The sequence below is a fragment of the Zingiber officinale genome, chromosome 2A (genome assembly GCF_018446385.1).
Source record: "Zingiber officinale cultivar Zhangliang chromosome 2A, Zo_v1.1, whole genome shotgun sequence".
Taxonomy (NCBI): domain Eukaryota; kingdom Viridiplantae; phylum Streptophyta; class Magnoliopsida; order Zingiberales; family Zingiberaceae; genus Zingiber; species Zingiber officinale.
The window spans coordinates 136,834,597-136,978,775 of record NC_055988.1 but is presented as its reverse complement, the minus strand read 5'-3'; the positions used below and the strand labels follow the sequence as shown (position 1 = coordinate 136,978,775).

The 144,179-nt window shown below is 41.8% G+C and overlaps 5 protein-coding genes across 5 annotated transcripts; 2 read left to right on the top strand and 3 right to left on the bottom strand.

Moving 5' to 3' along the window:
- Window positions 1-2,157: 2,157 nt before the first annotated feature.
- LOC122044027 (zinc finger BED domain-containing protein RICESLEEPER 2-like) lies at window positions 2,158-3,134 on the top strand. Its single transcript, XM_042604575.1, has 2 exons — window positions 2,158-3,070; window positions 3,118-3,134. The coding sequence occupies exons 1-2, from the start codon at window positions 2,158-2,160 to the stop codon at window positions 3,132-3,134; spliced, it is 930 nt and encodes a 309-aa protein (XP_042460509.1).
- Window positions 3,135-24,533: 21,399 nt separating this feature from the next.
- On the top strand, window positions 24,534-25,242 carry LOC122044026 (MLO-like protein 7). The gene is made up of 3 exons (XM_042604573.1): window positions 24,534-24,752; window positions 24,864-24,980; window positions 25,111-25,242. Exons 1-3 carry the CDS (start codon window positions 24,534-24,536, stop codon window positions 25,216-25,218), a joined length of 444 nt encoding a protein of 147 aa, XP_042460507.1. The 3' UTR covers window positions 25,219-25,242.
- A 20,079-nt stretch (window positions 25,243-45,321) lies between these two features.
- LOC122044025 (uncharacterized acetyltransferase At3g50280-like) lies at window positions 45,322-46,683 on the bottom strand. Its single transcript, XM_042604572.1, has one exon. It carries the CDS (start codon window positions 46,681-46,683, stop codon window positions 45,322-45,324), a length of 1,362 nt encoding a protein of 453 aa, XP_042460506.1.
- Window positions 46,684-83,718: 37,035 nt separating this feature from the next.
- On the bottom strand, window positions 83,719-86,238 carry LOC122042407 (uncharacterized acetyltransferase At3g50280-like). The gene is made up of 2 exons (XM_042602517.1): window positions 83,913-86,238; window positions 83,719-83,818 (listed from the first exon to the last, which is right to left on the bottom strand). Exon 1 carries the CDS (start codon window positions 86,154-86,156, stop codon window positions 84,756-84,758), a length of 1,401 nt encoding a protein of 466 aa, XP_042458451.1. The 5' UTR covers window positions 86,157-86,238; the 3' UTR covers window positions 83,719-83,818; window positions 83,913-84,755.
- Window positions 86,239-111,361: 25,123 nt separating this feature from the next.
- Window positions 111,362-113,141, bottom strand: LOC122042408 (uncharacterized acetyltransferase At3g50280-like). The gene is made up of 2 exons (XM_042602518.1): window positions 112,200-113,141; window positions 111,362-112,019 (listed from the first exon to the last, which is right to left on the bottom strand). The coding sequence occupies exons 1-2, from the start codon at window positions 113,099-113,101 to the stop codon at window positions 111,563-111,565; spliced, it is 1,359 nt and encodes a 452-aa protein (XP_042458452.1). The 5' UTR covers window positions 113,102-113,141; the 3' UTR covers window positions 111,362-111,562.
- Window positions 113,142-144,179: the final 31,038 nt, after the last annotated feature.

Below are 144,179 nucleotides of genomic sequence, written 5' to 3'. Positions count from 1 at the left end.
ATTTTATAAGTATAAAGTGCAGATTTTGTAAGCTTATAGAATGCAGATTGTTGTTAAGTGTGCAGATTTTAGTAAGCTTAATATGCAGAATTTTATTAGCATAGTGGGCAGATTTTTGGTTTAAGCCTTTCAAAGTTAGAATTTGCTTAAACATTTCAGTTCCTTTTAAAGAAGTATTCTTTTAGAAATATTAGAAATGAATAAGAAAGATAAAGAAAAGAAAGAAAAAGGCCAAGGCCTTAAGTAGATCCCAAAGTCAAGATTTTAGGGATTTTTGGCACACAAGGTGTCTATTAAAATGCCAAGGCATTTAAAGAAGAAGTAATTAAGATAAAAAGTATTTTACTTTTAAAGGGCATGTACCGGACACAAGGTCTAAGGGATGGGCTCCAAGTTGCCCCTAGGCACAAGGCCTAGAAGTATCTTAGTAGTTTCGGGATTAGCTACCTCGATTCTTATTAAGAATGCGCGCTAAGTGGTACAATGCCGGGCCCAAAAGAAGTTTATTATTATTTTGAAGTATTAAAGTATAAGTTTTGAAACAAATGAAACAAGCTTCAAATATGTTTAGAATTAGAAAGTTTAGTTTCTTGTTATTTGAAGCATGCAGTAGTAGTTTATTTGTTTCTTGCTATTAGATTATTCAGCATGTTTAGTTTTATTTGCTTTCAGCATGCTGTTATAGTTTTATTCTTATGAGCATGTTTAGCTTTACATGTTTAGTAGTTTTACATGTTTAGTAGTTTTACATGTTCAGTAGTTTTACATGTTTAGTATCTTTACATGTTTAGTAGTTTTACATGTTTAGTATGCTTCTTTTATTAGTTTATGAGCATGATAAACTATACATGTTTAGTATTTCAGTTAGCATGATTTCCTTTGCTATATATGAGCATGAGTAGTTTTATATGTTAGCATTCAGTTTTAGCATGTTTTTATTTATATACATGCATATCGGGTTTTTGTGAGTAGATAGCGCTCACTAAGCTTTATGCTTATAGACTGCACTTCCTCCTACTGCAGATAAAGGAAAAAGCTAAGGTATGAAAGGAAGGCGACAAGGTGGTGGTGATGAAGGTGTGTGATGGCTGGACTATGGAGAGATCAAGAGTTTGCTATGGAGTTGTTAAAACTTACCTGATTAGAGTTTCCTTTTCTTTTCTCCTTAATGCTATGATGAAGTTGAGATTGTAATTGAGTCTATTCCGCACTTTGTTATGTTTTATTGTTGGAGTGTTATCTGTTTACTATTGCTAGAGTAGTTTCATTCTTCTTATTGAGTTATTATACTGCGTGGTTGGGTGATTATATGTTCCAGCCGCCTGTGGCTGAGTATATTATGTTTGTATTATGGGAAATGGTCACCGGTACAGGGGAGACTTTGCTGAAATTTTTCGGTAGGGTTTTCCTAGAGATTTTTAATAAACCGGTTAAGTAGAGTAATAGATAAGTAACGGTCACTCTTAGAGAGTAGTAGTAGTAGTAAGAAGTGTGGTCGTTACACAATCAAGCCTATAAAACGAAGAGTAACTCGCAAAAGGTCAAAGGTTTGGGATCACTTTGATTCTTTTACAAATGAAAAAGGTGAGAACAAAAGCACTTGTAGATATTGTGGAAAAGAGTATTTTTCATCAACTAGAATACATGGGACTAGTGCTTTATTAGGTCATTTGAAAGTATGTGCATCATATCCTCAGAACAAGCCCTCTAATCAAACTCAATTGGCTTTTCAAACTGGAGATGTTAATGAGAACAAGACTAATTTAATTGCTTGGAAATTTGATCAACAAGCAATTAGGAAGGCTTTATGTCACATGATAATTGTTGATGAACTTGCTTTTAAGTTTGTAGAGAGACAGGGTTTAAGCATTTTATTAATGTTTGTCAACCATCATTTCAAATTCCATCTAGAATCACTGTGACTAGGGATTGTTATCAGTTATATTTAGAGGAAAAGAAAAAAAAGTAAGGACTCAAATTTAAGAAAATGTTGGTAGAATCTGTTTTACTACCGACACTTGGACTTCTTTACAAAAGGTTAATTATATGTGTGTCACTGCTCATTTTGTTGATAATGATTGGAGGTTGCAAAAGAGAGTGTTAAGTTTTTCTCCGGTGTTAAGTCATAGAGGAAATGATATTGGAAAAGCTTTGGAAATGTGTTTGCTTGAGTGGGGTATTGATAATGTGTTTACAATTACAGTTGACAATGCTAGTTCAAATGATGTAGCGATCACATACTTGAAAGAAAAATTTGCTAATTGGGAAAAATGTATTTTGGGAGGAAAATGGACACATGTTCGTTGTGTTGCACATATTATGAATTTAATTGTTCAAAATGGGTTGAACCACATTGGGGAATCTGTTGAACGTGTTAGGGTTGCAGTTAAATATGTTAGGCAGTCCCCAGCAAGAATTAAAAGTTTTAAAAGTTTTGCTGAAATTGAGAAATGCTGTAGCACTAAGAATTTGGTGCTTGATGTCCCTACAAGGTGGAATTCGACCTATTTAATGTTGGAAACAGCCCAAGCATATGAAAGAGCTTTTAGTAGATTTGATGCTGAGAATTTACATTTTAGGGAAGATCTTGAAAATACCGGGGTGCCTAGAATAGCGGATTGGAAGAATGTTAGGAGGTTGATTGGTTTTCTTGAACATTTTTATGATCTTACTTTGAAAGTTTCAGGGACAAAGAATGTGACTGCTCATTCTTTTTTGGATGACATAGCTTGTATTGTTGTTGTATTGAAAAAATGTCTCAATGAAGCAGATGATGTTGGCCTTAAAGACATGACAAAGTTTATGAAATCAAAGTTTGACAAATATTATGGAGTGATTGAAAAAATGAACATGTTAGTTGTTGTTGCTTCTGTGCTTGATCCTAGGAATAAGTTTGAATATCTAGAAGTTTTGTTTACTGATGTGTATGGAAAGGTGGATGGATCATCAATCGTTCAAATTGTCAAAGAATCAATGAATGATTTGTATGATGAATATATGAGAATTCATGCTCTACATAATACAACTCATTCATCTACTTATGATCATTCTTCGTCTTCATCATCACTGGGTAAAAGGGTTTCACCAGTAGATATTGAACCTGCAAAAATTTTGAAGGAAAAGTTCAGAAATGAAATGAAAAGGAGAAAAATTTTTATGGCTCTCGTGGTCGTGGGCCTCGTGGCTGCTTTTGGAGACTTTGAATATGAACTTTAATACCTTTACATTGAAATTTGGATTCTCAAAACTTCTATAATATTATGTTATGTAGTAGAATTTGGATGTTCTCATTTAGATTTGGTTATGATCATTGATCAGTGCTATCTGTTTGTCATATTTTTCTTGTGGTGCTGTAATTGGTGTATAATCTTTTATTTTGTCTCACTAAGACAAAGGCTACTGCAACTGCAACATACATCATCATCATCATTATTTTTTTAACACGATCAACTCATCAAAGTGAGTAAGTGGTATGATATGGTCTACTTTCCTGACTTAGATTTTGGTCCTTTCACCTTGCCTTTCCGACAGGAGAAACCTTCTAAGTGCAGGTGCTTTTCTTCTTTTGTTGCTTGGCTTGGCTCTTTCTGATTGTCAGACATCAAAGCATTTGACAATTGTGTGAATGAAGGTGGAGTTCTCGGTGACCACTCTCTGTTCTTCCGAAGCAGTTTCTTTTAGCTTATTCATTGTGTTATTGTGGTGGGTCCTTACTCCATAGTATCTGAAGCATCACACTGAATATTCTTGCTATAAAAATATTGTATGCATTTCTGATTTATGGTTGTTTGCAGGCTCAGATCGGATAAAATATCCAAAGCTGCCCTAAAGGCTAAAGCTACATCTTCCCCAAGTGTTGCTGAACTAGAGGAGTGATGTATCCAAGGAAATTCGTCTAGGTGAAGTGGCTGAATGGCTCGATGATTGTGGCCATCTTGGGCTAAAATCAATTTCCAATCCACCTTAAGAGAAAAGTGTTTACCTTAGGCAAACTGAATCAAGCTCAACTGACGTCGATCAAACTCAGCACTACTTGTATAATTGTATTCATTTGGCTATCATTGCCAAATTAAGGTCAAATACAACTTAATATAATTATCAGATTTAATTTGTTTGAACATAAAAGAAGCACTTGGTTATATTGCTAATCATTATCATCCTAGTTCTTTTAAGGACATGTTTTTTTTCCTAATATATTATCATCAAATTTTCTGTTACCTAGTATGGGTTGGCAGGTTGCTGCCTTGCTGGGAGCACATTCATGGTTGATAGTTTTATTAATGTAGGTTAGAATATAATTCTGGTTTTCGTATTAAAATTTCAAGAGCAACTGCAATACTGCATGCCTTGATCCTCCACTCCACTGCACCATCGAGACTTTCCCCATAGGTTCTCGCTGAGCTAAACTCTACCAGTCAACCTCATAAAATTTGGGTTAAATGGTACCTGAACCGAATAACCCGAATTAATTTCGGATGATTCGGTTTGGTTGACAATTAATTCGGTTTGGTTCTTGGTTGGATTTAAAAATTTATAATAACCGAATAACCCGAACCAAATAAACCAAATAAACCAAATAACCCGAACCGACCCGAATGAACACCCCTAATTGCAGCTAGGAAAGGAAAATCTTGGCATATTGTGGAAGTCAGGTAGAAAAATTCTGTAAATCTGGTAGACCCAATATCGAATCCCTAATGGGCTGATTCAATGCTGAGTCTTGGTAAGTGAAGCCAGGTATAGAAAACCCTAGAGGGAGATAACTCTAGGTTCTGGTGAGTGAAACCAGATGGAGAAAATTCTAGGGGAAGATAATCTTAGGTAATGGGAAGTCTTGGAGGAGTGAACTCTAAGAAAAGTTGATTGGATAGTTTTCGATCGACTGCGTGCAGTCATCCGAACAAACGGATTTGGATAAATCTAAGTTTAGTTTTACCATAGTATTTTACATTACTATTATTACTATTGGCTAATTTAGTATTATAGGAAAAGTCTTAGTAGATCAGATGATTAGATACTGAGCAGAGAAAGTCCAAATAGGTCTGGAGGATCAAATATTTGGTAGATAAGTTAAGGTAAGAAATTGGAGTGGAGTGATGGGGAGGTCGTGTCCCAAGAAGGGATAAACCCTAGGTCGTTGATTCAATTGAAGAAACCAAGAGGTTTCCAGGTTGAGATTAAGACAAGTCTTACCATCTTTTCTTGCTCATGCATCATTATACTACTGTGCTAACTTTGTGTTATAGGAATATTATTTTTATACTGCCAAACTAACTCTATTTTGTAGAAACCAGAAGGATTGGTCGACTGAACCTAGGGATTGGTCGACCGAACTAGGATGACATAACACAGAGTTTAGATCGAGTAGAATAGATTTGGCAGGAAGGCGGATCAATCAACCAAACCTATGGATCTGTCGACTAAACCAGATATGCAAAGCACAGTGATTGATTTGATCTCGACAAAAGTTGGACACTGTAGGGATCGGTCGACTGATCAATTAATGCTCTTAATTACGTAAAGATCGGATCTCGATGAAAAAGGAAAGTTGAATGATCAATCGATCGATAGGGTGATCAGTCGACCGAAAGTATTAGTAGACCGAACCATTTTTCGGTCGACTGAAGATGTCTTATAATTGGACCTTAAGATCAATGTTGATAATAACTTCTTCTGTACAATCCTCTGCTCATGCTTCTACTGTTCTACGCTTTATCTTCACAAGCAAGTTGCTCCATCAAGACGTGTCAATAGAGCTTCATCTTCTACCTATTGTCGGTATAATTTTTAGTTAAGCTTGCATTGTTTTGCTTTTTAAAAGATAATAGTGTGGTACTATCTTCTCATTTGTACGAATTATGTTTTTCAAAGGTTTCAGAAAGAAAAGTTAAAGTGGATTATCCTTTAGTGCGATCAAGGATCGCGAGTCTTGGAGTCGGAGTCGACATAGACTCTGAATCAAGTACTCGAATGAGTCTTATTATTTTCCGTTGTACTCTTATTATTTTTACGATACAAATTTTTTTTTTTAACAAGCGATATTCACTCCCCCCCCCTCTCTATCGATTCTTTTTGATCCATCAATACCCATTTAAAAGATACATAAAGATTTTAAAATGTTGTGTGCAAAATCGCAATCGACCTGAAGGGTGTATAGGTGAATGTTATATTGCTGAAGATGCTATTGAATTTTACTAAGACTATTTGTGTAGTGTTCACATAATTAGGACCCCATCAAGTCATTGACAAATAGAACTTACTAATGTTGGTACGGGAAGCATCCAACGATCGAACTTGTGTTTTGATTATGTCAAAGGGTTCAAAATTAAGCTATGTTGTTATCTAACATGTGTGAATGAGCTTTGTAGGAAAGTCCTAAGGTATCTTAGGCAAAAGTCCTAACTGCGGTTAGGAAGGGTGAAAACTCTAGGGGGTGGTAATCCTAGGTCCTAGGGGGTGGTAATCCTAGGCGGGAAGTCTTGGCGGGCAGAAGCTTCAGGCAAAAGTCCTAGGGCGAAGTAACCCTAGGTGGAAATCCTGATGTCGCGAACCAGGAGAAAATCTGGACGGGTCGTGGAGCGGGCGTCCAACATGAAGATCGGAAGACTCGAGCGCCGAGCAAAAGTCTAGTCAGTCTGGAGGACCGAACTGGCAAAGGGCAACTTCTCCTGAGTGGAGTAAGTGAGGGCGCTTTCCCCGTTGAGGGAACAGTAGGCGTTGGTTCGACCTAGGGTTTTCGGTTGGAAATCCGAAGTCACAACCGAACAGTCCAGTGATTGTCAAACTTGTATTTTTATGTTATGATTATGTGTTAACTTTGTTTTGCAGGATATGTTATTGTGTTGTGGACTAACATATCTTGCAGGGACAAAAGAACAAGGTTTTGCCTTAGATGAACAACACCCAAGGCACCCTCCATGGAGCTTGGAGGCGCCTCGGGTATAAGGCTGAGGAGTCTGCGCAGCGGAGCTGGAGGCACCCTCATGGAGGCTTGAGGCGTCTCAGACAGCCTTAAAGGTGCCCTCAAGGAGTATGGAGGCACCTTCAAGAGGATAAGCGGTGAAGAAGTCAGGTCTTATCCACGCGCGGATGACTCGGAGATTGGAGGCGCCCTCAAGGGGCTTGAAGGCACCCTCAACAGCTTTTATAAGGCAGTCTCGACCAGCAGCTTGTATCAAGACATTCCAAACGATCCTTCTTTCGTATGCTGCTAAAGAGACGATCCAGAACAGCTGTAGCAACACTCCAACGACTAGGAGCTTCAAATTTATTATTTTTGTTGTCGGTATAATATAATTATTGCTTTATTTGTATTTCATACTTGTAATTTTGCGTGATTATAGTTGTTGCCCAAAGTAAACGCTCAATGAGCGTGGGCCTTGGAGTAGGAGTCATCCAAGGTTCCGAACTAAGTAAAAATACTTGGGTCTTTCTGTGTTTGTTTTAATTTCCGCTGCACCTACACGTTAAGTTTTCCTAATACAAAAAGTGAAAGTCGCGAGCGCTATTCACCCCCCTCTAACGCATCTCGATCCAATAATTGCTATCAGAGCGGGGTCGCTTTGATTTGGTGAAACTACCAATCAAGTATATTTTTTGTGGTAATTTTTAGTTTTTCGGAGTCAATCGGAATCGGTATTCTTGCCTTCTTCCGATCCAATTTTTCGTAATCAATTTTTTATTCTCGAAGTTGGTGCAACACCACTAGAGGCCGCGTATTAGTTTTCTTGTGTCCCACACTACTAATCCAGGATAAAGTTCTGGGACAAGTTTTTTTGTTTTTCATTGTGCAAGTTTCTATGGCTCTTCAAGAAGGCTACAGTACAGCTCGACCTCAGCTCTTCACCGGAGAGGACTTCGGCTACTGGAAGGGCCAAATGAAGTCGTACCTTCAAACACACTTTGAAGTCTGGATGATTATCAAAATCAGCCTGGAACTCCCAACTGATGGCACCGGCAAGCCAATATCGTGTGAGAACTGGGATGCAAAGCTTATAAAGAAGGTTGAGGCCAATGCCAAAGCGATGTATACTCTTCAATGCGGCCTAACCAAGGAGGAGCTGAATCGAGTCGACCCATTTTCAAGCGCGAAAGAGTTATGGGAGAAGCTAATTGAGCTACACGAAGGTACTTCTGATACGAAAGTAAGTACGCGTGATTTAATAGATGAATTATTTGAGTTAAATGAGCATACTAATACTACTACGGCCGAGAAGGGTACAACTTTGATTACAGGTACAAGTAGAGCGTGCGAACCAAAAGCAAGACGTAGAACCGAACCGGAGTCAGAAGAAGAACCAAACTCCGATGAAGAAGAACAAGCAAGTTTCCTCGCTCTACCGGTACAAGCGAATATTGTTGAAACCGAGTCCGAGTTTGAGTCCGAAACTGAGAGTGAATCAGAAACTGAGTCCAAGTGAAACCACGGATCCGTATCCATTTCCGAATAACCTAACCCCACTGTAAGCTCTCTTATTTCTGGTACTAATTTAGAAAATTTAATTTCTTATTTGTTAAAGAAATTAGCTAAATCCAATGTCCGGGTCAAGTCACTCCAAAAGGAGGTAGCAACCCTTAAGGAAGCGACTAACTCGAGTCCTTTGACTGAGTCTGTTCAAATTGGAAGTTCAACTCAAGTCTAACAACTTGAGGAAGAAAATTCCAATATGAAAACTCAAGTTAAAGAACTTAAGGACACGTTGGAACGATTCATGTTGGGTTTCAAAAATCTTAATCTGATTCTTGGAAAACAAAGAGTCGTTTATAATAAATCCAGACTTGGATTTAAGCGTAAACATAAATTTAAATCATATCTGTCAATTGTAAATAGATCAAATAGAAACATAGTCCAAGCATGAGTACCTAAGTTTAGCTTGGTTAATCAAGTTGGACTAGGTTATTATTAGGTCCTCAAGGATTAGATACATTTTCTTGATAGACCATATCGAAGCTATGATCCAGGGGGAGCCAATAGAAAAACTATCTTTATAAATAAATAGAATTGTTTGATGATTTTTTTTTCTTGTTTTTATATAAATGCTTAGATTAGGCTAGATTAAGGACTCAGGCATAATTTACACTTGACTGGTTAGTCCTAGGAGTTTTCAAAAGGAAAATTAAATATATAATTTCTTTGAAAGACTCTGTCTAGAAGTTATGGATGATCTCATATCCAAGAAGGCCTAGTGCCTCGCCACAGTCTGGGAGCCAATCTTTGAAATGTGTATTTAATTTAATTGACCAATTGAAAAATCTAAGTCTAACTCAAATGTAAATTAAATTAATCCTTAGACAAAATTTAAATTAAAGTTAACCATCTCACAACAACATATAAGGTTCCCTGATTGATAACTTAGAAAAAAGGTGAGATGGACCTAGGGTTAAAATAGTTATTCAATTCTAAATCATAATTAATTTTTTTTTAAAAAAAATCTATTTAATTCTATAATTAATTTCATAATTATTTTAAAAATCAAAATTAATTTCATAATTATTTTTTAAAATCCTAATTAATTTTAAATCATAATTAAATTATTTTTAAATTATGATTAATTTCAAAATCATTATTGTCAAAATCTTAAGTTTAAAATCATAATTAATTTTGAAACCTTACTTAATTTTTATAATTAATTTTAAAATAATTTTTATTTTCAAAATCGTAATAAAAAAATTTCAATTCATAATTTAAATTTCAAATTATTAATTATTAAATTTTTATTTTCAAGATCTTAATCTTAAGTTTCAAATAATAATTAATTTTCAAATCATATTTAATTTTCAAAATCTAAATCCTAATTAATTTCAAAATTATATTGGAATTTAAAAATTCTAATCATTTAATTATTAGATTTTCAAAATTTTAATTATTTCTAAATGATAATTTATTCTCAAATCATAATCAAATTTCAAATTATTAATTCTTAGATATTCAAAATCTTAATTATATCAAATTAATTTAATATGGAAGATTATTAATTTTTAATATGTATTTGAAGCTTCAAAATCTGAAATGTTTACTTATATTTTAAATTTTGAAATCCAAACCTATATCTCAATTTCAATATTGACAACTCCATCTCACACTCACTCATAAGCTGAAAATGTTTGATAACCTAGAATAAGTGAGATAGAAAATTAGGAAAATATAAAATAATTTTTTTTAAATACATGCTTGGACTCTAGGATCCTCAAAAATTTTTAAGCATTAATCAAGGGGGAGTGAAGGGAGTCGAGCTAAGTTATTTTTCAAAAAATAATTTTTTCCAAAAATTCAATTTATTTTTAAAAAATGAAAAATAAATTATCTACAAAAATTAAGTATTTGCTTAAGTATTTTTTCAAATCACTTACTTAGCTAAGTATTTTTTTGTTGTGAAAAAGAGAGTTTCAAAACTTAGGTTTATCAATTTTATTTATATATTTTAAAGCGAAGTACTAAATTTATCAAAATGTTTTTAAGTTAAGTTTTGAAAGCTAAGTGCTTGACAAAGCATTTATTTTCAAAATTTGGCTAAGTTTTCTTTGTAAAATCAAGTTAAAATACTTTTGAAAATATTTTAAGTTTGTAAAATACTTAACTATATTATTCAAGCTAAGTATTTTTAAGCTAAGTACTTAACTATGCTTTTGTAAAAAACCCCTTTAAGCTAAATACTTAATCAAGTTTTTTTTTAACTAAACTTAGTTAGATTATTTTCTAAAACTTAGCTATTTGGCAAGGTGTTTTCTCAATGCAATCAATTTTAAAGTTGAAAATTTAGCTAAGTTTGTTTTTCGAAAAAGATATAAAAGTTTCTAAGTTTTTGTTGAAAAAGTTAGATATTTTTCAGCATATTTCTAAATTAGCTAAGTATTTTCAAAGCTAAATTTTGCTAAATGCTACTATTCAGGGGAGCTTAAAATTACATAGAATATTTTTCTATATTTTTCTCTCTACTTGTTCTTTTTTATTTATGTCAAAGGGGGAGAGAAAAGTCAAAGTTAAGTAAATTAAGAATTTAAACATGAAAGAGGAAGCATAGGTGTTGATTTCAAATTATTTCATTTATGCTCATGTTTAATTTTCTGTATTTACTGTTATAATTTTGCCTTAACTTTGAACATAGAAAAGTCAAAGTTAAGTAAATTAACAATTTAAACATGAAAGAGAAAGCATAGGTGTTGATTTCAAATTATTTCATTTATGCTCATGTTTAACTTTCTGTATTTACTGTTATAATTTTGACTTAACTTTGAATCGTGTTGCGATAATCAAAAAGGGGGAGATTGTTGGTGCGAGAAGCATCCGGTGATCGAACTTGTGTTTTGATTATGTCAATGGATTCAAAGTTAAGTTGTGTTGTTATCTAACATGTGTAAATGAGCTTTGCAGGAAAGTCCTAAGTATCTTAGGTAAAAGTCCTAGTTGCGGTTAGGTAGGGCGAAAACTCTACGGGGTGGTAACCCTAGGAGGGAAGTCTTGGCGGGTCGAAGCTTCGAGCAAAAGTCTTAGGGGGCGGTAACCCTAGGTGGAAATCCTGGTGTCGCGAACCAGGTGGAAGTCTGGACGGATCGTGGAGTGGGCGTCCAGCATGAAGACCGGAAGACTCTAGCGCCGAGCAAAAGTTCAGTCAGTTTGGAGGACCGAACTGGCAAAAGGTAACTTCTCCTGAGTGGAGTAAGTGAGGACGCGCTCCCCGCTGAGGGAACAGTAGGCGTCGGTTTGACCTAGGGTTTTCGGTCGAAAATCCGAAGTCAGAACCGGACAGTCCAGTGATTGTCAGACTTGTATTTTTATGTTATGATTATGTGTTACCTTTGTTTTGCAGGATACGTTATTGTGTTGTGGACTAACATATCTTACAGGGACAAAAGAACAAGGTTTGCCTCGGATGAACAACACCCAAGACGTCCTCCATGGAGCTTGGAGGCGCCTCGGGTACAAGGCTGAGGAGTCTGCGCAGCGGAGCTGGAGGCGCCCTCATGGAGGCTTGAGGTGCCTCGGACAACCTTGAAGGCGCCCTCAAGGAGTATGGAGGCGCCTTCAAGAGGATAAGCGGTGAAGAAGTCAAACCTTATCCACGCGTGGCTGACCCAGAGATTGGAGGCACCCTCAAGGGGCTTGAAGGTGCCCTCAACGACCTTTATAAGGTAGTCTCGACCAGCAGCCACTACAAGAAAAACCCTCATAGACATCAGTGGAACAACAACGGTTTTAAGCAAAAACCGATGTCTTTGAGTATTTTACACCGGTTTTTTCAAAAACCGGTGTCTATTAGCGCAGATTTTCGCTCATAGACATCGGTTTTTTAGTCGATGTCTATGAGCGCCTTTTTTTTTGTTAATAGACACCGGTTTTTAAAACCCGATGTTAATGAACCAAAAATAATAATTTAATTTTCCCACCAGCTACACTTCACAAAGTTCCCTCCAAACCTAAACAAATATCGCGCCCCTTCTCTCTGCCTAAACCTAAACCTAAACCTCCGACCATCTCTCTCAGCCTCATCTCCCTCTTCCCCTTCGATCCACGCCCCTTCCTTCTTCCCCTTCGATCGACGCCCTTTCCTCTCCCAGGATCAAAATCATCTACTTCGGTCCTAAGCTCGTCTGATCCTCTCTTCCTCCTCCTCCTTCCTCTCTTAGCTCTTCCCGGCTAAGGTAGGGGCCGACGAGATCCGAACAGCGAGAGGATGCCCACGACCACCATGGCATGGTTGGTCGACAACGTGAGGGAATCCGAAGGAAGAGAGAATAGCACCGAGATCCAGGAGCTCGTACACAGAAGGGGCATCGACTTACTTCCTCCTATCCCTCCCCTCCCGCTATCTCCCCTTCTGCGCCAAATCTACCTCTCCGGTAATCACGACCTCGCCTTCGTGGGTGCCCTTCCGACGGCTCCCCCTTTGCCGCCACCTGGAGCGGGAGCGGTGGTTCGAGGGAGAGGGGTACGAGACGATGCACGTACAAGGCAGGTGGTGGAGCGGCGACATGGGCGGCCGATTTAACCCTAAGAAAGGCATGGCGTTTGAGGGTTCCATCTTCGACGCCAGGCCGATTTTTGAGTCCTATGGCATAGCTCACGGATAGGCAGGTCGATTGCTCAATTTTTGAGTTGGCCATCATCATCATCTCCCTGTTGCTGGAGAAGGGACTTCATCATGTCGGGGAGGTGAGTCAGAGCTTCACTTTGTCTGATATGTGTTTGGGTATTTTTCTTGACAGGAAAGTTGCTGTAAAATACCGGAAAATAGGCGAATCTTAATAAGGGAATTTTCTGAAATTTTTGAAAATTTTTCGGGATTTTTTTGGAGCTTGTATGGATGAGTTAACATGGATAAAAACGAGAGCGGAAAAGCCTGTTTAGGCTACCCTGTTTTAATGAGGAAAAGTTTTATTTCCTTTTCCTTTTTCTTTTCTTTTTCTCTTATTTCTTTCCCCGACACCGTTTCTGTTCCTCTCCCTCGCACACCCGAGCCGACGCCTTCTCCTCCGAGCCCTAATCGCCACTCGGCGGTTCCCTCCTCCTCTCCCACGCGTGAATAAGGCCCGGACCAAGGGAAGTCGACACTTCCTTTCTCCCTCTCCGCAGCCGAGTGACCTCCTTCGTGCCCTAGCCGTCAGCGACGCACGGAGCAACGCCTTTCTCCCTTCTGCCCTAGCCGAATTCCTTCCATCGCCGGCAGCCGAGTTTCTCTCACCAGCCGCCGAACTTGCGTGCCCTAGATCCACCGCCGGCCGCAACTCACAGAGCTGACATCGCCGCTCCGCCACAGCCCTGCCGACGCCGCTGCCCTTTCTGGACCGGAGTAGCATCGCCTGTGCCCTAGCGCTGCCGCTACCGAGACTCCTTGGCCGAGTTTCCTATGTGCCCTAGCCAGCCCGACGCCATTGCCGACTCCTCCTCCCCTTTTGGCTCGCGACACCGCCGATTCCTTGCCGCTGCTCTAGCGCCGATGCCTCATCCGAGCCTCCACTTGGCTGTGCTCTAGATCCCTCCAACCGGCTGCCGCCGATCCAACTCGAGTCTACATTCTGCAGGTTCGAACAAGGGCATGTGGTGGTGCCCTAGACCTCTTTCTTTAGTGAGTTTATCCTCTGTGACCAGTTTGATCTCAGATCGGCACAGTTGAGGATATATTGATTTCTAATTGGGCATTTAGTATTTACATGGTGTTGATTTGGGGTGTTCTTTGATACAACAACTTCCATTTGGTTTGCAGTAGCCGACAGCCTGATCCGACAGCAAATCCATCCAGCAGTTGCAAGGAAATCAAGGTAAGATACTGGTTTTTGATCTTCGTTGTAGATGATAGCTAGTTGTGTTAGCAAAAGTTGTTAACTTAAGTTTAGAAATAAATCTAAAGGTGTAATTAGGGTTAATGAAACTAACCCTAGTTGGTCGATGGATTAGAATTTAGTTTGGCTAATGGTTGTATGATAAATTAGCTAAATTTGACATTATGTTTGATGCCACAGGACTTTGACGCGAGACGAGTATCTCGACGTCGGATTTGGACTGATTGGACTTATCCTATTGGAGGCGGGTACTTTTGACTTATTGTCTTTGATATGCATAGTAATGAAATTAACAAGTTGCATTAATTATGTTCCTCATTTGTTTCGGTTAATCACTACCCGATTACCTGTTACATGCTTGATTGATTGTTTGTTTTGTATTTCGTGTTGTTATATACCTTATTACACATGCTCATAGGGGTAGTGATATAACCATGTTTCCCATGTTCATGACCTAGGTTTGATACCTTATTTGATCAGTGTACTTTGATATGATTTGTTCACTATGGTGCACATCATTATATGTCCATAGATCGGTTTAGTATAATACCATGCTTAGTGTCATGCACCATTCGCATGATTACATGCTGTGTGATAGATTGCTCCATTATTGTCGAGCACATTACCAGTTTCATCACTGTTCGGTGCTCCGTTGTGACGCTCATGGGTAGCGTGACGCAGCGTGGTAGCACGTCAGTTTACTCTTCCGATGCTCCGTTGGTCCGCTCAAGGGTAGTGTGACGCAGCGTGTAGCACATTAGAGATCCCTCCCCGTCATAGTGTACCGGGAGATGAGAGCATTGCGCTCCCACATTTATGATTTGGGGTAGGAGTATGTGTGTACTCCGACAGCATCCCGTCCACTCGGTCACTCATCAGGAGTAGTGATGCAGAGTGCACGGTCGTCACAGCCCTACCCACTCGGTCCCACTTTTGTTGTGAGTTGGCTTACTGGCGTCAGGGGTGACCATGACATTGGCATCATATGCATGATGCATTTATTGTTTGTGTTTGTGTTTGCTGCATTTATATGCTGCATCTTGTTTGGATACCTATATTTGACATGCATACAGGATTTCTATACCACTCGGACTGTTTGTCCTGATACCCAGGTCCTAGTTAGTACAGTTTATCTCCTGTTTTACTTCGGTTTGCATTTACCTTTATTTTATCCGGAGATTGTACGCATGATTAGTGCTAGGTGTTATTTCCTTACTTTGCATATCAATTGTACCTGCTGAGTGTTGGACTCACCCCGCCTCCATTGTTGTTATATTTCAGGATGATGCTGTCAGGAGAGAGTTCTAGTTGCTGGTCCCCTAAAGACCCCGAAGACTTATGGATCTTTTGGTTTTGTTTTGCTTCTTATTTGACCATGTTTACACTTGGTTTTGTTTGATACCTGGATATTGTATGGATTGTCCTTGTTGATGGATTTTTATTCGATATGTTTTACTACATGCCTGCCTGAATGGCAGAAGAGGTGAGTTTATTGGATTTGTGTTTTATGAGTGCAGTGGAGTAGGAAAAATCAGATTTGAGCTTTACGAGTGTAGTTGAGTAGGGTTGATTTCGAGTCAGAGTATTATTGTTCTGTTTACTTGTTATATAAACTGCGTGGAATGTCTGTGATTGTATTTTATTTCTGCTATTATTCCATCCGCATGTGGCTGAGGTATGTGGATATGTAGAAAGTTTCAGATTGTCCGCCGTACAGGGGAGATGCTGCCGAAATTTCTTCGGACAGGGACTCCTCCGGGGCGTGACAATTTATTTGGTATCAGAGCTTAAGTTTTACGATCATTTGTTTTTGTATTTTGGATATTGGGGATAACCTGATACCAATTTATTGGTATCAGAGCGCCAAAGTTTGGCGATACTTGTTTGATTTTCGTGTTACGGATTTTCGAGATTTGGCTGATACCAATGTATTGGTATCAGAGTGGGTTATGATACCTGCTTTTGGTATTCTGGATTTTTGGATTAGCCTAAGTTTGTGAGGCAAACTGGGTAGTTATTTGGATTGCACGGATTTTCCATTATGTATATGTTTTGGACTTCCGTTTCGGATTTATATGGATTTCCGGTGATTTTCATGTTCGGAATTTTGAGGTCAGAAGTTGGGGATTGGACAGCGATGGAACATCTCCAGACGGCATATAGGTATGATGTTTAATTTTATAGTTTATGATAAGTATTAGCATTCTTTATGTAGTACCTGTTTGGTTGTTGTAGCACATATTACATGTGATGGGTTAGCCATTGAGCATGGTTGACCTTAATAGAGATCAAGGATTATAGTCTCTGGTGATTTTTCTTATCATACCATCAGTAGTTTTAGCTTCTGTTACTACTAGTAGGAGATGGAGGCACATACCAGCCTCTACTATTGTTAGCTAGGTAGTGGATGATACCTACATAATTTCTGTTGATTTAGTCAGTAGAGTTTTTATACTCATATCTTTTGGATATTAGGGTACCCGATACGATGAAAAATTGTTCATTTGGGAGTTACCATGTTTGATCATTGTTGAGAATGGTTTGAGGTTGAGGGATATTATGAGATCAGATATTGTGATATGTTGATTTCTAATGATTTATGAGAGTAAATGTTATGTGATTGTCTGATGATCTATTACTAGATATTTGTTTTGATGATCTATTAGTGGATAACTATTTTGATGATCTAGTATTTGGGTTGTCGTTGATGGTGACATAGTGAGTGTCATGTATGATGTTCATAGGTTTACTGATTATAGTTAGTGATCAGATTATAAATTGGGTGCTAGAGAGTTTACGGTTGAGTGTGCTTATGAGATTTTAATAAATCTGGTTAGTTGTGATTAGTTAACAGGATGATAAAAAAAAAATTGGTTGATATTTGCTTCCTCTGATATTGGACTATGTGGATAAATAATGATTTGATGTTTTGAATGCTAAATTGCCCTCATGGGGAGTAGAGACTTATTCATCTGATATTATGTGGGCTGATATTTTTGGAAAAAAAATGAGGGTGTCTTGATGATCTTGAAATTCTGACTTTTTATTTTGGGTCATACACATTTATACATATGGTATTATGTGGGTTGACATTCTCTAGTTTGAGTTGATGTAATTAGTGTTGAATTGACCCATGAACTGATTTAGTTATTTAACAATGTAGTATACCATTTTATCTTAGTTAATTTTTATCAGTAAATATTGATTTACTCTTATTAGATCGATCAGTAGAAGACTGATTTACGTTTGTCGAGTTGGGTAGTCGTGGTTTGATATACCTTAGTTGCTTGTGGAGGATTAAGGTATTCTTGATTAGTTAATAGAGGAATGATTTAGTTTTGTTGGTTGATCAGTAGAGGATTTCCATACTCTATTTTTAGAGGTTCGAACCTTTAGGTTATTTGTGCTTAGTTATGTGTCTAGAGCACATTTGAGTACATGTTTTGTACTGATGTGGAAAGGATTGATTTAGCCATATACCATTGTCGGCTTGGATAGTTTATAGAGGATCGATGTATCCTATTCCATGAAGACTTTGACCATGGACTGTATATACCCGGTTGGATGACTCAGAAAGTGCATTGGGATATGTGACCCCGCTGATGTAAGGAAGTGTAGAGCTAATTGCTTAACACTTATGGGATACAATCGTTACTAGTGTATACTGGGAGAGTACATTTGGATTTAAGATGATAAAATTTTTCCCATTAAATATAGTCTTGGTAGTGTACGACATTGACTTGCAATGTTATACCATGGTGTGTATATCTTTCTTGTCCGATATTAGTTCCTTTGAACCTAGAGCAGGGTTGTTACTGGATGATTAGGCTGCTTTATTTTGGGTTGCTTTTGATTGATGTATTCATGCTTGATACATATGCATGAATTTTGTTTAGATATACCCGTAAACCATGAGTGTTGGTAGCATAAGGTTGGTCTCTTTGATTGAGTTGGTATACTGATTTTGCATGTCTATGTTGCATGTATATTATGATTGTTATGTGTTGTAGGAGTCCTATGGTAGACTGCCCATTTGCGAGTAGTATATGTATCCATGTTCTGATATGATTTGTAGGTTCCTTGTGGATCATGGTTATGTAGTTCGATGTATGTATCTGAATGTATTATTGAAGATATCTTGTCAATTAAATCCGAGTTGTGGTATAAGTACATCTGTGGTGTTTTGATGGAGGTATCTTGTCGATTTAATCTGAGTCGTGATATGTACATATGTGTTTGGTGTGGTATCTGAGGTATCTTTTTTATTATGTTTGATTTGTGAGTGCACCTGGGTTTAGTATGCTTTATTGGAAGTATATGATGGTTATTCTCTTGGCATAGGTGTATATATGTCATGTGAGTGTTGTTTGAGGGTATTGTTGATTTTTTCTACATTGATTTTGCACACATGTTCGATATGTATTGTTGGAAGTATCAAACTGAATATACCTGAGTTGTGTGTGTGTTTGGTGTGTACTAATTGGAGGATTATGTCGACCATACATATGTTGTGTGAGCACGTGTGTCAGGTGTATTATTGGTAGCAGCATGATGATTCTACTTATGTTGAATGCAGGATGTGGAGTGTCTGCATTATGTCATTTGTTGGATTAACCCGTCAACTAATTCTCCTATCAGTGGATGACCCACTGGGATGCTGATAGAGTTGATGATGAATTTGATTAGCTTACTAGGTTGTTATACCCTAGGCAAACCACAGTGATTTGTGGTAGAGAGATCTCGTGCAGTCTTTAGCTGGATAGTTAGGTGCTTTGGGACACTTATATATATTGTTTTGTGGTGGGGTGTTGCTCCCACATATTACGGATTGATGGTAGTGGAGCATTGCTCCTATATTTATTGCAGATACATATTTCAGATTATTTGTGGTGGAGTGTTGCTCCCACATATTAAGGATTTCTTGTGGTAGAGAGTTGCTCCCACATATGTGGTATTTCCTGTGATGGAGCGTTGCTCTCACACTGGAGGATTTATTCTTAGTGATTTATATTGTTGATGATCAGATTTTTGATTTATTATCTGAGATCGTATGGATAGGAATGTCTGTGATACGGACATTATGTGTCTTGGTTTTACCATTATGGCTTGCAGAGCCTTAGATGTTGTCATGGACTCGATGATTTGAGTATCCCTAGGATATTGGATCAGAATTCGTTATCGTTATTGGCGACGTGGTGTTTTATTCTTGATTTGAGGTGAGTCACGCACATCATCTTTGCATAGTTTAGAGATGTTTCGATGGGAACATCTATATGTGAAGTTCAGTAGTGCGTTTTTGGTTTGTTCTTCTGTGAGATTTTTGGGACACACGGTCACCAATAGGAGTATACCATGGTTTCACAAGGGATCGAGGTTGTTACCGTTGGGAGTAGACAGAGTCTATAGAGGAGGCTCGCAACTTCCTCTGTTTGGCTCGATATTTCCGGAGATACGTTGAGGGTTTCTCATGGATTGCCATGCTACTTACACGCCTGACCATGGAAGGCGTGAAGTTTACTTGGACTGAGGATTTCAAAATCAGCTTCTAGGAGCTGAAGCGGAGACTAGTGTCGGCTTCGATTTTTAGTTTTTACCTTCTGGAGAGGACGGATTTGTCCTCTACACTGACGTGTTTCTACAGGGTATGGGTACTGTTCTGATGTAGCATGGCAGAGTATTCTCATATGCTTCTCGATAGTGGAAGGAGCATGAGAAGAAATACCCAGCTCATGATCTGGAGTTGGCCGCTATTATTTTTGCCCTGAAGATTTGGCGGTAATACCTGTATAATATTACATTGAGATTCGCACTGACCATCAGAGTCTCAAATATCCGTTCATTCAGAAGGAACTTAATCTTCGACAGAGGAGATGGATGGAGTTCCTGAAGAATTATGATTGTACCATTAGCTATCACTCAGGAAAAACTAATGTGGTTGCCGATGCACTTAGCCAGAAGTCCAGAGGGACTTTAGCCTGCCATCGAGTTGTGGTCACAGACTTGATTCAGGGTTTCTCCGAGTTAGACCTTGAGGAGCAGCGACAGACCGAGCAGGGTATTCTTGTTACCATAGTTGCTCAGTCGTCGATCAGGACGAGAATCCGTGAGGCCCAGTTGTTGGGACCTCATAGAGCTCAGCATGAGGCAGAGTTGATTCGTATTATCAGACGGAGGATGTTAGAGGCGCAGGATCGCCAGAAGTGTTATGCTGGTCGGAGACGCAGACTCCTAGCGTTCTCCATTTGCGACCATGTATTTCTGCGAGTTTCACCCACGAAAGGGGTGAAGAGATTTGGCCTTCGAGGTAAGCTGGTTCCACGGTATATTGGCCCTTTTGAGATCTTGGAGAGAATCAGAGTGGTAGCTTACCGGCTGGCACTACCACCGTCTCTGGCAGGTGTCCACGATGTATTCCACGTATCTATGCTGCGGAGATACGTGCCCGACCCGACGCACGTATTGACAGATGTCTCAGTTCCAGTTCAGCCTGACGTCACCTATGAGGAGATTCCGGTACAGATTCTGGACCGAAAAGAGCGTCAGTTGCGGAACAAGACTATCCGGCTGGTTAAAGTCGGATGGCAGCATCATTCAGACGAGGAGGCTACTTGGGAGCTCGAGGATACTATTCGAGCTCAATATCCCCATCTTTTTACTTGAGGTATGTGATTTATTTGCTGTTCAGCATTTATACTCTATAACTGTTGTTAGTACTTGCTGATGGTAGATAACGAAATTTGGGGATCAAATTTTTATTAGTGAGGGAGAATGTAAAATACCGGAAAATAGGAGAATCTTAATAAGGGAATTTTTCAGAATTTTTGGAAATTTTTCAGGAATTTTTCGGAGCTCGTATGGACGAGATAACAGGGATAAAAACGGGGCCGGAAAAGCCTGTTTAGGCTACCCTGTTTTAATGAGGAAAAGTTTTATTTCCTTTTCCTTTTTCTTTTCTTTTTCTTTTCTTTTTCTCTTATTTCTTTCCCCGACGCCGTTTCTGTTCCTCTCCCTCGCGCACCCGAGCCGACGCCTTCTCCTCCGAGCCCTAATCGCCACTCGGCGGTTCCCTCCTCCTCTCCCACGCGTGAATAAGCCCCAGACCAAGGGAAGTCGGCACTTCCTTTCTCCCTCTCCGCAGCCGAGTGACCTCCTTCGTGCCCTAGTCGTCGGCGATGCACGGAGCAGCGCCTTTCTCCCTTCTGCCCTAGCCGAATTCCTTCCACCGCCGACAGCCGAGTTTCTCTCACCAGCCGCCGAACTTGCGTGCCCTAGATCCACCGCCGGCCTCAACTCACAGAGCCGACATTGCCGCTCCTCCACAGCCCTGCCGACGCCGCCGCCCTTTCTGGACCGGAGTAGCATCGCCTGTGCCCTAGCGCTGCCGCTACTGAGACTCCTTGGCCGAGTTTCCTATGTGCCCTAGCCAGCCCGACGCCATTGCCGACTCCTCCTCCCCTTTTGGCTCGCGACACCGCCGATTCCTTGCCGCTGCTCTAGCGCCGATGCCTCATCCGAGCCTCCACTTGGCTGTGCTCTAGATCCCTCCAACCGGCTGCCGCCGATCCAACTCGAGTCTACATTCTGCAGGTTCGAACAAGGGCATGTGGTGGTGCCCTAGACCTCTTTCTTTAGTGAGTTTATCCTCTGTGACCAGTTTGATCTCAGATCGGCACAGTTGAGGATATATTGATTTCTAATTGGGCATTTAGTATTTACATGGTGTTGATTTGGGGTGTTCTTTGATACAGCAACTTCCATTTGGTTTGCAGTAGCCGATAGCCTGATCCGACAGCAAATCCATCCAGCAGTTGCAAGGAAATCAAGGTAAGATACTGGGTTTTTGATCTTCGTTGTAGATGATAGCTAGTTGTGTTAGCAAAAGTTGTTAACTTAAGTTTAGAAATAAATCTAAAGGTGTAATTAGGGTTAATGAAACTAACCCTAGTTGGTCGATGGATTAGAATTTAGTTTGGCTAATGGTTGTATGATAAATTAGCTAAATTAGACATTATGTTTGATGCCACAGGACTTTGACACGAGACGAGTATCTCGACGTCGGATTTGGACTGATTGGACTTATCCTATTGGAGGCGGGTACTTTTGACTTATTGTCTTTGATATGCATAGTAATGAAATTAACAAGTTGCATTAATTATGTTCCTCATTTGTTTCGGTTAATCACTACCCGATTACCTGTTACCTGCTTGATTGATTGTTTGTTTTGTATTTCGTGTTGTTATATACCTGATTACACATGCTCATAGGGGTAGTGATATAACCATGTTTCCCATGTTCAGGACCTAGGTTTGATACCTTATTTGATCAGTGTACTTTGATATGATTTGTTCACTATGGTGCATATCATTATATTTCCATAGATCGGTTTAGTATAATACCATGCTTAGTGTCATGCACCATTCGCATGATTGCATGCTGTGTGATAGATTGCTCCATTATTGTCGAGCACATTACCAGTTTCATCACTATTCGGTGCTCCGTTGTGACGCTCATGGGTAGCGTGACACAGCGTGGTAGCACGTCAGTTTACTCTTCCGGTGCTCCGTTGGTCCGCTCAGGGGTAGTGTGACGCAGCGTGTAGCACGTTAGAGATCCCTCTCTGTCATAGTGTACCGGGAGATGAGAGCATTGCGCTCCCCCATTTATGATTTGGGGTAGGAGTATGTATGTACTTCGACAGCATCCCATCCACTCGGTCACTCATCAGGAGTAGTGATGCAAAGTGCACGGTCGTCACAGCCCTACCCGCTCGATCCCACTTTTGTTGTGAGTTGGCTGACTGGCGTCAGGGGTGACCATGACATTGGCATCATATGCATGATGTATTTATTGTTTGTGTTTGTATTTGCTGCATTTATATGCTGCATCTTGTTTGGATACCTATATTTGACATGCATACAGGATTTCTATACCACTCGGACTGTTTGTCCTGATACCCAGGTCCTGGTTAGTACAGTTTCTCTCCTGTTTTACTTCGGTTTGCATTTACCTTTATTTTATCAGGAGACTGTACGCATGATTAGTGCTAGGTGTTATTTCCTTACTTTGCATATCAATTGTACCTGCTGAGTGTTGAACTCACCCCGCCTCCATTGTTGTTATATTTCAGGATGATGCTGTCAGGAGAGAGTTCTAGTTGCTGGTCCCCTAAAGACCCCGAAGACTTATGGATCTTTTGGTTTTGTTTTGCTTCTTATTTGACCATGTTTACACTTGGTTTTGTTTGATACCTGGATATTGTATGGATTGTCCTTGTTGTTGGATTTTTATTCGATATGTTTTACTACATGCCTGCCTGGACGGCAGAAGAGGTGAGTTTGTTGGATTTGTGTTTTATGAGTGTAGTGGAGTAGGAAAAATCGGATTTGAGCTTTACGAGTGTAGTTGAGTAGGGTTGATTTCGAGTCAGAGTATTATTGTTCTGTTTACTTGTTATATAAACTGCGTGGAATGTCTGTGATTGTATTTTATTTCTGCTATTATTCTAGCCGCATGTGGCTGAGGTATGTGGATATGTAGAAAGTTTCAGATTGTCCGCCGTACAAGGGAGATGCTGCCAAAATTTCTTCGGACATGAACTCCTCCGGTGCGTGACAGTTGCTCAGGAATTTATTTTTTTTACTATAATTTTTAAAGGAAAATTGTGAGGCGTTTGTCTCAATCTTGATCTATGTATGTATGTATTGGGAAAAAAAATCTAAACTATCTTGATCAGGATGAACTTGGTTTGCGAATACAAAAAGTTGTTTTGCTTTGTTGTTTCTTTGGGAGTTATCAGTAACATCAAGAAATTAAATAAAGCGAAAGCGGTTTCTTTACGAGTTATCAGTCATGTTTCACGAGGAAGCATGGTTTTATAAATTCTCAGTTTATATCTTAAAGATTAATCATCTTTCAGTTTTTGGAATGTCTAGGCTGTAAGTGAGAAATTGTCCTGATAATTTCATACTTCAGATCCTTGAATGGCTTATCTTTTTCCTAGCTTGGAATTATGCTACTCCATCTTGTCCTGCATCAGCATCATTTTCTCATATGACTGACAGTTACATCTGCTTTGACTTCGTTGTCAGTGGTTTATCAAGAGGCAAAAGAGAACTCTTTTTTAAGTTCTTGAGAAGGTGAAAGCCGGTAAAACCAGAAAGTTCATACCTAAATTGGAGCACTCTTTCGACGTACATGGTATCCGGAATAGATGAATTACTGTAACTCTGTGATCCATTGTGGTTTTCGCAGAGTTGATGATTCTCGGCTTCATCTCCTTGCTGTTGACGTTTAGTCAGGACCAGATCGTGAAAATCTGCGTGCTAAAGGAAGTTGCAGATTCTATGTTGCCATGTCGCCCTGATGCAGAGTCAACTGGCGGAAATAAAAGGCGGCTGCTCGCGCTGGTGCTGACGGAGTCACACCTGAAGCGCAGGATTTTAGCTGCTGGTGGTTCAGTGGTTGAATGCCCCCCAGTGAGTAGTGCACAGCAACTTCCAATTCTCTGATTGTTTGGTTGAAAATAATCTATTGTAAACAAAATCTAAGAAGCTTTCAATAAAATGTTCAGTTGTGATCACTTGTAGGAAAAGGAGCAACTGATTACTGCCACAGGCTTGCACCAGTTGCACATTCTGATCTTCTTTTTGGCTGTGTTTCATGTGGTAAATAGTGCTCTTATAATGGTCCTTGGAAGAGCAAAGGTGAATCTGCAGTGACAGAGTAGTGGATTACATTATGTATCATTCTGAATAATTCCATAGCATTGCCTGAGGATGATTTAGTTTAGCTGTTGCAGTATCCACTTTGCATTGATAATCTTCTCTTGGGCAGATACACAGATGGAAGGATTGGGAAAAGGATACGACATCGGCTGAGTATGCCTTCACGACTGGTATATATATGTTCACTATTCTTTGTTGTATTGTTGCAAGTCCATAAGTCATCATTCCATCAGACTTTGCCATCAACGCTAACAATTTCCATTTTACATGCATGAGTTTGCTGTTACGAGATCACAAAACTAGATAATTATTTTGGCAGATTGCTTGAACAAGCATCCTACTACTATTTGCTTTCCATCCCACCAATGTTACGCAAGTATGGTTTTCATCTTGTTTTGTCTGGAAACTGTTACTACATTTTTGATCAGGTACTCGATTGCATGTCAAATTTATCTTCATATTGAAACTTGTGTCTCAGATATTTAAAGCATGTTCAAAATTTTATGTGCTAATTGTAAAACATTCATTCTGTAAAATGTAGAGACAACGTGCGATTCGAGCTTACAGGAATGCACTCTTCGTTTACAGAGAAAATGGTTGGAGTTATATATCTAATCATGTTCACTACAATGTTGGAAGGTTCTCTATGCTTTGTTTGTATATTTGTGCATTTATCTTTGATGCTTTTGACCTTATCTCCTTCCATTTACTTACATGGTATTCTTTTATTGGAGTTCTTGATTTGGCTATCAAGCATATGCTGGAGGTTTTGGCTTGCAGTCATCTGTCCCTAGCCACACAAAATGCATTCATTAATGAATTTTCCCATGTTGTCCAGGTACTTCTATAGATTCTTCCTCATGATATTTTTGTTTAGTAGTTCGTAAATCTTAAAATCTTGCTATACCTTGATTCATCAGAGCATGGGAATGAAATTTGAGGTTTACAATCTTCGACTACCTGTTATCAATATGGCCTCACTCAAAGTATTTTATTAAGATTTTCTAACTTACGCATCACCTTCATATTTAAGTTAGTTGCTTGATTTTCATTGTCTTTGAAGGACTACTATTATTATATATTTTCCTGGTTTCTTGTCATGGTTATTCCTTATCCTCTCTCCTTTATGTACTTTCTTTTGCTTTAGATGCTAGAACAAAAAGCAAACTAATGCTTTGATTGAGGTTATGAAAATTCATAATTTTTTGTGCTCCAGAGACAAATTAATTCTTAGCGATGGATTTGGGTTCAATTCCATCAATAAGAAAAATGAAAAACAGTACTAGACATGATTTTGTTTAAAAATTCATGCGGGCTATGAAGAATGCTCCTAAACAAGGAGACAACAACGTTAAACAAACATGTTAACAACATTTAACATCAAAATAGTGTTGTAAATATAGAAATTGATTTTCCTCATTATTCTTCTTCTTCTCTGAACTTGGGATAAAAGCTACTGAGGTTCCTACACAATTGGGAGACTTTGCAAAACCAAAGTAACTAATTTATTAGGTTGAAATGATAGATAGATGAGTGATCTCAGTCTTGGCATGACTAACATTTTTTTTTTTTATGTTCGAAACCTTTCATTTTGTTTTGTATGGTTCTCTCTAAGAGCATGGACCTAGTTATCTTTTGACAGTTGAATATGATTCTTTTACTTCATTTGTAACTGCAAATTCAACTTTCTGATACCTTGTGAACCACTGAAGATCCTTATTGCAAGCATTGAAGTAAGCATTGATGTGGTTGAGATAAATGATGAATATGTTTCTTTTTAAGCATTCAAATTAGTCATCTTATTACCTGGTGCTCTTACTACTTTTTCAACTATGATTTTTGGTCTTGGTTTACTAATATATTATTTATGTGTTTTTACAGTTTACAAATCTCAAGTACTCCAGAGTTGAAATTGATGAAGTGCGGTTCGAGTGGGCTGAATGCATGCTAGATTACATTTGAAGTGCGGTTCTACTTTGATGTGTTGTTAAAAGCATGTTTTACCTTGATTATGATATCTATTAGCTTTTGATGTAAAAAGAATGTTTGTGTATTTTATGGATACTGTTGTAAGAAGAATATTTATGTAATTTGTGAATATTTGTGTATTTTATGGATAATGTTGAATGAAGAATATTTGTGTAATTTGTGAATATTTGTGTATTTTTTTTGTTACTATTTCGGAAATCAAATTTGTACTGTTAAAAAATACTGATATTACATCGGTTTTCCACCGCTGTAAAACCGGTGTTATTAACTAATATTACATCGGTTTTACACCGTTGATGAAACGGTGTCGTTAAATGATACTACACCGGTTAATAACTGATTCGAAAACCGGTGTCGTTAAGTGATACTACACCGGTTTTAACCCGATGTCTAAAATGACAGACTTTTAACATCGGCTTCATAAACATCGGTCAAAAATGAAATAGACACCGGTGGAAAACCGATGTCTATGAAGGTTTTTGTTGTAGTGAGCTTGTATCAAGACATTCCAAGCGATCCTTCTTCTGTGTGCTGCTAAAGAGATGATCCAGAACAGCTATAGCAACACCCCGACGACCAAGAGCTTCAAATTTATTATTCTGTTGTCGGTATAATATAATTATTGTTTTATTTATATTTCATACTTGTAATTTTGCGCGATTATAGTTGTTGCCCAAAGTAAATGTTTAACGAGCGTGGGTCTTAGAGTAGGAGTCGTCCAAGGCTCCGAACCAAGTAAAAATACTTGGGTCTTTCTGTGTTTGTTTTAATTTTCGCTGCACCTACTCGTTAAGTTTTCCGAATATGAAAAGTGAAAGCCACGAGCGCTATTCACCCCCCCCCCCCCTTCTAGCGCATTTTGATCCAACAACTAAGCCTTTATCAAGTGCAGTAGTGCACTCCACTAGTCACGATGAGTTGCAATAAGCACATCATTACATATTGGAAAATGATGTTGAGATTGATCTCTATATCGAGTAATTTATCCAACTTATTAATACTTTCATGTGGTTTACTTAAATTCTATTGGTTTATTTATTCCTAATAATTTGATTAGGGACACATGACATATTTGAATGCAAGATTTCCTCATAAGGCTAAGTTCAAGAGGTGGTTGCAAGATGAGCATAACTGAGCATAACCGAACATTTACTACATGGTTGCACGATCTTGTAAGTTCCTTTATATTACATATTGACATACATTCATTGTCATATTTACACTTAAATAAAAATTTATCATATAAAAAATATAGGTTGTATATGTAGTTGATCATTCCACTCATCAAGTATCAGAAAGATTGAAGTCAGGGGTGCAAATGAACTAAGCCAGTCATGAGCTATTCAAAACTCGATTCGATAAAAGATCGTTTGAGATCATTTAATGAGACTCATTAAGATAAACAAACCAAGCTCAAGGTTTACAATACTCAGCACGTTAATTAGATCGTGAACATGTTCGTTAGTAAACACATGAATCGACTTTAAATGAAAAAATAATAGTTTTGATATTGAATTTATAGATTTTACACTCTACTTATGAAAAATATAGACAAATACATTAAATTTATTTATTTGAATAAAATTGTAAATTTTAATAAGAATATTATAATTTTATCTAAATATATAATTTAATTTTTAATGAATATTTAAATTTATAATTTATATTTATTAAGCTCGTTTAAGCTTGATAAAAACTTGAATAAGCTCGTGAGCCATGAATATATTTATTAAATAAAGCTCGAGCTTGGCTCGATTATAGCGAGTCAAACTTTAACATTTAAGAGTTCGGCTCGGCTCGGCTTGATTACACTCCTAATTGAAGTGGATAGTCCACAGACCTAACAAGCAAGTCTTAAAGTACTCAAGTTATTTGATTGATGGAGTTACTTATGCTACAAAAGAGTATGATGACATACAAGTTTTTCAAAACTCTGGAGTCAACTTAGTCACAAAGACAATGCAAGTTTTTAGTACAAAGTATAAAAATTATATTTTCTTATGAACCCTCCAATTCATTCACATAAAATTATTTCACATATATTACTAAATTTTTCTTGTTGAAGGCGACTGAATTATGTGATGATGATGACATTAATAGAGCTATTACATGGAAGAAAGAATGACTCAACAAAGAAGGAGACTTTGAAGGTGAGGATTTGATGAAAAGAGCACAAAAGATTGTAAGTAAATTAACAATACATAAAAGCTTCAATTTTATTGAAATGATACCATTTTTTAGTAATAATTATTTTTTAATATTGCATGACAGATGAATATATATAATAAAAGAGGGAGGGTAAGCTGAAAATTAAAGGGACAAAAGAGGATATACTTACCAAAGCACTTGAGATTGAAGAATATGCTAGGCGTGTAAGGGATATTGGAGGTCATATAAATCCAACAATATATTTCAATGTTGGTAGAACATGGAAGAAATTTGATGTTGTCTAAGATATAATCACAAAGCATAAAAGGGAGTCGATGGAAGCGAAGAAGTAAATTTCAGAACAAGATGCACGTATACAAAAACTTGAAGCAATGATGTATAAAAGGGGTGTATGCGACATTTCGATTGATGACAAAGGCAGTTGTTCAGTGAAGTTAAATCACATGAAAGAAGACATGAAGATTGATGATGATAACCTACAGATTTTGTATAAAATTGATATTTTATAGGTATATTACTAGTTGTAGTTATATTAATTAATATTATAGAGTTATGAACCTAATATAATCGACATGCCTATTTGTATTTTAGAGTAAACCAGTTGCATTTACATTGGAATCTAGCACAAATATTGCTACATATGGTATAATTGTTTGTATCAATGAACTTGATAAAGTGCTTCATGATATTCCATTTTCCAAGAATTGCATGCAACTCTCCATTGATGAAGCAGTGAAAAAATTAGCATCTTTGTCATATCTAATATTCGACTGTACTCCCTCAGTATTTGACAAGTTTCATTTATGTCAGTGCACAGATTGATCGCTCAGAGGGACTTAATCAGAATATCATCTACATACACCTCCATGTATCACCCGATCTGCTTCCAGAATATTTTATTTATAAGTCATTGGTAGGTAGCTCTAGCATTCTTTAGTCTTAACGACATAATATTATAACAATAAGTTCCTTCAGCAGTGATGAAGCTAACCTTCTTTTGGTCTTCTTTGGCCAACGAGACTTAATGGTAACCTTGGTATGTGTCCAGCATACAAATCAACTCGTAGCCCGATGTTGAGTCTACAACTTGGTCAATGTGAGGCAAGGGATAATGGTCCTTTGGGCATGCCTTATTTAGATCCCCGAAGTCCATTCAAAAGTGTCATTTGTTCTCGAGTTTGTATACCAAGACCACATCGACTAACCAGTTTGAGAACTGCACTTCCCAAATATATCTTGCCTTAAGAAATTTATCCACCTTTGTTCGGATGATTTTATTCTATTCGGCTCTAAAGTCTCTCTTCCTTTGTTTGACAGGCTGAACATTCGAGCAGACGTGAAGCACATGTTCCATAATTGGTGGTGAGATACCTGTGATTTCCTGGGACATCCAAGCGAAGACATCCTTGTTATATGTTAAGGCATGTGACTAGCTCTGCATTAAGTTCTAGGGCTAAGTCGTCTGCTATTTGACTGGTGGCCTCCGGCCTGCTTGGCTGGATATGCACCTCCTCCTTCTCCTCATAGACCAGTATCAGGGTGCCTCATGGATGATGTTAACTTCCACTCATTGAGTCTTCCAAGCTACGTGAGCTTCCGTCTTGATTATATCCACATAGCACTTACATGCTACTAGTTGGTTCCCTTTCACCTTGTCTATTAAGTCATTGATCAGGAACTTGATCTTTTGGTAGTTGGTGGAGACAACGACTTGAAACTTGTTCAAGGTGGTCGGCCTAAGATTACGTTGTAGGCTGAGGGCACGTCCACCACAATAAAGGTTATCCCATGAGTCCTCATTAGGGGCTCCTCCCCCAAAGAGATGGTCAATCCGATCTGTTCGATTGGCTGTATTTCATTGCTAGTGAACCATATAGTGGCGTAATCATAGGGTTGAAGCTCACTTTTCTTGATTTGCAACTGTTCGAACACCTTCTTGAAAATAATGTTAAAAGAACTCCCTTTTTTTAATGAAAGTGTGATGTATATTATAATTGACTATAACCATCTTGATGATCAGGGTGTTGTCAAATGGTACTTCCACACCTTCTAAGTCCTTGGGCCCGAAGCTGATTTCCAGCTATTACACTTGCTCTTGACTACACCCGATCGTGTGGATTTTCAATCGATGTGCGTGTGACTTTCTAGCTCTGTTAAAGTCACCATCGGTCTGGTCACCCATGATCATGCATATATCTCCCCTAGTGGCATTACCGTGGTTTTCTTCTTCTCAGGTCGGTTGGCGCGGCAGCTCTGCATATGCTTGAGTCGGGGCTCAATTATTTTATTAGTGAAGTCACTACTAATTTCGATCGGTATTCCCGGGGCTCCTCCTTGGCGGTTCGCTGGGTCGGTGATTACACTAATGGTTGGGAGATGACAAAGGTTGGTAAAACCCTTGGTTGGCTACCTGACACATCTCTTGATTATATTGGTAACAGTCTTTAGTGTTGTAGGTTCCCAACCGATGGTATGTGCAGAATAGCTGGGTCTATGGACGGGGCTTAGGGAATCGCGTCCTCTTGGCTTCCATGTGTTGGACTGCGTTCATCCTCTACTCATGAGAATGTGAGGGATGGCTCAATCAGGGTCCTTTGTGTGGCAGTGAAGGCGGAGGGGCTCGACGCTTGGGGGTAGAGACAAGAGTAGGCCTGCCGACCTCCTTCTTCTGAGTAGATTGTGTCTCCTCTACATTGATATACTTGGTTACCCTTCCGAGTAGATGGTTGAAGTCTTTGGGAAGCTTTTAGGTCAAGGACTGGAAGAAGTCCCCATTAGTGAGTCAGTGGAAGAAGACACTCATTAGAATTTCTGGAATGGCCGAAGGAACATCCATAGCCACTTGATTGAACCTTTTAATGTACGTTCTCAATGCCTCCTTTAGCCCTTGTTTGAGAGAAAAAGGCTCAATGTGATCTTTGTTGGAGCAATCGACCTAGGTTTTGATGTGTGTGTCAAAGAGTTTAAGTTAGACTTTTATATATATTTTATATGTGTTTGAGTCTTGCAGGACTTGGTGGAACACATGAGAACTTGGTGAGGCCAAGTGTGGGAAACTCATTCAAGGGCTCAGATCCTTGAGTCAGTGAAGGATGGTGTGGAAGACATCCGAGGGACCGCCGGACGAGGAGCAATGGAGTGGAGCCGAGGGAAGCGGACTTTAAGGCAACGTAAAGGATGTCACGAAGAGGAGTCGTGGGCTCGGGTGCATCTGAGGGACGAAAGCCGAGGAAGAGGGCTTCAAAGGCGACTCTGGAAAGGATGAGAGGAGTGAATATACTGGGACCAGTAGACTGATCCAGCATCACAGAATGCACAGAAGCATTCTGTGCTTGTCGACTACGAGGACCAGTCGACTGGTCATGGGACCAGTCGACAGGTACATAGTCGTTGGCAGAAATTGGGTTCCTGTAGAGAGTTGTTGGCTGGCTCTAACGGCAAACCAGTCGACTGGTGCTTGGACCAGTATACTGGTGTCGGGGTTTGAGTTGATTGATGATCAACTCTCTTCTCTTATTTAAGGGAAGCCTTGGGGCATTAAAGAGGTTACTGATGCTTGTAGATTAACTCATATTCTGTGCCCAAAGCTCCCAAGTCAATTCTCTTCCTCCCAATCTAAACTCCATCTTGTAAAGAGGAAGAGAACCTTTGTGAGAGGTTTGCTCCACCGAAAAGGAGAAGTTCTAGCCGGAGATTGTCGGAGGTTGATCCACCGAAGGATCAAGGGCTCGTCCACCTCAAGGACATGTCATGGAGTAGGAGCAAGCAATCTCCGAACCACGTTACATCGAGAGTGTTAGCGTTTGTATTCTTCTTTGTTTGCTTTCATTGTTTTGTTTAAGTATATTCCGTTGTGCACTAACCATCTTGTAGAGAAGAAATATAATTGGGGGTGACCTAGCTATCCAACCCCCATTCAAGCCGGCCACCGATCCTCCTACAATCTTGTGGTATATGTGGCTGCTGACAAAGTGGTAAAGGAATGTCTTACGGAAGTCCTTGAGGCAATAAATGGACTCGACTGGAGCCGATTGAACCATCTTTGTGCCAAGCTAGAGAGAGTAATAAGGAACACTCGACACTTCCATCTTTGTGTTTCAAATTTAGGTGAAGCTCTCACAGACGATGCAAAATTTAATCCTGTCTGAAATCAAGGGAGATGGTATGCTAGACAGATGACTCTGATGTTGACCGTGAAAAAACTCTAAGCTGGAGGAAAATGATATTGAGTGCTCCTACATGTCGAAAATAGAGAGTAGAGGGAAAAAGCATCAGCAATTGGGTCAGGGAGGGGACCCCAACATAGGCACTCTAACGCTCAAGTCAAATAGACATCTGAAAGGAAAATGGAATGCAGAGGACAGTAGCAATGAACAGTAGGTTATGAATGTGTATACTTACATAACCTCACCTAGCATACCTGCGCCTGTAGACGGAGACCTCTTATATAATGTTACTTTTCCTCTATGCACGAATATTAAAGAATTTCTAAAAAAGGACCAACCTTTCTGACATTCTAACAACTTTCCAAAAATGGGCCCACCATTTTTGTTTTTCGCAGTGTAGAAGCTTCCTTGCACAAATTGCATAGGGAATATTTCCTTAATTCTTTGATAACTATTACATAAAATGCTAAAAAGGAATATTAAGTTGTTAAGTTAATAGGTCATCTATATGCTTAGTGGATAAACTGATTGAGACCCTCCACCATCTACTCTACTCTCATTTACGTACGGGGTCGGGTCGGCTAAGGAATGATGTCATTTTCAAGGACTCATCCTTTGCTCGACCAAGAAATCTGGTCTATCCATATGTCTAGTATTTCTGATCAAGCCTCTGGTCTGATTGGCTAGACCACTCGACCGGACCATGTGCCATGGTAACCTTGAGCGACAAAAAGGACTTGACTCTGAATGTCACTTACACAGTTCGATGTTTCGTCGATTCTAAGGGGCTCATGATTCAATCAGCTAGACCACTTGGCCGGAACATGTGGCCTTTCCCTCCTCGAGTATTAATCGGTCATTGACTTGGACCGCCACATCACCTGACTGCCTTGACTTTGACCCAACTTTAGGCCCCACATCACTCGCCATATTAGATGCCAATGGCAATCAAGATAAGCCCCCTCTCATGACTTTTGGAAATGAGTCAATTCATCTAAAATACAAATTAATACCCTATATATACCATATTTAAGGTTCAACACTGTCTGAAAGCTGAGAAGATGATTAGCTGGGGATGTAGCTCTAGGGTTGACTTATAGAAGACTCCACGCTATCTTGTAAAATTGAAAGTGTTAGTGTCGGGCTAGGGAGGGGGTCCCCGGTGTTGGCCCTCCGATGCTCAAGTCAGTGATCCATGCAAATAGAGAAGAAGAGCAATAAGTATGCTATAGCAAAAGAGTGTTCAGTAGTGAAGCATCGCATACTTCCGCTTGTAGATGGAGTTCCTCTTTTAGAGTGTCACTATATCACTTGTGCACACATCTCAAAGTGGATGCACGTTTTCGAAAGTGTCATAAGAAAAGATAAGTCAAAAAATATCTCTGACATCCTTCTTTAAATGAGCATGTAAATCCCTGATGTGATGGACTAGAAGCTTCTAGAGTACGATTTGCATACTGAACATGCTCTATTGCCCATGGAATAATTTTTCAAAAGAGTATGAGGAGATATGTAGGTGGGCTCCACTATTGGCCGACTGGATCTCGCTCAAACAGGGTGTCCCCATTCTGTCGTGTCGTTCGGAGCTGCTGGTCTATCCCCTTCTCTGCTTTCTAAATGTCAGTGGTTACCTTTGTCCGATCGATCGTACCGCTCGATCGACTAGGACTAGAAGCTCGTTGCTGGCTGCATCCTCTTAACTCCAGTTTCCCACTACTAGAGGATGGTCATTTGACATCCTCGCCCGGCCGACCAGGGACTGCCGAGCATCATGCCTGATTGGCCGACCAGGGCCTTTGACCATTTTTGACTTTACCTCCACGTTAGCAGGCCTTTTCCCCTTTGACCCTTCTTTGGTGGGGCCCCTCTTCATCACCGTATCATAAATATTTCCCTCAAGTATAGTCAAAAGAGACTGTAAGTCTGACTGACTAGAAACTTGATGTTCTTCGTGAACACTCTCGCCACCAGACACACTAGGGTTTAGACACATTGCTCGGCTGCCACAATCAATATTTGTACTATTCTTCAAGAAGCTGCTCTCTTCCCGATCTGGTACTCTAGGATTTAGAGTCGTTGCTCGACTTTCATAGTGTTAGGACCGAAAAGTAGTTAGAGGGGGGGGTGAATAGCTTCGCGTGTGCTCTTCGTTGGCGTTGCTCGTTTCTTCAAAGATGTGCAGCGGAAAATACAGAAACAAAAGCATACAACGCTAACAAGGTTGGTTTACTTGGTATCCACCTCACAAGAGGTGACTAGTCCAAGGATCCACACTTACACACACACCCTCCACTAATAAAACTCTCCTTTATGGTAAATACCAAGGGCGGAGAAGCCCTACAAGACTCAATACAAGAAGAAAGGGAAAGGTAATGAAATACAAGCTTACAAGCTTACAATGAGAGCAAAAACCCTAACCCTAGTTTCTTCTTCTTGCTTTGATCCGCCTCTTGACTTGGAAGAACCTCCAAGATCCTTCAAGAACTGACGATCTCGAGCTTGAGAAGAGCTGTGGAGAAGCTGGTGAAGATCTGAGATGAATCGGTGAAGAGATGCCACGGAATCGTGCGCCTGCGGCTCAATCCAGCGCCAGCGGTCGGATCCCGATCGATTCAAAACTCCCAATCGATCGGGAGGCTTTGGATCGATCCACGGATCGATCTAGGCGCTACTGCTCGAGAAGCGCTGGATCGATCCACGGATCGATCCGGCGCTTATCGCGCGAAGCGGCATCCCAATCGATCGGTGATCGATTGGGACCTCTGAATCGATCCCCCGATCGATCCAGCTCTGGAAAAGGCTGGATCGATCCACTGATCGATCCAGCTCCTGGATCGATCCATTGATCGATCCAGCTCTTGGTTTTTGCCCAAAACCAAGTCCCAAGCCTCTCAAACCAACATTCGGTCAACCTTGACCTGTTGGTATATCATGCCTAGCATCTGGTCACTCCCTTGACCTGCCAAGACTCCACACCAAGTATCCGGTCAATCCCTTTGACCCACTTGGATTTTTCTCTTTGTGCCAAGTATCCGGTCACTCACTTGACTTACTTGGACTTCCACCAGATGTCTGGTTAGTCTTGACCCATCTGGATTTCCCCGTGCCTGGCTTCACTCACCAGGTCTTTCACCTAGCTTCACTCACTAGGATTTTCACCTGGCTTCACTCACCAGGACTTTCTTCTGCCTGGCTTCACTCACCAGGACTTCCAATCTGCCTAGCTTCACTCACTAGGACTTCTCTTCTGCCTGGCTTCACTCACCAGGACTTTCTTCTGCCTGGCTTCACTCACTAGGACTTCCAATCTGCCTAGCTTCACTCACTAGGACTTCTCTTCTGCCTGGCTTCACTCACCAGGACTTTCTTCTGCCTGGCTTCACTCACCAGGACTTTCTCAGTCAAGTATCCGGTCATCCTTGACCTACTTGACTCTTCTTCAATCAACCTTGCATTGTCAAACATCGAAACCCAAACCAAGACTCAGGCTTGGTCAACCAGGTCAACCTTGACTTGAGGGATGTTGCACCAACAATCTCCCTCTTTTTGATGTTTGACAATACCAACACTATCACTTACAATACCACATGTAAGTTAGGCTAATCCCATAGCCTAAACCTTCTTCATGCCACTAGGTAATGAATACATAAGTTAAGCCCTTCATTCTCCCCCTAAGAGGGCAAACTCCCTCTAGGTGATAAAAGCCTAATTTACTCCCTTTCATTCTCCCCCTATTGACACACATCAAACCATGCCCTTTTTTTTTTTTTGGCACACATCAACAAATTCACTTGTTGAATACTCTCCCCCTGAAGAGTTGCTCATCGTTGTTCACAACTTCACTCGTTGTGATCAACACGATAATGAAGGTCCCATACCCTTCATTATCCTTAACCCTACATTCTCCCCCAATGTAGGCAAATGCCCATTCTTGAGCATTATCCACTTGAAGCCACTTGAACAATGAGGATATCCACTCCCCATTAAAGTTCAAACGCTTATCCTTGAGCATGTTCTTAACGAAAGGTTAACCACCTTCCAAGGTTCATGAAAAATAATTTTTATGTCTTTAAAGAGTCCCTCCCCCTAAAGACATGGTGGAAACTTCTGTCATTGCACCAATAATGACTTGGAATCCCTAAAACTTTAGGAAACCCAATTTTAGAAGTTTTGAGGTTCAAATATTCAAAATTTGAAACAAACCTCAACCTAAACTTCAACTTAGCCTTCCTTAACCAATCCATCCTTGTTTTCCACACGAAAACACCCTTTTTATGTATACAAATATATTTTCAGGGGTTTGGAATGGTTACCTAGACTAAAATAGGTTCAAAATGCTGAAAATAAGCTTTCCCAGCCAAAATCAGCATCTTCAATTGATTGGAGTTGGGTTCCAATCGATTGAACCCTACTGAATCGATCCACTAATCGATTCAATCTTCTTGGATCGATCGGCTGATCGATCCAGTGAGCTTCTGCTCGCGAGAAATGCCTTCTCAATCGATCGGCTGATCGATTGAGGCACTCCAATCGATCCACTGATCGATTGAAGGCCTGAAATTATTGAAATTCAATTTCAGCCAATTTCAGAAACCCCTAGAAAATTCTACAAAATTCCAAAAATCGTAAAAATTTGTGTAGACATTATTTAGGGTATAATTTATCATGGAAAAATAGTTTTCTATGAAAATACATCATATTTTCAAAGATTGACACAAACTTGAGAACTTGCAAAAACTTTAGTGTTTTCTTCAAGTTTGTGTCTAACTATTCAATGGTGATTACTATCAAAAGATAGCCTTCACCAAGGTTTTCCAAAATCATTTTAAAAACATTTTCAAAACCAATATCCCACCATGTTCCTTGGGCTTAATGCACATGACTTGTACATTAGCTTTCCCAATGATGGGAAAACACATAACTATGTGTTTTGATGAACTTAAAACTCAAGGAAATGCACTAACTCAATATGTTGAGTTTTGTTCATCATCCTAACATCTCACTTGTATCTATTATGGACAGAACACATACAAGTCATCTTATAGGTCTTTGTGAGATGTAAAATTTGGTTTTGCCCTATTCTAGGGATCATGCATATCTATCTAGGCATTTTAGATATATTAGACATCCACCTAGGATGTCACTGTTAATAAGTGTTGTTAAATGTCATTTGTCCTTAATTACAAGGAATTAAACTTAATGCATGATTATGTTATGGCATACATCAAAAGGAAATAATTTTCAGAAGAAAATTTCCTATAACTACATGATGTATGTATGTCATGACATGGTATTTTTGAGTTTTTCATAATAAGTCATGAATGCACAAATAAAACATGATGTCATGGCATATAATGGGCAACCAAACATGGCAAGATTTTGCATAATTAATATATACCTAGATTATCTATCTAAGTATCCTTAACCCTTAGCTAATCCTAAAGCATAAACCCTAGATTGCCCAATTTCCTTAGGAAAATGTCAAAACCCAACTTGACATTTCTTTAATCTCTTGAATTAATTATGCCAATTAAAAATTTAAAACATTCCTCAAATGTTGGCATATTTCATTTTCCCATAAGAGTAATCACTTTAAATTAAGGCTTAGATTTGCATTAAATTCCTAAGACAATACCAAAGTCCCAATTTGGTATTTCTTAACACTTGATTTCTTGTGCCATTTAAAGTCATCTCAAATTTCTTCCTTTATAGCACATTTTACTCTTTCCAAGAGTAACAATAAATCCATTTCATTTTCAAAGGTTAACAAAAACCTTGAAAATGCTCCTTGAGTGTCAATTTCTTCAAAGTTGGGTTAACTACCCTTCTTCTCAGAGTTGACACTCTCTAACCCATCTATGGGATAGAGAAAATGCTCCTAGGAACCCAAAACCTATTGGTGCTCCTTGGATGCTCTAGGTATTCACTAGGGATAACTTCCCTAGATACCTTCCTAGTGACCTTGTTTGGTTTCTTAGAAGTCTTGGTCACTTTTTCTAGGTCAACTCTAGGGATTGCTTCCCTTGTAACCTTCTTTGTGACTTTCTTAGACTTCTTAGAAGTCTTAGTCACATTTGTTGCAAAAATACTCTTAGGGATAACTTCCCTTGTATTTTTGGCTTGACCACTAGACCTAGGGTTGGTTCCATAACTATATGGAACCCTATAGTAAGAGATTACATCCTTCTTAGCCTTTGGTTTGTATCCCAAACCCCTATAGACATTAGATGACCTTTGTGCTCCTAGACCTAGGCTATGCTCATTTTGCCCTTTTAGGATATTTTCCATCCTTTTTAGGGTCTTTTCCATTTTATCAAGCCTTGACCTCAAGACTTGATTTTCTATCACTAAGTCCTTAGTTTTTGGTTTTCCATTAAATTTATGAGCATTTTTATTTCTAGGCTTGTAGCTAAGGTCCTTAGTGTGATTGCCTAGATTTTTATCTACTTTCCTAATCCTAGGTGTGGTAGTTTTAGCATGGTAAGCTACATTATTTTCCTTAATTTTACCATGCTCTCTATTCTTATGGTAAATAGCATTAAAATGATATAAGCTAGAACTAGCATGCTTTTTACCATAATGTAAAGGGATAGGCTCAATAAAAGTTACCTTCCTTTTTACCTTAGATGCTCCCCCTTGACTTGAGCTTCCTCCTTGAGCCTTGACCATCTTCTTCCCCTTAGGGCATTGACTCCGGTAATGCCCCTTTTGATTGCAAGAGAAGCACACAATATGCTCCTTGCTCTTCTTTGTTCCGGGGATGGTCTCCTTTGGCTTCTCCTTGCCCTTAGGTGCCACTTGGCCCTTCTTCTTGGCCAATTTAGGGTACTTGCTTTTGTAGTGCCCATGTTCCCTACATTCAAAACATATAATATGATTCTTATTATTAATTGAACTATTTATACCTTCTTTTGTAGGGGTGGCACTTGCTCCTCCATTTGATATGAATGTAGAGGCTTCCTCTTGATCCGAAATCGATTTCCCTCCAATTGATTTATCTTGACTTGTGGAGGTGGAAGCTTCTTCATCCTCTTCTTCTCTTGACCCGGATGTGGAGGATTCTCCTTCTTCTTGATCCGGTGTCACCAAGAGTTGCTCCCCCTCAATCCTAGAGGTGGAGGCTTCACCTTCTTCTTCATCCTCTTGTACATGAAACAAGGAATATGCTCCTTCCTTGCTCTTTTGATTACACTCCCTTGAGAATGAAGCTTCTTGGATTTCCTCTTCTTCGGAAGTTGAGCATCTCTCAACTTCGGAGTCCTCCTCTTGATCTTTCTCCAATGAGTCACCCTCTTTGGATTCTTCTTGGTTAGGTACAGTGGAGGAGATCTCATGAGCCTTTTCCAATTTGCTCCATAGCTCTTTGGCATCTTCAACTTCTCCAATTTTCTCCAAGATGTTGCTCGGCAATAGATTGACCAAAAGCTTGGTCACTTTGTCATTGGCCTCACATCTTTGGATTTGTTCTTGGCTCCATTTGCTCCTTTTGAGAACTTTACCCTTTGAATTCCTTGGAGCCTTAAAACCTTCCATTAGAGCAAACGATTGCTCTATCTCCATCATCAAGAAATTTTCAATTCTTGATCTCCAAGAATCGAAGCTTGTGGATGTGTATGGTGGAGCCACCCTTGTATCAAATCCAAGTCCATCTTGGAATTGCATCTTGAAGTTGAGCTTCTTGAATTCTTTGACTTTGATGAATTTGCTCCAACTTCTTCACCCTCTAGCTTTGCTTGTTATGTTTGCCCCTTCCGGCGGTGATTCCGGTGAAGAGCAACCTTGCTCTGATACCACTTGTTAGGACCGAAAAGTAGCTAGAGGGGGGGGGTGAATAGAGATGCAGTAAAAACCCTAGCTTCTTCTTCTTCTCGTTGCAACTCGCCTCTTGACTTGGATGAACCTCCAAGAACCTTCAAGAACTGGCGGTGAGGAGCTTAGAGAGTGCTGGGGAGGAGCTGTGATGAATCTGGAATAGAGAGAGAGAGGAACTGGATCGATCTAGCTCTTGGTTTTTGCCCAAAACCAAGTCCCAAGCCTCTCAAACCAACATTCGGTCAACCTTGACCTGTTGGTATATCATGCCTAGCATCTGGTCACTCCCTTGACCTGCCAAGACTCCACACCAAGTATCCGGTCAATCCCTTTGACCCACTTGGATTTTTCTCTTTGTGCCAAGTATCCGGTCACTCCCTTGACCTACTTGGACTTCCACCAGATGTCTGGTCAGTCTTGACCCATCTGGATTTCCCCGTGCCTGGCTTCACTCACCAGGTCTTTCACCTAGCTTCACTCACTAGGATTTTCACCTTGCTTCACTCACCAGGACTTTCTTCTGCCTGGCTTTACTCACCAGGACTTCCAATCTGCCTAGCTTCACTCACTAGGACTTCTCTTCTGCCTGGCTTCACTCACCAGGACTTTCTTCTGCCTGGCTTCACTCACCAGGACTTTCTTCTGTCTGGCTTCACTCACCAGGACTTCTAATCTGCCTAGCTTCACTCACTAGGACTTCTCTTCTGCCTGGCTTCACTCACCAGGACTTTCTTCTGCCTGGCTTCACTCACCAGGACTTTCTCAGTCAAGTATCCGATCATCCTTGACCTACTTGACTCTTCTTCAATCAACCTTGCATTGTCAAACATCGAAACCCAAACCAAGACTCAGGCTTGGTCAACCAGGTCAACCTTGACCTGAGGGATGTTGCACCAACAATCTCCCCCTTTTTGATGTTTGACAATACCAACACTATCACTTACAATACCACATGTAAGTTAGGCTAATCTCATAGCCTAAACCTTCTTCATGCCACTAGGTAATGAATACATAAGTTAAGCCCTTCATTCTCCCCCTAAGAGGGCAAACTCCCTCTAGGTGATAAAAGCATAACTTACTCCCTTTCACATAGTTCCTTTTACTCATCAAGAAGCTAAATTCTCTCTTACTGGGCATACTAGGATTTAGAGCAACCACTTGGCTATAACATCGACACATTTGGCCACTTGTTAACTTCCTTGCTATATCTTCCTTGATTGACCACTCCTCTTCCAAGCGGGATATCGCTCAGCATCGACATGTATAACACTTAGTCGTTTTTCCACATCTTTTGATTTTCCTTTCCGAGCAACGCCCCTGCTCAATGCCTGTTAATTGTTGCTGACGTCACCCTGATTTCTTAGAAACTACTCAAATCTCTGCCCATTAATGTAAAGCATGTCAGCCATGCCTTTTAATCATTCACTCGCATCCCTCATTAATACCTCCTGTAGTTGAGTGCCACGTGTCACCACCCACGACCAGATGACTATTGGGATCTAATGCGACAGCTGTCTTTTCGAATTCAACGATCAAGATTAAGCCTCATTTTCCAAAGCACTGAATCAGACGGCTCAGGGCAACCACCCCCAAGGTTTTTAAATCCTTTGTTCTCTTTTTTGTTCACTGTGCCGCCTTCGTCTTCTCGTTTTCTGCTTTTTCTCGTTGCCAGCGATCCTTTCCCAGTAAGCTCCTCCTTTCCCCCTTTTGATCTTCTATTTCCAACCTTTGTTCCATGGCACGTTCTCCTTCCTCACGCCCGCCTATTCCTGGGTTGTGGTATACCTTCACCGAGTCTGATTTTAACAGTGATGAGGTCGATCAAATGAAACTAACATATCATTTTCCCCATGATTACCAAATGATCATTCCTTCTGCCTATGCCCACTCTCATATGCCTCTAGATGACTTTCGCCCTTTCTTCAATGATCAATTTTGCATCGGTCTGTGCTTCCCCATACATTCCTTCTTCTCTAAAGTTTATCAGTATTTTCACATTCCCTTATACCAGTTGGTACCTAATTCATTTAGGTTATTATGCGGGGTGGTGATACTATTCTGTGTGTACGATATTCCCCTTTTGCCTCGCCTTTTCCACTACTTTTACCCCAAGCTTTCTGAGTCGAGCACCTTCCTGAGAAGCTGCTGCACCCTACAACTGTTCTGAGGACTTCTGATCACGACCGATAGACCGACATCGATACACGAACAAGTCACTTTGATCCTAAGTGTCGGTAACATTTTTATTGTACTTAAATTCTGCAAACGGGAAGTGCAGTCTGTTGAACTTCACCGATCTTCTTTGTACTCGATTCCCTCTTCTAGAGGTACTGGAAGAGGTTTTTAGTGGATTACCCATCGATAGGTCCACGGGACCTAGGTCTTGGAGTAGGAATCACCGAAGGCTCCGAACCAAGTAAAACCTCCCGTGTTTTCTTGTGTTCTCATTCCGCTTTAATTTTCCACTGCGTACTTAATTTTTGAAAAGTTTTTAAGACACGTGATTCACCCCCCCCCCCTCTCTCTCATGTGAATCTTGATCCAACAGATGGACCTGATCAATAGACGTTTGAACTATCTTGGCACCGAACTAGAGAGCGTGGTGAGGAATACTCGACACTTGATTTCGTCCGTGTACTGGTCGAGTGTTGCCATGTTGTTGAACTTAATAAGATGGTTTCGAGATCAGTTGACCCGGTGTATTCTCCAATCATCAGAGGCCTATAATGAGGTGACAACTGATCGTCAAGGATTTCTTAGGAGAACTGCTTGTTGATTCGTTCGAGTGAGTCATCGAGTCGGGATAATTTGTCTTTTTGCTCATCCCGAGTGGACACATTTTCTGAGGAGGATCCTTGTGTCTTTTCTGCTCAGCCTTCCTCTTTCGAGGGTATGCGAAATAATGCCCGATGATAGGGGATCGGCGCATTCGGTGCCTCTCAGAAGGCTTTGGTCGGGCTGTTGTTTGGCTTGCAAACGACGGGGTTTTCCGCTCAGGCTCTAAGATCAACTTGTCCTATCATCGACGCTGCAAGGTTGTTCGCTTGGCAGTCGATTGTTGTTTGCTGCTACTCCACCATCTTGGTAGCTTGGACTTGTATCAACATCTCCAAGTCTTATTGTGTTAGAGTTACCGTAGTAAGTCATCCAACATCTTCCATCTTTACGTTTAGGATTCAGGTATAGTTCTCACAAACGGCGCCAAATATGATCATGTCTGAAAGTTGAGAAAACGATTAGTTGGGGAGGTAGCTTTGGGGTTGACTCAGAGAAGACTCCACGTTATTGTGCAAAATTGAGAGCGTTAGTAACGGGCTAGGGAGGGGGTCCCCGATGTTGGCCCTCCGACTCTCAAGTCAGTGATCCATGTAAATAAAGAAGAAGAGCAGTAAGTATGCTGTAACCAAAGCGTGTTCAACCGTGAAGTTTGTAAATGGAGACCTCCTTTTAGAGTGTCACTATATCACTTGTGCACACATCTCAAAGTGGATACGCGTTTTCCAAAGTATACTAAGAAAAGACAAGTCAAAAAGTGTTTCTGACACCCTTTCTTAAATAGACATGCAAATATCTGATGTGATAAGTTAGAAGCTTCTAAAGTATGATTTGCATGCTTGACATGATCTATTGCCGACGTCACAAACTTTCAAAAGAGTACGAGGAGATATGTAAGTGGGCTCCACTATTGACCGATTGGATACCACTCGAACGGGCTATCCCCGTTCCATCATACCATTCGGAGCTGCTGGCCTATCCTTTTCTTTGCTTCCTGAGTGTCAATGATTACCTTTGTTCGACAGACCTTACCGCTCGATCGACAAGAGCTAGAAGCTTGTTGCTTGTCGTTTGGCGCTTACCTCTTAACTCTAGTTGCCTGCTGTTGGAGGATGGCCATTTGGCATCCTCGCCCGATGAACCGGGGGCTACTGATAGTCACACCCGATCGATTGATAAGAGCCTTTGATCATTTTTAATTTTAACCTTCACATTGGCCTGCCTTTTCTACTTTGACCCTTGTTTGATGGCCTTCTTCAGCACCGTATCAAACATTAAGCACGTAAAAAAATTCACACGTGAAATAAGTATCAATCTGGCATGAGGTCACACGCTCTCCATTCTTATTAATTAACTTCAAGGAAACCTTCCTCCTTGCCAATTGCAGTAATTAGAAACTTTCAGACTCTCTAAATGCAGGAGACCATGCGCATCAGCTCCTCGTCCTTGACCAATGCACTAAGCGTCTGGGCCGAAAAGCACAACTCCACCGCGATGCTCCCTTTCTCAGGCCCCGGATACACAGTCACCTTCCCGTCCCCCTTGTTTCCTGCTCCACTCCTCACGCCCACCGGCCTCCCCCACCCGAAGTCATTTCCATACACATTGAACCTCGTAGAACCACCCGTCAACATGTCCTCCGACTTGAACGTGGATGCGTAACTGAACGATGGCGTTGCCACCCATTCCGCCAAGCAACTTCGCACCAAAGATTCCTTGAACAAAGCAACCGTTTGGTTGAGTTGCCGCGCCGCCCAGCCAAGACCGCGCTGCAGCAATTCCCCCGCTGTCACATTCTGCGTCGCGCCTATGTGAACCGCGTTGCCAAGGTAACTTTCCGGCAGTGGGGGAGTCAACCTTGCCCTGCATCCGATGGAAACCATGTACGACGTCTCCTTGTTAGGATCGAGGCGACGCGCCCGAGTCACGGACACCCAGATGAGCGAGAGCACAGACTGGAGGGAGGAGATTTGGCCGCCGGTCCCCATCTCAGCGTTCACTCTAGCCTTGAGCTTGGCCACCGCCGCCGCTGAGAAGTGGAAGACGCACTCCTCCACGGGAGGGTAGACAGGCCTATTGATGAAATCGCTCTCGCCGCCGAACGGGAGACGGATCGGTGGATTGCAGGAGTCGAGGAACCAGCGGTCGAAGGACGGGGGGGTGCTGACCTCGGGACAACCGCCGCCGCTTCGGTAGATCTGCGACCAGGAGTTGAAGAAGTTCCAGAAGACGGTGCCATCGGCCACGACATGGTTGAGGGTGCAACCGATGAAGATCCCGTCGGCGAGCTCGGTGACTTGGGCGGCGAGCAGCGGAAGGCAGTGGCCGTCGTAGTTGATAGCGCCGTTAAGGGGGAAGAAGGAGCGCACGACGGGGGGCACATAGAGCGAGTGGAGTATGCTGGAGACGGTCGCACTTGGGGCCGACGCGTGGACGAAGTCGGCTCCTTCGTCGTTGCACTTGAGGGAGATGGAAAGAGAAGGAGGGGAAGTGTCGAGGTTGTCGACGGCGAGGCGGCCGGCCAAGGGAAAAAATCGGTCGAGGGTGGCCGTGAAGGAATCGCGGAGTTGAGAAATGGTGAAGGTCGTCGCGTCGGAGTCCTGCGTTGGCGGACGGCGGAAGAGGATTCCCTTTTGCATGTAGTCGATGGAGAGCAACGTGAGATCCCAGGGAGTGAGATGGATCAGGCGACCGCCGTCTTCCTCACAGGGGCGTGGGGATGGTCGGATTGTGGACTTGGAAAGGATGAGTACGTCACTGCTCTCCGCCATTCTCGATCTGCTGGGGAGGCACGGCGCAGGAAAATCTATTTATACACATGTTGTCGGCAATAAACAATCAAGAAAAAAAATGAGCGGTTCCATTTTTGAAAAGTATTAAAAGCCCGCTTATTTATTTTATATATTATAACAATTATAGCTGGCGTTTTACTAAAGAGAGCTGCTTTTTCCCCCTCCCTCGGTCTATGCACATCCTCTCCATCTCCCTCTCTCACCTTGCCAAAAGAAGCATGTAGCCTCTTCTTTATTTTTTTTTTTATTTTTTTATTTCATTTAATTCTCATTTAGTTTTAGTTTTTTAATTAATTTTATTTAAAAATAACTCTCATACAATTATATTTTTTATTTTATTTAGTTTTATTTTTTAATTAATTTAATTTATTATTTTTTACCAATACTTTATTTTTCAATTTTATATAAATTTTATTTAGTTTTTATTTTTAAATTAATTTAATTTATTATTTTTTCATAATACTTATATTTTTTCAATTAATTTTTTAAAAATTTATTTTTTTATTAATTTTTTTAATCAATTTCTTTATCAATTTTTTATAAGTTTTATTTTTTTCAATAATTTTTTTATATGTTTATAATCTTTTATTTATTTTTAGTTTATATTTAAAACTAAAAAAAATACTACTAATTAATAATGAACACATTCATAACTTAGGAACAAACATATTTTTTCCAAATGAAGAGTACATGTAATAATACAAAAAAACATAAAAACATATAAAAATAGAAATCTTAATCAATATTGCCTCCAAATTCTGCTCCCCGATGCATTTGGTGGTGGTGCACCTATTACTTCGTACCACAAATGAGCGTGTGTCCTGTAACGAATGACTCATCCTTTAGCTTCATACGATGAATGTTGCCACCACCAAGTTGGAATGGGTGGTACAAGATAATGAGGATATAAGAAAACTTTTACGAAGTGATTGTCAATATGAGCAATAGCTATTTCTCGACGCTCTTGGTTTGAAACTGGAGGAGTTCTTAATAGCAAGTAAGTAAAACAACTCCCAATATTCTCACCAAATGTATGAAGTACAAGATTGTACCTTGATTCGATGACAATTCCTAAAGGCATAGCGTCCATCCAATATATTTCTGGTGCCCACTGCTCGAAATAATTCAATGAGAATAATAGATTGGTTACCAAATTTGGATCTGGATAAAGTTGATCATATAGATCCTAATTTTGTTGAATCTCTTCTATAAGCTCAAATCGTACTTGAACCCAACCTTCTTCACCATACCCAATTAGTCCAGCTATTGCCCTGAATCCACAATGACCATCAGGTTGAACATCAATAGTGTAAGAAATATAACGCTGCAGAGGCACAGGTAATTTCTCAATATAAGTATCACGGATGGGTGGAACTGGAGAGTGATCATGGGTCGTTTGAGTATTGCTAACCTTCGACCCTCTTCCACGTCTTCCTCTCCCTTGAGATGTTGCAATCGGTTGAGAGACCCTAGATCCTGAAGTGGATGCTTCTCCGAAAGAAGATATGCGGCGTCCACTTTGCTCATCTCTACCCGTAGGTCGACCTCTATGCTCTGTGTTGTATGAAGAAGCTCGTAATGTACTTTGAGATGGATCAATTATATCAAGAAACTTGTTTATCATATGCTCTCATATATATGGATCCATCTCATCTAATATCTCAACAACGTGGGATGTCCTGTTAAGTTCTGCTCCCTCGTCATTAAACTGATGTGCGTGCATCGACAATCTCCTCCAATGAGCGTTGATACTCTGAAACGGAATTGGAATGGAAAAGTAATGGTAATGTGTAAGATCATGCTCGCATGGCAATCCGTATACAATTTTGATAGAACAGTTGCATCTGCCGGATAGCTGGTGAGATGCTTCCTCAATACATTTTAGTTGACCAGAAATCAACTCCATTGCCTCTAATGAAATCTGACACCTTATTTGACTGAAAATGTCATCATGTAAATGTTGATGGCGTGGAATGTTCAGAGATTTTTCGAACGACTTCTTAATATCCCCGAACTAAATTCTCAACATCTTATGTATTTTTTCAAAAGATGTCTGTAGGGATGACATGGTATCTCCCAAATATAACTTCAATCTCGCATGTGCAGACTCTGCCCTGTAATAAAAAAAATGCATTGTGTTTAAATACTGAAAAGAATTGAAATACTACAATAATGAATAAAATTTAAATAATAAAACTATAAAATGACTATACCTTTGATTTGAATTGCTCCCGAGGTACATACATGTATCAACCCATGCTAAAACAAATCGCTCTTTGTAAGGGTGTAACCATGTATCCCAAAGATAATTTAGAGCACCCTCGAATCATTGATACTCTTTGCGCATGACATCCCACTTATGCTGATAAGACCATTGTGTCGATGAATTAATGAGTGAGTGCCATGATGCATAAAAATGTTGCCACTCCAGACCAAGCATAGGGGCGCATTTCTTCATTACGCACTAGTTTATGTGCCAAATACAAAGGATGTGACGTGCATTGGGAAAACATGTTTCAATTGCATTAATAAGCGACAAATTTCGATCTGAAACAAATACCAATGGCAACGATGCCTTCTTTTCAACCATCCACTTCTTTAAGGTACATAATGCCCATGTCAGTTGCTCTGTCTTCTCATTACTAAGATATGCAAACATAAGTGAGTAAGTTCGCATTGTGGATGTGATACCCACAACCTCCAATAGTGGTATCCGATACTCATTGGTCTTGTATGTGGCATCAATGATCAACACAAATGAAAAATTGACAGACAGCTCTAGACTTTTTGGATGAACCCAAATAATATCTGTGATTTCGTTGGTGTCTGGATTTGTACGGTATTTATGGAGGTATTCTTTCTTGATTAATTGGTCCAAGACATACTGAATAGAATTTAGGTCGCCCCGTTTAGCGGATTTATTTGTGAAAATAGCATTATAAATGCTTTTGATCCTCGTAGTGTTTGATGGGTCTCTTTCCTTCAAAATACTAAGAATTTCATGAAGTGTGGTGCTGTTGGCCATGTCAAACACAAATTTTTTTTCTTTTGGTTTTAACCTACTCGGGTACTCATGTCCATCAATATATTCTGCTAATTGATGATTATGAAAACCACAAACAACCCTTAAACCCCACATCACACCATCTGGAGGTATTGGTATACCTCGCAGCTCAAATGAGCATTTACATTTTTTAGTCCCAGTATTTCTTTTTAAGGATTGCCCATCAACTAGATATCGTGACAGTTTATACTTTCCACCTCTTTCACACATAAGATGACACTTTGGTAGCTTGCCACATTTTAAATTAGCAGAATTTTTAATAACCACTACAATATTATTCTTCAAACCAACTGTCTTTACCCAATTTATCATATCTTCTTTACTTTTAAATATCTATATAAAAAAATATAACAAAGATGTATAAGTATGACATTACCAATCTTAATATAATTTCTCTACTTATAAAATAAATAATGAATATACATAAAATAATGATAATAACTAACCTGATCTGTGGTAAATTCGATTGTATAATTGCGACTGTTGTTGGAGATATCTTGACTAGGAACATCATTCTCAATTGACCAACTATCTGAAAATAAACCCAAATAGTCATCCATATTTTCAGGAAGAGGGAAGGAGAGGCTGAGAGGGAGATAGCAGTGAAGGGAGGTGTGAATGAAGAGTGACTAAAAATGAAGTGTGAGAGGAGGATTTAAAGGGAGACGTTTTGACACGTGTCAAGAGTTGAAGGGTGGGTAATTTAAGGGGAGGGGAGGTTCTGACATGTGTCAAGAGTTTAAGGGTGAGTAATTTAAGGGGAGGAGAGGTTCTGACATGTGTCAAGAATTGAAGGATGGATAATTTAAAGGGAGGGGGGTTCTGACATGTGTCAAGGATTGAATGATGGGTAATTTAAAGAAAGTGAGAAGTTCTGATATGTGTCAAGAGTTGGAAGTGGGGTAATTTAAAGGGATGAGAGATTTTAACATATGTCAAGGGTTGAAAGGGGGGTCATTTAAAGTGATGAGAGATTTTGACATGTGTCAAGGGTTGGAAGGGGGGTTATTTAAAGGGATAAATTTTTTTGACATGTGTCAAGGGTTAGAAGAGGGGTAATTTAAAGGGAGGGGGGTGTTTTGACAGGTGTCAATGGTTGGAGAATGACAAATTTAAATGGAGGGAGTGTTTTGACAGGTGTCAATGGTTGGAGGATGGGTAATTTAAAGAGGGTGAGAGAATCTGACATGTGTTATATGTCAATGGTTGGAGGGAGGGATGATTTAAAGGGAGAGAAGATTATGACATGTCTTAATAGTTGGATGCGGCTAATTTAAGTGTCAAATTAGGAATGTAATTGTAACGCCCGAAAATTCTCGAAACTGCATTATAAATATTCTATGATTTTTCTGGAATTTTTAGATATTTTTCCGAAATTTTTCGAGTAGAGGAAGCAGTAAAAATAATTAGAACCGCAAAATAGCTTAGGCGGGAATCGAACCCGGAACCTCTCGGATCCGATAACTTTTAGTTAGCCTTAGTAACCGGTGAACCCAGCAGGGCCGTGCTGAAAGAAAGAGGAATCAATTATATTTATATTAGAGTTGGATTCATTTATCCACTTAATATAAATAGAAGAGTTAGGTTGGGTTTGGTTTATTTTAGAGTTTGGTTCGGCAACTTTCTTCTCCTCACCCTAACCTCACGCCGACTCCCCTTCTCCTCTCCTTCTCTTGGCGCCAACCACAAGGAAGACATAGGGTTCTCTCCCTAGGGCCCCAAAGACATCTTCCGGCGATAACTCCGACACGAGGACGCTCTCCTTCGCGAGGGGAACGCTTAGAAGCGAGAAGATCGTCGAGAAGTCGTCTCCACCGGAATTCTAGCGAATAGAATTGTAAGGAAATTAGCGTACGAGGTAAGAAACCCCTCACCTGCAATATAAGTAGCTCCGTTTGGGTTTTCTACGCATTAGTTTAGCTATATGCAGATTTTTATCGATGCATAGCGTGAAATTGACCCTCCTCGCAGGTTTAGGGATTTAGTAAGCACTTCTAGATGGGCCGGACACGTAATCCCTCTTCAGTGGGGGTTTTTAGACGTTGTCGGGTGCCTAGAAATGGTCTCCCTAATAGAGAGGAGAGTTGGGGCACACTAAGTGTTCGATAAAATAGCTAGTTAAGTAAAAATGCAAACTAGGCATTTTAACAGCTCAGTTGAATGCATTAGAAGCATCTAAATCAGTAAATCAGTTTATTCTAGCTTATATGAGACTACGGTCCAATGGGTGGGCTCCCACAGTCGCCTCTGGGTTCAGACAACCTAGCTCTAGGTTCAGATAACCTAGAAACAGCAATTTAGAACAGTTTAGCTATATTCAGTATTTTACTTTTCAGTTGGCACTGTACCGGATTAGATATCCATTGGGTTGGACTCCCACAGTCGTCGCTAGGTTCAGATAACCTAGTAAACCCTACTAAATCGGGACTTGCAAACCCGGGTTTAGTTAGGGATGCGCGTAGCTGGGCCCAACAGCACATGATTATTATTTTGATCTACTATGCTATTAGTTTTCAAAACTCATAAAATCAGTTATGTTAGTTAAGTTTGATTTCAGCTTCAGGTTAGCTTCAGTTAGCTTAGTTCTCTATTATTATTCTATGTGATTAGCTTGCTATGCCATGTTTCAGCTTACATGTTCAGTTATTTCAGTTTATGCTTGCAACCATAGTATGCCATGCCAGTACATGTTTTCAAATAGCATTCTTTAAAAGCATGTTTGCATCGTTGCATGTTTTAGTGAGGTAGTTGGTTTCTTACTAAGCTTTAAGCTTACAGATTCTACTTTCCTTATACTGCAGATAAAGGTAAAGGAAAGATGGACTAACGGAGGCTGGAGGTCAATGCAATGATGAGGATGTGTGTGGATGGAACATGGAATAAAGATCCTAGGGATCCAGCAATTTCAATTAAGCATATGAACTTTAGTATTTCTATTACTCTTTGTTTTAGCATGTTAAACGCCATGAGCTAACGAACCATGCTTTAGATTATGCTTAGAATGTTAAATATATGATGTTAGAATGTTAGTTGTCATTGTTAGAGTGTTTCCTAGTCATCTTAGAACATGTAATGTGATTGAGGCACGAAATAGTGCTTAAATCAGGAGTTTCAGTGCGAAATCAGAACCCAGATTGGTCTACAGACCTATCAGAGTCAAGTTGTGCCGCTGGATCGTTCAGCTGACCGATCCATGCGCGAACAGAGAGTTGGCGTCGGTTCTGGATCGGTCAGCCGACCGATCCATGGGCGAACAAAGAGCACAGACGCTCACTGATCAGTCAGCCGACCGATCAGTGAGCTACTGGATCGGTCAGCCGACCGATCAGTGCACTCCTGGATCGGTCGGTAGACCGATCCAGCCGTATACAGAAGCGAGAAAGCATATGGATCGGTCTGCCGACAGATCCAGAGCCTTCTTCCGTGCCAGTATCAAGCTGGATCGATCACGGGATCGATCCGACAGCCCAATCGATCCATAGATCGATTGAAATGCCTGATTACAGCTAGCAGGTCATCCGAGATGCATAGATTCTCTTCCCTAGCATGTGTACAACTCCTAGGTACACCTAGAATGTTAAGTTCAGATTTTATAGTAATCAGTTTAGCAAAATTTTAATCAATCCAGATTTTCCGCAATAGTAATTTAGCACAGCATTACGTAACGATCGGCCTTACAGTCTAGTTAGTAGAAGGCGGGTCGTTACAGTAATTTAAAGAAAGGGAGTAATTTAAAAATTATATAAAATAAAAAAATTAAAAAATTTGATAAAAAAATAATAAACAAAATTAATTAAAGAAATAAAACTAAATCAATATTAAAAAATTAAATAAATAATAAATAAAATTAATTAAAAATAAAACTAAATAAAAATTAAATAAAATTAAAAAAATATAAGTATTAATGAAAAAATAATAAACAAAATTAATTAAAAAATAAAACTAAATAAAATTAAAAATATATATAAGTATTAATGAAAAATAATAAATAAAATTGATTAAAAATTTAAACTAAATAAAAATTTTAAAATATATAAACTAAATAAAAATTTTAAAATATATAAGTATGAATGAAAAAAATTAAAAATAAAATTAATTTTAAAAATAAAACTAAATAAAATTAAACTAAATAAAAATTTAAAAATATATAAGTATGAATAAAAAATTAAAAATAAAATTAAAAAATAAAAAAAAAATAGAGGGTAGAATGGTCATTTGTGTTAGGACCGAAAAGTAGCTAGAGGGGGGGTGAATAGCTCGTCGCTTGCTTCGTGGTTGACGTTGCTTGTTTCTTTGAAGATGTGCAGCCGAAAATACAGAAACAAAAACATACAACGCTAACACGGTTGGTTTACTTGGTATCCACCTCACAAGAGGTGACTAGTCCAAGGATCCACACCTACACACACACCCTCCACTAATAAAACTCTCCTTTATGGTAACTACCAAGGGCGGAGAAGCCCTACAAGACTCAATACAAGAAGAAAGGGAAAGGTAATGAAATACAAGCTTACAAGCTTACAATGAGTGCAAAAACCCTAACCCTAGTTTCTTCTTCTTGATTTGATCCACCTCTTGACTTGGAAGAACCTCCAAGAACCTTCAAGAACTGGCGATCTCGAGCTTGAGAACTGCTGTGGAGGAGCTGGTGAAGATCTGAAATGAATCGGTGAAGAGATGCCGAAGGAATCGTGCGCCTGCGGCCTTTATCGACGCCAACGGTCGGATCCCGATCGATTGGATTGCTCCAATCGATCGGGGAGGCTTTGGATCGATCCACGGATCGATCCAGAGCTCCTCTATGCTATGGAAAAACGCCTGGATCGATCCATGGATCGATCCAGCGCTTATCGCGCGAAGCAGCAGCATCCCAATCGATCCACTGATCGATTGGGACCTCTGGATCGATCCACTGATCGATCCAGAGGCTCTCTGTTCGCTGGGAAAGGCTTAGATCGATCCAGCTCTTGGTTTTTGCCCAAAACCAAGTCCCAAGCCTCTCAAACCAACATCCGGTCAACCTTGATCTGTTGGTACATTATGCCTAGCATCTGGTCACTCCCTTGACCTGCCAGGACTCCCCACCAAGTGTCCGGTCAATCCCTTTGATCCACTTGGACTTTTCTCTTCGTGTCAAGTATCCGGTCAATCCTTTGACCTACTTGGACTTCCCAACACCAGATGTCTGATCATCCTTGATCCATCTGGATTTTTCCTTGCCTGGCTTCACTCACCAGGACTTTCACCCGGCTTCACACACCAGGATTTCCTTCTGCCTAGCTTCACTCACTAGGACTTTCACTTCACCAGGATTTCCTTCTGCCTAGCTTCACTCACTAGGACTTTCACCTGACTTCACTCACCAGGATTTCCTTTTGCCTAGCTTCACTCACTAGGACTTTCACCTGACTTCACTCACCAGGATTTCCTTCTGCCTAGCTTCACTCACTAGGACTTTCCATCTGCCTAACCTTCCTGTTAGGACTTCCCAGTCAGGTATCTGGTCACTCTTGACCTACTTGACTCTTCTTCATTCACACTGATCAGTCCCTGATCAGAATCTCCTCACATAAACAACTGCATCTGCATTGTCCATGTGTCTACCTGTATTGTCAAACATCGAAACTATGACCGACTCAAGCTTGGTCAACTCAGTCAACCTTGACCTAAGGGATATTGCACCAACAATCTCCCCCTTTTTGATGTTTGACAATACCTTTAAATTTGGACCATTCTGAGTTAAGCTAATCCCATAGCCTTAACTCCATTCATGCCAAAGTATGAATGTTGGTTCCCTTCATTCTCCCCCTATGACCTCCCCCATAGGTAATAAAGGCCTAACTTAAACCACCACACATTCTCCCCCTATTGGCACACATCATTTGTTACAACTTCACTCGTTGAACCTTTATCCCTTTTGAAACTCTCCCCCTGAAAAGTTTCTCAAGGTTGTAATCAACATCATAATGAAGGTCTCATACCCTTCATTTTCCCTACATTCTCCCTTAATGTAGACAAATGCCCAACCTTGAGCATTTTTCAACCACTTGAAATACCACTTGAAATAATGAGGATATCCACTCCCCATTTCAAGTTCAAATGCTCATTCATGAGCATTTTCTCTAAAAAAGGTTAACCACCCTCCAAGGTTCATGAAAAATAATTTTGCATGTCTTTAAAGAGTCCCTCCCCCTAAAGACATGGTGATAACTTCTGTCATTGCACCAACAATGACTTGGAATCCCTAAACCTTTAGGAAACCCAAATTTAGAAGTTTTGAGATTCAAATGTTCAAAATTTGAAACAAACCTCAACCTAAACTTCAATTTAGTCTTCCTTAACCAATCCATCCTTGTTTTCAACATGAAAACACCCTTTTTATATATACAAATGTATTTTGAGGGGTTTGGAATGGTTACATTGACTAAACAAGGTTCAAAATGCTGAAATCAGGCTTTCTCAGCCAAAATCAGCATCCTAGATCGATTGGAGTTGGGTTCCAATCGATTGAACCTATCTGAATCGATCCACTGATCGATTCAGGATGTGTAGATCGATCGGCTGATCGATCCAGCGAGCTTCTGCTCGCGAGAATTGCCTTCTGAATCGATCCACTGATCGATTCAGGCACTCTAATCGATCCATGGATCGATTGGAGCTCTGATAGTTGCTGAATTTCAAATTCAGCCAACTTCAGAACCCCTAGAAAATTCTACAAAAATCTGAAAATCATGAAATTTCGTGTAGATATTATTTAGGGCATACTTTATCATGGAAAAATAGTTTTCTATGAAAATACATCATATTTTCAAAGATTGACACAAGCTTGAAAACTTGCTAAAACTTTAGCGTTTTCTTCAAGTTTGTGTCTAACTATTCAATGGTGATTACTATCAAAAGATAGCCTCCACCAAGGTTTTCTAAAAACATTTTAAAATAATTTTCAAAACCAATATCCCACCATGTTCCTTGGGCATAATGCATATGACTTGTACATTAGCTTTCCCAATGATGGGAAAACACATAACTATGTGTTTTGATGAACCTAAAACTCAAAACAATGCACTAAATCAACATCTTGAGTTTTGTTCATCTTCCTAACATCTCACTTGTATCTAATGTACACTAAAACACATACAAGTCACCTTATAGTCCTTGTGAGATGTGAGATTTTAATTTTGCCCTATTCTAGGGATCATGCATATTTATCTAGGCATTTTAGAGACATTAGACATTCACCTAGGATGTCACTTATTAATAAGTGTTGTTAAATGTCATTTGTCCTTAATTATAAGGAATTAAACTTAATGCATGATTATGTTATGACATACATCAAAAGGAAATAATTTTCAAAAGAAAATATCCTATAACTACATGATGTATGAATGTCATGACATGGTATTTTTGGATTTTTCATAATAAAACATGAATGTAAAAATAGACATGATGTCATGGCATATGATGGGCAAACAATCATGACAAGGTTTAGCATAAATAAAATATACCTAGATTACCTATCTAAGTATCTTTAACCACTTAGCTAACTCAAAATATCACTTGTTTTAATTTAAAACGTTAAACCTAGATTGCCCTAAATGCTTCAAAGAAATGCCAAAACCTAAAATGACATTTCTATTCTCTTGATTTGTTTATGCCACTTAAAATTAAGCATATTCTCAAATGTTGGCATATTCTATTTTTCCTCAAGAATAATCACCTAAATCAAGGCCCGGATTGCCTTAAATTTCTAAGAGAATACCAAAATCCCAACTTGATATTTCTCTAGGTTTTCCCAATTTATGCCATTTTAAGATAAAATCAAAATATTTTTTTTCACCATTAGGCACATTTTACTCTTTCAAGGAGTAAATAATAATTCTATTTCATTTTCAAAGGTTAACAAAACCTTGAAAATGCTCCTTGAGTGTCAATTTCCTCAAAGTTGGGTTAACTACCCTTCTAATCGGAGTTGACACTCTCTGACCCATCTATGGGGTAGAAAAGATGCTTCTAGGAACCCAAAACCTATTGGTGCTCCTTGGATGCTCTAGGTACTCACTAGGGATAACTTCCCTAGATACCTTCCTAGTGACCTTGTTGGGCTTCTTAGAAGCCTTGGTCACATTTTCTAGGTCAACTCTAGGGATAGCCTCCCTTGTGACCTTGTTAGTGACTTTCTTAGACTTTTTAGAAGTCTTAGTCACTTTGGTTGCAAAGATACTTCTAGGGATATCTTCCCTTGTATCCTTGACTTGACCTCTAGACTTAGGGTTTGTTCCATAACTATATGGAACTCTATGGTAAGAGGGCACATCCTTCTTAGCCTTGGGTTTGTATCCCAAACCTCTATGGCGATTGGATGACCTTTGTGCTCCTAGACCTAGGCTATGCTCATTTTGCCCTTTTAGGATAATTTTCATCCTTTTTAGGGTCTTTTCCATTTTATCAAGCCTTGACCTCAAGACTTGATTTTCTATCATTAAATCCTTAGATTTTGATTTTTCATTACACCCATGAGCATTTTTGTTTCTAGGCTTATAACTATGGTCCTTAGTGTGATTGCCCAAATGTTTATCTACCTTCCTAACCTTAGGTTGGGTAGTCTTGGCATGAAGGGTCACATGCTTTTCCTTAATGCCCTCATGCTTTCTATTCTTATGGTAAATTACATTAAAATGATAAAAATTAGAACTATCATGCTTTTTACTATAACATAAAGGGGTAGGCTCAATAAATGTTACCTTCTTCTTTACCTTGGAGGCTCCCCCTTGACTAGTGCCTCCTTGAGCCTTGATCATCTTCTTCCCCTTGGGGCATTGACTTCGGTAATGCCCTTTTTGTTGACACAAGAAGCACACAATGTGCTCCTTGCTCTTCTTTGTTCCGGGGATGGTCTCCTTGGGCTTCTCCTTGCCCTTTTGTGTCACTTGACCCTTCTTCTTGGCCAAGTTTGGACACTTGCTCTTGTAGTGCCCACTTTCCCTACACTCAAAACATATTATATGATTTTTATTTTTAATTGAAACATTTATACCTTCTTGTGTAGGGATGACACTTGCTCCTCCATTTGACTTGGAAGTAGAGGCTTCCTCTTGATCCGAAGATGATACTCCTCCATTTGATTTTGCTCGACTTGTGGAGGTGGAGGCCTCTTCCTTCTCTTCTTCTCTTGACCCGGATGTAGAAGCTTCTCCTTCTTCTTGATCCGGCGTCACCAAGGATTGCTCCCCCTCAATCCTAGAGGTGGAGGCTTCATCATCTTGTACATGGAATAAGGAGTATGCTCCCTCCTTGTTCTCTTCATTGCACTCCCTTGAAGATGAAGCTTCTTCTTGGACTTCTTCTTCGGAAGTTGAGCATCTCTTAACCTCGGAGTCCTCCTCTTGGTCTTGCTCCAAAGAGTCACCCTCTCTGGATTCCTCTTGCTCTTGTACAGTGGAGGGGATCTCTTCATGAAGCTTGGCCAATTTACTCCATAATTCCTTTGCATCTTCAAATTCTCCAATTTTGCAAAGGATGATGCTTGGCAATATATTGACCAAAAGCTTGGTTACTTTGTCATTGGCCTCGTACCTTTGGACTTGCTCTTGGCTCCACTTGCTCCTCTTGAGAACTTTGCCCTTTGAGTTTGTTGGAGTCTTGAAGCCTTCCATAAGAGCAAACCATTGCTCTATCTCCATCATAAGGAAATTTTCGATTCTTGATTTCCAAGAATCAAAACTCGTGGAAGTGTATGGTGGAGCCACCCTCGTGTCGAATCCGAGCCCATCTCGGAATTCCATTGTAGAAGTTGAGTTTTTGAGTTTCTTTGACTTTGACAATTTTGCTTCAACTTCTTCACCCTCTAGCTTTTCTTGTTATGCTTGACCCTTCCGGCGATGATTCCGGTGAAGAGCGGCCTCGCTCTGATACCACTTGTTAGGACCGAAAAGTAACTAGAGGGGGGGTGAATAGCTCGTCGCTTGCTTCGTGGTTGACGTTGCTTGTTTCTTCGAAGATGTGCAGCGGAAAATACAGAAACAAAAACATACAACGCTAACACGGTTGGTTTACTTGGTATCCACCTCACAAGAGGTGACTAGTCCAAGGATCCACACCTACACACACACCCTCCACTAATAAAACTCTCCTTTATGGTAACTACCAAGGGCGGAGAAGCCCTACAAGACTCAATACAAGAAGAAAGGGAAAGGTAATGAAATACAAGCTTACAAGCTTACAATGAGTGCAAAAACCCTAACCCTAGTTTCTTATTCTTGCTTTGATCCGCCTTTTGACTTGGAAGAACATCCAAGAACCTTCAAGAACTGGCGATCTCGAGCTTGAGAACTGCTGTAGAGGAGCTGGTGAAGATCTGAAATGAATCGGTGAAGAGATGTCGAAGGAATCGTGCGCCTGCGGCCTTTATCGACGCCAACGGTCGGATCCCGATCAATTGGATTGCTCCCAATCGATCAGGGAGGCTTTGGATTGATCCACGGATCGATCCAGAGTGCCTCTGTGCTATGGAAAAACGCCTGGATCGATCCATGGATCGATCCAGCGCTTATCGCGCGAAGCAGCAGCGTCCCAATCGATCCACTGATCGATCCAGAGGCTCTCTGTTCGCTGGGAAAGGCCTGGATCGATCCACTGATCAATCCAGCTCTTGGTTTTTGCCCAAAACCAAGTCCCAAGCCTCTCAAACCAACATCCGGTCAACCTTGACCTGTTGGTACATCATGCCTAGCATCTGGTCACTCCCTTGACCTGCCAGGACTCCCCACCAAGTGTCCGGTCAATCCCTTTGACCCACTTGGACTTTTCTCTTCGTGTCAAGTATCCTGTCAATCCTTTGACCTACTTGGACTTCCCAACACTAGATGTCCGCTCATCCTTGATCCATCTGGATTTTCCATTGCCTGGCTTCACTCACCAGGACTTTCACCCGGCTTCACTCACCAGGATTTCCTTCTGCCTAGCTTCACTCACTAGGACTTTCACCTCACCAGGATTTCCTTCTGCCTAGCTTCACTCACTAGGACTTTCACCTGACTTCACTCACCAGGATTTCCTTCTGCCTAGCTTCACTCACTAGGACTTTCACCTGACTTCACTCACCAGAATTTCCTTCTGCCTAGCTTCACTCACTAGGACTTTCCATCTGCCTAACCTTCCTGTTAGGACTTCCCAGTCAGGTATCCGGTCACTCTTGACCTACTTGACTCTTCTTCATTCACACTGATCAGTCCCTGATCAGAATCTCCTCATATGAATAACTGCACCTGCATTGTCCATGTGTCTACCTGTATTGTCAAATATCGAAACTATGACCAAGACTCAAGCTTGGTCAACTCAGTCAACCTTGACCTAAGGGATATTGCACCAACAATTTGCAGAGGAGAGAGAGAGAGAGGAGGGGGGGGTGCGCGTGTCGGGGGGAGGGGGGAAGCAGTTTGCTTTACTAAAAGGTGTGTATATATTTTAAGTAAAAGGTGTGTACTTTATCTTGAGTCTACATTTATTGAGCACGATCAATTTGTGAGCTAGGATCCTATAAAGCCTTGAGTCTGAATTTGCCAAAATTATGGACTTTTGGCATAAGGACACATGAGGGGAGGAAAAGGAAAACAATATAAGGAATCAGTGTCACGCGAGGCTGTTAAAAGACCGATTCCTATAATAAGTTGGTTTATTTTGCCAATTCGATTACCGACTCACTTAGGTTATCATTTGTTAGGATTTACATTAAAAATTACATATGTTTTATGATAAAATACACAGCAAAAATCAAAACTATTTTCTTAAAAAGATTATGTGCATCCCAAAACAACAAAACCATACATGTGGAAAATATAATCATAGATTAAAATAAGTTTACAAGTAATACCTTCCTTATGACATTTAGAGGAAAATGCATCAACTAGTATGCCGCACAAGACTTGCCTCTGTTGGCATTCACGCCGAGTTGTCTTCAAGATGACTTCGCAAGCCACAGGTTACCTCTTTGCTTGATACTAGCCAAATCAAATAGACAACACAAGAAAGGAAAAAAGTCGGTGAAACCAAGAGGAATCAGAGGCAAGGGGGAGGGTTGACCAATAGTTTTGGGTGGCATTTTAAGTATATCAATCTCGCATTACTATTGACTTATCCAATAGCAAAAATTTCAAGCACGTTCATTATCTATACTATGTTGTGGTGTTTTGTTAGTACAAGTATATTTAGTAAGCTATTTTTCTCTATCTCTAGTAGCATAAAATGAACATTGCTTTGTATTGAGAAAGATTTAAGGAATGGTCTAACTTAAGGATCTCACCTCACTTTGCCTAAGTTTAGATAGTTGAAAATTCTGAAAATAGTCATGATTCATAGAACTTGTATATTATGATGATCTCCTAAACTATATCTAGGTTATTGGATAAGACTCAAATCATGTAAGCTTATTCGGAAAAATCAAAATATCCCTACATTTGCACCTATTTGCATTTGTAAGTGCTATGTTTGAAGCACCAAAAAAAAAGAGAAAAAATAAAAAGAAATTTGAATTGAACAAGGGATATAAAAAAATAGTTTCGCAAATGGAACCTAACAATTTACCCATTTGAGACCAAGTTAGGTTATTAGGGAAATAAATGTTTAGTTTTTTTTTTATATCGAACACACCTTTAAAACCTAAGGTAGATTAGGAGGGATGAACCAAGCGTGTGGCAGGTAAGTGCCTATCGCTGAAAAAATAAGGAACATAGTTAGATGACGACTTAACTAGGTGTAGGGAATGATACTTGAAAAATTTTAGGCCACTCATTGCACTTTGCACGAGAACTTAAACTTAGACCACATACTTGAGTTATTTTATAATCATGCTCACTAATAAAACTAGTTGATAGAGTTAGACAACTTCACTAGGGATTACGAGGCACTATACGAGCACATGAGTCTAGATTGTAAAGTTTTACTTCAGAACAAGTAAAGAGTTAAGTCTGGGGGTGTAATGTACACAGTTTGTATATACTTTTATCCTTATGTTAATGTACATGTATTTACATTTCTTGATTACATTATATGCTATTGCACCCTATTTTAACATTATTTCAGCATTATTGCTCACTTTGTAGGAGATATGCTCTTTTGTCATTTTCTTATTGACAGATTGTAATTTGGAGAAGAAATGGGGACAAAATAGATCTCCAAACTAGATCAAGAAGAAGCCATGACATGGACATTCCCCTGGCACAGTCGTTTCTCATACAAGCGACAACCATGTGTCGTCCAGTGCCCAAAAGGGGCACAACTGTGTGGATCTACATGATTATACCTCCCATGCAATCAAGAAGAATTGACATGGTCGTGCCCCATGGCACGACCATGTCTTCTAATGGGGCAAAGAATAGGATGTAACCAAAGCCAGTATGGAGGTGACAGTGTAGATCTACAGGGTCGTGCCTCCCCTGACTTGAAGAATGGAGACACAACTATGCTCAGGGGCACAATCATGCTACCTCTATCACAGAATTTCAAGATATGACCGTGCCAAGCTTCCAAGACAAGGTCATGCAAGTTGGCACGGCCGTGGCATGGCTTGTGTCTCACGAGGCCGTGTCTCACTTATAAATAGGGGAGTTCTTCCCCCTATCTAGAGGATGAGGGTTTTCCCCTTGGGGAAGACTCAAGATCAAGATCCACACTTCATTCACGCCGTATTCAATGATTTGAGGCCATTTTTATCGTCTTCATCTTCTCCAAATGCAAGGATTAGATCCGAAGACCCGACATCACACTTGGATAAGCTTTCCCTATCTTTTCTCTTTTGAATTGCTTAGGAAGCTTGTAATCTCAATGCCTTTGGATTTAATTGTCCTTGTCATGGAATAGATCCCCTTGTTGTAAGATTAAGGAAGTAATTGTAATGTTAGATTGATGTAAACTCTATGAATATATCAATTTCCTTTCTAATGATATGCTTATGCTTTGTATTCATTTGATTGAATGTGTGTGAGTGGTGTGTTTGTGCTTAATGTCCACATTTAATTGATTGGATGTATACATCTCTCATCCTATAGAGGGGATGCTCAAGATTGTATACTCAAGGGGCCTTGTGATAAGGGGTAACTCTTTAACTGGACTTTTGAAGGCATCGCTTGAAAGGGAGGGTGCTTCTCTACATGAAGAACCTAATTAGGTTTAATGAGTTGTTCCTTATTCTATATTAATAGGTGTATTATATAATCTAGAATTGTATACTTGGGGAGCCCTAACTAACAAAAGATAATTCTTTAATCAGACATCCTAGGTTCTTTCTATTACCTAGGGACATTGGGTAATCAAGGGAGCAACAATCCGACTCAATCGTCGTGGGTGAGTGTTGGTATTCAGTTAGACTTCCTACGTTACATAAGGATATAGCATAGGAGATGAATAATCCATAACACATCGATCAACGTTATAATAAAACTAGACCACACTCACCTTGACCAATTCTCCTCAAAACTCTCTTACTTTCTCTTATTCTCATAACTTAGTTTGCGAAACCTCAACCAATATTTCGATTGTTTATTTAGTTAGCCGTGTAACCTCACTAGTACTCATCAATCCCTATGGGATCGATATTTTTATTACTTACGACAAAACTATGCGCTTGTGGCTTCGTTAACACCAAGGTTGACCGCGACAAGCTAAGGCCAGCTAAAGTCAGCCATAGCAAGCCAAGGCCAGTTGAGTTCAGCCAAGGCCGGCCGTGGCCAGCTAAGGCCAGTGTAGGTCGGTCGCGTCCAGGCAAGGCCAATTGAGGCCAATCATAATTAGGTAAGGCCAGTTGCGGTCGATCTCAGTCGGCCGCAGGGCCAACCACGGTCGGCTGCAAGGCCAACCGCAATCGGTCGCAGGGCTAACCACGGCCAGTAGCAAGGCCAACCGCGGTCGGGCAAGGCCAGACGCGGCGGGTCATGGCTAGTCAAGGCCAGCTGCCTATCAGAGAGGAGAGAATAGGGTAAGTGAGAGAGAGGGAGCTTACTAGTCGGAGAGGAATTACAGTCGAAGTTGTCGTTGTCGAGGGGAAAAAAAGTGGGATAGGGGAATCGGTTAAGTGTTTATTTTTATGCTTTTTGTCAATGAATTTTTTTCATCACTAGATTCGTTACAGATTGGGTGATGAATCCAAAGATTCGTAGCCAAATCTGTTACGAAACTTAAGATTCGCCACCAATTCTGCAATGAATCTGTGGATTCATTGCAGAATTTAAAATAAAAATAAAATATAAATATAAATGTGTCCAAAACGGGTTGAGGGATCTAGAGAGCTTGGAATGATATGAAATCAGTTCCTATGTGTTCGTCTCATCTTCTAATTATATAAATATCCTCAGATATCAATTTTATCTAATATATTGAGAGGAGTAATTGTTTAATATCAAAATCACTATAACATGTTCAATCAATAACTCTTTTTGGTATTTTTACTAGGTCATCAGTTGATTAAAGTCCCGCTAATTGCCTTAGCTATGAAATAATATATTGTGTTAAATTGATATTTGAGAATATGGATATAATCAAGAGAACTTGACGAACATATAAGAACTAGTTTCATATCATTCTGATCACTCTAGGTCTATCAAACAGTTTTGAAAACATTTAGAGTGATTTTGATATTAAAAAATTAATGATTTTAATATATAGGGTCAAATTGATATTTGAGTGCATTTATATAATCAACAGAAGTAGAAGAACATATATAAATTTATTTTATATTATTCTGAGCTCTCCATGCCCCTCAATCGATTTTGGACAAATTTATTCTTTTTATTTTTAATTTTGTGATGAATCCATGGATTCACCATAGAATTAGAAAAATAAATAAATAAATGTGTCTGAAACCAGTTGAGGGACCTAAAGAACTCAGAATGACATGAAACAAGTTTCTATGTATTCGTATAAATCTCTTAATTATATAAATACTCTCAAACATTAATTTAATTCAATATATTGAGATCAATAATTTTTTGAACATGAATTAGATTTTTCAAACACATTCATATTATAAAAATCACTCATAATAATATATTTGGTCAAATTTATATTTGAGGGTATTTTCATAATCAAGAGATTTATACAAATATATAAGAATTAGTTTCATATCATTCTGAGCTCTCTAGGTTTATATTTTAATTTTTGACACATTTTAAAAAAAAAAGGTAAATGAGGAGATAGACCATTCATTTAAAAAAAAAAAGTAAATGAGGAGATAGATCATTCATTTAAAAAAAAAGTAAATGAGGAGATAGACCATTTGTAATTACAATTAGATCGTGATCGTGATCCGATCGTAATTGATTACGATCCCTTCTTAGGTTCAGCATTCCTCCAGATTGTAGTTTGGGTTAGGACGGGCAGTCGGAGGCCGCTTGAAGTCCGCCCCTCGCTTGATTCCTAATAGCCTAGCCACTTGCCTACTGTCGATGGCTTCCGGACGATCTTCGGCTACCTGCCCCTACCCAAACTACAACTTGGGGGGGGGGGGTACGATAAACCTAAAAAAATCATAATAAATTACGATTGAATTATGACCAGATTCAACCATAATTATAAATGGTTCATCTCCTACTATATTTGTTTTTTTTAAGACCAAGAGATCTGCCCTCTTATTTTCATTAACTTTAATGAGCGCTTTATTTTTTAAAAGTACAAAAGGTCGATTATTTATTAGTGATAGCTGTTATACATTAGAGCATCCAAATTAGATACCCTATTCAAATATTTTATCCTAAATTTTGGATAGGATTGCTAAAGAACTTTTTGTATCAGTTACCCTATCCATTCTCTAAATTATGCATTTATGAATAGTACTTCTCTAAATTTAGGGAATGGATTCCATTCCTTAAACATTATAGAAGAGAGAAGAAATAGGGAAGTGTGTATTAAAAAATGGATATCTAAATTTAATAAAATAACTTTTTTACCCTAAATTATACATTTTAGATAGGAAAGTTGGTGTGGATGCTCTTACAATATCAATAAAGACATCCTTTATAATATATAGTTGTCACTCATATTTAAAGTACAGCTTACCATGTACTTAAATTTTTAAAATTATCAAATCACCTATGATAGTTTTAAAATTATCAAATTATGTACTTATTTTCTATTTTATCCTTATCAATTGACTAATATTTTAATTAGTCGAATTGATTTTGTTCTATACCGAATCATTGAAATTTTGAACAAATTAGTCGATTGATTTACTTTTCAAAATCAATTTTAGATAAAATTGGTTGATGGACCAAATGATCTCAGATTGACATGAATTACTTCCTATGTGTCCAACTATCTCTTCTGATTATATTCATACCCTCAAATGTCAATTTGACATTTGGTATATCAGTTGATTTTGCCCAAAATTAGATGATGAACTAAATGAACTCGGATTAATATGAAACTAGTTCCTACGTATTCGTCTACCACTCTTGATTATATTCATGCCATCAAATATCAATTTAACTCAATATATTGAGATCAATAATTTTTTTAAATATAAATATATTTAAAATTTTTAATTCATATTAAAAAAAATATGAATGATAGATCAAACAATCTCGGATTGACATGAAGCTAGATCCTATGTGTTTAGCTAGTTCTCCTGATTATATCTATGCCCTCAAATATTAATTTGAGCTAATATATTGAGAGCAATGATTATTAAATATAAATATATTTAAAAAATTTAATTCGTGTAAAAAAATTCTGACCGATTGACCAAATGACCTTGGATTGACATGAAATAGATCCTATGTGTTTGTCTAGTTCTCCTGATTATATTCATACTCTCAAACATAATTTGAGTCAATATATTGAAAGCAATGATTTTTTAAATATGAATTAAAATTTTTAAATATTTACATATTTAAAAAATCATCACTCTCAATATATTGAGTCAAATTGACTTTTGAAAGCATGAAAATAATCAGAAGAGGTAGACGAACACATAGGATCTGGTTTCATATCAATACGAGAGCATTTAGTCTATCAGACAATTTTTGGTAAAACAAACCGATGGATAAAATAATCTCGGATTGACATGAAACCAGTTCCTATGTGTTTGTCTATATCTCCTAATTATTTTCATGCCCTCAAATATAAATTTGATTCAATATATTGAGAGTAATGATTTTTTGAATACAAATTAAAATTTTCAAACATATTCATATTAAAAAAATTATTGCTCTCAATATATTGAGTCAAATTGATATTTAAGAGTATGAATATAATCAAGAGAGTAAGACAAATATATAAGAATTAATTTCATATCAATCCGAGGTCGTTTGATCCATCAGTCGATTTTGACCAAAATCGGCTGATGGGGACAAAACAGGCTAATGGATGGGCAAAACCGGCTGATAGACCAAATGACATCAGATTAACATGAAACTAGTTTCTATGTATTCATTTGCTTCTCTTGATTATATCCATGCCCTAAAATATCAATTTGACTAAATATATTAAGAGCAATGATTTTTTTTGAACATGAAAATATTTGAAAATTTTAATTCGTGTTCAACAAATTCAGCTAATAGACCCAACAACCTTGAATTGACATGAAACTAGATTCTATGTGTTTATCTAGTTCTCCTAATTATATCCATGCCCTCAAATATTAATTTGACCCAATATATTGAGATCAATAATTTTTTAAATATGAATTGAGTTTTTTTAATATTTTTATATTTAAAAAATTATTGCTCTCAATATATTGAGTCAAATTAACCTTTGAGGGCATGAATATAATCAAGAGAGGTAGACAAACATGTATGAACTAGTTTCATGTCAATTCGGGGTCATTTGGTCCATTAGCTAGTTCTAGGCAAAATCAACTGATAGACCAAATGACCTCGGATTGACATGAAACTAGTTCTGTGTTTGTCTATCTTTCTTAATTATATATTAATATCCTCAAACGTTAATTTGACTCAATATATTGAGAGTAATGATTTTTTGAATATGAATATATTTAAAAAATTAATTTATATATTTCTCTTTGAGGCACATTGTTGATACAGTCTGACCTGGATGTTGTTTTGCTGTTGACACTGATTTAAGTTTGTATCAGATAATTAACTCAGATTAATTACTAATCTAGGTTGACTAGGTTGACCTGAGTGAAGCTAGGTGCAAGTCCTGGTGAGTGAAGCCAGGTGAAAACCCTAGTGAGTGAAGCTAGGTGCAAGTCCTGGTGAGTGAAGCCAGGTGAAAACCCTAGTGAGTGAAGCTAGGTGCAAGTCCTGGTGAGTGAAGCCGGGCAAGGGAAAATCCAGATGGATCAAGGGTGATCGGACATCTGGTGTTGAAAAGTCCAAGAAGGAAACTTGGCATGCGGAGTCAGAGAGGGTTCGGTAGCTCGTTCTCTAGGACCAGATAAAGTCGGAAAGGGCTAGGGAGCTCATTTTTCCGGACTAGGTCAGAGAGGGCTCGACCCGGACTGAGTCGAGAAGCTGGATCGGTCTGCGGACCGATCCAGTGAAACCTTGACACCTGATCGGTCTGCCGACCGATTAGGAATTGATCAGTGGCTACTGAACGTTTACTGATCGGTCTGCAGACCGATCAGAAATCGATCAGTAGCCCACTGTGTTTTTACTGATCGGTCTGGAGACCGATCAGGAGGCTGTAAGCGTTTGGGAAGAACGCTATCTGATCGGTCTCGGGACCGATCAGACATCGATCGGTCCGCGATCGAAGTCGCGCGTATTTGGAAACGCCATCGATCCGGGACCGATCAGATTAGTTCCTGATCGGTCCGCAGACCGATCAGCGATGATCCAGAAAGCGTGGATCGGTCTGCAGACCGATCCACGGTATTGTTTATTTTGCATGTACTTTTTCTGATTGCCGTATTTGTCTTCACCATCTGTTTTTAACCATCTGCTGTGAGTCTTTTGAGCTTGCAGGTTGCAGGTCACATTCTCATGGTTGAATTCAAATTGAGCTTCATTAAGAGAAGAAGACAAGTGCTCTTTACACTGTGATTTGCTGCAACAGATGCATTTGAGGCATCAACGTTCACTGGGTTTCTGATTGCGATTGGGCTGCGATCTGCTTGACTCCTGGGGATTGGTTCGAGCTCAGAAGACGCCAGTGATGACTGTGATATCATTGGTGTGAGTTCAGAGAACCAGGTAAGGAGGAAGAGGGATTGGCTGCAGCGCTGATTTGCGCAGTTTTGACCAGATCTGTGACAGCAGAGATCAGATTTGAGAAGCAGTAAAAACAGCGAGAGGGGAACAAGAACAAAAACAAGAAAGCTTGAAAGAAAAGTCTGTGCTGTTGTGCGAAGTTCTTGAGCTCTCGGGTGAACTGCGATCTCTGTTTTCTGCTACTGATACTCGCGTGGTTGTAAGCATTTCTATTCTCCTTTGCCACCGAGTTTCTGTAAGTCTCGTGCTTTAATTTAGATCTTTCTTGAGACTCTGTTGAGAGGTTGCTCCACCGAGAAGGAGACATCTTTAGCCGGAAGTTATCCGGGGTGCGATCTACCGAAGATCAAGGAGTCGTCCACCTTACGGACACGCCGAGGAGTAGGGGCAAGTTATCCCCGAACCTCGTATATCTTTGTGTCTGCTGGGTGTGTGTTTTTCTTCCTTCGTTTTAGTTTTCCACTTCCGCTGTGCTAACTAGTTTTTGTGTAGAATTCTCTGTCTAAGTTTTTTAAGAGGCTATTCACCCCCCTCTAGCCATCTAAGATCCCAACAAGTGGTATCAGAGCCTGGTGCTCTTCATTTCGGCTTAACAACCCAAAGAGCTAAACAATGGCCATGAAGGAAGGATTCAGCACCAACCGTCCACCCTATTTCGAAGGAGCAGATTTCCAATACTGGAAAAGCCGCATGGAGTATTACCTCAAGACCGATATCTCCATGTGGTTTTCCGTCAAGGAGGGTTTTACACCACCAAAAGATGAAGAAGGTAAGGAACTTGATTCATCAAGGTGGTCTACTGAACAACTCCGCAAAGCACAAGCCGATGCCAAGGCTATGGTCACCTTGCAATGTGGAATCGCCAAGGACCAACTCGTCAAGGTAGGTCCGTTCTCGAGTGCAAGAGACCTATGGAACAAACTCATCGAGCTCCAAGAGGGAACTCGAGATTCTCGGATTGCCAAGAGGGACTTATTCTTGAATCAGCTTCAAAATCTAACCATGAAGGATAGTGAAACGGTAAGTGAACTTCATGGGAGATTCAAGGAGATCATCAACGGTCTACACTCTGTGGACGAACGAGTGGAGAATCACGATCTAGTAAGGTATGCTCTAAAAGCTTTTCCTAGGAATGCTTTGTGGTCATCTATGGTAGATGCCTACAAGGTATCCAAGGATCTTTCCATTGTTAAATTAGATGAATTTTTCTGTGAGATGGAACTTCATGAGCTTGCTAACAAAGGTCAAAAAGAGAAGGGTATTGCTTTGTTTGCAGGACCAAAGAGCAAGGATGGAAGAAGGAAGAAGGAAAAGAAGAAAGAAAAGGAGATTTCCTCATCCACCTCTTCCTCAGAATCCGATGATGAAAGTGAATCATCATCAAGTGAGATGGCGAATTTCGTAAGAAGAATCATGAGAAGGAGCAGGAGATACAAAGGAAAAGGTAAACCTAGTGAACAAAATATTGATAAAACTAATGTTACATGTTATGAGTGCAGCAAAAAGGGACACTATCGAAGTGAGTGTCCAAAACTTAAGAAGAAGGAGGAACGAGCCAAAAAGAAGGAGGAAAGAGCCAAGAAAAAGAAGGCTCTCAAGGCCACTTGGGATGAGTCCTCATCAAGCTCATCGGAGGAAGAAGAGAAGATGGAAAAGAGCACACGACAACTAGCACTCATGGCAAGGGAGGTTTCGGACTCCGGAAGTGAGGGAGATTCGAGCGACGCCTCAACCGCGGCTTCATCATCGTCGGATGATGAAGAGGTAACCTCTTTTCATATAGAAAAATGTTATAAGACTATCACTCATTTATCTACATTGCTTAAAAAGTCAAAAACAGAAAATAAATTATTGAAAGAAGAAGTAAAAACCTTAAGGACTCTTAGGGAAGATGAGGTCGATGACCTATATCTAGAAGTCCTTGAGGATGAGAACAAGGCGTTAAAGGGTGAGGTTGAGAAACTCAAGAAAATGCTTGAGAAGTTCTCAACTAGCTCTAAGACTCTAGACATGATTCTAAATGCCCAAAGGGCAGTCTACAACAAGGCCGGGCTAGGGTATCAACCCAAGGAGTCGAGTTTCATTTCTCTAATGTCTAGAACTCAAGATAGTAGATTACATGTTTCTAGGGCTCATGGAACTAGGAAAGGTATGACCAAGGCATGAGTTCCTAGGTCTTTCGTTGTAGAAGCATTAGGTCCCAAGATTTGGGTACCTAAAACCTCTATCTTCCGTGTCTTGTAGGCATTGGTCGAGGGGGAGCATCTATCAACTTGGTTTGTTGATAATGGATGCTCCAAGCACATGACCGGGAACAAATCACTGTTTACAACCATTCAAAATAAAAGTAGAGGTAATGTGTCTTTTGGTAATAATGGTAGCCTTAAGGTTGTAGGAGTTGGAGACATTCATATATCCGAATGTCTCCATATCAAGAATGTCCTTCTAGTCAAGGGGATGACTTTTAATCTCCTAAGTGTCAGTCAATTGTGTGATACGGGTTACACAATTGAATTTCATTCAAGTCAATGTTTGGTTAAACACATTGACACACTTGACACGGTACTAGTAGGCACAAGGGTTGATAATATTTATCGAGTATCGTTTAAAAGTGCTACTAATGCTTTGATTAAGTGTTTCATGTCAAAAGAAGAAGAGTCTTGGCTTTGGCATAGAAGGTTGGCACATGTAAACATGAAGAACATTCGGAAGTTGGCCAACAAAGGACTAGTACGAGGCTTGCCAAGCATCAAGTACCAAAAGAACAAACTATGTGATGCATGTCAAATGGGTAAGCAAACAAAAGCACCGCATAAAGGTAAAAGCACTGTGAGTACATCTACTGCCTTAGACTTATTACATATGGACTTGTTTGATTGTAACAATGTTATTTCATTGAATGGTAGTAGATATTGTTTAGTAATTATTGATGATTTTACTAGATACACATGGACTTTCTTTTTGAAAACTAAGGATCAAACTATAGATATTTTTATTTCTTTTTGTAGAAGAACTGAAAATGAAAAATCAACAACAATTAAAACCATTAGAAGTGATCATGGTGGTGAATTTCAAAACCATAGGTTTTTAGAATTTTGTCAAGCAAAAGGGTATAGACATGAGTTCTCAACTCCAAGGACCCCACAGCAAAACGGGGTTGTGGAGAGAAAGAACCGAGTCTTGCAAGAGGCTGCACGAAGCATGCTTAATGAGTACTCACTACCGAGTTACTTGTGGGCTGAAGCTGTAAATACAGCGTGCTATGTGCAAAACCGAATATTGATACATAGGTTTTTAGGAAAGACCCCCCATGAACTTTGGTTTGGGAGACCCCCAACAATTAAACATCTTAGGGTGTTTGGTTGTAAGGTGTTTATCTTGAACACAAAGGATCATCTTGGGAAGTTCACGGCTAAGGCTGATGAAGGGATACTGGTCGGGTACTCTCTTACCAGCAAAGCCTATCGAGTCTACAACAATAGGACTAAATTGATTGAAGAGTCCTCTGATGTAGCCTTTGAAGAAATCCCTAACTTAAATGATCAACCAAGGGATGTAGGAGAAATTCAATTTGAACTTAGAAATCTAAGTTTGAATGATCAAAATGAAGAACGAGTCGAAGTTGACTCTGATGTTGATGAGCAAAGGCAACAAAGAACTCAATTTGATTCTTTGCCTGATATTGAGTCCTCGCCTGTGCCGAGTGAGACCATTCATGAGGCACCACCAACACCAAGACAATCTAGGATAGCCACTAGTCATCCCCAAGACCAAATTGTGGGAGACATCCAACAAGGGGTTAGGACTAGGTCATTCTTTAGAAATGAGCCAAATGAAGTCGCATTGATTTCAGAGATTGAACCGAAATTAGTTGATGAGGCATTGCACGATCCTGATTGGATCTTAGCTATGCAAGATGAGCTAGGTCAATTTGAAAGGAGCCAAGTGTGGGACTTAGTTCCTAGACCTAAGAAGACCACCATTATTGGAACTAAATGGGTCTTCAAAAATAAATTAAATCAAAAGGGAGAAGTTGTAAGAAATAAGGCAAGACTTGTAGCCAAGGGCTATAGTCAAGTCGAAGGTCTCGATTATGATGAGACTTATGCTCCCGTGGCACGATTAGAGTCCATTCGTTTGATGCTAGCTTTTGCTGCACATAGAGGTTTCAAACTCTATCAAATGGATGTTAAATCTGCCTTCTTAAATGGTTTTATTAAAGAAGAAGTCTATGTTGAACAACCACCGGGGTTTGTGAATACCGAAGCTCCAAACCATGTGTACAAGCTCAAGAAAGCACTTTATGGGCTTAAACAAGCACCACGAGCTTGGTACGAAAGGTTGTCAACATATTTACTAGAAAAGGGTTTTGTGAGAGGCCAAATAGACCCAACACTATTTCTGCGTAGAGATGGTGAAAATATTTTTGTAGCCCAAGTATATGTCGATGACATAATTTGTGGCTCAAATAACAAGGGCTATTTGAATGAATTTATTTCTCACATGGAAAGTGAGTTTGAGATGAGTCTAGTAGGAGAATTGACATTCTTCCTTGGACTTGAAATCAAACAAACTCGAGATGGCATTTATGTCCATCAGACGAAATACACTCAAGAGATGCTTAGAAAATTCAATATGAGTGACTCTAAGGAAGTGTCCACTCCAATGGCGACAAACACTCGCCTTGACAATGATGAGAGTGGGAAACCAATTGATCTAACACAATATAGAAGCATGATTGGTAGTCTTCTATATCTCACAGCTAGTAGGCCTGACATACTTTTTGCTGTGGGCATGTGCGCTAGATATCAAGTCTGTGCCAAGGAATCTCATTTAATTGCAGTTAAGAGAATATTGAGATACCTTAAGGGCACAATTCGAGTAGGTCTATGGTACCCTCGTACAGAGTCTTTTGACTTGGTAGGCTATACCGATTCCGATTATGCAGGGTGCAAATTGGATCGGAAAAGCACAAGTGGGGTTGCCAATTTTTAGGTTCATCATTAGTTAGTTGGTCAAGTCGGAAGCAACATTGTGTTGCTCTCTCCACGACCGAGGCTGAATACATTGCCATGGGAGAGAGTGTATCACAATTGTTGTGGATGATACACACCCTAGAGGATTATGGACTTTCTTATAAGGGTGTACAAGTGCTATGTGACAACATTAGCACGATCAACCTAACTAAAAATCCAGTCCATCATTCAAGGACCAAACACATTGAAGTGCGTCATCACTTCATTAGAGATCACGTAGCTAGGGGTGACATTATGCTCACATATGTGGAGTCAAAGTCAAACTTAGCCGACATTTTCACCAAACCCCTTCTGGAAAATGAATTTAGTCATTTAAGGAGGGAGTTGGGGATGTGTTTGGCTCATTAGGTCCTTAGGACTTCATCATGATCAATAAGGACAATTAAAATGACAAGAGAAATTGGGAATGATTTTGGGCAACTTGGGAACATCTCACACAAACTATAAGGTTGAACAAAATGTTTTTGCTTGCTAGAAATGGGGTGAGATGCTAGGATCAACCAAATTATTCAAAATGTATCATGCATCCCTTGAATAATTAGGTTGAAGAGACATAAATTGAGTATGGGGAAGGCCATTACATAATTCATGTGTATTTGGCTCCTAGATCGTACTCATATATTCCAACCAAGGAATCTTGGTTGGACTTTTGCCTAGAAATTTTCTAATCATGGTTGATGGTTGATGTGTTGATTGGTATTGTTGTTTGGTTCATGTCATGACTTTGATTGATAAAACGATAGGTTATTAAAGGAAATAATAATAACTTGGATATATTTTGACAAACTTGAAACTAAACATAACAAGGATCAAGAATTTCAGCTTTCATGCCTTGATTGCAAATTAGGACAAGTTGTCTATATTTTGACAAACTTGAACCTGATCATAGAGACGAGTTTAGCAAAAATATGTTTTGAACTCTTAAGAACCAAGAAGACAGAACTCCATATGGTTGGAGTTAGTGTGAGGTTTTGTTTGATGAGAATCTGAAACTTTAGGGCTATAAACATGTTCAGACCATAACTTTTAGGTAAGAGCTATGCTTGTAGATCCTCCATGTTCTAGGTGCTGAACTTGGGAGTTTTCCTAGAGAAACTCCCACGAATTATCGAACACAAGTTACTGAAATTACTACTTTCAGTTACTGAAATTACGGGAGAAATCAGACACTGATCGGTCTACGGACCGATCAAGTCAGCCTGGCACGCTCGAGCCCGCTACTGATCTCTTTCTGATCGGTCTACAGACCGATCAGAGAGTTCCCTGATCGGTCCGGAGACCGATCAGATCAATTCGGCAGAAAAGCCACTGATCAATCTCTGATCGGTCTACCGACCGATCAGGAATCTTGCTGATCGGTCAAGGGACCGATCAGTGAGTATTGATCGTCTCCTGATCGGTCCGTGGACCGATCAGGATGATCCTGGATCGGTCCAGGGACCGATCAGGAGGCTTCTGATATCTTCTGATCGGACAACCGTCCGATCATTTCTTCACTGTACACCCATCTAAACCCTTAAAACCTCCCGATCCCTTCTTTCCCTCATTCACGCGAAACCCTAGCCGACTCTTCCCACCAGCTCATCCGTTCTCTTCTCTTTGCACGCCGGAACACTAGTCCCAGTTCTAGCCCTCCGAAGCTATAGCCGAGAGTTCAATGGCACCAAGGTAACTCCTATTTCTCTAGAACTTTGGCATTTCGATTTCATTTCTCACATATCTGTGGCTTTGTGTTTCGGGTGGCTCCTGTGCTCTTCTTTTTCCCATTGTGTCCCATTAGAAAGAAACCAGTAGGTGAGGGTGAGGGTACTTCCAAGTCCAAAGATAAATCCAAAGCTCCTGCTACTCCTTCCCGACCTCAACCATCCAGTTCGGGAAGATTTCCCAACCAACAGTTTGAAAAATCCTTTCAGGAAAGGACCTTCAAGTTGCTTCCATGTAGATCAGTCGATCAAAAATACATGAATGAGTTTTGTCCAGCGATTACGGAGATCATAGCCTACTATAAACTTGATTCCTTGGTATATTTAGAGAGGGATATCAACTTTGACCTAGTTTCTGAATTCTATAACAACCTTCATCAGACTATTGATGGTAGTTATAGATCAAGAGTGGCTAAGCAAAACGTTGATTTCAGCTTAATTGCCTTCTTTGATTATTTAGGCTGTCGTATGTGTTCGGGGACGGTGTTCTCATTCTATCCTTCTTTGCCTGAACCCGTGCCTCATCCTCTTGATGTCTCATCTGACTCGATTTATGAGTACTTCTTTGGACATCCGAGACCGGATGGATTAGATGAGTTAGATGTCGATTTTCCTACATTTGCAGCCCTTGGCCTTTCTGCTCCTGATTACATTCTTTTCAAAATTGTCACAAACTGTCTTCTACCTATCACCTCTAAACCATTGGCAGAGATTCGACCGTATCATTGTCTGATGCTTTACGGGTTGCGTAGGCGTCTTGACTTTGATGTCATGTCGAGTGTCTATACTTCTATCATATCCCATAGCGAGCCAAGCGGTTACACCATCTATATGCCTTTTGGGCATATAATTACTGACTGGCTTGAAACCCTGGGTATTGATGTCTCTAAGGGGAGGATAGTAAAGATGGTTAGGCAGGATTGTCGACTTGGGAAACGTGCGTTTTCCAAGTCTGGAATCTTAGGACAGGATGGGACAGTTAGGTGGAAGGATGGGAGGGCACTAGGTGAGTTACCTCGACGACAGGTTGCTCCTGTTGCTGCTCCTCCTGCTGCTGACGATGGAGAGGCCGATCCTGATCTGCGCTGGCAGATCGCCGAGCTGGAGAGTCGCTTTGACCGACACGAGGAGATGGTGGTTGCTGAGTTCGATGGACTACGCATTCGGATAGACCAGCGCTACGATGACCTGCGCGGGCATATTGACCAGCGCTTCGATGATATGCGCAGTCATCAGGTGGTGACACAGCAGTTGCTACTCGGATGGATGGCACGCTACCCGCCTCCGCAGTCTTACCCAGGCTATCCATCCTCCAGCGTGCCGCCTCAGGATTTCACCCTTCCTGCCGATGATGATGATGCTCCTCATGTTGAGGACGTTGATTGATATAGTCTGTGTGTCACCTTGTCTATATGTATTTTGGATGTTATTTGTTAGTCTGACCTGGATGTTTGCACTTCTGATGCTACTCATATATTTATGTTACTCAGTTTTATATTTGCTTGCTCTTTATTATGCTTCATTTTCTATCGTTTTTTTTTCTATGCCATGATTTGATTGTATCTTATGTCTTTCTTATTGTCATATTGTGACCTTAGAGGGAACTCTAGGTCAGTTAAGAGAAGGCAGTATGGGTTAAGGGGGAATCTTTTGAGTTTTTGTCACCTCATTTGCACCTTTTTGGTGTTTGGCAAAGGGGGAGAGGATACCTAAGTTTAGAAATGTATGAAAGCTTGATTTTAGGGGAGAGGATAACGGGAAGGATCTTGATTCCCGTCTTTGACTTGGTGGTGTATCCGTCTTAGGGGGAGGATCCTGATTTCCCTAAAATTATGGGTATATGAGCATTTCTGATCTAAACTTAAATCGTGTTGTCAAACAACAAAAAGGGGGAGATTGTTGATACAGTCTGACCTGGATGTTGTTTTGCTGTTGACACTGATTTAAGTTTGTATCAGATAATTAACTCAGATTAATTACTAATCCAGGTTGACTAGGTTGACCTGAGTGAAGCTAGGTGCAAGTCCTGGTGAGTGAAGCCAGGTGAAAACCCTAGTGAGTGAAGCTAGGTGCAAGTCCTGGTGAGTGAAGCCAGGTGAAAACCCTAGTGAGTGAAGCTAGGTGCAAGTCCTGGTGAGTGAAGCCGGGCAAGGGAAAATCCAGATGGATCAAGGGTGATCGGACATCTGGTGTTGAAAAGTCCAAGAAGGAAACTTGGCATGCGGAGTCAGAGAGGGTTCGGTAGCTCGTTCTCTAGGACCAGATAAAGTCGGAAAGGGCTAGGGAGCTCATTTTTCCGGACTAGGTCAGAGAGGGCTCGACCCGGACTGAGTCGAGAAGCTGGATCGGTCGGCAGACCGATCCAGTGAAACCTTGACACCTGATCGGTCTGCCGACCGATCAGGAATTGATCAGTGGCTACCGAACGCTATCGACGGTCGCACCGATCGAAATCGATCGATAGCCCATCGATCGGCGAGACCGATCAGAGGCCGTAAGCGCTTGGGAAGAACGCTATCTCGATCGGTCTCGGACCGATCAGATTATCGTCTGATCGGTCCGCATCGACCGTCGCGCGTATTTGAACAATAGCGCCATCTGATCGGTCCGGGACCGATCAGTTAATCGATCGGTCCGCACCGATCGAGATGATTCAGAGCGTGGATCGGTGCACCGATCCACGTATTGTTTATTTTGCATGTACTTTTTCTGATTGCCGTATTTGTCTTCACCATCTGTTTTTAACCATCTACTGTGAGTCTTTTGAGCTTGCAGGTTGCAGGTCACATTCTCATGGTTGAATTCAAATTGAGCTTCATTAAGAGAAGAAGACAAGTGCTCTTTACACTGTGATTTGCTGCAACAGATGCATCTGAGGCATCAACGTTCACTGGGTTTCTGATTGCGATTGGTTCGAGCTCAGAAGACGCCAGTGATGACTGTGATATCATTGGTGTGAGTTCAGAGAACCAGGTAAGGAGGAAGAGGGATTGGCTGCAGCGCTGTTTTGCGCAGTTTTGACCAGATCTGTGACAGCAGAGATCAGATTTGAGAAGCAGTAAAAACAGCGAGAGGGGAACAAGAACAGAACAACGAAGAAAGCTTGAAAGAAAAGTCTGTGCTGTTGTGCGAAGTTCTTGAGCTCTCGGGTGAACTGCGATCTCTGTTTTCTGCTACTGATACTCGCGTGGTTGTAAGCATTTCTATTCTCCTTTGCCACCGAGTTTCTGTAAGTCTCGTGCTTTAATTTAGATCTTTCTTGAGACTCTGTTGAGAGGTTGCTCCACCGAGAAGGAGACATCTTTAGCCGAAAGTTATCCGGGGTGCGATCTACCGAAGATCAAGGAGTCGTCCACCTTACGGACACGCCGAGGAGTAGGGGCAAGTTATCCCCGAACCTCGTATATCTTTGTGTCTGCTGGGTGTGTGTTTTTCTTCCTTCGTTTTAGTTTTCCACTTCCGCTGTGCTAACTAGTTTTTGTGTAGAATTCTCTGTCTAAGTTTTTTAAGAGGCTATTCACCCCCCTCTAGCCATCTAAGATCCCAACACACATGACCGTGTGATTTCACACTGCCTGAGCTTGTTTGGCCTCTGGTGGGAGGCACGACCTATTTGGCTTTGTTTTGGAAGAAGGCACATGGTTGCTTCAATGTGTGTCTTTTGCTCTATTTTCGCTCCAAATGGTATCCTGTTAATCAAAACATGCAAAGAGCAGATCTTTGAATAAATAGAATGAAGTATGACATAATAATGAAATAGGGTGCAATAAACATAGATTATATGTATGAAATACAAGTAGATGTGCGTCAAAAAATATATTATATATATATATATATATATAACCAACTGACGTGGAATCAATCAAACATAAGGACCATGGTACTGACATGGCAGAGGATCATCATCGACGAGCTAACATGGTAGAAGGGGATTGGATGAAGGTTGGATAGGTAGACCGATCCTATAGATTGGTAGATTGATTGACTAGACGTGGATCTTATTTTTTATGCTAATCAGGTTGATTGGTTGACCAATCTGGGTGTATAAAATAAAGCCTTGAGCTAAGGCTTCATCATTAATTGCCAAGTGCTCCTATTCTCACTTCTCTTTGGAACACCAATGTTACGATGAATCGTTGCTTTGACAAACATGCTCAACTTTAAATTCTTTACATTGTCAGTATACTTGTTCGTATTTACTTCGTATTTGTGCTTTATCTTATAAAGGAATGATAAATGTTTTACCGTTTCTCATCTTTTTTAAAGACGAGTCTCTTTCTCTTTTGAGAAAGAGACAACTAGTGGATTGCCCATAAAAAAGAAATCAATGATCATGAGTTTTGGAGTAACAGATAGAGGCTATGAATTAAGTAAAAAAAAAAAGTAATTTTGTGTTCTTGAGTGTTTTTGAGTTTATTTCTGCTGCTTAATTCTGAAAAAATAAAAGAAGCTTTTAAACGAGAAAAAAATGGTGAGTGCTATTCACCCCCCCCCTACCTATAAATCATGACCTCCCCCGGTGCACGTGCTCACTTCTCCGATCCAACACTTATTTTAGAACCACAGTGTCGTGGTTAAATGTTCAAACCAATAGCATACTATGGTGCTAGCTTTGACCATATAGAACATTATTGTACTAATTTTTGAATTTTATTTACATGTAAATTTTACTTGTTCACCCATATAGGACATTATCGTACCAATTTGATTAGCATTTGGAACTTGTATGTGTTATAATATTATTTTGTTAATATAATCATGTCATATCATCCACTGATATAAGATGGCCAGATTATGCTAAAAATTATTAGTGATAAGTATTTTCATTATGAATTGTTAAATAATCGATGTTATTACTAATTCATATTTATATAATTTTTTTCATTTTAAAATATTAAAGACTTTTTCATACCGTTTTGCTCCTAATGGTCATAGCATATTCATTTACATCACTAAAAAATTTGAAGAACGTCAATGTGTTAATGGTTATGCATGGAAGCATGTAGATCCGGATATTAAAGATTTTTATTATTGTGATTTTTTTTTTTTTAAGGATTGGAATATTATTCATACTGTACTTATACTAATTTTCTCAATATTATTGTAGGAAAAATATATTTGGGAGCCATGACATAAGGCTGAATTTAAAGTAATATGAAATTTGTATTGTCAAAAATAATACAAAGAATTTTTATAATAGTGGAGAAAGAAGAAGACAATGTCATCTCATATACTAGATGAGATTTGGGATGTTTGGAAGAAAATTTGGACGGTAAAAAAATGATAATAAAATTAAGACATTGCTCGAAATAATAGAAATACTGATGTTGCTGACCCAAGTACGAGAGCCATAAAATATACAGCTAGATCATGATATATTATGGAGCATGCAATAGAGTATGTGAGTTTACAATAAATTTATATAAGTTCTTCTTTATAATTATCAATGAACTAATTTTAATTTATAAACAAATTTATTTATGCAAGAAGATAATTTACAATGACTAACTGATTGTTGAGTGTTATTTAATAGTACACATAAAAAAATGACACTTTTATTTATGTTAGATACCATAGATGTAAGTATTGAAACTTTATTACCTCTCGCATTTATTAATGACTAGTTTTATTATTGGTATATTAGATAATAATAATATTTTCTTTTACATAGGATGATATGACTGTTAGAGTTATACATGCATCTCAACTTGTTATAGAGAGAGGGGAACCATAGATTCCATCACACGATATTATAAATGATATATATTATGAGATTTTTGATGGAAGCAAAAAGAGCTCCCCTACGACCTTGACTCTTGAGCAAAGCTTGTATTTAATCATGTGTTGTGTACTCCTAGGTTCAAGGGGCGTTATTCATCATCTGAAGTTCAAGGATTAAGGACAGAGAACTCGGAATTGAGAGCTTGGGACATCACAATAAAGCAATCAATAGAAGATCGGATCCAAGCGACAGTAGACCATCAGGTCAAGGTACCAGTAGACCGGTCAATGCAAGATTTAATGTTTCGTTTTATATTGTCTCATTCATTAACTCATCCTTATGTTTTTCTTGAATTTTCAACTCCGCATGGTATTGATTCTTAGAAGACTCAAGGCCCTAGAGCTATTGATGAGTATATTATATAGGTTGTGTTTTGTCATAAATATTTTTAGATAAATATTTGTATATTAAAATTGATGATTTGGACATTGTTACTAAATATTAAATTGATTGGTGTTAGTATTATAATTGTATAGAGTTGGAACGGGTTACTAGTATAATTCTGCATATTAGTGTGATATTGTGATTTTGTATATGTTAATATATACTAAATTGTATCATGCTAAAATTATATTAAAATAATGATGAATTTAAAATTTTCGTTATTAATTTAACAATTAAATTTAAATTCGATTGCTAATTATTAAACCGTAGCCATGCTAAATTTTGAACAATAGCATGACATCCATTCCTTATGGAGCGGAGGTCGATTTTGCTAGCCGGACTCTGGATCTTTGAGCTCTTCCTGTATTTATCATTTTCAAATATGGTCAAATATAATGTAGCTACAAATTGTTGGATGATGTTGGACGATTTGAAAAGCTACAGAACAGGATTCCAGGGTTGATGTAATTCGCCTATAATCAACAGAAAGCTCGTTAGAGGGTGTCGGGGACGATTATAGCAATAGGAAATCTCTCAAAGGATAGGGTTTCTAGTGCATACCTTTATTGAGCTATTAACATTGAATATTTATAAGAGATGAAGGGAGATGACACTCCCGTAGACGTCGATGATTTCCACAGGGATTATTATCTCGAGAGACTGTTAAATGGAAGTCGGTATAAGGGATTTGATCCATGAGACTATTAAAGCACCAATTCCTACGAGTACGTAGTTGGTTTAGGGAAGTCATCTTGAGATATCTACTTTTGATGAGATGTTAAACTAGGAGGCTAGCTATCTCCTTGGGAGAGTCATTATGCACTATAAAATTCACGGGTGAAAGAAATAAGAATGTTACATCCCCATACCACCACGTACAAAGTTGATCATTAAGCACTATAAAATTCACGGGCGAAAGAAATAAGAATGTCTAGCTCATGAATTACATCCCCTCCTTTCTTATTAACTTGAAGGAAATTAACCTTGTCTATTTTTCCTCCGTATTAACCTAGGGACGGATTGACGGGGATGCTAGAGATAAACGAATCGCCTTTTTACCATGCGAAGGAAATTAACCTTACTCCTTTGCTCCTGCATCTGGGCGCACAGTGGCATGAAGCCCCTCCTTTAATAATTTTGGCCAGATCCAACTCAAGATATAGGCCATTAAAGTCTATGTCTAGGGCCCCAAAAAATTAAGACCCATTATTAATTAAAAATAAATAAATATATTTAATATCTAATATTTGTATTTAAAAAAGATACTGTGCAATCCCCAACTGCATTATGCACGCATGCATACATATTTTGTTTTAATTTGACTTACTTCAATTTCCGTTCTAGTTGCATATTTTGTTTTAATTTGACTTGTTTTGATTTCCATTCCAAGGTTCTCTAGATTTTACTTCAAATTTTATATTAATTCCAATGTAATGATTTTACTTGATTTCAATTTCCACTGTACTCTTCAATTAATTCCAATCTAATCCTAAAATTATAATATAACTATATAAGACATTACATCTAATTTCTTTTCTTTCGTCTCATTTTATAATTAGTTAAACATCTACTCATTCTCTCATTAATATTCTATGTATTTTTTACCTCTTTCATCATTGATTCTCTAAGACGACATCGACATCCTTCTCCTTGAAATATCATCAAATTCAAATTACAAGACATGAATTTTTAAATCTAATTTATTTTTAAAAATAAATCTGTGTCTCAGGTCTAAATAAAAAAGAATAAAGAAAATTTTAGTTTTTTAAAAAACATTATCAAAGAATTTTTTTTTTTTTTTTTTTTTTGCCTAGGGTCTTGTGGAACCTTGAGACGACCTGATTTTAGCTAAATCATCTCCGTTCATGTTTTGTACTGATAACTGCTGGAATTGGAAATGTTGCACGATGTGCAGACTTGCTAATTGCGGGAGACCATGCGCATCAACTCCTCGTCCTTGACTAGTGCGCTAAGCGTCTCGGGCGAAAGGCACACCTCCATCATAATGCTCCCTTTCTCAGGCCCTGGAAACACAGTCAGAATCCCATCTGCGTTGTTTGCTGCTCCACTCCTCACGCCCACCGGTCTCCCGCATCCGAAGTCATTCCCATACACGTTGAACCTCGGAGAACTACCCGTTGCCAGGCCACTCGACTTGGACTTGCTGCCCACGTAACCGAACGACGGCGTCGCCACCCAGTCCGTTAGGTAATTTCGCACGGAGGAATCATTGAACGAAGCAACCGTTTGGTTGAGTTGCCACGCCGCCCAACCGAGCCCGCGCTGCAGCAATTCCCCTGCCGTCACATTCCGCGTCGTGGCCACGTGGACCGCGTTGCCGAGGTAACTTTCTGGCAGTGGGGGAGTCAACCTTGTCCTGCACCCGATGAGAATCGCGGACCACGTCTCCAGGTTAGGATCGAGGCGACGCGCCCGAGTCACGGACACCCAGATGAAGGAGAGCAGAGACTGGAGGGAGGAGATTTGGCCGTCGGTGCCCATCTCAGCGTTCACCGTAGCCTTGAGCTTGGCCACCTCGGGGGCTGAGAAGTGGAAGGCGCACACCTCCACGGGAGCGTAGACAGGCCTCCTAATGAAATCGTTTGCGCTGCCGAACGGGAGACGGATCGGTGGATTGCAGGAGTCTAGGAACCAACGGTCGACGGCCATGGGGTTGCTGACCTCGGGACAGCTGCCGCTTCGGCAGATCTGCGACCAGGAGTTGAAGAAGTTCCAGAAGACAGTGCCGTCAGCCACGGCATGGTTGAGGGAGCAAGCGATGAAGATCCCATCGGCGAGCTCAGTGACTTGGACGGCGAGAAGTGGTAAGCAATGGCCGTCGTAGCTGAGAGCGCCGTTAAGGGGGAAGAAGGATCGCACGACGGGGGGCACATAGAGCGAGTGGAGTATGCTGGAGACGGTCACACTTGGGGCGGACGCGTGGATGAAGTCGGCTCCTTCGTCGTTGCACTTGAGGTAGATGGAAAGCGAAGGAGGGGAATTGGATAGGTTGGCGACGGAGAGGCGGCCGGCCAAGGGAAAAAATCGGTCGACGGCAGCGGCGAAGGAATCGCGGAGCCGGGAAATGCTAAGGGTTGCGTCGGCGTCCGGCGATGGCGGCCAGAGGAAGAGCAAGCCCCTTTGGATGTAGTCGACGGAGATCATCTTCAGATCCCAGGGAGTGAGATGGATCAGTCGACCGCCGTCTTCCTCGCCGGGGCGAGGGGATGGTCGGACTGGGAAATTAGAAAGGATGCGTACCTCACTATTCTCCGTCATATCTAGATCTGGATGTTCTCCGTCCTCACTATTCTCCGTCATTTCTAGATCTGGATGCGTACCTCACTATTCTCCGTCATATATAGAGCTGGTCTTCTAATATTTGTCCATAAATAATTGATTTAAAAAGGCGTCAATCCGTTCATTCAAGTGGTGAGGAAATTTCCCGGAAGCTTCAACTGCGATAACGCTTCTCCCAAATGATTCCATATCGCCGGTCACAGACAAGTTACGACAGCTGCTGAGAAGATGGATAAGTCATAAGGTTTCCGTTATCCGTTGAGAATCGAACTTTTACACGTTGACATCATCACTTTGAATCATCTGGCTAAGAGTGTAATTAAGTGGAGTCGAATCCAACTCTAGAATATTTGAATTTAACTCATTTATAATTAAATCGAGTTCAAATTTTATTTAATGAATTTATTGACTCATGAGTTTATTTAAATTTTTATCGAGTCTAAACATGCTTAATAAATATAAATTATAAATTTAAATATTTATTAAAAATTAAATTATATATGATCCTGTCTGAACCAGGAGTCAACGGACGCTGGGGACGTGGCGCTCCCTGCTGGATCCTCGAGTGCTCCGGCGAACCTGCAACAAAACCGAGCCGGGGGGTGTCCCGGCGACGGCCCTCCGACGCTCAAGTTAGGCGAAAGAATAAGAAAGTGGCTTAGAAAATGTAGATTCGTGTACCTCCGGTTGAAGAAGTGGAGGCCTTATATAGACCTCTCGAAGGAGCCTGGGCACACCAATCGAAGCAATCACCTGCTTTCGACCATGCCTAGGTGTGGGCCTGTCAGAAGGGCATCCATAAGACCATACTGCTACTGTATCGACCTTTCCGTGACGTGATGGTGGGGCCTTTAATAGTGTCATCTTGCGTACAGTCTAATCATCATGCCTTTACTGACATACCATATCCCGAGCCGAGTGAATAGGCCGCTCGGCTAACCACTGCTCCGCTCGGCCACTCGGCTCCGGTCCTACTGCTCTGGCGTCGGCAACCCAAACCTTTGGCTGGGTAATCTCTGGTTCCGCTCGGACGGGACCCCATCTGTGGGCCCCCCATTCTTACCGCCGGATCACTTGCCTCCCCTTCAAGTCTAGTCGAAGGAGGCGCTTAAGTCCGACTGACTGGACTGTATGTCCGAGCGGGTGCTCGTCGCCTTTTGTTTTAAAAGTATTCCACAGGTCGCTCGGCGTGTGCGCCGAATTCAGCCGTTCGGCGCTCGCTCAGATGTGACTCATGCGGCCTGCCGTCGTTGCCGCCTGTCCGAATCCCCTCGGGAACGGCGGCAATCCATTCCATTAAGGCTGCACGTGCGTGGTATGGTGCACATTAAATGCGCCGGATCACTCAGTGCCACGCGTCGACCATTGCGTGGCAGCAGCGTTACTTATGATGGGACGCCACCGTTTGAAATGGACGGCCCGATGGCGTCCTTGTTTCTCGCGACCTGGATCGGACGGTGGAGGCCGATCGACCTCGGCCGTATAAAGCCTCAGTCCCCCTCCTCTGTCGCACGTTTGCTCGTGCTTTGTCCTCCTGACTCTTCTGCTGCGGCCTCCGGCGATCCAGTTCCTATTTTTCGGCGGCTACCATCTCACCGGTGATCTTTTCCGCCCGTCTCCTTCTCAGTGAGCCTTCTTTCCTCGCTTACTAGGTCTTCCCTACTCATTTTACCTCTCTTTCGTTTCCATTCCTTCGATTTCTTGCTGTCCTTTTGTCTCTTCGAGATGGCGAGCTCTTCCGAACCCGCTACCCATGTTCACGGTCCATGGTATACGAGTATGGAGAGTAGGTTCGATGAGGAGCGCGCCCGGCGCGTTGTTAGGACCTACGGGATCCCGAACGACCATGAAATAGTTGTAGCCGACCCGACCGACTGGCCCCATAACCCGCCGATCGGTACCATTTGTTTTTTTCTGGACCAATTCCAGGGTGGCCTTAGGTTTCCTACCCATCCATTTATTTTAGAAGTTTGTAATTATTTCCGCATCCCGCTCGGCCAACTTGTACCGAATTCCTTTAGGCTACTGAGCGGGGTGGTCGTCCTCTTTAGGCTGCACAGTATCCCACTTGACCCCAAAATATTCCACTACTTCTTCTACCCCAAACAATCCGAGTTGGGTACTTTTATTTTCCAAAGTAGAATAGGCTTCAAGTTTTTTGAGAACATGCCGACCTCCAACAAGCACTGGAAGGAGTTCTTCTTCTATATACGGCTTCCCGAGCGGCCAGCCTTCCGAACCAAATGGCAGACCGCTGTGCCGACCCAACCGGAGCTCGGCAAATTCAGAAGCAATCCGGCCTACCTTCATGCGGCAAACTGCTTGTCCGGTCAGCGGTACAAAATCGACCAGTTGCTTCTCAAGGGGGTGTTGTACATTTTTGGGTTATCTCCCGTTCGGGCCAATCTCCCCTACTGCATGGGTAAGGACTCTTTACTCTCTTCGCCTTTTTTGTCTAACTGATTTTAATTTCTTCCACTGCAGCTGAAGTCATGTGGCGCTCCAAGGCTACCGATCATCTGAAATTGAAGGCCGTGGAAATTGAGGCGGCTACCAAAAAAGAACTCGCCGAGCGGGGTCTCATCCCCAGCCGCCCGGCAGATGCGGGAGAGGGGGGGGCGCAGTCCGCCCCTGAAACAGAAGTTGTCCCATCCGCTTCAACGGAGGTTGAGGTGGATCCTGTTTCCTCTGCTCCAGCCGAGCTGGGAGTCCCCCAGGCCGGGGATTCACCACTGGAAGTTCGGCGGAAACGTCGAAGAGACTCCAGCCTTCCGCCGACCCAAGAGGGCGAACCCCAGGCGTCGATCGAGATCGCTTCTCCAGATCGCACGCCGTCGCAGATCAGGACCCCCGTGGCCTCACCCACCGCACAACCCTCTTGCTCTCCTCCACGGACTCGTCGTCGCTTACGACGGTTGGGCGAAACTTCAACCATAGGGGAGTCCTCGGGCCAAGCGACTGCGGCTGAAGAAGTGCCGGCCGGCCACCCGACCATCAAGACTACCCTTCGATTCCCATCGGAGGAATATTTATTGTCTGCCGATCGGCCATCGAGCCCCGTTCATGAAATAACCTTGACGGGTCCGCTCGCCAAACTTTTCGAGGACGCCCAGATTCGGGTGGCCCTCATGACACCCAAGCAGCTCGGCGATAACCACATGCAGCAGGCCACTCAGGTAGGTTTATTTTTCTTCCTTTTCCATGCTACTGTTCGGTTCCTGATTTTATTATTTCCCTTACAGCATTGGGCTGAGCAAATCGCCACTAGCCATCGGCTGGCCGAGCTGGGGGATCTCATGGAAAAACTCCAAGTCTCGGGGGGTCCATCGGCCGAGCGGGAGAAACAAGCCCGCGAGGCCGAACAGAAGAAGGCCGCCGACCTGGCTACAGAGGTGGCTCGACTTGAAGGCTTGGTGAAGAAGCGCGACGCAGACGTGAAGCACGCCAGTAGCCGGAAGAAGCGGGCGATCGCTGATATGGACAAGATGAAAGTTGAAGTCCGAGCCCTAGATCAGCGATCTAAGGAGCTGGAAGCCCAACTAACTGCCGAACGGGATGGGCGCTCAGCTGAACGCACTAAAGCGGAGGTGGACCAGAAAGTTCTCCAAGACTCGCTAATTGCCTCCCGGGCGGCGCTCAGAAAATATAAGGAGGAAGAGCCGAGTCGCTTGGCAGCAGCGCGCCAAGAATACCTCCGCTCGGAGCGGTTCGGCGCAAAATTCGGTGACAACGTCTCCTCAACTTTCGCCGAGGCGGTCAAGGTCACCATGGCGTACTTGAAGAAGGGGGGGCACCTTCCTACTGACCTGAGCATTCCCTCTTCAGATCTGGCGGCTATGATTGACGATATCCCGGACGCTTTCTTCAACTTCGAAGACCCCGAGTGAAGAGTCTTCCTCGTCTCTATCTTGTTTTTGCATTTCTTACGCCCAGCGCAACTTTTTGTACTTGCCGTTCGGCATGCTTTCCCTTTAATGCAATTATGTCTTTGCTTGCGTCTTCCTGATCATTATCCATAATATTCTTCTGTTTGCTTAACATTTATGCTTAGAGTTAGTCATGCTCTAAGTGTTCTCCGTCACGCGGCCGATCAGCTTAACCCATTAAACAAAGTCCGAGCGGGAGGGCCTACTCGCTCTGCATGTATCTAGCCTGTGTGAAGTCAACAAACGGCAAGTATCGAAGGACCAACGCCCGAGCGGGCCTAAATGTTTTAATACTTGTGGTTTCCGCGGTTTCTTATTCTCTGATATTTGTTCGTCCGCCCGGGGTATTTATATTCGCTGGACCGACTCTCGATTTTTAACGACGGAGCTCGTCGGTCTTCTGCTCGGGGATTTATAGACGCCGGCTCGTCTCTACGGTTTAACGTCTGAGCTAGACGGTCTTCCGCTCGGAGGGTTTATAGCCGGTCGGCGCGGCTCTCGATCTTTAACGACGGAGCTTGTCGGCGCGGATATTTATAGCCGGTCGACGCGGCTCTCGATCTTTAACGACGGAGCTCGTGGGCGCGGATATTTATAGCCGGTCGGCGCGGCTCTCGATCTTTAACGACGGAGCTCGTGGGCGCGGATATTTATAGCCGGTCGGCGCGGCTCTCGATCTTTAACGACGGAGCTCGTCGGCGCGGATATTTATAGCCGGTCGGCGCGGCTCTCGATCTTTAACGACGGAGCTCGTCGGCGCGGATATTTATAGCCGGTCGGCGCGGCTCTCGATCTTTAACGACGGAGCTCGTCGGCGCGGATATTTATAGCCGGTCGGCGCGGCTCTCGATCTTTAACGACGGAGCTCGTCGGTGCGGATATTTATAGCCGGTCGGCGCGGCTCTCGATCTTTAACGACGGAGCTCGTCGGTCTTCTGCTCGGGCATTTATAGACGCCGGCTCGTCTCCCGGTTTCCCGGCCGGAGGGTTTATAGACGCCGGACCGTCTCTCGATCTTTAACGACGGAGCTCGTCGGTCTTCTGCTCGGGCATTTATAGACGCCGGCTCATCTCCCGGTTTCCCGGCCGGAGGGTTTATAGACGCCGGACCGTCTCCCGATTTTTAACGTCGGAGCTTGTATATATAAACCTCCCGGCCGAGCGGCTCAGGGGCCTTCGGATAACCAACCGTTCGGCTATGAACACAGAATGCCTTGGGAATAATTTGTTTCCTGCGATAAAAGGAGTACAGCTATTTTGAATTTACACAAAATAGAGCAAAAGCGCACCTCTCACCCAGCTCTATATGGTTGAAGGTGATTTGCACTCCATGGCCGATCCAGCATCCGACCTTCCGCATCCTTGAGGTAATAAGCGCCCGAACGGAGCTTCTCGACCACTTCAAAGGGTCCTGCCCAGGGAGCTTCCAACTTGCCGACATCTCCGACCGGCTTGACTTTCTTCCAAACTAGGTCGCCTACTTGAAAGGCTCTGGGGATCACGCGCCGGTTGTAGTTCTGTTTCATACGTTGCCGGTACGCCATCAGCCGGACGGACGCTTTAGCTCTTTCCTCTTCGACCAAGTCTAGCTCCATGCTCCTCCGTTCGGCGTTGTCTTCATCATAATTTTGTACCCGAACGGACTCCACCCCCACTTCAATCGGGATGACTGCTTCGCCTCCATATACCAAGTGAAATGGAGTGACGCCCGTTCCTCCCTTTGGTGTCGTGCGGAGAGCCCATAGGACGCCCGGCAGCTCGTCTACCCAGCTGCCTCCTTCATGGTCGAGCCGAGCCCGTAAAATTATGAGAATCTCTCGGTTGGTTACCTCGGCTTGACCGTTACTCTGGGGGTATGCCACCGATGTGAAGTGCTGCTCGATGCCATAACTTTCGCACCATTTCCCGAGCAGCTTCCCCGTGAATTGACGTCCGTTGTCGGAGATGAGTCGTCTTGGGATGCCAAAGCGGCAGATGATACTTTGCCATATGAACTTTTTAACCATCTGCTCGGATATTTTTGCAAGTGGCTCAGCTTCTACCCATTTTGAGAAGTAGTCGACCGCCACCAATAGGAACTTCCGCTGCCCGGTAGCCATGGGGAAGGGTCCCACGATGTCCATCCCCCATTGGTCGAACGGGCAGGCCACAGTTGATGCTTTCATCTCATCTGCCGGTCGGTGGGACATGCTGTGATACTTTTGACAGGATAGACAATTTGCAACGGTCCGGGCAGCATCCTTTTGAAGTGTTGGCCAAAAATACCCGGCTAGCAAAATCTTCTTGGTTAACGACCGTCCGCCTGGTTGTCCACCGCACGAACCTTGGTGCACTTCTCGAAGGATGTACTCGGCATCTTCCCAGCTGACGCATTTTAGGAGCGGACGGGAGAAGGCCTTCTTGTTGAGTTGATCTCCTACGAGGGTGAACCGACTAGCCCTTCTCTTCAGTAAATGAGCTTCTTCCCGGTCGGATGGGGTAGCTCCCGAGCGCAAAAACTCCACAATAGTTGTCCTCCAGTCGCTCAGGTATGTGATGCCCTCCATCCGATCGACATGTGCTACTAAAGATACTTGCTCGATCGGCTTCTGAGAGCCGACCGGGGATAACGCGCTTGCCATCTTGGCCAATTCATCCGCCACTTAATTCTCCGCTCGGGGGATCTTCTGAATAATCACCTCCCTAAAGTTGAGCTTAAGTTTTTCAATAGCCTCCACGTAGAGCTTGAGCCTTGTACTATTTATCTCAAAAATCCCCGAGATTTGCTGAGCAGCCAACTGGGAATCTGAATAGAGGATGACCCGGACGGCTCCAACGTGCCGAGCGGCCTGCAATCCAGCAATAAGGGCTTCATATTCTGCTTCGTTGTTGGTCGCTCGGTAATCTAGCCGGACGAAGAGCTGCATTCGCTCTCCTTGTGGGGACAGCAAAACTATGCCAATTCCGCTCCCGTGTCTAGTGGACGATCCATCCACGAACACTTTCCGCACAGCTTCAGGTTCCGGGTCCTGCACCTCCGTCACAAAATCGGCTAAGGCTTGTGCCTTGATAGCCGAGCGGGGTTGATATTGGATATCAAATTCGCTCAGCTCGGTTGTCCATTTGATGAGCCGTCCGGAAGCTTCTGGATTTAAAAGCACTTGTCCCAACGGGCTATTGGTCTTGACGATAATCGTGTGCGCCAGGAAATAAGGACGAAGTCTCCGAGCGGCAAGGATCAGAGCAAAGGTCAACTTCTCGAGTCCGGTGTAGCGGGTTTCAACATCTTTCAAGATATGACTAAGGAAATATACAGGTTGCTCCTCACCTCCCGACCGGACTAACGCTGATCCCACAGCCTGCTCGGTTGAGGATAAATAAATGTGCAACGGTTCGCCGACAGCTGGCTTGGCCAGCACAGGTAGGGAATTTAAGTACGTCTTCAGTTCTTCAAAGGCCCGATCGCAGTCTTCATTCCATTGGAACTTTGTAGCTTTGCGGAGGATTTTGAAGAACGGAAGGCTCCGGTCGGCAGTCTTGGAGATGAAGCGTGATAGCGCTGTAATCCGACCGGTCAGCCTCTGTACTTCCCTCATGTTTCTGGGCGGTGGCATGTCCTGAAGAGCCTTCACCTTGCTAGGATTAGCTTCAATACCCCGTTCGGTCACAATATAGCCCAAGAAACGTCCTCCTTTGGCGCCGAACAAACACTTATGAGGATTTAGCTTGACCCCATATTTTCTGAGTGTACGGAAGGTTTCTTCCATATCTTTGCATAAAGTGGCCGCTCGGAAGGATTTGATGAGGATGTCATCTACATAGACCTCCAGGTTGTGTCCGATTTGCTCGCGGAAGACCCTATTCATCAATCTTTGATATGTTGCTCCGGCATTCTTCAGTCCGAACGGCATCACCGTATAGCAATACGTCCCGTCCGGTGTAACGAAGCTAACTTTTTCCTGATCCTCCGGGGCGAGCGGCACTTGATGATAGCCTTGGTAAGCGTTCAGCATATATATAAGCTAGCATCCGACTGTAGAATCTACGAGCTGGTCGATTCGGGGCAGAGGGTAGAAATCCTTCGGGCAAGCTTTGTTCAGATCTCTGAAGTCGATGCACACCCTCCATTTGTTGCCCGGCTTGGAGACGAGCACCACATTTGCTAACCAGCTTGGGAATTGAACCTCCCGTATGTGGCCGGCCTCTAAGAGCCTTTCTACCTCCGCTCGAATGATAATATTCTGCTCGGCGCTGAAATCTCTTCTCCTTTGTTTTACTGGCCGAGCGTCCGGCCGGACGTGAAACTTATGTTGGGCTATGCTGGGGGAGACACCGGGCAGCTCATGCGTCGACCAGACGAAGACGTCATGATTCATCTGGAGGCATTTGACCACTTCTTCTTTCTGTTCATCCTCCAGGTCGGCGGCAATAAAGGTTGTAGCCTCCGATCGGCTCGGATGGATCTGAACTTCCTCCTTTTCATCATAAATTAAAGCAGGAGGTTTCTCGGTTATGGCGTGTACCTCGATCCGTGGAGCCTTTCGCGCGGCGCTGGATTCGGCTCGGACCATTTCCACATAGCATTTCCGAGCAGCTAACTGATCTCCTCGTACTTCACCGATTTTGTCCTCGACCGGGAATTTGATCTTCTGGTAGAACGTCGACACAACAGCTCGGAATTCGCTTAACGCCGGTCGCCCCAGTATCACGTTGTAGGATGAAGGGGAGTCAACCACCACAAAGTTTGTTGTCCTCGTTCTCCGGAGCGGTTCTTCCCCTAAGGAGATAGCCAGTCTTACCTGTCCGACCGGCAGAACCTCATTGCCCGTAAACCCGTAGAGGGGGGTTGTCATGGCCAGCAGCTCGGCTTGATCGATTTGTAGTTGATCAAAGGCCTTTCTGAAGATGATGTTGACCGAGCTACCAGTGTCAATGAAGATACGGTGGATGGTGTAGTTGGCTATCACCGCTTTGATGATAAGGGCATCATCATGCGGCACCTCAACTCCCTTAAGATCCTTGGGCCCGAAACTGATCTCGGGTCCACTCGCCTTTTCTTGGCTGCAACCCACCTCATGGATTCTGAGCTGCCGGGCGCTTGCCTTTCTCGCCCTGTGTGAATCTCCTTCGGTCGGCCCACCCGCAATAATATTGATTTCTCCCCGGGAGGTGTTGTTTCTGTTCTCCTCTTCCCGAGCGGACTGCCTAGGTCGCTCATTGGACCTTCGAGAGCGATCTTCATGCCTTAGAGGGAAACGCTGTTCGGGAGTTCTCCTGTATGTTCGCCGACCGGACTCTTGATGCCGCTGCCGGCGGTCGGGTGAAAGCGATCGACGAGGGCCACCCCGTCGTACGGGATGGGTGATTGAAGGCAGGCCCCGACAGTCGCGGGTGTTGTGGGAGTCAGTATTATGGAAAGAGCAAAACATTGGGGTCCATACCCTCTTTTTCTTCACCTTTGACCGCTCGGCCGTTACCTCTTGGACCACCGGGGACTTCGCATGATGTGCCCGGGATGCCTCAACTCTTGGTCCTCTTGGTGGCTGATGTGCAGCGGGCTGCTTCCGTTCGGCTTGGGCCGGACGTTCGGCATGAGTTCCCTTCCGTCGGGCAGCCTCCGCCTCTTCCACATTTATATACTCATTCGCCCGGTGTAGCATGTGGTCGTAGTCTCTGGGCGGTTTGCGAATGAGTGCGCGGAAGAAGTCCCCTTCCACGAGGCCTTGCGTGAATGCGTTTACCATTGTCTCCGAGGTGGCTGTGGGGATGTCCATCGCTACCTGATTAAATCGCTGTATATACGCCCGGAGAGATTCTCTTGGTTCTTGTTTGATGGTGAACAGGCTGACGCTTGTCCTTTGATAACGTCGGCTGCTCGCAAAGTGATGAAGAAACGCCGTTCGGAACTCCTGGAAACTAGTGATAGAGCCGTCCGGCAGCCTCCGAAACCACCTATGTGCAAATTCCGATAGAGTGAGAAGAATATATATACTTGTCGAAACTCATCAAGGCTTCCTCGTCTGACCGATATCGGGGCAGGCGTTGCTCCCACTTGAATTCCGATCGGCGGTGTTTAGTATTTTGGTAACGGATCCCGATGTATGGCTTCAGAGAACTGTCGGTGAACCTGCTCGGGTGGTGCGTTCGCTCGGGGAGCTTTGCCCTTCCTATGATCCCGAACGGGAGGCTCATCGGATGAAGATCCTTGCTCCCCGTGAGCGGGCGCGATTTCTGGGGGAGTACGGAAGAGTGCCTGAGGGAACCCTCCTGTTGAAACATATTCCGGGCGGTCTGCTTGCGCCGCCCGGCCTGCTGAAGCCGAGGTTGTTTGCTGTTGCGCTCGCTCAGCCTGTGCTTTCTCCTTTTGCTGCGCCACTATCTTGGCTGCCCTCGCCTCGACTATAGCGTCAAACTCTTCTTGTGAGAGTGCCACGGTATGTAGTCTTCCAGCCTCGTCCATTGCCTCTGCTCGGATGCAGGTGCGTTCCCACAGACGGCGCCAAATTGATCCTGTCCGAACCAGGAGTCAACGGACGCTGGGGATGTGGCGCTCCCTGCTGGATCCTCGAGTGCTCCGGCGAACCTGCAACAAAACCGAGCCGGGGGGTGTCCCGGCGACGGCCCTCCGACGCTCAAGTTAGGCGAAAGAATAAGAAAGTGGCTTAGAAAATGTAGACTCGTGTACCTCCGGTTGAAGAAGTGGAGACCTTATATAGACCTCTCGAAGGAGCCTGGGCACACCAATCAAAGCAATCACCTGCTTTTGACCATGCCTAGGTGTGGGCCTGTCAGAAGGGCATCCATAAGACCATACTGCTACTGTATCGACCTTTCCGTGACGTGATGGTGGGGCCTTTAATAGTGCCATCTTGCGTACAGTCTAATCATCATGCCTTTACTGACATACCATATCCCGAGCCGAGCGAATAGGCCGCTCGGCTAACCACTGTTCCCTCGCCACGATTCCGGCCGAGCGGACACCTCCGCTCGGCCACTCTGTCCTCGGCCGAGCGGACACATCCGCTCGGCCACTCGGCTCCGGTTCTCCTGCTTTGGCGTCGGAAACCCAAACCTTTGGCTGGGTAATCTCTGGTTCCGCTCGGACGGGACCCCATCTGTGGGTCCCCCATTTTTACCGCCGGATCAATATATTTTTAAAAAATTATAATATTCTTGTTAAAATTTATAATTTTATTCTAATAAATAAATTTAATATATTTATCTATGTTTTTCATAAGTAGAGTGTAAAATCTATAAATTAAATTTCAAAACTATTATTTTTTTATTTAAAAGTTGATTTATGAGCTTAACGAACATGTTCACGAGTTAACGAGCGGAATATTGTGAAACTTGAGCTTGGTTTGTTTATCTTAACGAGTCTCATTAAACGAGCTCAAACGAGTATATTGAACAGGAAGTATCTAAGTTAAGTAATCCTTTTTCAGTGCATCAATATAAGTCTGATGAAAAATATAAATAGTATATTGATCAAGTTAAGTAGTCCTCTTTCAGCAAATTTCTAACTGGACATTAGTACTTAACTTGATTAATCAAGTAAACATTGCTATCTTCTTATATTTAGATAGTAACTAAAGGTTAGACATTCGAGGATATTTTTTAGATGAATATTATTTTAAATAATATCATGTTCATGGGAAGATATTTGAAAACTTTTTTCAAAAATAATTTTATTTAAAATGTTTTTTTTGCAAAGTCTTGGTTTAAAATTCTTTTAAAACCTTACTAAACTTTGCAAATGGTTCAACAATTACTTCTGAAATATTTCTAAAATAATTTTATTTTTTACAAAATGACAACAAAATTAAGACATTGCTCGAAACAATAGAAATACTGAGGTTGCTGACCCAAGTGTGGGAGTCATAAAATATACGGCTAGATCATGATCTATTGTGGAGCATGCAATAGAGTGTGCGAGTTTATAATAAATTTATATAAGTATTTCTTTATAATTATCAATTAACTAATTTTAATTTATAAACAAATTTGTTTATGCAAGAAGACAATTTACAATGACCAACTGATTGTTGAGTGTGTTATTTAACAATACACATCAAAAGAATGATACTTTTATCTATATTCGATCAGACCATAAATGTAAGTATCTAAACTTTATTACCTCACACATTTATCAATGACTAGTTTTATCATTTGTATATTAAATAATAATAATATTTTTTTAAATAGGATGATATGACTGTCATAGTTGCACATGTCACATGATATTATAAATAATATATATTATGAGATTTTTGATGGAAGCAAAAAGAACTCCCTTTACGACCTTAGCTCTTAGGCAAAGGTTGTATTTAATCATGTGTTATGTATTCTTAGGTTCAAGGGTGGTTTGAGTTCTTCATTGGCTGAAGTTCAAACATTAAGGATGAAGAACCTAGAATTGAGAGCTTGGGTCATGACAATAGAGCAACCAATGGAAGATCGGGTCCAAGTGGTAATAGACTATTAGGTCAAGGCAACAATAGACCTATATTCAATACAAGATTTAATGTCTTGTTTTATGTTGTCTCATTCATTAGCTCATCCTCATCCTTTTCTTGAAATTTCAACTCCAAGAGCTATTGATGAGTAGATTATATAGGTTGTGTTTTGGCCATAAATATTTTTAGATAAATATTTGTATGTGTAAAGTTGATGATTTGAATGTCGTTACTAAATATTAAATTGATTGGTGTTAATATTATAATTGTGTAGAGTTGGGACTAGTTACTAATATAATTCTGCATATTGGTGTGATATTGTGATTTTGTATATGTTAATATATATTAAATTGTATCATGCTAAAATTATATTAAAATAATGATGAATTTAAAATTTTAATCGTTAATTTAACGATTAAATTTAAATTTGATTGCTAATTATTAAACCGTAGCCATGCTAATTTTTGACCTAATTAACAATAGCATGACATCCAATCCTTATCAAGCGGAGGTCGATTTTGCTAGCCGGACTCTGGATCTTTGAGATTAGCTCTTCTTGTATTTATCATTTTCAAATATGGTCAATATGATGTAACTACAAATTGTTGGATGATGTTGGACGATTTGAAAAGCTACAGAACAGGATTCCAGGGATGATGTAATAAGCCTATAATCAATAGAAAACTCGTTAGAGGGTGTCGGGGACGATTATAGCAAAGTCTCTCTAATGCTTAAGTTAGCTTCACCTCTAAAAAGTAGGAAATCTCTCAAAGCATAGGGTTTCTAGTGCATACCTTTACAGAGCTATTAACATTGAATATTTATAAGAGATGAAGGGAGATGATACTCCCGTAGCTGTCGATGATTTCCACAGGGATTATTATCTCGAGAGACTGTTAAATGGAAGTCAGTATCGTTGGACATAAACAATATGTAGCCGGAGATATATAGGGTATTTAGTTGAATTTAAAATTACACCGAATTCAAATTCAACTTACAATTGAGATGACATGAGCTGATAATCTCAGGCTGCCAGCAGGGGCTGGTTTTGAGCAAATCGTCCGAGCAGCAAGTCAGGTCAGCAGCTCGGGTCGGCAAACCAGCTCGACGGGTCGGCAGACCAGCTCGGCGGGTCAGCAGCTCAGTTCGGCGGGTTGGCAGCTCGGGTCGACAGACCAGCTCGGCGGGTCGGTAGCTCAGCTCGGCGGGTCGGCAGCTCAGCTCGGCGGGTCGGCAGACCAGCTCGGCGGGTCGGCAGCTCAGTTCGGCGGGTCGGCAGCTCGGGTCGACAGACCAGCTCGGCGGGTCGGCAGCTCAGCTCGGCGGGTCGGCAGCTCAGCTGAACAGCAGGTCAGGTCGGCAGCACAGTAGCTCAGCCGAACAGGGGGTCAGGTGGATTGATCGAGGCCTGCGAGTTCACAGTTTCCTTGAAACAGATTCGCCCCCATCTCCGGCTGTGCTTCGAGGCCTATTCGGGAGGTCTGTTTCCTAGGATACAACGATCTGACCGTGGACTCCACCAAGCACTGGTGGTCACGGCGAACTGAGTGGCACCCGATCACTATCACGGGCGCTCTGCCGAGCAGGAGTTCACAACAGAGGGGAACGAGGAGGAGGACCTTTGCTTTTGTTGCTCTCTCTTCTTTTCTCCATGTGATCACATCCTCCTTATATAGGAGCTCAGATCAACGGCAGTGTTAATGACCTTAATGGTCATTATTAGCCAAACAGCGAAATGGCCACCGTTTCACTCATTATTATTCAGCCGATTTTATTCTGCATTAATCTCGAATTAATGTATCCGTTTTACAGCAACAAAAAGTTCAACGTGGCAAAATGTTGGTTGTTCTGGTTGGGCAAATTTTTGCCCCGACCGGTCCGGCATTCGTGTGCGCAGGTCGCGCTCGCGCACGAGTCAACTTGGTTCAATGCAATCCGGGCCCTGGATTTGCACCCCCCCTGCGCACCCACGCGTGAGAGAGAAGAGAGCCTCTCCCCATGCATTTGTTCACATCCTCAATGCATGTGAATCAATATAAACCAACAAACTTGCCTTGAAACTTCCAATGTGGGACTAAAGTCCCATTCACAATGGAGCTTCTTCTCTTCCACCTCTTCTCCATTCACACTTATTCAACAATCCCCCACATGAATGGAGATATGGTATGTGATAGCATTCAGCAGTTGAATCAAGTATAGGATAAGTAGGGTTTACCCTTTGAACCTTCCCTTGTGAAGATCTGGTTGCTTACTGGCTGATAGTAGACATGATGTCCTTGAACTATACTGCCGTCTGTGTAAGCAGTGATAAATCTCACCCAAGACTCTCCCTGATACAACTCAGTTCTCATGAGTGTGTTCGTTCTTGGCCATGAACACACCTGGTTCTGTGAGAAGCTCTAAGAATTGTGCCTCCAATTCTCTTCGAAACGGCCCCACTTCTTTCTCACATAGGTGATCCCTCAAGAGTTACCATCTACTCTTTTTTATCATTAAAAGCTCATTAGCTTATCCTGCTCTAGTCACTATTTCAATGGGCTACCCCCCACAGTGTGTCTAGTCAGTGCAGATTAGTTGTCCCTTTGAACCTAGTTTTTGGGATCTCTAGTCAGCATAGGTTGGGTGTCCTTTGCACTGATCGCTGACAACGGCATCAAGCCCATTCCCTGTGACGAGCTTGCAACTAACTCTCGATTTATCCCTTTGGTTAGCGGATCCACTAGGTTATCCTTTGACTTCACATAGTCAACAGTGATAACTCCAGTTGAGAGTAGTTGTCTAATGGTATTGTGTCTACGACGTATATGTCTAGACTTACCATTATACAGATGGCTCTGTGCCCGACCGATTGCTGATTGACTATCGCAATGTATGCAAATCGCCGGCACCGGTTTCGCCCATCATGGAATATCTTCTATGAATTGTCGTAGCCACTCAGCCTCTTCACCGCACTTGTCAAGAGCTACAAACTCAGATTCCATCGTGGATCTGGTTATTACGGTTTGCTTAGAAGATTTCCAGGAAATGGTTGCACCTGCTAGAGTGAAGACATACCCACTCGTAGACTTAGAGTCTTTTATATCGGATATCTAACTTGCATCGCTGTATCCTTCGATTACAGCAGGATATCTCATATAGTGCAGACCATATTCATGAGTATATCTTAAGTACCTCAATACTCTTGTTATCTCTTTCCAGTGCTTAACATTGGGATTACTTGTGTATCTACTTAGTTTACTTACTGCGTAGGCCAAGTCGTCGTGTACAACTCATCAGGTATATCAGACTTCCAATCACCCGAGAGTACTCTAGCTGAGAGATACTTTCACCTCAATTTTTTGATAGATGTTGACTCGTATCTATCAGCGTTTGTGCCAATGCAGTATCACCCTCGGTGAATTTCTCAAGAATTTTGTCCACGTAATGGACTGACTAAGAACAAGTCCTTCTGTTATTCTAAGGATTTTGATTTCTAAAATCACATCAGCTAGGCCCATGTCTTTCATGTCAAATCTTAAATTCAACATATCTTTAGTGGATTTGATTATCTTTATCACTACTCCCAATGATAAGTATGTCATCTACATATAGGCACAATATGACATAGTCACTCTCTGTGGCTTTAATGTAGATACATTTATCACATTCATTAATCTTAAATCTACATTCCTTCATGACATTATCAAATTTTTCATGCCACTGCTCTGGTGCTTGTTTTAAGCCATATAATGACTTCACCGATCTATATACCTTATTTTTCTGTCCTGGCACAGAAAACCCCTCAGGTTGGTCCATGTAGATTTCCTCTTCTAAATCCCCGTTTAGAAAAGCTGTCTTTACATCCATTTGATGTATTTTGAGATTCCATAGAGCGACTATAGCCAACAATACTCTAATGGAAGTTATTCTCGATACCGGAGAGTATGTATCGAAGTAATCAAGGCCTTCTCGTTGTCGGTATCCTTTGATTACCAATCTGGCCTTGTATTTATCGATCGTGCCATCTGACTTCATTTTCTTCTTGAAAATCCACTTGCAACCTAGTGGTTTACTTCCCGGAGAAAGATCCACAAGTTCCCAAGTGTGATTTTACAAGATAGATTCTATCTCAGATGCAATTGCCTCTTTCCAGTGAGGTTCATCAGAAGAGCCTACAGCTTCTGAGTAACTATGGGGCTCACTCTCCAACATGGAAGTGATAAAATCCGATCCATAGAATTTTTCTACCCGAGCTCTTTTGCTCCATCTAGGCTCAACCTCCAATGGTTCCTCATTGTCATCATTTTCTTCTTCGCCTTGTGTTTCATTCGCCCGTTTTGAGGAGCTAGCATCCTCACGGGTCTTATATGGAAACACATGCTCGAAGAAAGAGACATTTCTCGATTCGATTATCGAGTTCTTATGTATCTCCGGTATGTGTGACTCATACACACAAAATCGATAAGCACTGCTGTTATGTGCATATCCAATAAATATGCAATCAACAGTCTTTGGTCCTATCTTAATTCTTTTTGGATCAGGCACCAACACTTTGGCAAGACACCCCCACATTCGTAAATATTTGTAGGACGGTTGTCTTCCATTCCACAACTCATAAGGGCTCTTATCTATTTTCTTCCGAGACACCTTATTTAAAAGGTAATTAGCTGTTAACACAGCTTCCCCCCACATGAACTCTGGCAATCCAGAGCTTAAGAGTTCGATTCTTTCGTTCATCATCTCCTTAAGAGTTCGATTCTTTCGCTCAGCAACCCCGTTTTGCTGAGGAGTATAAGGAGCTGTTGTTTCATGTCTGGTCCCATGTTCAGCACACAACTCAGCGAACGGTGACACATATTCACCGCTTCGGTCACTTCGAACCACCTTAATCTTTCTATTAAGCTGATTTTCAACCTCGTTCTTATAGAGAGCAAATTTCTCTATAGCTTCATCCTTACTTTTAAGAAGATACACATAACAGTATTTTGTGTTATCATCTACAAAAGTGATGAAGTATTTATTTCCACCATGCGTTGGCGTACCTTTTAGATCGCGCGCGTCAGTGTGGATTAGGTCAAGTGGTTCGTTACTTCTTTCAATATGTTGAAAGGATGACCTTGTTATTTTCGCTTCAACACAAATCTCACACTTGTGTTTTGGGTCAAGGTGGAATGTAGGTATGCTTTGCATGTTTATTAATCTACGCAATACATCGTAGTTAACATGTCTTAGTCTACCATGCCACAAACACGAAGACTCAAGCATATAAGTGGAATAACTTTCAGTTTTATTTATCTTGGGCCTAATGGCCATTACATTGAGCTTAAACAGCCCATCAGATACATAGCCTCTTCCTACAAACATCCCATTTTTGGACAGTACAACTCTGTCCGACTCAAAAACAATGCGAAAGTCATGCTTGCTCAGAAGTGATCCGGACACTAGATTCTTCCGAATCTCCGAAACATACAGCACATTGTTCAGAGTGAGGTCCTTGCCCGAGGTCATCTTCAGCACCACCTTTCCTTGGCCCGTGATGTCCGAGGTTGCTGAGTTCCCCATGAACAGTTTGTCTCCAGTGACTTCTTCGAAGTTGTGGAGCATCTCTTTGTTGCAGCAGACATGTCGAGTGGCTCCAGTATCGATCCACCATTGCCACGGGTTTGAACCGATCAGGTTCAGCTCAGAGACCACAGCGCAGAGGTCGTCCATTTCTGGTCCCTCGTTCAGGTTGACCTCCTGCTTCTTCTTCGGCTTTCTGCACTCCGAAGATTTGTTACTCACTTTGTCACAGTTGAAGCACTTCCCAGAGAATTTCTTCTTGCTGATGCCTCCTTTGGGTCCCATCTTGGAAGACTTGGGGTTCTTCCGTTTCGAGCTTTTTCCGTGCTCGACCACGTTGGCTTTGACAGTAGCCGGAGAGAACAACTTTCTCTCTGAACTCTTGTTGTCTTCTTGATGCAGAGTCGACGATGAGTTCCTCCACATTCATCTCCTTTCATTTGTGCTTGGTAGTTCTTGAAGTCCTTCCAGTAGGGAGGCGACTTCTCGATGATAGTGACCACTTGGAAGGTTTCACTTAAAACCATCCCTTCTGAGTGGATCTCATGCAAGATCACCTGAAGCTCTTGGACTTGACTGATCACCATCTTGGAGTCAACCAATATCTTGTAGTCTAGAAATCAACCTACGATGAACTTCTTTGCATCCACATCCTCCGTCTTGTATTTCTTGTCCAAAGACACCCACAGTTCCTTAGTTGTTCTTTTCATACTATACATAATATACATTAAATTGGTAAGACAGTTAAGAATGTAGTTTCAGTATAGAAACCCTAAATGGTTCCATGCCTCTACTATACTGATGGTTTGGGCATCAATATCCTCCGTAGCCAACTTGGGAGGGTCCTTGGTCAAGAACAGTGCAGGTTGAGTGTGGTCGGGTAGAAGAGCATCTTCTGCGCCACCTCTTGAAGTTCAATCCACTGAACTTCTCTGCCTTTCCATGGTCGATTGGCACAGTTCAGTCGGAGGGGGCCTTGAAGTGTTGAGCATCTTGTTCGTAGCCATCTCAACAGAATCGAGTCTGTTTCAAGATTGTTGGACACAAACAATCTGTAGCCGGAGATATATAGGGTATTTAGCTGAATTTAAAATTATACCGAATTCAAATTCAACTTACAATTGAGATGACCTGAGCTGATAATCTCAGGCTGCCAGCAGGGGCTGGTTTTGAGCAAATCGTCCGAGCAGCAAGTCAGGTCAGCAGCTCGGGTCGGCAGACCAGCTCGGCGGGTCGGTAGCTTAGTTCGGCGGGTCGGCAGCTCGGGTCGACAGACCAGCTCGACGGGTCGGCAGCTCAGCTCGGCGGGTCGGCAGCTCAGCTGAACAGCAGGTCAGGTCGGCAGCTCGGGTCGGCAGACCAGCTCGGCGGGTCGACAAACCAGCTCGGCGGGTCGGCAGCTCAGTTCGGCGGGTCGGCAGCTTGGGTCGACAGACCAGCTCGGCGGGTCGGCAGCTCAGCTGAACAGCAGGTCAGGTCGGCAGCACAGTAGCTCAGCCGAACAGGGGGTCAGGTGGATTGATCGAGGCCTGCGAGTTCGCAGTTTCCTTGAAACAGATTCGCCCCCACCCCCGGTTGTGCTTCGAGGCCTATTCGGGAGGTCTGTTTCCCAGGATATAACGATCTGACCGTGGACTCCACCAAGCACTAGTCGTCACGGCGAACTGAGTGGCACCTGATCACTATCACGGGCGCTCTGCTGAACAGGAGTTGCACGACAGAGGGGAACGAGGAGGAGAACCTTTGCTTTTGTTGCTCTCTCTTCTTTTCTGCCTGTGATCACATCCTCCTTATATAGGAGCTCAGATCAACGGCAGTGTTAATGACCTTAATGGTCATTATTAGCCGAACAGCGAAACGGCCACCGTTTCACTCATTATTATTCGGCCGGTTTTATTCTGCATTAATCTCGAATTAATGTATCCGTTTTACAACAACAAAAAGTTCAACGTGACAAAATGTTGGTTGTTCTGCTTGGGCAAATTTTTGCCCCGACCGGTCCGGCATTCGTGTGCGCAGGTCGCGCTCGCACACGAGTCAACTTGGTTCAATGCAATCCGGGCCCTGGATTTGTACCCCCCCTGCGCACCCACGCGTGAGAGAGAGAGCTTCTCCACATACATTTGTTCACATCCTCAATGCATGTGAATCAATATAAACCAACAAACTTGCCTTGAAACTTCCAATGTGAGACTAAAGTCCTATTCACAATGAAGCTTCTTCTCTTCCACCTCTTCTCCATTCACACTTATTCAACAGGTATAAGGGCCGGATTTGATCCATGAGACTATTAAAGCACCAATTCCTCCGAGTACGTAGTTGGTTTAGGGAAGTCATCTTTAGATATCTACTTTTGATGAGATGTTAAACTAGGAGGCTACTAGCTATCTCCTTCGAAGAGTCAACCAACTTTTGACAAGGAACCGGTTCACCAAAAATACAAATTATTACCCCATACCACCACGTACAAAGTTCATCATTAAGCACTATTGATTCGGATATGTGAGGGGGTCAAAGGCAATTAAAAGAAAGAAGAAGGGCATTTTTGTAAGGGGACGTTTAGGTTTTTTTTGGTGATTAAGGCAAGCACGAGAAAAGGGGACGAAGGGGCTCGCGTTTTGGTGGTTTTCCGCCGCCAGGGAGAAGCTTGGCTTCATCTCCCATCCCTCGTCGGCTCTGAGACCAGCGGCCGGCAGACCCCCACCCCCCCCCTCTTCCTTTCCTTCGGCTTTCTTCACGTCAACACAGTCGAGAGGCATTGTCGTCTACTCCGTTCCCTCTCCTCCACGCTGCCGCCACCTCATCCCGCCGCCGCCGCAGAGAGGAAGGAGGAACGTTCCTCTATCGCCGCCACCCGCAGTCAGCACTGCCTCCGGTTGACGCCGCCTAGGGACCGGACCTCCGCCTCTCCTTCTCCTCCTCTAGCCATAGCTACCGCGAGTAGGGAGGGGGAAGTTCTCCTCTTCCTCGTGCAGCCACATGGGGCGACTTGTGGCTCACCGGGTTTAGCAGCCACCACCGCTGCCTACAGCAGCGGTCGGCGCCGCCTCCAGCGCTCGGCGCCATCTCCAGCCACTGCCACCTCTCTTGGCAGCCTTACAGCTGACTCCGACGGCCTTATAGTCGTCTTGTCCATCATTTGAGGCATAGATTGGATCCACTGTGGCATCTCCGGCAGCCGTCCGTGATGTATTCGGCCATCGAGCCGTGGTGCTTGGTTCTTTGTAGCACTATGGGTGTTGTGAGTTGTTGCTATTGACCGGCCTTTGAGTCGTGACTGTATGTTATATCCCGGCCTGCGAGCCAATGTCATATGCCGGCCGTGTCGCCGTTGTATTCCGGTTGTATCTCACCTGTCGGAGCCCCGCAGTGTTAGGCTCCATGTCGCCACCTCCGGACCTCCTCTTTAGTCGGCTCAGATGCCTTCACTATTCCAGGTGACCGCGACTCGATCAGCTCCTCCATCCATCCAAGGGCGCCCCCCTGGGCCAGGGTACGTTCTCGTACCTTTTCTGCATTTAGTTAACTATTCTGTCATTAGTATTTGATTGCTCATATATCTGTGGGATTCGCCTCGAGCACCGAGGTACCAGAGGCCGGGGCGACCCGGTCGCTGGATACAGGTACAGTTGACCGGAGGAGGACTTCTGACGATCTGGTCAACGTAGAGGACAGCTCACCACCGGGTCAAGAGGATGCGGTCAACCCTCCAGACACGTCATTCCGGCAGGTTCTTCTCAGCTTCCAGACAGGAACAAAATGGCGCCGTCTGTGGGAACGTGCCTGATCTGGAACGTGAAGATGGACGACGCCGGAGAGTTCTGCCATTCTCAGGACCTCGGTCAGTTTTTCCGTTATCTGTTCTCGGTTAGTTGTATGATCTGTATTAGTCCCATGATGACGGAGACCCCCGAGCCGATCGGCCGGGAGGATTATATACGAGCCAAGGGCTCGATGGTGAAGACCCCCGAGCCGATCGACCGGGAGGATTATATACGAGCCTGTGGCTGCCACGGGCTCGATGGTGAAGACCCCCGAGCCGATCGGCCGGGAGGATTATATACTAGCCAGGGGCTCGATGGTGAAGACCCCGGAGCCGATCGGCCGGGAGGATTATATACGAGCCAGGGGCTCGATGGTGAAAACCCCCGAGTCGATCGGCCGGGAGGATTATATACGAGCCAGGGGCTCGATGGTGAAGACCCCCGAGCCGATCGGCCGGGAGGATTATATACGAGCCAGGGGCTCGATGGTGAAGACCCCCGAGCCGATCGGCCGGGTGGATTATATCCGAGCTGCAGGCTCGATTGCGAAGACCCCCGAGCGGATCGGCCGGGAGGACTATATTCGAGCCACGGGCTCTATGATGAAGACCCCCGAGCCGATCGGCCGGGAGGATTATATCGAGCCGTGGCGCCACGCTCGATGGCGAACCAGGCCGATCGTAGGGTTTGAATTAGCCCTCGGGTAGTCCTAGCGGACGTGAAACCGTAGAGTCGAACCGGCGACTATAAAAACCCCGACTTGAAGACCGTCTAGCCCAGATGTTAAACCGTAGAGTCGAACCGGCGACTATAAAACCCCGGCTTGAAGACCGTCTAGCCCAGACGTTAAACCGTAGAGTCAAACCGGCGACTATAAAACCCCGGCTTGAAGACCGCTGCATGGACTAGCTATCAGATATTCTATCTCCCCCGTTCGGGGTCGAGCGATTATTACTGGCCTCGAGCCAGCTTATCAGTACATCATATATCTATCTCCCCCGTTCGGGGTCGAGCAGTCGTCGCGAGCATCTATCTCCCCCGTTCGGGGCCGAGCGGTTTTCACGTGTCATGGAGCATACCGGAGCCTTTTATCTCCCCCGTTCGGGGTTGAGTTATTACCGATGGTCACGGACAGGAGTACCCCCACTGGTTGTGGACCAAGATCTCTGGGCTTTGCGTCTGTTCGGCTCACGACACTCCAGCTCTGTTTGCGCATGATACGCCCGTACGGCATCAGCCACTTAGTTTTACTCGATTGCTGGGTCGGCACCTTACGATCGCCCGTTGACCATTTTTGGGGCTGCGCAGTTAGCACTTTCATAGTCGTCCGCCCGGCATCTATTCGACCGATCGACATCATTCCGGTCGCACGCGCGGCATCGTCCGCCCGGCATCTATTCGACCGATCGACATCATTCCGGTCGCACGCGCGGCATCGTCCGCCCGGCATCTATTCGACCGATCGACATCATTCCGGTCGCACGCGCGGCATCGTCCGCCCGACATCTATTCGACCGATCGACATCATTTCGGTCGCACGCGCGGCATCGTCCGCTCGGCGTTTATTTGATCGATCGCCATCGTTCTGGTCACACGCTCGACATTGTCCGCCCGGCATCTATTCGACCGATTGACATCATTCCGGTCGCACGTGCGGCATCGTCCGCCCGGCATCTATTCGATCGATCGCCATCGTTCTGGTCACACGCTCGGCATCGTCCGCCCGACATCTATTCGACCGGTCGACATCATTCCAGTCACACGCGCGGCATCGTCCGCCCGGCATCTATCCGTCCGATCGACATCATTCCGGCCGCACGCGCGGCATCGTCCGCCCGGCATTTATTCGATCGATCGGCATCATTTCGATCGCTCGCACGACAGCGTCCGTTTAGCATCTATCCATCCGATCGGCATCATTTCGATCACTCGCATGACAGCGTCCGTCTAGCATCTATCCAATCGGCATCATTTCGATCGCTCGCACGACAGCGTTCGTCTAGCATCTATCCATCCGATCGATAGCACTTCGATCGTCCGGTCGGTATCTACGTGGCTGCACACTCGGCATTGGTTCGATTACAGACTTGGTCCGCTCGGTATCGTTACCATCTCCTATGACGCCACTATTATAGCGACCGCTCGAGCAACATTATATTATTGGTTCAACGATTTGGCTTTGACATCGAGAGTGGTTCAATTCTTTGCAATAGACTGTCCAGTCAGTCGGACTCACGCCTCCTTCGACTAGACTTGAAGGGGAGGCTTGTGATCCGGATATGTGAGCGGGTCAAAGGCAATTAAAAGAAAGAAGAAGGGCATTTTTGTAAGGGGACGTTTAGGTTTTTTTTGGTGATTAAGGCAAGCACGAGAAAAGGGGACGAGGGGGCTCGCGTTTTGGTGGTTTTCCGCCGCCAGGGAGAAGCTTGGCTTCATCTCCCATCCCTCGTCGGCTCCGAGACCAGCGGCCGGCAGACCCCCCCCCCCCCTCTCTTCCTTTCCTTCGGCTTTCTTCACGTCAACACAGTCGAGAGGCATTGTCGTCTACTCCGTTCCCTCTCCTCCACGCTGCCGCCACCTCATCCCGCCGCCGCCGCAGAGAGGAAGGAGGAACGTTCCTCTATCGCCGCCACCCGCAGTCAGCACTGCCTCCGGCCTCCTCGCCGGCTGACGCCACCAAGGGACCGGACCTCCGCCTCTCCTTCTCCTCCTCTCGCCATAGCTACCGCGAGTAGGTAGTGGGAAGTTCTCCTCTTCCTCGTGCAGCCAGATGGGGCGACTTGTGGCTCACCGGGTTTAGCAGCCACCACCGCTGCCTACAGCAGCGGTCGGCGCCGCCTCCAGCGCTCGGCGCCATCTCTAGCCGCTGCCACCTCTCCTGGCAGCCTTACAGCTGACTCCGACGACCTTATAGTCGTCTTGTCCATCATTTGAGGCATAGATTGGATCCACTGTGGCATCTCCAGCAGCCGTCCGTGATGTATTCGGCCATCGAGCCGTGGTGCTTGGTTCTTTGTAGCACTATGGGTGTTGTGAGCTGTTGCTATTGACCGGCCTTTGAGTCGTGACTGTATGTTATATCCCGGCCTGCGAGCCGATGTCATATGCCAGCCGTGTCGCCGTTGTATTCCGGTTGTATCTCACCTCTCGGAGCCCCGCAATGTTAGGCTCCATGTCGCCACCTCCGGACCTCCTCTTTAGTCGGCTCAGATGCCTTCACTATTCCAGGTGACCGCGACTCGATCAGCTTCTCCATCCATCCGAGGGCGTCCCCCTGGGCCAGGATACGTTCTCGTACATTTTCTGCATTTAGTTAACTATTCTGTCATTAGTATTTGATTGCTCATATATCTGTGGGATTCGCCTCGAGCACCGAGGTACCAGAGGCCGGGACGACCCGGTCGCTGGATACAGGTACAGTTGACCGGAGGAGGACTTCCGACGATCTGGTCAACGTTAAGGACAGCTCACCACCGGGTCAAGAGGATGCGGTCAACCCTCCAGATACGTCATTCCGGCAGATTCGTCTTCTCAACTTCCAGACAAGAACAACTATAAAATTCACGGGTGAAAGAAATAAGAATGTTACATCATCTCCTTTCTTATTAACTTGAAGGAAATTAACCTTACTCCTTTGCTCCCGCATCTGGGCGCGCAGTGGCGTGAAGCCCCTACTTTAATAATTTTTGCTAAATCATCTCCGTTCAGGTTTTGTACTGATAACTGCTGGAATTGGAAATGTTGCACAATGTGAAGCCTTGCTAATTGCCGGAAAGCATGCGCATCAACTCCTCGTCCTTGACTAGTGCGCCAAGCGTCTCGGGCAAAAGGCACACCCCCATCCCAATGCTCCCTCTCTCAGGCCCTGGATACACAGTCACCTTTCCATCTCTCTTGTTTGCTGCTCCACTCCTCACGCCGACCGGTCTCCCCCATCCGAAGTCATTCCCATACACATTGAACCGCGGAGAACTACCCGTTATCAGGTCAGTCGACTTGGACTTGTTGTGCACGTAACTGAACGACGGCGTCGCCACCCAGTCCGTTAGGTAATTTCGCACCCAGGAATCATTGAACGAAGCAACCGTTTGGTTGAGTTGCCACGCCGCCCAACCGAGCCCGCGCTGCAGCAATTCCCCTGCCGTCACATTCCGCGTCGTGGCCACGTGGATCGCGTTGCCGAGATAACTTTCTGGCAGTGGGGGAGTCACCCTTGTCCTACACGAGAGCAGATCTCCTGGTCCGCAATTTACGGACCAGGGGATGGTCCATTACATATGGATCTTTGATTTGAATGAACCCCACTTATTTAAAGATGGGGTCCATTCAAATCAAAGGTCCAGATCAGTGGACCATCCCCTGATCCACAAATTGCGGAGCAGGAGATCCCTGCCCGTCCTACACCCGATGACAATACTGTACGACGTCTCCATGTTAGGATCGAGGCGACGCGCCCGAGTCACGGACACCCAGATGAAGGAGAGCAGAGACTGGAGGGAGGAGATTTGGCCGTCGGTGCCCATCTCAGCGTTCACCGTAGCCTTGAGCTTGGCCACCTCGGCAGCTGAGAAGTGGAAGGTGCACTCCTCCACGGGAGCGTAGACAGGCCTCCTGATGAAATCGTTTGCGCTGCCGAACGGGAGACGGATCGGTGGATTGCAGGAGTCTAGGAACCAGCGGTCGACGGCCAGGGGGTTGCTGACCTCGGGACAGCTGCCGCTTCGGCAGATCTGCGACCAGGAGTTGAAGAAGTTCCAGAAGACAGTGCCGTCACCCACGGCATGGTTGAGGGAGCAAGCGATGAAGATCCCGTCGGCGAGCTCAGTGACTTGGGCGGCGAGAAGTGGTGAGCAATGGCCGTCGTAGCTGAGAGCGCCGTTAAGGGGGAAGAAGGATCGCACGACGGGGGGCACATAGAGCGAGTGGAGTATGCTGGAGACGGTCACACTTGGGGCGGACGCGTGGATGAAGTCGGCTCCTTCGTCGTTGCACATGAGGGAGATGGAAAGCGAAGGAGGGAAAGTGGATAGGTTGGCGACGGAGAGGCGGCCGGCCAAGGGAAAAAATCGGTCGACGGCAGCGGCGAAGGAATCGCGGAGTCGGGAAATGCTAAGGGTTGCGTCGGCGTCCGACGATGGCGGCCAGAGGAAGAGAATGCCCTTTTGGATGTAGTCGACGGAGAGTAACTTCAGATCCCAGGGAGTGAGATGGATCAGTCGACCGCCGTCTTCCTCGCAGGGGCGAGGGGATGGTCGGACTGGGAAATTAGAAAGGATGCGTACCTCACTATTCTCCATCATATCTAGATCTGGTCTTCTAATATTTTTCCATAAATAATTGATTTAAAAAGGCGTCAATCCGGTCATTCAAGTGGTGAGTAACTTACGCGAAAGCTGCAACTGCGATAACGCTGGAGATGGTCCCCTCCCCTCCCAAAGAGAACAGATGCATATGATCACATTTTGTGGTTCAGGAAATAGATCATTTGTATATATTAATGGAGATGAATAATCTTCGTCTATTTTATAAATGAGGATCATCTATTTCATCAATATATATAAAAAGATCATCCCTTATATCGTAAAAAATGGTCCAAAGAATCTGACCCCCTCCCAATGAGAGCAGATCCTCTGATCTACTTTTTACTATCTAAGTGATGATCCCTTTGCATACATTGGTAGAATAGATAACCCCTACTCATAAAATAGGTGGAGACCGTTCATCTCCACCAATATATGCAAAGAGATCATCCCCTCGATCGTAAAAAGCGGTCCAGAGAAACTGGTCCCCTCCTAAAGAAAGCAGATCCTCTAAATTATTTTTTGCGGTCCAGAAAATGGTCCCTTTGCATGTATTGGTGGAATAGATGACCCCAACTCTTATAGATGGAGACCATTTATCTCAACCAATGCATGCAAAGAGACCATCCCCTCGACCATAAAAAGTATCCATTGGAACTGGTCCCCTCTCAAAGAAAGCAGATCCTCTAAATCACTTTTTGTGGTCTAAGAAATTGTCCCTTTACATGCATTGATGGAATATATAGCCCCCACTCATAAAATAGATAAAGACCATTCATCTCTATCAATACATACAAAGGGACCATCCTTTGAACCACAAAAAGCGGTCCAGAGAATCCGATCCCCTCCCAAAGAGAGCAGATCCTCTGGACCGCTTTTTGCGATCCAAGGGATGGTCTCTTTGCATGCATTGGTGGAATAGACGACCCCCACTCATAAAAATAGATGGATATCATTCATCTCCACCAATGCATGCAAACGGACCATCCCCTAAACTGCAAAAAGTGATCCAGAGGATCTGATCTCCTCCAAAAAAAAAAGTTGATCCTCTGGATCATTTTTGTGATCTAAGATATGATCCCTTTGTATACATTGGTCCAAAAAATCTTTACTTAATTTTTATTATTTTTTAAAAGCACCCAGAACAACTCATTCTCAAAGGTACACTTCTCTATCTAAAGCAAGTTGATATTTGGTTCTCCCAACGGATGCACAGATGCCCTGTCACAGTCTCATGATCTAATCACAAGTCCTAATGAAATCTTGGCATCTGTTCCTTATCTGAATTCTTTCTTTTTCACCCACCAATTTTTCCTTTCCTTTCCACCCACCTTCTGTCAGTGGTTCCATGACTTATCAATCACAGGAGTGCTTGTTCATCTCGAGTTAGAATAAGTACCGGTAAAACAGAGCCATCACAAGTAAATATAAAGAATTTAACCGTCTGTATGAATAATTTTGTAATTAATTTTACGCTAAACAGCAGGTTCTTCTGCAATGGTGGTCTCAGGGAAACAGAGTGGAAGCAGGTTGTCACTTCTTGATTTAATACCTTGATGGATTATAAAGCAAACAGTGGCACTGATAGTACACATACGGATTTATCAGGGACGCATTTATTTTATGAGACTCGAAATTTTACTTAATCAAATAAGTAAAAAAATAAAAAGTTGAGTGAGCAGTAGACCGTTTCGTGTTCAACTGGAGGAAAAGACTTGAACCGGAGGGTGCCCGATTTCAATTTTCTAGTGGAATTTTAAAAACATTGCTAAAAGTTGCATTTGAATAAATGGATGCAAAGGGATCATCCCCTGGATCGTAAAAAGCGATCCAAAAGATCTGGTCCCCTCCCAAAGAGAGCAGATCCTCTGGACCGCTTTTTACGATCCGGGGAATGGTTCCTTTGCATGAATTTGTGAAGATGAATGGTCCCTTTACATGAATTAGTGTAATAGATGACCCACACTCATAAAATAGGTGGAGATTATTCATCCCCACTAATGCATAAAAAGGGATCATCCTCTGGACCGCAAAAAGTGATCCAGAGGAACCAGACCCCTTCCAAAGAGAGCAGATCCTCTGAACCACTTTTTATAGTCAAGGGATGATCCTTTTGCATGCGTTGGTAGAATAGATGGCACTCATTCAATAAAATAGGTGAAGACCATTCATCTACTCCAATGCATTCAAACGGACCATCCCCTGAACCGCAAAAAGGGACCGATCCTCTAGACCTCTTTTTGTGGTCCAGGGGATGGTCCCTTTGCATGCATTGGTGGAATAGATGACCCCCACTCATAAAATAGGTGGAGATCATTCATCTCTACCAATGCATGCAAAGGGACCATCCCCTGGACCGCAAAAAGAAGTCCAGAGGATCCGATCCCCTCCCAAAGAGAGCAGATCCTCTGAACTACTTTTTACGGTTCAGGGGATGACCCCTTTGCATACATTGGTGGAATAGATGACCCGCACTTATAAAATAGGTGGAGATCATTCATCTCCACAAATGCAAGTAAAGGAACCATCCCCTGGATCGCAAAAACTGGTCCAAAGGATCCGGTCCCCTCCCAAAGAGAGCAGATCCTCTGGACCGCTTTTTGCAGTCCAAGAGATGGTCCCTTTGCATTCATTGGTGGAATAGATGACCTCCTCTCATAAAATAGATGGAGACCATTCATCTCCACCAATGCATGCAAAGGCACCATCCCCTAGACCGCAAAAAGTTGTCGAGAGGATCCGGTCCCCTCCCAAAGAGAGCAGATCCTCTGGACCTCTTTTTAAGGTCCAGGGGATGATCCCTTTGCATGTATTGGTGGAATAGATGACTCTCACTCATAAAATAGGTGGAGATCATTCATCTACACCAATGCAAGTAAAGGGACCATCCCCTGGACTGCAAAAAGCGGTCCAGAGGATTCGGTCCCCTCACAAAGAGAGCAGATCCTCTGGACCACTTTTTGCGGTCCAGGGAATGGCCCCTTTGTATTCATTGGTAGAATAGATGACCCACTCTCATAAAATAGGTGGGGACCATTCATTTCCACCAATTCATGCAAATGGGCATCCCTTGGATCACAAAAAGTGGTCTAGAGGATCCAGTCCCCTCCCAAAGAGAGCAGATCCTCTAGACCGCTTTTTGCGGGGGTAGGGGATGTTCCCTTTGCATTCAATGGTGGAATAGATGACCGCCACTCATAAATTAGGTGGAGATTATTCATCTCCACCAATGCATGTAAAGGGACCATCCTCTGGACCGCAAAAAGTGATTCAGAGGATCCGGTCCTCTCCCAAAGAGAGCAGATCCTCTGGACCGTTTTTTACGGTCCAGGAGATGGTCCCTTTGCATGCATTGGTGGAATAGATGACACTCACTCATAAAATAGGTGGAGATCATTCATCTCGACCAATGCATGCAAAGGGACCATCCCCTGGACCGCAAAAAGCGGTCCAGAGGATCCGGTCCCCTTCCAAAGAGAGTAGATCCTCTGGACCACATTTTGCGGTCCAAGGGATGATTTCTTTGCATGCATTGGTGGAATAGATGTCCCCCACTCATAAAAATAGGTGGAGACTATTCATCTCCATCAATGCATGCAAAGGGACCATCCCCTGGACCGCAAAAAGCAGTCCAGAGGATCCGGTCCCCTCCCAAAGAGAGCAGATCCTCTGGTCCACTTTATCACGGTACAGGGGATGATCCCTTTGCATGTATTGGTGGAATAGATTACCCACCACTTATAAAATAGGTGGAGATTATTCATCTCCACCAATGCATGCAAAGGGACCATCTCCTAGATCGCAGAAAGCGGTCGAGAGGAATTGATCCCCTCCCTAAGAGAGCAGATCCTCTGGAACGCTTTTTGCAGTCCAAGAGATGGTCCCTTTGCATACACTAGTGGAATGGATGACCCTCACTCATAAAATAGGTGGAGACTATTCATCTCCACCAATGCATACAAAGGAACCATCCTCTAGACCACAAAAGTGGTCCAGAGGATCCGGTCCCCTCCCAAAGAGAGCAGATCCTTTGGTCCACTGATAAATGGTCCAAGAGATGGTCCCTTTGCTTACATTGGTGGAATAGATGACCCCAACTTATAAAATAGATGGAGACCATTTATCTCCACCAATGCATGCAAAGGGATCATCCCTTGGTCCGTAAAAAGTGGTCCAGAGGATCCGGTCCCACCCCAAAGAGAGCAAATCCTCTGGACCACTTTTTGTGGTCCAGGAGATGATCCCTTTACATACATTAGTGGAATAGATGACCCCCACTTATAAAATAGGTGGAGACCATTCATCTCCACCAATGCATGCAAAGGGACCATGTTGGTGCGGGAAGCATCTGATGATCGAACCTATATTTTGATTATGTCAAAGGATTCAAAGTTAAGGTGTTCTGTTTTCTAACAGTTTGAATGAGCTTGTAGGAAAAGTCCTAAGTGTACTTAGGCAAAAGTCCTAGCTGCGGTTAGACAGGTGGAAAACCCTAGGGGGTGGTAACCCTAGGTCATAGGGGGTGGTAACCTTATGTGGAAAGTCTTGGCGGGTCGAGAGCTTCAGGCAAAAGTCCTGGGGGGGTAACTCTAGGTGGAAAGTCCTGGTGTCGCGAACCAGGTGGAAGACTGGACGGGCCGGGAAGCGGAAGTCCAGCAGAAAGTCCGGAAGCTTCGAACGTTGAGCAAAAGTCTAGTCGATCTGGAGGATCGCACTGGCAACAGGTAAATCTCCTGAGTGGAGTAGGTGAGGACGCGTTCCCCGTAGAGGGAACAGTAGGCGTCGAGTTGACCTAGGATTTCCGGTTGGAAATCCGAAATCAGACCCGGACAATCCGATGACTGTCGATTATATCACTTATAATATGTCTGTGTTAACTTTGTTTTGCAGGGTTTTGTGTTTGGGACTAACACATTTTGCAGGAACAAAGAAGCACATTTGACCTCGGATGAACAGTGTCCGAGGCGCCTCCATGGGGCTTGGAGGCGCCTCTGTGCAAGCCGAAGCCAGCTGTCCAGAGGAGCTGGAGGCGTCTCGGAGGAAGCTGAAGGCGCCTTGGACCAGGCAATGGAGGCGCCTTGGAGCAGCTTGGAGGCGCCTTCAATGGGATAAGGCGCGACCAGATCAGAACTGATCCACGCGTGCGACTCGGCGGCCTGGAGGCACCTCAGACAGGCTTGGAGGCGCCTCCAGCACTGTTTAAAAGAGGGACTCGACTAGCAGCTTGAGTATACACAAGAAAAGCAATCCTTACGCAACCTGCTGCCAGCGAGAAGTTCCGACAAAGCTGTAACTTGACGCCAACGACCCCAGAGCTCAGAATCTACTATTAATCTTGTCATTGGTATATTCTTTATTAATTGTACTTGAAATTTGTAACTATCTTTACGAGATTATAGTTGTTACCCAACGTAAACGCTCAACAAGCGTGGGCCTTGGAGTAGGAGTCGACACAGGCTCCGAACCAAGTAACTACTTGTGTTTGCGTGTGCTCTTTTCTTTACTTAATTCCGCTGCATATTTTCGACTTTGTTTTAAATCGAATGAAATAGCCACGAGCGCTATTCACCCCCTCTAGCGCTTCTCGATCCAACAATTGGTATTAGAGTGGGGTCGCTTCGAATAGGTGAAACCACCGTTCGAGCATTTTTTGTGACTTTTTCGTCTGTTTAGGCTAAATATAAAATCTTACGCCTTTCATTTTTTTCTCTCCAAAACTGTTTTCAAAAAATTCATTTTCATCTTTTCACAATTGATTGAGATTAACGAAATATCGCATTTAGCAAATTTTGAAATAATATTTTTTTTATTATTTTATTTTTTTTCTCAAAATTGTAAATTGTTATTTCTATCTTTATTCTGCACTACTAATTCAAGACCAAGTCTTGGAACAAGCTTTCTTGTTTCTTTGTGTGCAAGATTCATTTCTCAAATGGCCCATCAAGAAGGATACAACATTGCTCGTTCCCCGCTCTTTTTCGGCGAAGACTTTGGCTATTGGAAGTGCCGAATGGAGTCTTTTCTCCAGGCCCAGTTCGATATATGGATGATAGTCAAGACTGGATTCGAACTACCAACTGATGGAACCGGCAAACCAACACCATGCGAGAACTAGGATCCTATCCTAATCAAGAAATTAGAGGCCAACGCCAAAGCAACCTACACCCTATAGTGCGAACTAATAAATTCAGAGCTTGATCGAGTTGAAAAGTTCTCAAGTGCGAAGGAGTTATGGGAGAAGTTGATTGAGCTTCACGAAGGTATTTCTGATACGAAAATAGGTAAGCATGTTTTAATTAACGAATTATTTGAGCAGACTAATACTACTCTGGTCGAGAAAGGTGTTGCGTCATTTGCAGGTACAAGCAAGACGAAGAAAGTGTTAAAGGCAACATGGTCCGAGTCATCAGACGAATCTGAATCCGATGAAGAAGAACAAGCAAGCCTCCTTGCTCTACCAGTACTAGCACATGTTGCCGAAACTGAGTCCGAGTTTGAATCCGAAACCGAGAACGAATCAGAAACCGATTTCGAGCGAAGCCACGGATCTGCATCCGTTTTCGAAGGGCCGAACCCCATTGTAAGTTCTTTACTCGCCGAAACTCAAATAGATGAATTAAAGAATTTAGTTCCTTACTTGCTAAAAAAGTTAGCTAAACCCAACGTTCGGGTCAAGTCGCTCCAAAAGGAGGTAATAGCCCTTAAGGAAGTGACTGACTCGAGTTCTTTAATTGAGCCAGTTCAAATTAGAAGTTCAACTCAAGTCCAACAACTTGAGGAAGAAAATTTCAATTTGAAAACTCAAATTAAAGAACTCAAGGACACATTGGAACGGTTCACCTTGGGTTCCAAGAATCTGGATCTGATTCTTGGAAAACAGTGAGCCGTTTACAACAAATCCGGACTTAAATTTAAGACTAAAAGGAAATACCACTCATATTTATCACTCGTTAATAGATCAAATAGAAAGGCAGTCCAAGCATGGGTACCTAAGTCCAACCTGATCAATCAAGTTGGACTTGGTCAATATTTGGTCCTCAAGGATCAAGTTTATTACCTTGATAGACCATATTGAGGCTATGATCCAGGGGGAGCTAGTAGAAAAACTATCTTAATAAAAAGAATTTAATTAAATCAAAGAATAAATTAAATTTAAAATTCAAATTAAATCAAATTAATTTCAAATTAAAAATTCAGATTAATTCAAAATTCAAATTCAAATTCAAATTTGAAATTCGAATTAAAATTTGAAATTCGAAATTAAAATTCGTAATTAAAATTAAAGTAATTCAAACCAAAATTCAAATTAAAATCCCAATTTAAATTTATGAAATTAAGGTTTTACAAAAATCTTAAAAATCCAAGGGAAGGCTCCAAAATAACTGGCACCTCCAAAATTAATTTACCCGATAAGGCTAATCAAGAGTAGACTACCCGACAGGGTAATTAAGGATAGAATAAAAAAGGGCTAGGTTTAACTTGACTCACGGTACTGGTGAAGTATTGGATGATAGTACGTTGGGGAAGCTTAGTCATCGCATGTCTAGGAAGATATGACTTCGACCTGGTGCGTTTGGCTAAGTGGAACTAACCGAAGCTACCCTTTATGGATCCTAATTAGTTAGACTAAGGTTTTGCACTAAGTCCAATGGGTAGGACTATTTGGAAAACCTCGAATGTATGGTTACTTTAATGATGTCCAAGTGACTCACTATAGCCCAGAAGTTTATCCAAAGAATGTCTATTTGTTGAGCCCAAAACTAAACCTGAATCTAACAAAGTTAAACCAAATCCAATAATTGAACCTAATTCATCTCAAAAAATTATAGGATTTCCTGATTTAAAATTTAGATCGGGTGAAATGACTAACGATTAAATTAAATTAATCAAATAAAATTACTAATTAGTAATTCAAATCAAAATAATAATTCAAATTAAATTAATAATTAAAAATCATTTTAAAAATCTTTTAAAACTTAATTTCAAAATTATTTGAAAAATCCTTGAAATTTTTTTTAAAAATTCTTTAAAAAATATTTTAAAAATTCTTTTAAAAAATTATTTGAAAAATATTTTAAAATTCTTTAAAAAATATTTTAAAAATTCTTTTAAAATTATTTGAAAAATATTTTAAAAATTCTTTAAAAACATTTTAAAAATTCTTTTAAAAATTATTTGAAAAATATTTTAAAAATTCTTTTAAAAATAATTTGAAAATTCTTTTAAAATTCTTTAAAAAACATTTTAAAAATTCTTTTAAAAAGTACTTGAAAAATCTGTTAAAATTCTTTAAAAAACATTTTAAACATTCTTTTAAAAAATTCTTTTAAAATTCTTTAAAAAACATTTTAAAAATTATTTGAAAAATATTTTAAAAAATTCTTTTAAAATTCTTTAAAAAACATTTTAAAAATTATTTGAAAAATATTTTAAAAAATTCTTTTAAAATTCTTTAAAATAAATTTTAAAAATTCTTTTCAAAATTATTTGAAAAATATTTTAAAAATTCTTTTAAAATTCTTTAAAAAACATTTTAAAAACATTTTAAAAATTCTTTGAAATTTCTTTAAAAAACATTTTAAAAATTCTTTTAAAAATTATTTGAAAAATCTTTTAAATTTCTTTAAAAAACAATTTAAAAATTCGTTTAAATTATTTGAAAAATATTTTAAAAAGTCTTTTAAAATTCTTTAAAAAACATTTTAAAAATCCTTTAAAATTTATTTTGAAAAATCATTTTAAAAATCCTTTAAAAATTTTAAAAAATCATTTTAAAAATCCTTTAAAGAATTTTATTTTGAAAAATCATTTTAAAAATCCTTTAAAAATTTATTTTGAAAAATCATTTTAAAAATCCTTTAAAAAATTTATTTTGAAAAATCATTTTAAAAATCCTTTAAAAATTATTTTGAAAAATCATTTTGAAAAGCCTTTAAAAAATCATTTTAAAAATCATTTTGAAAATTATTTTGAAAAATCATTTTAAATCCTTTAAAAATTATTTTGAAAAATAATTTCAAAAATCCTTTAAAAAAAATTCAAAATTCATTAAAAAAAATTATTTGCAAACCATTTAAAAATCATTTCAAAACCTTTGAAACGTTAACATGAAAATTACTTAAAACGGTTAATTAATTTCAAAATATTATTCAATTAATTTCAAAATCTTAATCAGTTGAAAGGGGTTTAAAATATCTTTAATTCTCAAATCATATTATCAAAATATGATTGCAAATGTTAACTCCAATTAACTTTATCTCACACTCACTCATAAGCTGAACATGACTGAAAACCTAGAATGGGTGAGATGGAAATTAGGAAAAATATAAAAGACCTATTATATTTTGGACTCTGGGACCCTAGGGATTCATTTGTGCATTAATTAAGGGGGAGTGAGTGGAGTCAAGCTAATTATCAAATAACTTTTGAAAAGCTTTTCAAATTTAGCTAAGTTGTTTTCTCAAACTTAACTTTTCAAATTTAATTAAATATCTTTTGAAAAACTTTTCAAATTTAACTTAGTATTATATGGTCTTTCAAAATTATCTCAAATTTGGTTATACTTTTGTTAAAATCATTTTCTAATTTAAAAAGTTAACTAAATATTTCTTTCAAGAAGTTTTTTAAAGTTAACTAAATATTTTTTCGAAAGCTTTTTCAAATTTAATTAAGTATCTTTCGAACAACTTTAATTAGGTTTTCTTCAAAACTTTTCAAATTTGACTAAGTGTTCGTTGAAAAATCAAGTTAAAATACTTTTGAAAATATTTTGACTATGTTATCTATCCTTAAATTAAGTATTTTTCAAGCTTAATCAAGTTTTCGTTAAACTAAAATTATGTTCTAAACTTAGCTATCTGGAAAAGTACTTTTTCAACGCAATCATTTTAAAAGCTAAAAATATAGCTAAGTTGATTTTTTTTAAAAAAATATGTGCTACCTTTCAGGGGGAGTTTAAAATCGAATATTTGTTTTTCTCTTTTCCTAGTATTCTTTTTGATTTATGTCAAAGGGGAAGAGAAAAAAGTTAAGTAAATTAAGAGTAAACTTAAACATAAGAAAAGGGGAAGCATAAAGTTTTTTGTTATTTATGCTCATGTTTAAGTTTTTGTACTTACTGTCATATTTTTTTTTTTACTTAACTTTGAACTGTGTTGCCATAATCAAAAAGAGGGAGATTGTTGGTGCGGGAAGCATCCGACGATCGAACCTATATTTTGATTATGTCAAAGGGTTCAAAGTTATGGTGTTTTGTTTTCTAACAGTTTGAATGAGCTTGTAGGAAAAGTCCTAAGTGTACTTAGGCAAAAGTCCTAGCTGCGGTTAGGCAGGTGGAAAACCCTAGGGGGTGGTAGCCCTAGGTCATAGGGGGTGGTAACCTTATGCGGAAAGTCTTGGCGGGTCGAGAGCTTCAGGCAAAAGTCCTAGGGGGTAACCCTAGGTGGAAAGTCCTGGTGTCGCGAACTAGGTGGAAGACTGGATGGGTCGGGAAGCGGAAGTCCAGCAGAAAGTCCGGAAGCTTCGAACGCTGAGCAAAAGTCCAGTCGATCTGGAGAATCACACTGGCAATAGGTAAATCTCCTGAGTGGAGTAGGTGAGGACGCGTTCCCCGTAGAGGGAACAGTAGGCGTCGGGTCGACCTAGGGTTTCTGGTTGGAAATATGAAATCAGACCCGGACAGCCCGATGACTGTCGATTATATCACTTATAATATGTCTGTGCTAACTTTGTTTTGTAGGGTTTTGTGTTTGGGACTAACACATTTTGCAGGAACAAAGAAGCACATTTGACCTCGGATGAACAGTGTCCGATGCGCCTCCATGGGGCTTGGAGGCGCCTCGGGTGCAAGCCAAAGCCAGCTGTCCAGAGGAGCTAGAGGCGCCTCGGAGGAAGCTGAAGGCGCCTTAGACCAGGCATTGGAGGCGCCTTGGAGTAGCTTGGAGGTGCCTTCAATGGGATAAGGCGCGACCATATCAGAGCTGATTCACGCGTGCGACTCGGTGGCCTGGAGGCACCTCGAACAGGCTTGGAGGCGCCTCCAGCACTGTTTAAAAGAGGGACTCGACTAGCAGCTTGAGTATACACAAGAAAAGCAATCCTTACGCAACCAGCTGCCAGCGAGAAGTTCCGACAAAGCTGTAAGTTGACGCCAACGACCCTAGAGCTCAGAATCTACTATTAATCTAGTCGTTGGTATATTTCTTTATTAATTGTACTTGAAATTTGTGAATATCTTTACGAGATTATAGTTGTTGCCCAACGTAAACGCTCAACGAGCATGGGCCTTGGAGTAGGAGTCGACACAGGCTCCGAACCAAGTAACTACTTGTGTTTGCGTGTGCTCTTTTCTTTACTTAATTCCGCTGCGTATTTTTGACTCTGTTTTAAATCGAACGAAATAGCCACGAGCGCTATTCACCCCCCCTCTAGCGCTTCTCGATCCAACAGACCATTCCTTGGACCGCAAAAAGCGGTCCAGAGGATCCGGTCCCCTCCCAAAGAGAGCAGATCCTCTGGACCACTTTTTACGGTCCAGAGGATGGTCCCTTTGCATGCATTGGTAGAATAGATGACCCCCTCTTATAAAATAGGTGGAGACCATTCATCTTCACTAATGCATAAAAGGGACCATCCCCTGGACCGCAAAAAGTGGTCCAGAGGAGCCGATCCCCTCTCAAAGAGAGCAGATCCTCTGGTCCACTTTTTTATGGTCCAGGGGATGATCCCTTTGCATGTATTGATAGAATAGATTACCCACCACTCATAAAATAGGTGGAGATTATTCATCTCCACCAATGCATGCAAAGGGACCATCTCCTAGATCGCAGAAAGCGGTCGAGAGGAATCAATCCCCTCCCAAAGAGAGCAGATCCTTTAGAACGCTTTTTGCAGTCCAGGAGATGGTCCCTTTGCATGTATTGGAGGAATAGATGACCCTCACTTATAAAATAGGTGGAGACTATTTATCTCCACCAATGCATACAAAGGGACCATCCTCTAGACCACAAAAGTGGTCCAGAGGATTTGGTCCCCTCCCAAAGAGAGCAGATCCTCTGCTCCACTTTTTGCGGTCCAAGAGATGGTCCCTTTGCTTACTTTGGTGGAATAGATGACCCCAACTTATAAAATAGATGGAGACCATTTATCTCCACCAATGCATGCAAAGGGACCATCCCCTGGATCAAAAAAGTGGTCCAGAGGATCCGGTTCCCTCCCAAAGAGAGCAGACCTTTTGGACCACTTTTTACAGTCTAGGGGATGATCCCTTTGCATGCATTGGTGGAATAGATGACCCCCACTTATAAAATAGATGGAGACCATTCATCTCAACCTATGCATGTAAAGGGTCCATCCTCTAGACTGCTTAAAGTGGTTCAGAGGAACCGGTCCCCTCCCAAAGAGAGCAGATGCTTGAAACCATTTTTTGCGGTCCAGGGGATGATCCCTTTGCATGCATTGGTGGAATAGATGACGTCCACTAAGAGGAGGTGACAACAAAAGAGTAACTTTTGAATTTCTTAAAATTCGAAGGATAACTGAAACGACAAAATTCCTGAATGACAAACTAAAGGAGCAGCAGGATATGACCTTTTTCTTGATGAAGCAATACAGATCCCTGCAAGAGATAGAAAGTTAGTAAAAATAGGAATAAACCTGGAATTCCCTGAAGGACATTATGCAAGGTTGGCAGCAAGATCAGGAGCATCAGCACGACTTAAGTTAGATGTGGGAGCGGGAGTAATCGATGCAGATTATTGAGGTGAAATTCAAATCTTACTTATAAATAATTCTGACAGTATAATTTCACTCAAAGCAGGTGATAGCGTGGCACAATTTATTCCGGAAAAATTTATTACTCCTCAAATTGAAGAAGTTGCGACTTTGACTCCTACCCAAAGAGATGCAGGGTCATTCGGTTCCACAAATGACACCAATAATGAGAAAGAAGTAGCATTCTCTGCTCCAACAAAATCTCTACTCAATAGATTATATAATATGGAAATAATCTTCCATATTCCTAGCATTCCAGACACAAAGGTTCAGGTTATTTTAGACACAAGAGCAACAAAATGTTATATTTGCAAGAATGCTCTTCCGAAGGAAGCCTTTGAAGAAATAAACTATGAGGTTGTTTTCTCGGGTATAAATTCTCAGCAAGAAACGAGGATAAAAGTCAAGGATGGTATGATGACTATAAGTACCCATAAATTTCGAATTCCTTTTACTTATCAACTACACATGAATTTAAAGGACGGAATGCAAATGCTTTTGGGTTGTAATTTTATTAGAACAATAGCAGGGGGACTTCGAATTGAAGGATCGGAAATAACATTCTATAGAAGTATTACAACCACTAATACTACACCAAAAGTCAAAATTTCAGCACATGCTATACTAGAATTGGAGATGGACGAAGAAAAATTTATAACCTTGAATGATGAATTAGCATCTAAGGTATGCTGTGGTTATAATACCAATTTTAAGCTACAATTTGCACCACTTATGCAGAGATTAAAGGATGCTGGATATATTGGAGAAAAACCTATTTTACATTGGGCAAAAAACAAGGTTATATGTACTCTGGACATAATCAACCCGGATTTAACTATCCAGGACCAACCCTTGAAGTGTATTACCCCTGTAATGGAGTTCAGTTTCAAGGTACATATTGATGCCTTATTATCACTGAAAGTTATTAGACCTAGTACCAGCAGACACAGGACTACGGCTTTTATTGTCCAATCTGGAACTACAATGGATCCAATTACTGTTCAGGAAAAGAAAGGCAAAGAAAGGTTAGTATTTAACTATAAGACCCTTAATGATAACACTTACAAGGACCAATATTCTTTGCCAAGCATTAATCTTATTTTAAAGAAGATAGGCACTAGTTGGATATTTTCTAAGTTTGACCTAAAGTCTAGTTTCCATCAAGTAATGATGAACCTTGATTCAATTCCCTGGACGACTTTCTTAGTACCACAAGGCTTATATGAGTGGTTAGTAATGCCATTTGGCCTGAAAAATGCCCCAGCTATTTTTCAGCGCAAGATGGATAATTGCTTCAAAGATTGTGAAGAATTTCTAGTAGTTTACATTGATGACATATTAGTATTCTCACCTTCAGAAGAAGCTCATGTCCAACATTTAACTAAGATGCTTGATATTTGTGCCAAAGAATGATGTTGGATCGAAAGCGCTAGAGGGGGGGGTGAATTGTAACGCCCGAAACTTCTCAAAATAATTATTAGAAATATCCTAGTATTTTTCTGGAATTTTAGGATATTTTTACAGAATTTATAGAATAGTGGAAGGAGCAAAAATAAATAGAATCGTAAAATAGCCTACGCGGGAATTGAACCCGAGACCTATTGGGTCCTACGACTTATGGTGAACTCTAGTAACCAAGTGAACCCAGCAGGGCCGTGCTGAAAGAAGAGGGAACTAATAATATTTATATTTAAGTTGGCCTAATTAACCACTTAATATAAATAGGAAACTTAAGTGGAGAATTGTTTGGAACGCAACTTCCTCTCCCTCAAACCCTTACACGCCGCCCCTCTCCTTTCTCTTCTTCTCTCGGCGCACCAAGCCAAAGGGGGCTAGGGTTCCAACCCGAGGGCTATAGGAGCACTTTCCGGCGACAGCTCTGGTACGAGGACGCTCCTCTCCGCGAGAAGAACGCCTAGACGCGAGAAGATCGTCGAAGAGATCCCTCCACCGGAAAACCTAGCGATAAGATTGTAAGAAAAACTAGCGCAGGAGGTAAGAAACCCCTCACCTGCAGTATAAGTAGCTCTTTCAAGGTTTTACGCATTAGTTTAGTTGTATGCAGAATTTTAGTACGTAGGGTGTGGACTAGTGCACACCATATGTTTGATAAATTGTGTAGCTCAGTTAAATGCCACCATAGGCATTTTAATAGCTCAATAAATGCAATAGAAGCATTTTTACAACATGTTCAGTTTTAATACAGCTTTTATGGGACTATGGTCCAATGGGTGAGCTCCCACAGTCACCTCTAGGTTCAGATAACCTAGCTCTAGGTTCAGATAACCTAGAAATAGCAAGATAAGGAAAATTTAGCTATAACCAGTATTTTATTTTCAGTAGTGGCACTGTATTGGACTAGATGTCCATTGGGTTGGACTCCCATAGTCGTCCCTAGGTTTAGATAACCTAGTAAACCCTACTAGATTCGGAATTTGCAACCCCGAGTTTAGTTAGGGATGCGCTCATAGCAAGTACGGTTGCCGCGTCCATCAGCAGCATGATTAGTATTTTGATCTATTATTATAAATAATTTTTTTCAAAATCTCACAATCAGCTATGTGAACATGATTTAAAATCAGTATTAGCTTAGTTCAGTTCAGCTCAGTGTTATATTAGTTTAGCTTCTTTCCATCGATACATGTGATAGTTTCATGCTTAGCTCTTGATATTCCATGTCTAGTTTTGATGCCATGTTTTAGTACACATGACTAATAACTTCAGTATTTATATTTCAGCATGTCAGCATGTATTTCAAATAGCATGTTTTAAAAGCATGATTCCATCGTATGCATGATTTGTGAGGTAGATGGTTTCTTACTAAGCTCCCAGGCTTACAGATACTCTTTTCCTTTTACTGCAGATAAAGGTAAAGGAAAGATGGACTAGCGGAGGCTGGAGGACAATGCGATGAAGATGTGTGTGGGTGGAACTTGGAATAAAGATCTTAGGGATCTAGCAAGTTTTGTTTTAAGCATTAGAACTCTTTAGCATTTTATTTGTTTCGCACCTAAGTATGTTTAAATGCCATTATCTAGTGAATTATACACTAGGCCAAGCTTAGAATACTAAATATTTGATGTTAGAATGTTTCCTAGCCATTTTAGAACTTGTACATGCGATTTGGGCACGAAATAGTGCTGAAATCAGACTCCTGGTACGAAATCAGAAACCCCAATCGATCAGCCGATTGATTGGAGGCTTCTCGATCGATCAGCTGATCGATTGAGAAGTTCGTACCGCGAACAGTAAGCTCTGGAATCGATTACTGGATCGATCAGGGAATTAGCCTCGCGAATAGAGAGCCTTGGAATCGATCCCTGGATCGATTGGCAAGCCTGGATCGATCGGCCGATCGATCCAGAATTTACCCCGTGCACAGTAGTGAGCTGAATCGATTAATGGATCGATCAACAAGTCTGGATCGATCAACCGATCGATCCAATCAAAGTTTTCATATACAGTAGCATGTTGGATCGATCAGTGAATCGATCCGAACATCCCAATCGATCAGCCGATCGATTGAAATGCCTGTTCCAGCTGGAAACACTTAAGTTCAGTCCCTAATCACATGTGAAGGCTAGATCTTCTCTTTAGAGTAAAGGTACCACATTTAGAAAGGTATCTTTAAGCATCAGTTCAGATTTAGTGGTAGTTGGCATGGGTTTAGTAAATTTAAAAAAAATTGGTTCACATTTCCGCACCTTATAATATAGCTTAGCACAACATAATGTGACGGTCCGGCCTCGCAGCCTAGTCAGTAGGAGGCGGGCCGTTACAGAGTGGTATCAGAGCAAAGTTCTATATTTTCCTCACACACATCAGCATTGAACCTGCAGCTTCCAAGTAAGAACATCTCTCACTTTATTTATGTTTCTTGTTTTCATGGTTAGAGGTAACTAAAGTATGTTTATTCATTATAGTATCTAACATGATAACCATAGTTATGCAAATATGATTGTCTTAGTTATGTATGTCCTCTATGTCTCTAGAAATGGCACGAGGACGCCCAGCTAGAAGGGCACCAGTTACTGAGCCCCAGCAAGAGGCAGGCAGTTCAGTGCCTCCCCCAGACCTTACAGCAGTAGTGGCTCAGTTACAACAGCAACTAGCTGAACAGCAACAAGAGATAGCCACCTTAAGGGCTAATCAGCAGAACACCCCCACTGTCACCTCGGAACCTAACTTAGCAACTCCAGTAGTTATAGAGGTTCCACCAGTCCAGCCTACAGCACCAGTGGCCCCAGTAGTAGGAACACAGAGAGAAGCCTACCTGATCCAGTGGCAGAGAGTTAAGCCAGAGAACTTCTCAGGCACCAGTGAACCATGAGATGCTCAGGCCTGGTTCAAAACACTGGAGAGTACGATGGAGCTTCTGGACTGGCCAGAACATGAGAAGGTGAAGTGCGCCTCCTTCTGCCTAGTAGGAGATGCACACATGTGGTGGGAGAGAATTAGAGCGAAGCGCCCAGTAAACCAGATGACATGGGCTGACTTCAAGAAAGAATTCTTTGAGGAGTTCTTTCACATGCGGGTCACAAACCGTCACTACGACGAGTTCACTGAATTCCGCCAGGGCAACCTTTCAGTTGAGGAGGCCGTGAAGAAATTCAACAGGCTGGCTTGTCTGTATCCCGAATTAGTCAGCACTGAGAAGGAAAGGGTCCAACTGATGCTTAAGATGTTGAGGCCGGACATAGCACTGAATGTAGCCATTGACGTTCATAGGCCACAAACCATAGAAGAACTAGTAAATAGTGTTCTAATCACTGAGCATTACCAGAATAGTATCAAGCAGCAGAAGCAAGTTCTCTCAGAATCCAAAGGCTAGGGAGGCTCAGGTACTCAGAAACATCAGGGCCACAGCTCCCACGGCTCTAACTGGAAAGGGAACTCCAGCACCAAACGCAAACCAGGGAGTTACCCAAAAGGAGGACCAACTAGTAAACAACCTAGTTATCTCAAATGTGCTACTTGTGGGAAATTCCACCCTGGAATTTGTCGTAAGGGCACACGAGGATGCTTTGAGTGTGGACAGGAAGGGCATATGGCTAAGTAGTGCCCAAACAAGACCAATCTTCCTCAACCACAGTCGATTCAGTACGGAGGCCAGCCAGCTCAGTTACATCAGATGCAGGCCAGATGGTTCACACATCAGCCAGGGCAGACTAGAAGCCCCTCTAGTTACGACTAATGCGAGGATCTACTCACTCACCAGAGAGGACGTAGCGAATGCCTCGACAGTTGTTTTAGGTCAGATTAGTATTTTACAGCAAAGTGCAACTGTCTTATTCGATACTGGGGCAACCCATTCTTATATATCCAGGGCGTTTGCCGAAAAGATAGCGATACCTCCAGAGGTACTCAGTGGTCAGTTTTTGACAACGCTACCTTCAGGAGAAATTATGGCATCCACGTATTGGCTCAGAGCAGTGCCAGTCATTATAGCAGACAGAGAACTCTTTTGTGATATGATAGTGCTAGATATGACTGATTATGATGTCATCTTTGGAATGGACTTCCTGATCAGATACGATGTTTCTATAGAGTGTCATGAACAGAAAGTCGTATTCCAACCTGAAGCAGAAGTACAGTTCGAGTACATCGGAGAACCAAAGAGAAAGGCCAAGAAGTTTCTCTCAGCTCTAAAAGCACAGAAATTAATGGATTCAGGATGTACGGGATTCCTAGCACATGTAGTCAATACTAGTCAGGACAAGGACCAAAAGCTAGAAGAGGTCTGAGTTGTATGTGACTACCCAGCAGTCTTCCCTGAGGAGTTACCAGGCCTAGCACCAGACAGGGAGATTGAATTCGAGATAGAACTCATTCCCGGTACGAATCCTATCTCCAAAGCGCCTTACCGCATGGCCCCAGCAGAACTGAAGGAACTTCATGAGCAATTACAGGAGCTGCTTGACAAGGGCTTCATACGTCCTAGTCACTCACCATGGGGAGCGCCTGTATTGTTCGTGAAGAAGAAAGACGGGAGCATGCGCCTGTGCATAGACTACCGGGCACTGAACCAAGTCACCATCAAGAACAGGTATCCTCTTCCCAGAATAGATGACCTGTTCGATCAGCTAAAGGGAGCAGCAGTGTTCTCTAAGATAGACCTCAGATCAGGTTATCATCAGGTGAAAGTTAAAGAAGGGGATATACCCAAGACAGCATTCAGGACTAGATACGGACACTATGAGTTCGTAGTCATGCCCTTTGGCGTGACAAATGCTCCAGCTACTTTCATGGACCTCATGAACAGAGTATTCAGGGACTACCTAGATAGATTTGTTATTGTGTTTATCGATGACATTCTTATCTATTCAGGAACTCAGGAAGAACACACAGAGCACCTGAGAATAGTATTGCAGACTCTTCAGCAGAACCAGCTGTACGCCAAATTCACGAAATGTGAATTTTGGTTAGATCAGGTGTCCTTCTTGGGTCACATCATCTCAAAGGATGGTATCATGGTAGACCCCAATAAGATAGAAGCTGCGAGTAATTGGAAAAGACCCAAGAACGCCAGTGAGATCAGAAGCTTTCTGGGATTAGCAAGTTATTACAGAAAATTCGTAGAGGACTTCTCCAGAATAGCCTCCCCACTGACAGCTCTCACCAGGAAGAACAGAAAATTTCAGTGGACAGAGGACTATGAGAACAGCTTCAGTGAGCTAAAGAGGAGATTGACCAATGCTCCCATTCTGACTCTACCAGAAAACACAGACAGCTTTGATATTTATAGTGACACCTCTAAATTGGGACTAGGAGCAGTACTAATGCAAGATGGTAAGGTGATCGCCTATGCCTCCAGACAACTCAAGGATTATGAGAAGAACTACCCTACTCATGATCTTGAGCTTGCAGCAGTCGTGTTCGCTCTCAAAATTTGGAGACATTACTTGTATGGAGCTCAGTGTAGAGTGTATACAGATCATCAAAGTCTGAAGTATTTCTTCACTCAGAAGGATCTGAATATGCGACAGCGCAGATGGCTAGAGCTGGTCAAAGACTACGACATAGACATCCTCTACCACCCAGGAAAAGCTAATAAGGTAGCAGACGCACTTAGCAGGAAGTCCAGTGCTACCTTACTATCCCTAGCAGCCCTGTCACCGCCCCTACAGAAGGAGATCACAGATTTCGGTCTCGAACTTGTAGTGGGACAGCTCTCTACTATGACCTTAGCATCTACCCTGCTTGGTGGCATCCAGACAGCTCAGGAACAGGATCCTGAAATTCAAAAAATTAAGCAAGGGATAGCAGAATTAGGAAGTGGAGAGTTCAGAATGTCCAATTGTGGGGTATTGTACTTTGGTGACAGACTTTGTGTTCCAGATCAGGAGGAACTATGAAGAAAGATCCTAGACGAGGCACACAGGACTCCCTATGCAATGCATCCTGGCTCCACCAAGATGTACCAGGACTTGAGGAGACGTTTTTGGTGGCCTGGGATGAAAAGAGACATCGCTAGATATGTTAGTACCCGTCTAACCTGTCAGAGGGTCAAGGCAGAACATCAGAGACCAGGAGGAGTTCTGCAGCCTATTCAGGTCCCAGAATGGAAGTGGGAGGATATTTCCATGGATTTTATAGTGGGACTACCCAGGACCACGAATGATTTTGATGCCATCTGGGTAATAGTCGACAGATTGACTAAATCAGCCCACTTCTTACCTATCAGGATATCCTACTCCATGGAGCAGCTAGCTCAGTTGTATCTCAAGGAGATTGTCAGACTACATGGAGTCCCACGGATCATCATTTTAGACAGAGACAGTAGGTTCACATCACACTTTTGGGAGTGTGTACAATCAGCATTGGGCACCAAGTTAAAATTTAGCACAGCCTTCCATCCTCAGACAGATGGTCAGACGGAGCGAGTAAATCAGGTACTCGAAGATATGCTCCGAGCATTTGCCCTAGACTTCAAAGGAAGTTGGTGCAAATATCTGAGTTTAGCAGAATTTGCATACAACAACAGTTATCAGGCCACTATCGGTATGGCACCTTACGAGGCTCTCTACGGGCGGAAGTGTAGATCTCCAATCTGCTGGTATGAGAGTGGTGAACAGAAAGAACTAGAATTTCAAACAGATCTAATAGCAGATACCACAGCAGCTATACAGCAGATCCGCTAGAGGATAGAGACAGCTCAGAGCCACCAGAAAAGCTATGCTGATACACGACGCAGACCTTTAGAGTTTTCAATTGGGGATACAGTGTTCCTCAGAGTGGCTCCCATGAAGGGGGGTAATGCGTTTTGGGAAGAAGGGCAAATTAAGTCCCAGATATGTGGGACCATACCTTATCAGCAGAAGAGTTGGTAAGGTAGCATATGAGCTAGAGCTACCCCAAGAGATGTCAGCTATCCATAATGTATTTCATGTCTCTATGCTGAAGAAGCATATCCCAGATGCTACCTAGGTGATTGAGCCCCAGTCGGTACAAGTCCGCGAAGATCTCAGCTATGACAGTCGGCCTATTCAGATAATAGACCGGGCAGTTAAGAAATTACGGAACAAGGAAGTACCATTAGTAAAAGTCATTTGGCAAAATCATACAACAGAAGAGGCAACTTGGGAGACAGAAGCCAGTATGAGACAGAAGTACCTAGACTTATTCTAAGTTCGAGGACGAACTTTTTATAAGGTATGGGGATTGTAACACCCGAAAATTCTCAAAATAATTATTAGAAATATCCTAGTATTTTTCTAGAATTTTAGGATATTTTTACAGAATTTTTAGAATAGCGGAAGGAGCAAAAATAAATAGAATCGTAAAATAGCCTACCCGGGAATTGAACCCGAGACCTATTGGGTCCTACGACTTATGGTGAACTCTAGTAACCAAGTGAACCCAGCAGGGCCGTGCTGAAAGAAGAGGGAACCAATTATATTTATATTTAAGTTGGCCGAATTAACCACTTAATATAAATAGGAAACTTAAGTGGAGAATTGTTTGGAACGCAACTTCCTCTCCCTCAAACCCTTACACGCCGCCCCTCTCCTTTCTCTTCTTCTCTCGGCGCACCAAGCCAAAGGGGGCTAGGGTTCCATCCCGAGGGCTATAGGAGCACTTTCTGGCGACAACTCTGGTACGAGGACGCTCCTCTCCACGAGAAGAACGCCTAGACGCGAGAAGATCGTCGAAGAGATCCCTCCACCGGAAAACCTAGCGATAAGATTGTAAGAAAAACTAGCGCAGGAGGTAAGAAACCCCTCACTTGCAGTATAAGTAGCTCTTTCAAGGTTTTACACATTAGTTTAGCTGTATGCAGAATTTTAGTACGTAGGGTGTGGACTAGGGCACACCATATGTTTGATAAAATGTGTAGCTCAGTTAAATGCCACCATAGGCATTTTAATAGCTCAGTAAATGCAATAGAAGCATTTTTACAGCATGTTCAGTTTTAATACAGCTTTTATGGGACTATGGTCCAATGGGTGGGCTCCCACAGTCGCCTCTAGGTTCAAACAACCTAGCTCTAGGTTCAGATAACCTAGAAATAGCAAGATAAGGAAAATTTAGCTATAACCAGTATTTTATTTTCAGTAGTGGCACTGTATTGGACTAGATGTCCATTAGGTTGGGCTCCCATAGTCGTCCCTAGATTTAGATAACCTAGTAAACCCTACTAGATTCGGAATTTGTAACCCCGAGTTTAGTTAGGGATGCGCGCATAGCAAGTACGGTTGCCAGGCCCATCAGTAGCATGATTAGTATTTTGATCTATTATTATAAATAGTTTTTTTCAAAATCTCACAATCAGCTATGTGAACATGATTTAAAATCAGTATTAGCTTAGTTCAATTCAGCTCAGTGTTATATCAGTTTAACTTCTTTCCATCAATACATTTGATAGTTTCATGCTTAGCTCTTGATATTCCATGTCTAGTTTTGATGCCATGTTTTAGTACACATGACTAATAACTTCAGTATTTATATTTCAGCATGTCAGCATGTATTTCAAATAGCATGTTTTAAAAGCATGATTCCATCGTATGCATGATTTGTGAGGTAGATGGTTTCTTACTAAGCTCCCAGGCTTACAGATACTCTTTTCCTTATACTGCAGATAAAGGTAAAGGAAAGATGGACTAGCGGAGGCTGGAGGACAATGCGATGAAGATGTGTGTGGGTGGAACTTGGAATAAAGATCTTAGAGATCTAGCAAGTTTTGTTTTAAGCATTAGAACTCTTTAGCATTTTATTTGTTTCGCACCTAAGTATGTTTAAATGCCATTATCTAGTGAATTATGCACTAGGCCAAGCTTAGAATACTAAATATTTGATGTTAGAATGTTTCCCAGCCATTTTAGAACTTGTACATGTGATTTGGGCACGAAACAGTGCTGAAATCAGACTCCTGGTACGAAATCAGAAACCCCAATCGATCAGCCGATTGATTGGAGGCTTCTCGATCGATCAGCTGATCGATTGAGAAGCTCGTACCGCGAATAGTAAGCTCTGGAATCGATTACTGGATCGATCGGGGAATTAGCCTCGCGAACAGAGAGCCTTGGAATCGATCCCTGGATCGATTGGCAAGCCTGGATCGATCGGCCGATCGATCCAGAATTTACCCCGTACACAGTAGCGAGCTGAATCGATCAATGGATCGATCAACAAGTCTGGATCGATCAACCGATCGATCTAATCAAAGTTTTTATATATTGTAGCATGTTGGATCGATCAGTGAATCGATCCGAACATTCCAATCGATCAGCCGATCGATTGAAATGCCTGTTCCAGCTGGAAACACTTAAGTTCAGTCCCTAATCACATGTGAAGGCTAGATCTTCTCTTTAGAGTAAAGGTACCGCATTTAGAAAGGTATCTTTAAGCATCAGTTCAGATTTAGTGGTAGTTGGCATGGGTTTAGTAAATTTAAAAAAAATTGGTTAACGTTTCCGCACCTTATAATATAGCTTAGCACAGCATAATGTGACGGCCCGGCCTCGCAGCCTAGTCAGTAGGAGGCGGGTCGTTACATGAGTAGCGCTCATGGCTATTTCGTTCGATTCGTTAAACTCGATTATTAAAGTAGCGGAAATAAAAAGAACAACACACAAAGACACGGATTATTTACTTGGTTCGGAGCCTGTGGCGACTCCTACTCCAAAGCCTGCGATCGTTGATCACTTTCGGTGGGCAACAACTATAATATCGTAAATGAGAATACAACTTTTAAGTACAATATTAAACCTGGAATATAAATTATATCGACGAAGAAAATCACTATCTTGAAGCTTCGAGTCGTCGGGGTCTTGCCGTGGCTCAGCCGGATCGTCTTGTTAGCAGCACACAGGAGAAAGAGCTCTAGAGAATTGTTTGTTGAAGTGCTGCCTCGACAACCTCTTTTATATACTGCTGAATGCGCCTCCAAGCTCGTCCGAGGCGCCTCCAGGCTGCCCGAGTCGTACGCGTGGATTAGCACAGAACTGGTCGCACTTATCTACTTTAAGGCGCCTCCAAACCTCTTCAAGGCACCTTCAAGCCTTGGTCCAAGGTGCCTCCAGCTTCATCTGAGGCGCCTCCAGCATTGCTTCGCAGCCAGTTCCCTCTTTGCACCCAAGGCGCCTCCAAGCTCCATAGAGGCGCCTCGGACACTGTTCATCCGAGGCTTAGCTTGTTCCTTTCGTACCTGCAAGACACGTTAGTCCCATGACAACAATATACCTTGCAAGACAAAGTTAGAATGGATATAAATATGATAAATCAAGTAATTGACAACCATTGGACTGTCCGGGTCTGACTTCAGATTTCTGACCAGAAACCCTAGGTCGACCCGACGCCTACTGTTCCCTCTACGGGGAACACGTCCTCACCTACTCCCCTCAGGAGAGATTACCTGATGCCAGCCCGATCCTCCAGACCGACTGGACTTTCTGCCTAGGGTTACCACCCCCTAAGACCTAGGGTTACCGCCCCCTAGGATTTTTATCCACCTAGGGTTACCGCCCCCTAGGACCTAAGGTTACCCCCTTAGGATTTTCACCACCTAGGGTTACCACCCCCTAGGGTTTTTCACTTGCCTAACCGCAGTTATGACTTTCCTGCAATCTCATTTAAGCACATTAGATAACAAGGAACCTTAACTTTGAATCTCTTTGCCATTATCAAAACTTATGTTTGATCGTCGGATGCTTCTCGCACCAACAAAGGATTGGTGTTATCACCTTCTAAAATGAAGATTGCTCAACCAAAAATTGAGTTTCTCGGAGCTATTGTGGGAAATAGAAAAATCAAGCTCCAGCAACATATTGTAATGAAAATAATTGATTTTGATGAACAGAAGCTACAAACTCTAATGGGTTTAGAACTTGGCTAGGAATTCTCAATTATGCAACGCCATATATTAAGAATCTAAATACTCTTTTGGGACCTCTTTACTCTAAAACATCCCCAAATGGTGATCGAAAATTCAAAACTTCTGACTGGGAAATTGTTAAAAAAAAATTAGAAGAATTGTTCAAGCACTTCCAGATTTAGAACTTCCTCCTACAGATGCCTATATTATTATTGATACAGATGGCTCCATGGAATGATGGGGAGGTATTTGCAAGTGGAAAAAGTCAAAATTTGATTCAAGAAATACTGAACGAGTTTGTGCCTATGCAAGTGGAAAATTTCCTACAGTCAAAGCAACAATTGATGTAGAAATATATGCATGTATGGAGGCCTTGACTGCAATGAAGATACATTATCTGGATAAAAAAGAAATTATTCTCAGGACTGACTGTCATGCGATTATCAAGTTCTTCAACAAAATCGTGCAAAACAAGCCCTCAAGAGTCAAGTGGATCTCTTTCATTGATTATATTACAGGAACAAGAGTAGACATTAAATTTGAGCATATTGAAGGAAGAAACAATGAGTTAGCCGATGCCTTGTCAAGGTTAATTCATTATGTAACTTTTGTATCCTATATTCCTAATGACCAAGAGGAATTATTTCAAATGATTGAAGATTCGATTGATGAGACTAAAGAGGCTTCAATCCTCATCAAGAACCAGCTGTCAAGCACTATCTGCTCAATTATTCTAGCACTCAGAAGTAATCACAATAGCTGTATAAACTTTAGGAACTGAGCCCCTGGGAGCCGTTCCTTTACTTTAGGTGGTATTGTAAAAACTATGTGTGACCCTAGTTTTGAATAAAAAGGAGTGAGGCAGCTGTAAAGAAGAAGATATGATAAGATGCGATGGGGCCCCCAAATGTTTACCCGGTCTTATCTTGTCTCTTCCAATAACTTCTATATAAATTCCTTAGTGATACTAAGCAAGACAGACGGGAAAAACCTGAAGTCTTATTTAGTTCTTTAGCCACTCTTGAGTTCACGAGCTGTCTTAGCCTATACTCAAGTTGATCCTTGCAACACCTTGTAAAATTCCTGGTACTGTACTATACTCCAAGGTATTATATAAAATCTTTTGTTTACCCCTAGTGCTTTTATATGGTGTTGTTGTTACATTTGTAACATAAAAACAAAGAGCTATTTCGATTTACAGTTTCTTACTAACTATGTCTGAAAGGTTTGAACAGGCAATAAGAGATTGGTATCAAAACTCGAGAACCGCTGATCTAGAGTACCTAAATCTTGCGACTAAGGTAAATCTCAAAGGTATCTCCAATAATATAGACGTTCTTTATGATCGCCTACTTTTGCACTCTAAGGTTTCAGTAAAGGAATATTATACTTTACTCAATATTATCAAGGAGAATCATTGTGAACTGACAAAATCCTTGGCTGAATCTGTTATACTTCAGCAAAAACTACAAAAGGCTGTATTTGAATTGCAAACAGAACTCTTAGCCTATAAACCTCTTACAGCTAGGTATGTGAAGGAGCTAGTAGTCGAAATTACAAAGCAACCACAGCTGATTGAAGAACAAGCAGTACCCCTTCTGAAGGAACTCCAAAAGCAAATAAAATAAATCCAAGAAGTAGTACGTGATATAAAGAAGCAGTTTGTATGAGCCTCCCATCTTCCTCTACTTCAAAAGAATATCTTGAAGCACTTGAGAATACTGAAGTTATCAGTAATCCTACTATTAGTTTTATTTTTGCAAAAGACGCTGGAGTCAAAGACATCAATAGACAGAATAATACGATCATAGAATTATTGCTGTCTATTAATGCAAAACTTGATCTTCTAATAAAAAAACCTGTTGATACTAACAATCAGGTTGCAGATCTTGCTAAACAGCTGGAAGGACTAAATCTTGGAAAAGCAAGAACAAAGAAGCCAGAACCTTTCTTCGTTTATAAAGACCCTTTAAAAATTCTCAAAGAAGAAAAGGAAAAGCTCAAGAAGGATGAACCTAAGGATATTTCGCAAGAAGCCAATGCCGAGTAGCACAAGGCCCACTATTACTAAAACAAAAGTTGATACACAACCAGCTGTATCATCTCAAGAGGATCAAGTTTGAAGCTACTGAAGAATGGCAAGGTTAAGATATGAAGTACAAAGAAGGCTTTCAGGAAGAAGAAATTATTCTAGAACTTTGGAAAGCCAGCTAAATCCTGAGGTAGAACTAGAATTATCCCAACAAAGAAGAGCATCACTGGTACCTGCAGAAACACTTTATAGCACTCATTGGTCAGAACCAAGACATAGAGTTTATCAGCATTACTCTGAAACAAGAATTTTAGTGACCGAAGGGCAACAAAACTTATCTCTAATCAACCCGAAAAGTTATGCAATACTTAGACAAGAAGGTATGCAACTAATCCATCTAGGGTTAGTTATGATTCATATACATGCCCTTCATCGTAGGAATGCAGGCACTAATGCTTTAAGAGTCCTATGAGATACAAGATGGAGGGATGATAGATCAATTATCGGCACAATGGAAGCAGACCTTTCTGAAGGTAGTCAATTAGTTTATATTGCACCAAACATATTAATCAGCATTGAAGATTTCTTTCATCATATTGAGCTTGCCATTCAAACACATGGTTATGAAAACTGGAATTCAGCGGAAAGCAATCTATTAATTACAAGGGAATTAATAGGCAGGCTAACCAATACTAGTCATGTAGGATTTCGTTATAATATTCAAAATGTTAAAGATTATTTGGCTAGTATAGGAATTAATGCAGTCCCAGCAACTCCAAGAACTACAGCAGAATTACAAGGAATGAGGTGGATATTGCAGCCACCTCTGATATCACAAGTCAGAAATCCATACGTTGTACGCACAACTACCCTGTTGGATGGTTCAATCTCACTGGCCTTTACAGGATATCAATCTACCGGAAATCCTTGGCTCAGTAGAGTTAATGAAAAGGATATCGAAGACATAAATGAAGAAGAATTTGTGGCACCTTGCTTTACTAACTATCCTGAAATATGGGATACACTAGGAGAACCTAGTGGAAGGTATGATTTTATGGTCAAATATACACCAACCCCAACTATTAATGAAGGAATATTAATAGAAGAGCAACTAAAGGAATATACGTTTCCAAGTATCTGGGATAACACTCCCTGGGAAGATGATCCTGAATGGGATATTGATGAACTCCCAGAACCACCCCCCCGAGCCAAAAATTCAAGAACTTGAAGATGATCCTGAAACATACTTCATAGGTCTTCAAAATCTGGAAACTGATTATCCAGCCCAAATACCTGATACTGCACAACAACCAATGTACTGGGAAAGCTCAGATACAGAATCAGAAGCATATTGGCAACAAGTAGTACAACATGTTGAACAAATAGAAGCACAACTACAACCACCACTCACTAATGGCTGGTATGATCCTATTCAAGAAAATATGATTATTGAAGAATTTCTTGACAGGATACCACAAGGACTACCAGGAGGAACGTGGTATGAATTCTATGGAACAGGCTCAGAACAAAATGATGATCAACAAAATCCTGATACTAATAACTAGGTAAGTGAAACTTCTTAGTTAACTGCTGATATTTCAAATTTAAATATTTATCAGGATACAGAAGAAGTAGAAGGATAGGAAGCAGCACATGTCCACACTGAACAAATAATAGAACATCTAGAATACCTAATATTTCGGAAGTTAGTCCAAAGTTCATCAAAGGAAAAGGCGATCGCCTCCACATCAGATTCAGCAATCTCTAATTACTGACAACCCAATGATCCATTAATGGGGCAAATTAATTACCCTCCAGCTCAAGGCACAACTCCTCAATTCATAGATAATGGCCCTTATAAGGGTAAATTCAAAGGAAAGGCACTAGACCACCAAGCATGGACACTCCCTTCTGCGCAGCAAACTACTGGAGCCATGCTGGTACTTCCAGAAGACATCGGTCAGTATCATGATATTATTTCTCATTGGGAATCAATTACTAATAATTTAGTTAATGAATGTACCTGGATTGATAATAAGAAAAAGGTGCAATTTATTAAAAATCTTCTCGAAGAAAATGAAAAAAAGATGTGGATTCAATGGCGAATGATTTATGCACGAGAATATGAGGAGCTTATTCAGATGGCAAGAGAAACCCAAAATGTGTTATCAGCTATTCAGAGATTTATTCTATTAGAAGATCCTTATCAAGGAACAACAGTTGAACAGGATCAAGCATATATTGACCTTGAGAGACCTACCTACTCTAATATGAAGGACAAATTCAATTTTCTGAATGACTATAAAGTCTTAGCAGCAAAATCAAGAAGAATGTTCATCAGTCCGGAATTATCAGATAAATTATTCCGAAAACTTCCACCACTAATCGCAAATGATGTGGAAGCTACTTTTAAGGTACGTCACGCAGGTAATCAAATTGGTGTAATGCCCAGAATACATTTTATTTATCAATATTTGGCAGAAATATGCAAAAAGGCAGCAATTCAACGAAGTGTTAAAGATTTGGCTATCTGTAGTAAAATACCTATTCCCGGTTACTACGAAGGAAAATAGAAGAAATATGGCTTAAGAAAGTCAAAAACATACAAAGGAAAACCACATGATACACATGTACGTGTTTTCAAAAAGAAGAAGGCTGAGCAACAACACAAATGCAAATACTTTATTTGTGGAGAACCAGGACACTTTGCCAGAGATTGCAAAAGAAAAACTAGAAATATTGCTAGAGCAGCTGTTATGGATCAGCTTGATTTACCTTCATATTATGATATATTATTAGTTGATTTAAATGAACCAGATTCAGATGCAATTTGCAGTCTTTCTTAAGGAGAAGCTGGGCCCATTAATTATGCAAAATATGCCTTAGAAGATTTACAATGGGAAGGTGTCTTTATGATGGGTGATGAAGAATGTGGATGGCGTTCTCAAGTCTATGTGGGTGATACTATGAAGAATTGTCCACATAAATGGGAGGAAAATCAAACAGTTTCTGAAACCAAATACCTCTACTGTACTTTTTGCAAAATGATTACAACTGATACTATGCGTATTCATTGTTTACAATGCAGAATGACTGCTATTGGATCGAGAAGCGCTAGAGGGGGGTGAATAGTGCTCGTGACTATTTTGTTCAATTTAAAACGTATCGAGTAGATAAAATGCAACGGAAAAGAAAAGAACAAATGCTAACACAAGTTGGTTACTTGGTTTGGAGCATATGGTGACTCCTACTCCAAGGTCCGCGATCTTTGATCGCTTCTGGTGGGCAACAACTATAATATCAAAAGTTTGGTACAATAAAGGATTTACAATTAAGTGTACTAAAAATTATACTGATAACAAGATCAGCAAAATTAACGCTTCGAGTCGTCGAGATGTTGCTAGAACACTTCTGGGCGTCTCTTGAGCAGTAGGATGTAGAAAGGTTGCTTTGAAATCGAATGAATTGCTGCTACCTCGAGACATGCTTTTATTCACTGCTGGAGGTGCCTCTAACACCATCCAGGGTGCCTCCAATAAGCCGAGTCAGCCGCGTGGATCAGGGCTGAAAGCTTCTTCTCTTATCCTGCTTGAGGCGCCTCCATAGCCACTCCAAGGTGCCTCCAAGCCCTGGTCCAAGGCGCCTCAGGCTCCGTCTCAGGCGCCTCCATGCTTGCTGCGCAACTACCTTCAGCCTTGCACCTGAGGCACCTCCAAGCTCAATGGAGGCGCCTCGGGCACTGTTCATCCGAGGCTTAAGGTTGCTTCTTTGTTCCTGAAAAATGTCTTAGTCCCAAACACATACCCTGCAAAATAAAGTTAGTACATAATAGTTACAAATAAGATATTGACAATCTCCGGACTGTCCAGGTCTGATTTCGAATTTCCTACCGGAAACCCTAGGTCGAACCGACGCCTACTGTTCCCTCTACGGGGAACACGTCCTCACCTACTCCACTCGGG

Excerpts from the sequence above, each read along its gene's own strand:
- LOC122044027 (XM_042604575.1), top strand. The coding sequence starts at position 2,158 with ATGTGTTTGCTTGAGTGGGGTATTGATAATGTGTTTACAATTACAGTT.
- LOC122044026 (XM_042604573.1), top strand. The coding sequence starts at position 24,534 with ATGATTCTCGGCTTCATCTCCTTGCTGTTGACGTTTAGTCAGGACCAG. Across the intron at positions 24,753-24,863 it reads CAGTGGTTGAATGCCCCCCA|GAAAAGGAGCAACTGATTAC; the intron begins GTGAGTAGTGCA and ends GATCACTTGTAG. Across the intron at positions 24,981-25,110 it reads TGGTCCTTGGAAGAGCAAAG|ATACACAGATGGAAGGATTG; the intron begins GTGAATCTGCAG and ends TCTCTTGGGCAG.
- LOC122044025 (XM_042604572.1), bottom strand. The coding sequence starts at position 46,683 with ATGGCGGAGAGCAGTGACGTACTCATCCTTTCCAAGTCCACAATCCGA.
- LOC122042407 (XM_042602517.1), bottom strand. The coding sequence starts at position 86,156 with ATGACGGAGAATAGTGAGGACGGAGAACATCCAGATCTAGATATGACG.
- LOC122042408 (XM_042602518.1), bottom strand. The coding sequence starts at position 113,101 with ATGATGGAGAATAGTGAGGTACGCATCCTTTCTAATTTCCCAGTCCGA. Across the intron at positions 112,020-112,199 it reads AGTATTGTCATCGGGTGTAG|GACAAGGGTGACTCCCCCAC; the intron begins GACGGGCAGGGA and ends GCTCTCGTGTAG.